Source organism: Hermetia illucens, chromosome 3 (assembly GCF_905115235.1).
Source record: "Hermetia illucens chromosome 3, iHerIll2.2.curated.20191125, whole genome shotgun sequence".
NCBI classification, from domain to species: domain Eukaryota; kingdom Metazoa; phylum Arthropoda; class Insecta; order Diptera; family Stratiomyidae; genus Hermetia; species Hermetia illucens.
Genome location: NC_051851.1, coordinates 70,586,433 through 70,712,676, shown reverse-complemented (window position 1 = coordinate 70,712,676; position 126,244 = coordinate 70,586,433). Strand labels below are relative to the sequence as shown.

Here is a 126,244-nt window from a genome sequence, read left to right as displayed (position 1 = left end):
TTTTGCCATACTTATCCAATTACTCACTATAGTGAAAAAAATAAAGTCTCATCTACCAATTACCTCCTAAACCTTCCATTATTAAGTCTTTGAAATATATGCTTTATCGCTTAAACCTTTCTGTCCATCATCATCACCTACGGTGCAACAACCTTTATCCGGTCTAGGCCTGCCTCAATAAGGAACTCCAAACACCCCGGTTTTATGCCCAGGTTCACCAGTTCGATATTCCTAAAAGCTGTCGGGCGTCCTGCCCTATGCTGTCGCTCCATCTCAGACAGGGTCTGCCCCGTCTTCTTTTCGAAACATTGATATTGTCCTTATAAATTTTCCGGGTGAGATCATCGTAGCGATTTTCGGTTGTGATTTTCGATCCTAGATAGGAGAAATTTTCAACGTTCATAAAGTTGTAGTCTCCTATCTTCATTGTTTTTGTTTGACCAGTTCAATTCGATGTTGTTCGTTTGTTTGTTTTTGGTGCTGACGTTTCCACCATGTACTTCGTCTGGCAACATTAATGTGCAGCCTAAGCTTATGCGCCACCTGCTAGATCTGGATGACGGTAGACTATACATCTCAGGCCGTTCTTCCCGTAAAGTCAATATCGTCAGCGTAGACCAGTAATTGTTTGGACTTGGAGAGGATAGTGCATCTTGCATTGACATCTGCATCACGAATCACTTGCCCCTGGACCAGGTTAAAGAGGATCCATGATGGAGCATTCCCTTGTCAGAGACTGCTTTTATCTGGCCTCGCACATTGGTCAGCGTCAGCCTAGTCAGTTTTATCAATTTTGCGGGATATCAAATTTTCTCATGGCCGTGTAAAGTTTTACCCTGGCTATGCTGCCATTGGTGACAGTAAGGTCAGTGAAAAGATGATGCAACTGATGGCGATATTCCAGCAGTTCTTTCATCGCTTACCATACAGAGAAAATCTGATATATTGTTGATTTTCCTGGACTGAAGCCTCTTTCGTATGGGCCAATGATGTACTGGGCGTGTGGGACTATCCGGCCTAGCAAGATAGTGAAGAATATATTATAGATGATACTCAGCAACGTGATACCTCTATAATTGCTGCACTGTGTGATATCCCCTCTTTTATGTATGGGAAAGATAATGCCCCGTTGCCAGTCGAAGCGTGGGGCAGCGAATTACTGTCCCACGCTTCAAGCATAAGTTGATGAACCACTTGGTGTAATTGGTCGCCTCCATATTTAGCCAATTGAACTATAATTCTATAGGCTCCAGACGTCTTATCGTTTTTAAGCCGGTGGATTGCATGGACTGTTTCTTCTATACTTTGTGGTGGCAGTATTTGTCCGTCGTCTTCAATTGGCGGGACCTTCAACTCGCCGGTATTCTGGTTATTGAGCAGTTCATCAAAATACTCCAATATGGCCATTCTGTTGAAAATCAGATTTCCCTCTTAGTTTCGACAGGATGAGCATCGACGTCTATAAGAATTCGTCCTGCTGATTAGTTGGTAAAACTTCTGCGCCTGGCGCGGTTGTTCGCTGTACTTTTCGAGTTCACAGACTTGCCATGAGAAAATGTGCAAATCGTTATTCCGTTGTCGTTGTGGGTTCGTCATTTTGAAGTCTATCCTGTCCGAGGCTTCTTCTGCGGCTTCGTAACATCGATTTTCCGCGTAGGGTTGTCAGCCCTACCCTACCCGAACCTCTAGGACCAGTTGATACAATTTGTCCCGTTCTTAGGCGCGGGAGGCTCGCCTTCATCCTTCTCCGGCTTTCAGTTTTCCATTAAGAAAGAACTCTCTGTAATCACCACGTGGTGGTGGAGATAGGGTTTGGTAGTAAAGCTGCTGGTGTAGGCTCAGCAGCCGTTTCCCAGGTTTTATGCTCCATGGGTACATCCACGTTTTGTCCTATACTTCCCTCAGACCGCCCGTTTCATCGGAAATGTTACATTCGAAATGTTATATTTTCGAGGTTTGAAGAATGTGTCAATAATTATGGATCCCGTATTGGACAACCTGAATTGCCTCCAATTCTTGAAACTATATACGTGACACAGAATTGGGTTTGAAATCAATTGCAGGTAAATTAACCTGAAATTAGCCAAAGCTGTATTTATGCAAAAAATCGATAAACCAGTCTGCAGTAAAGAAAATGTCACACCTGCATAGAAGAAAAAACCCTTCTTCCGTCTCTTCTTGATGTGTGTCCGGTAGACCCAAAATTTTGTTTTTTTTCCAATATTGGACTATTACTAAGGTTGTATCTAATCTTTCTATGCTCCATGATTCCAAAACTTGACAAATGAAAATTTATAGAATATTAACAATATAAGGGATATAATTATGAAATGAACTACTCAAATTTAGAAATGGCCAGCGTGACCATTCAGGTTAATAATAATAATAATCGTTGGCGCAACAATCCGTATTGGATGAGGGCCTTGAAGTGTGTGCGAGCACTTCATTCAAGATCGTTATGATATACCACAGTACACTGTGGGAGGCAATATGGTCAGCATTGCGCTCGCCCGAGATTATTACCCTGATTTGACTCAGGTACTCATTCAAAGCTAAGTCGACTGGTATCCGACGTCAAATCACGATACAAATCCCACTGTCACCAGTGAGATTTGAACCGCGACCTTCCGTACGACAGCCTTGTGCTCTAACTACTCAGCTATCCGGACATTTCAGGTTGACTGTGATCAATTACGACGGCCAAACTACTCCAAAACGTAAGAAAAATGGCGAATTTAAGCATGCCTGCCGCGCCAACACATAAGACTAGCTTTAGTAGCCCATGGACAAGTACTTACACCCCGATGTTCTAGAAAGACCCGGGAATATAAGCCGTACTATTTTTGACACTTCAGCCTCACACATGTGATTTACAAAATTTCGCGTGTCATTTATCTGGTGCTTCGGGATCATACTAGAAGGAACATCGAGCGACATTATGCAAATACCGTGATCGCTGTGACTTTAAGATCCTTCCAGAAATCGGCTTTCAGTTCAAGAAAGCATAGTACCAAGGATGTAGCAAGAGGGCGAGATGTGCTTCACCCTCTTACTTTCTTGGGCTCAGAAATTCAAACCTATATTGCAAGAATTTTCGTGGTTTGACATAGCGGGAATTCCGGGGTCCCTCGATATTATCATACCAGTCATATGCCATTTTCGACTTCTCAAGGTCGTAACCGTGACACATGTAAGACCTTGTTGATATTTCTGTAGCAATATACTTTTAAAACTTGCAGGTTTCTATTCGACAAATATTTTGAATGAATTCTTAAACCGAAACTCATAGGGTACAAAACAAACACAAAAGAGTTGAGAATATTAGCGTGAGTAAGATCTAGCGAAAGTCAAGACAAGGACACAGTGTAAAACTCAATAGAAGTGCCAATGTTGACCTCCAAAAAGGATATTTTAATGATAGAAGATTAGATAAATTTATATGTTGTTTATACAGCGAACGGTACGAGATTCATCGTGATTTTCTGCTTGCTTTCATTTTTATGGAAGTGGAAATCTTCAAAATACACTGATCAGCAAAGGAAGTGGGTGCATGTTTAACCTCTAAAATAATTTCGAACTTGCCCCATGAAACCACCACTTACTTTAGCTAAGTTTCCTTGCTTGGATGCATTCGTAACCGCGTCTTCCTCACCTCTTCTACTCTGCCCAGCTTACTCTGTAATGTAATCACTGAGTTGATTTTGGAGTGAGAGTAATTCTTAGTTTGCGTAAAGGGCAGATTGACTCCACGTTGGTTGTGGTCGTCGTCTCGTTTGTCAAGATGTCAATCGATATCATTCCCGAGATGGTGAATGCTGCTCATCTGAGAGGGTTCCGAAGGCAGAACTCACTAAGTGAAATATCCTTCTTGAAATTGGACCGCTTAAAGTAGGATCGAGCCCACTGCCCTCTCGTGGCCACAGGCGCCATGGATGCCTTATGATAAGTATGTTGTATGATTTGTTTAAAACTTAACTTCCTGTTTATCATCACAATTGAGTATTTCAAGTCCTGCTTGGAAGGACTGATGTGATACCCAATTCTAACACGGGCGGCCTTCCTCGGCTTTAGGTATGATGTTTCCATACTGTGTCGCTTTTTAGCTCCCTGGCGATGGCTGTATGTGTGATCCTTGTTAAAACCAGTCATCAACGTTCAAATCGGCCAATTAAGTGCGTCTAAACAGTCCGAATTTGCCCGGCGGCAGGAATGTGGATGAGAGGCGCTCGCCTGTCAGTTTGAACTTTTCAAGCAGCCGGTGATCGAATAAAAAATAATTCGGCCTACCGCCCATTCATGTTGCTTAGGCTGTGAGCGAGGATTTTATGTTTGCTTACGCTGTGAGCGCGAATTCTATGCACATCTTTATCGCTGGTGAACATTTCTGATAAATGCTCACACCTAAAAATATCTCAGATTCTCGTCTGAAGGTCGCAGCTTGCCGGTACGTCAATAGTGCTTTCGGTTCAAGAAGTTACCAGGGTGCATTGTGGGCTCTTCCGACGTAACTAAGAGGTCGAACTGAACATGTTCTGGCAAGGTTAACGCGCCTGAACACACGATGCGCTATAAGATGACTGGCGAATGTTATAATTAGGGCAGATCCCCGTTTCCAAAAGTGCTTGCATCATCTTCATTAACCAAAACTATATCCAAGTGCGCCAAAGCTTCTATTCGATTTGAGCCATGGAGAAATCCATCGATCGGACCGATCAATGCCACTGGCCCATGCCACCGCGAAGTATCCAGACGTGAGGCGTGCAAGCACCCCACACATCCAATTAAACAAACTTGTACGCAGACTCTATTGGCGTTCTTTCAAGGCAGTGCAGATCTACTCTCTGAATGTTGCGTTATCGAGGCCCTTCAACAGTTAATAGGCCTCATGTTTTTGGGAACGTACAGCGAGATTATCCCCAAGCCAGTTTACAAGTTTAGCCATCAGTTTTTTCCATGCTGGATTTTTTCAGCTCAAACATAATTTCGCCCTTCCAAGATCGGGGTCAGCTTTGATCTTTTCAAATATCTTCGCGTACGATAGATTCCCCTTGCTGAAGATACCAGTTGCATCTGCGCGAATTCCGACCTTTGCTTTCCGTATCAACTTTTTGTTTTCTATATATGAGCAGACACAGACTTCTCTTTTATGTGCACTTAGTCTCGTTTTTCGGAACTACTAGTATGCCTTTCTTTCTTTGCAGTGCCTGTTGAACTCCTGGGAGACACTCATCTTTTCTGCATTTTTTGTTTGGCAGTAGGTCTATGACAATGCAATTAGGTATCAATTGGTGCACCGGTGACACTACTTGGGCAGCAGGTGTCGACTTCTCCTCGCAATATCTTTATTCATCCTGCTGTCTTTTATAAATGACTCTAAAAGCTCTTACCATATTCTATATGGCTTGGCCTTGTTAAACTTGGATAGCTCAATTATTCTTGCACTAAACTGTGTGGAGGGTAATTCCTCCGGATCAGAGCTCTGTTCCCTATGTGACCGGGCCGGATTACCCCTTTTAAATAGTCTCCCAACTTTGGTATTCATTGACTTTGTGTGCTTAATTTCTTACGGTCATCAGTGAATGTCAAATCACTGAGATTTTAGAGGTGTGTCCCTATCAGACAACTATGAACGCGCCTTATTGGAGAACTGCCGACTCCTCACTATAAGTTTGTACTTTTTAACTTAACACTCCCCTAGCTTGTAACACATAGTAAATCCTGCTTTACAAAGTGCCACTTGGAACTATGATATTTTGACCATGACGATTATGGTTGCCCTTCCTTAATGTGTGACTTATCCGCCACCATTTCCATGTTCACGGGTGTGTGGCTCGTACGATAACTAAAGTTCTTCATTAGCAATTGTTTTAGGCTAGAATAACCCGATGTCACGACGCGGATATAAATTGATGAAAGCTTTGAATTTTCGAGTAACAGTGGAGCAAAAGTAGATTTAACGTTGTTATCGCTCCGAGTCACATCAAGTTTAGTGCCGCCGTAAATAGAGGCAACCCTTCGTAGATGCAACAATTGATCGAAGTCTTCGCTGTTCTGCTGATCCAATTGGATTGTTACGCCAACGATTATTAAATCAGATGCAGAACTTCCTCAAATAATAGGCGTTAAAAAATATACCTCCCACAAATATCTATCTGAAATCAAATATTTGATATCCATGATCGTTAATGAAAAAATATTAAATAGTTGGGTATTTGTTTTTTTATTAAGCTCATATTTTTTACGTATACAAAAATAAATAAAGTAGAAATAAACCATCCAAAAAGTTTCCCTACTAAACTAATTACTCACAACCAATGCCTTAAGTGTAAAAACATGACTTTACTAATGATTATCTACTTTCCTACATATCACAGTTTGTATATACCAAATATCCATTGATTAAATCTATTTTAAGTATAGAAAAATACCCTGGAACGCCCCTTACTACGCTAAAATCTCAAATAGACATAATTTCACTAGTTACTTCCTAGACAGTCTTGTGAATTGGAAAAAGCATCTAACTCTGCTCGACCCGTGAGAACAATGGATGCAAGCAAAAGCAGTAAACAACAAAAACTAGGCACGAAATGGGGAAGACTCCTCATCCCCCGCTTTCGATAGCTCCCGTCCAATATATGGAAACATGTACACTGCTGAATATCTCTTGTGCAGTTTAGGATTGACCTCTTTCATCGGTTTCGGCACACAGAAGCAGATTAGTGCCGAAGTGGCCAGGATAGATATTCCGGCCACAATGAACACCACGATGGCTCCGCTCTGCACGTACGGACAAATGTTGAAGAGAAGATGCAGGAGGATTTGAAGTCCTGGCGTTAAGTTGTCGACACCCTGGTGAAAGAGAAAATGGATTAAAGTTTTACTCACTGTTAAGTCGGATTTCGTTGTGAATACAATTCTGGGCAAAAATATATTGCAAAGCTTAAACAATGATTCCTTGTTAGAGTGACTTAAGTGGTTGATGATGGTAATTACGAACCACTTTAGTAAACGACCTAATCTACTTGAACTTGAACAAATCGGGTATTCAGAACTGATTTGCATAAATTGCTAATTACTTACCAATTGCACCCAAATTATGGGTAAAACAAGATTTTTGAAAGGCCTTATTTCGGTGTTGGCAAAAACTTCCCCCATTAATAAATTTACTTGGACTCGCATTTGCACTCTCATTGGCACTCCCAGTTGCTGAAAAGGAAAAAAAGATACTCGATAAAATTTGTATTCAAAAAAAGTTAGTTCCGAAAATGAGAGGTAGGAATTATATATGTAGTAAACTTTTCGTGAGGAGTATCAGCACAGATATTGGATACCTTTCCGACGACGGATAGAACAAGCAGGTATCCGGCGGATATTTGAGCAATAAGATATCATTTGGAGACCAGCAACCAACAACCTATGATAAAACTTGTCCCATAGTCCAGCAACGGAAATGACATTGCACGATTGGAACCTAGCTCGCCTGCAGACAACCCGAGCTTCCAAGGGGTCTCGTAGCGCAAATTCCACATCCTATTACACCAGATATCAGGAAGCTATTCCATTGGAAGCAAGTTTTGTTAATTCCCGTCAGACATCGTATTAGAGAGCGAAAAAACGAATTTTAGCAGGTAAAAGCTGGAATTTATGTTTGATAAAATTTATGTATAACCAGTTACACGCTTCAATCCTATGAATGAAGGATTATGGGCAATACGTTTGAAGAGAAAATTTTTGAATATTAGAAAAATTAATTCTATTCATTTCTAGTTGGATTGGGATAGTGAAATAATTATTAGAGACTTAAACGTCAAGTTTATTAGCAGAAAAACCCTTAAATTATCCATAGGAGAGTGTAGTGTCCATTATAAATCGGAAAATCTTTGACAAGCGGCTTATTCGCTAATATTAAAGAACTGACTGTAGGTACTTATTTTCGAATTCTTATAATGACTTGATGCCGGTGAGATCCTAGAAGAACGATTGAAGTGGTAGAGTTAACAAACCAAGTTGGTTCAAAGGTTAACGAAAACAAAACACAAGCGATGGTCCAAATGCATAGAAATGCGCTAGCACCACAGAACATTTATCTAAGAACAAATGAAAAGCGTGGGGTCCAGTGGTATGTGAAATCGCAGAACTGCCGAGGAGAGTAGCCAAGAAAATCACCAAAACCACAGATGCTGAGCGAAACTCTTAAAAAAAGCCAAAATATTGAAGATGAAGACCTCTTATGAGTTCTGTCAATGGCAGGCCAGACTTTGAAGGCCCTACGAAAACGAGGTTGATAAGCGGGACCAATATGATATGGTAGCCTCTAGGAGGAACTTGTACCTACGCCGAAAAAAACTGCTTCGTATAGAAGAAGTGGATACGGCCGATAAAAATTGTTTCCCATTCTTTTGGAATACGGAATCGCTTCTTCATTTCCAATATTTTGGGCATCACAACAAATGATTGCCTTTTTCTGCAACTGGCAAATTTCCCGAGCTCATGCACTATCTTGAAAATTTCCAATAACTAATATTCCATCTAGAGTTAATGCCTTCGTAGATTCAATACATCTTCCATTTAGAGCTTTCTTTCCGATACAGAACATAGACTTCAGATCCCTGGCATACTATTTAAACATATCTTTTCAAAAATTTCGCTAAGGTGGAAAATACATCAAATGCAGATTGCTTCTATATCCCGAAGCTTGTACATTGCTCCTGCTGGTATTCGTATAGCTAAGCTCACGTGCTCCTGTACAACTCCATAAGGCTCACAATAGTTTCATTTTGAAGGTTTTGCAGTTTAAACTACTCCAATAAGGCAATACATATTACACGAAGACGACTTTATGGTTTCTTACCAGGACAGAGGCAAATTGTCAGACGCTCCCTCACCTCAACTGCCCAGGGAACAGCGTGACCGGCCCAATTCGCAGTTATCTCATTTTCGGCGAGTGATACAAAAGAGTATTCAACATCTGCAAGCCGCTCCCATGGCAGAGATAAGGTAGCGTCTGACAATTTGCCTCTGCCTTGTAAGAAACCATAAAGCCGTCTAATATTTTTGAAGTTTGTGAGCTAAGCCCTAAACGAGGGGCCTATGGACCAAAAAAGTAGGGAGTAAGTTGCTTCCCATTTAGTACGATCCAACATCAAGTCACCAAAAACCAACCAGGCACCAACATCAAATCGCACTGGTCAAAAGATAGGAGACTACAACTATGAGACTGTTGATCATTTCTTCTATCTAGGGTCAAAATTCACAGATAACAGCTACGATGATGAAGTCAGCTTACGTTTGTTGACAGGTAGCAGAACCCATTTCAGCTTTCAAAAACTGATCGACTCGAAACGTCTCAACATAGGGTCAAAGCTCTTACTGTACAAGACTATGATCTTGCCAGTCCTCATGTATTCCTTGGAGACTTGGGTTCTCGTGGCCGCGTTCGAAGAAGAATCCTCCAAAGAATTTTTGGCCCCTTACATGACGATGGATAATTCCGTAGCCTACATAACAACGAAATCTATGAACGGCAGGTTGTGGATAAAATCCGGCTCAATGGGTTATGGTGGACGGGTCACTTAATCCGTATGGATGAGGATAATCCAGCCGAAAAGTGAAGTATCTATGGTATAAAAAAAGACGAAGCAGACCCTGCCTGAGATGAAGCGATGGCGTACCGGGATGTCTGGAGTTCCTTATTGAGGGACCCCGCAATCTTTAAACAAAATAAGGTAATACATATTTTCATCACTAGATAAACATATTCTGAATTCGAGCATATTCTGCAATGTTCTATCCAAGCGAATTGTTTTCTCGTCTGGAGCAGCTTCCAAGTTTGCTCTTACTGTGCATTTTCAGTTGCTGTATGAAATTGCTTTTCTGATTCCTTCGGCCAAAATTTACCCTTAACTCAATCAATCAATATTCGGTCTCACCTTATTATATATTTCATCCTACAATAATACCCTGGCCTTGCTTAGGATGACAAATCCTCATCTTCCTCTCTTTCTCCCGTTTTCTTTGATTAGGCCTTGCCCTAATTTGCATCTCGTTTTGTATAGACGCCGACCCAGATGATCAGCGTTTGCACCAACACCATTGCTTTTGACCTGCCAAGGGTTTCTCCCTTTTCACCAAGCGGACGGTATCTCGTCGTTTTGTTTTTCTAGATATATGTACATGTGTTTATTGCTTGTGTGAGGTTAGCAATATAAATGAATGTTAAAAATATTGAGAATATACCCGAATTAGGAAGTTGCTCCCTAAACTAGCGCGGCCCAAGGTTAAGACTCAGCACCGCTCACCCCTCAACAAAAAGTAGTTATTCTATATTAAATATAATCTTCGACCACTCCGGACACGGGAAGGTACTCTATGACTCTACGAATTGTCGAAATTATATAAAATAATGGCTGGTATTCCACAGGGGTTTGTCGTCGGTTCTCTGCTATGGAACATAAAATAAATGGCGTCTAACGGTTCCTACTACCTAAGCAAGCTATCATCGATGAATTCGGAAATAATGGAGTAAAATTCTATGGGTTGGAAATTATCTGGATGATCAAATCTTAGCGTCAGTTCGCCGGGCATAAAACTGAGCTGGTATTTTTAACAAAGCGGCACTGCGATAAAATAAAACTCTTCAACTTTCACTGAAATATCCAGGAGCAATTTTTGACGGTAAATTAAGTTTTCAACTGTGTTCAAAGCTTATTAGGCAGAAAGCAGTTACTACCAGCCCAACATGAACCAGAATATTATTAAATATAGACGGCCTGTAACATAGACGACAATTATTTCTGTCGATAGTCAATTCAGTTTTCTTATATGTGCAACCAGTGTGTCTTAGAAAATGTTGCGTCTACCGGGCAATATCATATGAGGCTACATGAGGAATTGCAGGGATGATCCCGGTCGATATCCGATATAACCGATGAGAAGACAGGGGTCAATGTGTGGCAAGAGACTAAGAGAAGAATAATTAGTTACCAGTCAAGGTTATTCCAAACATAAAAATACGACAAGACACACTATGATTTAACGTTATTCTAAAGTGGAGGGTACGGGAACTATCTCTATAGGATTAGTTTGCGTTAGTCGCTTGATTGTCATAGGTGCGAAGATGAAACTGAAGACATGGAATACGCATTCAGAGCTAGGATCCTGTTTAGTGGTAGAAAAAGCGATCTGCTTCGTGGTAGTCACAATAGTAAAATGGATAAGACAGCTGCTAAAGGAAGCGTAAACTCAACAAAGGCCTAGAAGGTAAGTTGCCGTTATTGGAGTGTTTGAAGAATCAAATTAAGGAAAAACGGCCCTATTTGAAGAAAAAGAGACTGCTATTTTATCAAGACAGTACACCGTCTCACAATCAATGCAAACTATAGCAAAATTGCATGAATTGGGTTTCGAATTGCTTCCGTATCGACTGTAATCGTAATGTGAAGAGGTAATCGCCAAAACTGAGGCCTGTTTTGGGGCTAAAGACAAATTCTCCTATACAAATGATATCAACAAATTGTATGACCGCTATAAGCGTTATACCGCCTTCGAAGTACAACTATATTGAATAATAGAATTTTTGCCAAAATTGTTTTCTCTATGTTAGCCTACAAACTTTTCAGCCCAACTGACGGATCCATGATCGATTTCCCTCACAAAAAAATTACAGACAAACTGATTGTAACCTGATTTTAATAAGGTTTGACTTCTAGAAAACCTCAAAACAAGGCGAAAATTATGCACATCATCACCACGAGCCCGAGAAGGGAGAAGGCTATTTTATCTAAAATAAAGTAAGGGAGTTTAATTTTCATTGACAGAAAGACTTTTGAAATTTTGTTTCAGATGGTTCATGAAATTAAATCAAATATTCAACCAACTTAGGAATTTTATATCTTAAACAATGTTTAAAATGTGAATTTACTTTTCTTACAATTTGTTAATGAAGTTTTACATATGTATTAAGACTTAAACCCATAAATAAATTTCAGGCAAATATCTAGTTGACAATGACAATGGGGCGCTTATTAAAATGTCTTTTCCTCCTACATACCGCCACATCTCCCCTTTTTGTGTTTTTTTTAATAAACCTTCTTTCTGTTTAATTGTCTTGCACTCTATGTGTTCACTTTTCGGGCTAGTTCTTAACAATTCTTTGAAAGACTTATGAATTACCTTTTGTGAAACATGTATGATGGACACATGCGTAGATATGCATGTTTTTGTTCACTCGCATCATATTAGAATTGGCTGCAAAAAAATGGGCAGAGGAATTGACACACGCGCTAGTGAAAAAGCAATTAGAAAGGTTCTTGAATCAGAATGTGCGTCAGCAAAATGACATAGACCGAGGTAACAATTTGAAACAAAAAATTGGGTAAAATTATGACAAAAAACTGCTGCGTGAAAATGCCCACGCTGACTCATGGAGCATGGACCACGGGAGTTCATTACTCGGCTCTCAAACCGCATGGGACCACAGTCATACCGAGAGCTAAATTTGAGTTTTTTGTTTGGAATATGAGGGATCCTAAATCCATATCTACTTGATATCTCACCAGACCAAATGAAGTACAATTTATTCGGACTTTTTTGGTCCACTGACCCCTTGTTTTGGGCTTAGCACCAAAGTACTCAAAATAACGACCAACGGCTTCTTCCAGAGCACTTCTGCCGTGGGAGCAGCGTTACCGGAAGCAGCAACAGATGGCATTCGCTCCCTTTTATATGATCGCAATACATCACATCTGTATCCAGTTCTGGTGACGCTGCTCCCTGGGTAAAGCAATGTCCTTTGCCCTGGACGAAACCATTAGCCGTCGTTTTTGGTACACATGAATATTGTTTATTATATCCTAAGACAAATCTTAGTTATCAAATAAAAACGCTGTTATTTACATATTCTTTTTGTTTCGTAGTTACCTCTAGAAATATCTAGATGTATGTGTCTTTGGTGCCTTAACCTATGAGATATTGTCGTTCGATCGTCTAAGGAGTGTCTTCTTCTATTTTTATGCGAAATGACAATGGTTTTGCTTGTTAATTTAAAAAATTTGATACTATTCTTCCTGTCCTGTCGAAATAAAACGACTGGTAAGACGAAGCTTCGACGAAATGCAGGTAGTCAGCCCACGCTGTGCCTATTTCTTCTTCTATGTTCATCCACACTCTGTTGTCTGACATAAAACAAACAAGATTCTCGGGTTTTTTTGGATAAGATATCTTATAAAGCTGATGAGCAGCTAGCCGATACCCTGTCCCAATACAGCGAATCAATACCTGACGATTGGCAGCGAGGCATTATCGGTCCCATACATAAAAAGAGAGATATCACACAGTGCAGCAATTATAGAGGTATCACGTTGCTGAGTACCATCTATAAGATATTCTCCACTATCTTGCTAGGCCGGATAGCCCCATACGCCCAGAACATCATTGGCCCATATCAAAGAGGCTTCACTCCAGGCAAATCAGCAACAGATCAAATTTTCTCTCTGCGGCAAGCGATGAAAAAACTGTTGGAATATGGACAACAGTTGCACCATCTGTTCATCGAATTTAAAGCCGCCTATGATAGCATCTTTTTTTTGGGGTAGGGTAGGCGAATGCATTTACGCACACAGTATTGGACTCAACTTGAACAAAACACCTCGCCATCGTCAGAAAGCTAGCCTGGAACCGTTTGTCACATTACTTCGGGGTAGTCCCCGAACTCTCCCGCCTTGCGGAGCCTTTAAATCAGGGAAGTCACCAACAGGAGGGGAGAGGAGTAAGGGAACTGTCAGTTCAAGGAACCCCCCGCCATCCGGCTCCTTCACCGGTCGAGTTCTATCTTCTTAGCAAGGAGAAGGGCCACGGTTCCGCCTGTCAGCAGTCCTCAGCAGCTCTTCGACAATGTTGTCTGGAGAGAGATCCCCTGTCCGCACAAGAAAAAAAGTGTGGTGGGCGTCGTCCACAACTCCATTGCAAAACACACAATCCGGAGAACGCGCCTTTCCAATCTTGTGCAGGTAAGACTGAAAACCTTCATGCCCACTTAAAAATTGAGTAAGAAATAGTCAGTCTCACCATGCTTCCGATTCAGCCACGCACCTAAATTGCCAATGAGCCGCGCAGTCCATCTGCCTATAGTTTCATTTTGCCAAGAGAGCTGCCACTCGTCTAGAGTGTGTTTCCGTTCTTCGCGAGCAACCACCTCCCTTGGCTCATCTCCCTTGCGCTTGTATATGGCCTGACGCTCCCTAGCAAGAAGGGCAATGGGGATAACTCCCGCGATCACCATCACGGCCGGTCCAGAGACAGTGCGGTACGCAGACGCCACCCGTAAAGCTCCCCGTCTCTGTACTTGCGCGAGGCGTATACGATATACCTCCTTTTTAAGAGCTCCAGCCCATACCTCTGCGCCGTAGAGCAGGACAGACTGCGTTGCGCTCATCAGGAGACGTCACCTACTAGACGCAGGACCCCCAATGTTTGCCATTAGCCTACTTAACGGCGAAATTCCAGCCGCAGCCTTGTTCGCTGCTGCTTGGATTTGCTCAGAAAAGCTCATCTTTGAGTCAAGAGTCAACCCGAGGTACTTTACCGCTGATTTTGACTCGAACGTCATCCATCCGCTTACCCATCGCATCAATATGCCGAGTCTGCTTTGCGCCTGTTCGACAGTGCGTCCAGCAAGAAGTGTTGCGACATCATCGGCGTAGCCGATCAGGCGCGACTCTTCTGGCATGTCGAGTTTAAGCAGACTGTCATAGGTAGCGTTCCAGAGGTCCGGCCCTAGGATAGATCCCTGTGCTACCCCCAACGTGACCTCCATCCACCTTTGACCCTCTAATGTTTCATAGAGAAGGGAGCGGTTCCTCAGATAATCCTTCAAAATCCGTAAGAGATAGTTCAGCGCGTTGAAGGTATTGTCTAGTGTGCCTAGAATGTCTTTCCATCTTACGGAATTGAAGACGTTTATGATAGCATAGCCAGGGTAAAACTGTACACGGCCATGAGAGAATTCGGTATCCCGACGAAATTAATAAGACTGACTAGGCTGACCCTGACCAATGTGCGAGGCCAGATAAAAGCAGCAGGATCACTCTCAAGACCATTCGACATCAACAACGGTTTACGACAAGGAGATGCCCTATCATGCGTCCTCTTTAACCTGGCTCTCGAGAAAGTGATCCGTGAAGTTGAGGTAAATGCCAGAGGTACGATCCTCTTAAAGTCCACCCAACTATTGGCCTATGCTGACGATATCGACATCATGGGAAGAACCACCCGAGACGTACAAACTGCCTTCATCCAGATCGAGCAGGCGGTGATTGAGGCGAGATTTTGGGCTGCACATCAATGAAGGCAAGACAAAATATATGGTGGCAACGTCAGCACCGAAGACGAATCAACCAACAACATCAAACCGCACTGGTCAAACACGAAGAAGAATAAGGATAGGAGAATACAACTTTGAGACCGTTGACAATTTCTCCTATCTAGGATCGAAAATCACAACCGATAACAGCTACGATGATGAAATTCGCGCACGGTTATTGTCAGCCAACAGAGCCTATTTCAGCTTACAAAGACTGTTCCGCTCGAAACGTCTCACCATACTGTACAAGACTATGATCTTGCCAGTCCTCATGTATTCCTCGGAAACTTGGGTTCTTAGTAAGAAAAATTGCGAACTCTTAGCCGCGTTCGAGAGAAGAATCCTCCGAAGAATTTTTTGCCCCCTACATGAGGATGGACGATTCCGTAACCTACACAATGACGAAATCTATAAACGATACCATGACCGTCCGGTTGTGGATAAAATCCGGCTCAATAGGTTACGGTGGGCGGGTCACTTAATCCGTATGGATGAGGATGATCCCACCCGGAAAGTCTATAAGGGCAATATCTATGGTAGAAAAAGAAGAGGAGGCAGGCCCTGCCTAAGATGGAGCGATGGCGTAGGTCAGGACGCCAGACAGCTTTTAGGGATATCGAATTGGTGGACCTCGGCGCAAAACCGGGATGTCTGAAGTTCCTTATTAAGGCAGGCCTAGACCGGATACCGGTTGTTGCGCCGTTGATGATGATGATGAAATGGTTAGTTGGATGACCACTATAATATAAGGTGTAATGTCTTTTCTCCAGGCAAACGTGCTTGGCCAACGCATGTTTTATAATGCTGTTACATTGGGGCTGGATGTAGCCCCAACTAACCCCAACCTAGAGGTCCACTTGGTACAAAATTTTCCCCCTTTTAAGCACGGGGGCTCGCTCATATCCTTCTCCCTCCGCGGTTTTTCATTTAGAAAAAAATCTGCCAGCGATCATTATTATATTACCCTTTAACCACGCATTCTGCGATAAACACAACGCGACGTTCTATCATAACTGGAGTTTCTAGCCCAAGTATCTAAGCTGAAGAAGCACTACCAACCCAACCTGGTCAAGTCCAAGCAAAAAACAATGTAAACAAATAGCAGAATTTTATTTAAAAATTTTCCTGATGGCACACATTCGTTCTGCCTAGAAATCCGAGAGTTGCTATTAAATTGTCAGTGATTATATATATATAGCCAAGTGGAATGTTTGTTTAATCGATTTTTGAAATTAATTCCAAATGAGTTTCAAGTGAATAGTTTAGCTATTACAGTTTCCAGTTAGTTTACAAAGTGTAATAATACGCAATTATCAACTTTATTTAGAGAGATATTGAGATGGAGATTAATTTGTGTTCTAGATATCGTAAACAGGAGCTCCCATGAATTTCTTTAGATTTTTCGATTGAGAATAACCTCAAATATAAGTTACCACTTCCTATTTCTTTCTACTAAAACCTGCTTCGGAAAGTAAAGTCATTTGCACGACATTTGGTGAAAAAAAAATATTATACATTCCTTTTTTCAAATACATGCGTTGGATTTCGCACTTTCAATCTTTCAATCTTTTCACAAAGTAACCTTTCTGTCTTTACCGCCGTCTCAGATAATGCAGAACTCGGTAATTCTGGAATGATGCTGATTGATATTTTGTTTAGATGACGAATATATGGAACGTGCATTCTTTCCATCTTTAATTACAAACGAAAAACGCCGAAAGGAGGATATCTAAAAACAGGTGGCAGTAGCGTTTGGATTGCTCAGAAAGGGTACACAGGCTGATCCTTATAATTGGGTAGTGGTTACAGAGGAAATAAAATCTCACCGAACTCTCCACGGGTGTGGATGATATCACCTGTACTTCTGCAGCTTTAAATTGCAGAATTCCCTCGATTGTCGACTCTGGGATGGGGAACCAGAGGACCCACGTGCTTTTGGACTCTCCCAGATTCAGGGACGAGAATTCTAGAGGAAAGTGCGATTATAAGAAGGGGAAAGCGGAAAGGTACATTTACTTAGGGCTAAAGATAAATGCTTTTCTATTGAAATGTGGTTTTGTATCGAAAATGGTAATTTTGGACTTGATTACATGAGAGACTATTATTTTGTATATATCCGAAAAGTTGAAACTAAATATCCAAGAAAAGTGTTACTTTACAAAGGCTCATTTTATTCCTTGGTAAAGAGTAAGCGGGCGAGTTTATATGCGGAAGCATTATTGATGGCAACAAAGCTATTTGATAAGATATTTAGACAATTTGCAGATATTTCGATAAATTGTAGTCACTGTGACAACGTGCAATAATTTAGTATAAACCGTAACACAGCTAACATCAGATGTTGGATATTGCACTTTAAATGAAAAAGGCCACCAGAGGAAAGCCTAAAAATGTACAAATAAGGTGAATACAGAAATTTCCTTCTATTATAGATTCATCTTCTCATATTTATGTATAAGTTCGGAATGAAGAAATTGTTTCTCGAGGCGCCTTTAGATGCAAAGCATGCACCAAGATGCGGGTTAATTATTTACGTGCGGTATGAAAAATATCGCACTAACGCAAAGGCAAATTACTATCAATAACAAAGCCAACATGCAATCCAAACATTAGCATTTCCTTCATGTTAATTCAAATTAAGTCAACTAGATATGTCATTAGTAATTTATTACTGTAGTAGCTCACAGCATCTGTTTGCCGCCAGCTAAATTATTTCTGAGCATCAATTACTACACGTTGAATCGTTATTGTTGATTTATAGTGAATTTCCCAGGTAATCGCTCTAACATTGTCAAGAAATCAGACTAGTTGATGAAGTAATGAACAATAAGGTTGTGCATTATTTTAGGTTATATAATTGCTAAGTGTAAATTGTTGCATCAAGTGTAATATTCAATTTTATAATGTTAATGCTAATAAATGCTGAATCAATTAGTGTATAGTAACATCTTAATACGCCCGTCATTCATATGCAGGAGAAGTTTCATTATTTCTAAATTTGAGAAGATTTCAATGTTAGTACTGGTGAAGGAAATTATAGAAGAATGAAAATTGTAAATTCGCTAATACATATTTACATGCTACATATATACATATGTCATGTTCTTAATCGATCATGTACTTGCAATGCATGTACATAACAAAGTACATAGTAAAATTTCAAAAATTTTTATCACATGCCCATAGCTAAACTAAAGGATATGTCAGGATCTTCCTGCCGATATGCCGAAATCGTATTTGTGGAATCAAGGTTTGTACACTACAATCTGCAAATTTTGATTGGAAAGTGTAACGCCACGTTTTTCACGCGCGGAGTGACCGGTCATGGAAGTTTCAATGAGTTGTAGAAGGGCCACAGTAGTTTAAATTTTGGTGCATTTTTCTCGATCCCAACATCACGCTAGACTTATTCTTTCGTTATTCATTTCACAGTAAATGATAATGTAAAGGGAAGATGCACCATGCACTAGAAGAACTATTGGCTATAATATAATATATAATGTCAATCAAACCTATAACCGATAGGAATTTTAAAATATTTCCTACTGTTCCCAGGTGTGTTAGCCTGGCATCTAGCATTAAATATTCTCCCAGGAGCCTTTACTTACTTTGCATAAGTGTCGGACTTTGTCCCAGAATATGTATGAAGGTCTCATCACCTTCCCTTTAGAATATGCAGGCAATGTCTGTAGATATCCCTAACTTACTAGCTGGTAATTTAGCCTATAATGAAGAGTGAGAACTATGATCCTAAGATCCTTCTTGGTGAGTTTTCAACAATCCTTCATGCGCTTGGGTACATTAATTCCCATTTGCATCCTAAGCTGTTCCGTTCCTGATAACTTCACCCAGTTCATAGCTATGAATCTCTTCCCGATTCCACAAAAGTGTCCTGGGCCGTTTAACGACGTTCCTGCTCCTTTTTTGGCCCGTACATCCGTTGCCCTATTGCTTTCTAACCCAATATGATCTCAGAATATCCAAAGCCTATTATGTAAGTCGAGCGTATTCAGTATATTGATGTATTCCAATAAAAGCCTAAAGTCCACCTGATTGGAGTTAAGGGCCTTTGATTGTCGCGTGGATGTCGCCCAAAATAGGAATTTTCTATCATCTAAAATTCCTTTGGTGGTTGTAAGAGGAACATCGCTGAAACTCCGGAACATTCTGGAAACTGCCGTCCTTACCTGCTTCTGAATGTAAAGATGAAGAGGAGTTAATCCCAAAAGGACCTTCAGAGTGACTGTTGTGTACTGACACATCCGCATTCAGTCTTTGAAGTTTGTGCAACTTCTTGACTTTTGTGCTGACCTTGGTCCTATCTGCCCAGATTACCACTCTATAGTTAATCATTGGCCTTTCTAATACAGTGTACATCCAGTGTAATCTGGGTTCATTCCTATTTTTTTCCTGTTATGGACTTACAAGCCCTTATAGCTTATCGACATACATATGTTCTCAACCTGTGCTTTCCAGAGTAATTTTTTGTTTACTGTAATTCCCAAATATTTCACCTCTGGTGAATTTGGTTAGACTGCGGCGCTGCTCCGCTTTCCAGCACCAGGCACTAATAATTCTTACTCCAGTTTGAATTTTATCTCATGAGGTATCCTCATATTTGCCCCTTCAGATTAATGCAATATCGTCAGCATTCCAGTATTTGGTAGCTCTCCCATGAATAAATCGATTACTGCACTCAATTTCGTAATTACTCCCTAAGTGAAATAAAGAATCGTATTTTGAGATAACTTTTCTCCAAATTGCATAACTTCCATCAAGAGTATCCGAGTCTCTTGCTGAACCGAGAAACAAGCCAGGAAACCAGAAGCTGGAAGCTTCAGATACAGGTTATATAAAAACCTTTCAGTGAACATTTATCCCATTATTATCTAGTGCGTAAATTATATGCATACATTATGTCAGAATATTCACTTTCGCATGGTACTGAAAATCAATGTCTTAGAATTTGCACTAAAGCGACTATTTTGACCTATTATAACTTTGCTAGTAATGGTGCAATTTCTGTCTTCTTTATATTATAGCTATATTACTAGCTATATTTTAGAATGTGAGTGTTTTATAGTCAATTACTAAACATTACAGTAATATAATATTATTCACTTTATTTAAACAGAATTTTGTATGGAGCCTATATTAGAGCCTAGGCATCATATAGTGCTGTTTTTCAGTTTATCTTGTAGAGTAGGTTCTGAGAGGTCTGTGAAGGAAATAACCACTTTGCAGTCCCCGCCCTCCGACCTATTCCAGTAAATATCAGAACTGTTCATCCGATACCTCACATGACCGTATTTGGTGTATTAAACCCCCTTTTCACCTTGCTTCAATTCCAGATAAAACGATGTAAATTGATAGACCAGTAGCTTACTCCAAACTACAATTTTATTTTATTATGTATATATATATTTCGGGAGCAACTTACTCCCTTCTTCAGTACAAAGCTAGGTAGGTTTGGAGTAAGCTACTGGTCTATCAACTTTAGACTTAACTACAAATAGAAGACAATATCTAACGTTTTAACGATGTAAATTACCGTATGTATGAGCGTTCACAGTTCCCATCTTCCCACCAAATCAATTAGTACAACCGTTTCTGAAAAACAAACAGATGGACAGAAAGCAGTTCCGTCGTACAGGCCCAAATGCTTTCTAAATAATACTGGCAAACTATTCGAGAGAATAATCTATAGCAGTTCCAATTCCCGAAAAAGAAGACGGTCCCTCTTAGAATCAAACAACTATAGATTTTTGGAAAATGAGGTCTACGACAGATGCAGTTAGTCTGGTGGTTAACACATCTAAGGCCACATTTGACGATGACAACTGCACGCAGTGATCATATTCGATGTGAAAAGCCCCTTCAGTTCCGTGATATGGAGCAAAATGCTTAAGTCCCTAATCAACTTAGGCGAGCCGAAGTACCTAGTGCATATCTTTGCCGACTTTCTAATCAATAAGCTTCTGTGCTGCGATTCAGATGAAGGAACGAAATTACATCAAACGACATGGTAGTGTGGCCTCCATTGGCTTCGTGGACAGCGGGAGTCGTTGCACGCCTCCTGGAAGAAGTCGAGCTTTATGCATGAATGAAGCAGTCTATGATAGTAAGTCCTGGTTAGAGAATGCTGGTCTACTCTTCACAGGACGGAAGTAGTACTTATTACCAAGTAGAGAAAGTGCACGTCTTTGAAGATTAAAGTTGGCACAGAATCAATTTATTCCAAGCCTGCACGTAACGGTTGACCTGAGGCTAAAGTTGAAATCACATGAATGTGCAGCAACCCAAGCATATAATATCGGAGCACTGATTGCAAAAATGCTATCGTATATAGGCGGCCCAACCCGAGCCGTCAACTCCTTATTTCGAGGGTGGTCAGTTTGATACCGCTGTATGCAGCCCCAGTATGGACGGAAGTGCGCGTAAGTGCGCTCCGAACGTTCTGTGCTTACTGAACGCGCGTTAGCAGTTAGCAGGAATGATTCCGATTGAGATTCTGGCAAGAAAAGAGCAACGGCTTTACGATCGAGCGTATCTCACCGGAGAATCTCCAGCTCGCCAGCAACAGTTCAAGGTGAAGTGAAACTATCCAGAAATGGCAGGAAAGGTGGGACAAGCACTGGGCATATTGAGCATACCTTTATTGATTTGGGCATGTTGATTCGCCATATTGTCGAATGTATCCAAATATTGCAGAGCACGCAGAATACGTTTTATTTCATTGCCCGAGATTCGCAGCTAAGAGGGCTGTATTACAAGCTACAACCGGGAAGCACGGAGAGCACTTTACACCCGAAAATATAATGTGGCATATGCTGAAATCAAACGGGATATGGACCGAATTCGACAAGGTGATCGCAGCCATCGACAACAAGCTTAGGCAGAAAGAAGTCAGCGAGAAACTCGAATGTTAACACGAGTGTAGGATAAATTCAAATTCCAGCACACTTTCAGTCGGATGAGCTTTTATGAATTCTCTGTGTATTTCAGCTTCTCAAACTTCACATCTTTTTGCGAAACTATTTTCAAGGTTTTGTGTGCAATAAAACCTTATTAAAATCTGTCTATCTGTCTGCCTGTCTATGACACGTATATTTCTCAGAAACAGTTATACCGATTGGCATCAAATTTGGTGGGAAGGTGTGTACTGTGAACGCTCATGCATGCATCGTTCTACGTGAAATTTAAGGTGGGTCTCCATACATTTTTTTTTTCACCGAGTATAGTCATGTGTGGTATCAAATGAAAATTGATCTCAGTACTGACATTTAATGCACGAGCCGGGACGGCCCCAGTCTAGAAAGTCGACACGAACGTTTGGTGGTGCTACAGCAACTTCCGTGTTCCGTACATCTAGTTCCCATAGATTCACAAGTTGGACGGGAAGGTAAAGTTTTCGGTTGGGATATCTGCTACTAAAATCTGATTGATTTCAGCAATAAAATCTGCGAATCACGCAAATAGATTCCATCTACAGATATGACGTACGAGCATTCTATTAGTTACATAAGTTAAGTGTAGGCTACCTGACACTGATTGCAGTCATGCTGTTACAAGCACTACTACACTATGTCCATGATGCTAGACTTAATCGTCAGATGGCATATTTCCTACTCAAGTATGACAGATGGTCAAAGATGAACTTACTCCACTCGACACCGCTGGTTGCAGGTTTACAATTCCAGGCCATTTCCAAAACCTTCACAAATCCTTTCGAATGTGTTGATATGAAGCACTTTATAGTTGTTTTGAAATAGGATGTTAACTGACACAACTGAATTATTCATTCAAAGCCAAACAAACAAATCTCAACGCTTCGCGCAATTCTTTAGACAGCAACTGAGTTCCGAATCGACTCACTTGTGTAGTACATGAACGAAAATTGCGTGTGGTGGGTTAACTCTCTTTAGACTCTTTTAGTTTTTGTTTATTTTTTGCCAAAAAACTAACAATTAATTTACTCAGCAAATTGCCTTTTTAAATCGTGGCAAAAATAAGGTTGTATCCACAATGCAGGAGCTCTTGGATTTCAACGAACTTCTATAATGCATGAGCATTAGGCGGCGGTCTGAATCCATCTAAAGCAGAGCAAGCAGCTAAAACAGAGGGAATTATCAAGTATTGGTTAATTGTATGTAACATACATCACGACTTCATTTAATATCCACCGAGGCTTTAAGTCCTGTACTTAGGAGTACAAAAGCCTGCAAACAAGAGCTTAGAAATGCAATATATCTAAGATAAGCTACCTAAGCATGATTGGCTTAAAGTTGAACAATACAAGGTAATATGCAATTCTTGATAAAAATTAAAAATTCAGAAAATGCTTATTTATCTTCTAACGACGTATAATTAATCTGAAATACTTATTCGGAAATTATCAGACATTTACAAGTTTCCTTCAGTAAAATGTAGTCATTAGAAGTTTTTGTATGCATATATAAGGCACACTAATACCCACGTTTACGCATATTAAAGTGTCGAATAATTAACAATGAATCTCATTAAAAGATTTCTAAAGATAATATGAATAAATTAATGATGCTACTATTACTACATGGCAAACATTGATCACTTGTTATTAGTAAGCAATGGTGGAGAATATATTACTCTAATTCTAGCGTCAATGACGTCGTTGTCCTTTATGCCTTTCATACATGAACCTATTTATAACATATTGTAGAATGTTGGAAATCAGTTGTTTTTTGTTTTTCATCAAATCTGTTGCCGCAATTTCGCAAAAATTTTTGAAATTTGCAAGTCATCGGTACAAAGGACATTCTAAAGTCAGAAAGCCTTAACTTCAGGTGTACGAGTATTCGGGGAAAATTGGTTTGAAAGCTCTAATTAAAAAAAAACAGGCTTTCTTCTAAAAAATATTAAACATAGAAAGGAATGCCTATCGTTACGGCATCAAAGTAGTCCCACTTTAAGGCAATATAACTTTTTAAGGAGAGATAATTCCCATAATTTTTCAACGGGGCTGGAGAAGATGGGTCTTTTTACCTCGTCTTACATCCCTTTCCCCTCCGTGTATAGGGTAGAAAATCTAAAATTGATCATAATATTATGAAAGCAAATAAACCAAGATCTAGTATATAAATATGCGACACCACCAAAGGACATTAATAAGTTGTAGGATCGCGTACAGGATGCTTGACAATCAATATCACCAGAATATGTTGCTAAACTCTATGATTCTATACCAAACAGGATGAAACAATTGAAAAAAGTCAAGTGGTGTTGGATTAAATACTGAATTTCCTAATCAACAAATCTCAAAGTCTTAAAATTGTTTGTTTGAGTTTAGTTTTCTCAAATTATTGGATCACTTTTGCATTGTATACAACTAAGTGGGGCTGCATTGAGGTGCTGGTGAGTCCGGATGGTAAGATATTCAGTACTTTTTCGGTTTTGTTTGATAGCTCTTCTCTTTCAACAATTGGATATTATGGACAAAATAAAGCTTTTTCTGTCAGTTTACCAGTGCCTGATCTTCATTTGTCTCTTCACAAGCATTTCTCGTAACCACAGCTGCCCTGTTGGGCCTACCTCTGTCAAGTGCTGCGAAGAATTTCCATTACATTGTCCACATTCTATCACTTCCCGCAAGCGATTGTCCAAAATCAACTTTGATTTGAAAAATTCGAGCAAATTTGAAAGAAGTGCACTGTGCCGTACCGCGAAGATAATTTCAGAAGAAAAGGATTGTTAATTTTTCGAAGGTGGGAAGGATTGTTTCAATACTGGAAAGAGAAAGAGTAGTCTTCCAGGATCTTTCTTTTGGAGAGAAGCAAATAGGATTCAAAGTTGCCACCCTAAGAAAGTAAATTAAGGACATCGCGATACAAACCGTTTTATTGCATTCAGCAAAAGCCGTTGACAAAAGTGATACGTGGGATTTTTAGTTTGGCAACTACTATTTCACATCCTGGAATTGAGTTACCCAGGCAGTATGCAAGGGGATAGTAATACCACTTCCTGACCGAATTTAATCGCAGAGCAAGAAGGTAAACTATGTCGTGGTCGCACTGAGCTAAGACGCACATCCGATTCTAATTCCTTGAAAAGCTCTGGACAGTATTCTGGAATACAACTTCTGCTTATGGGTATGTCCAGCAGGTGCTAAGCCATTAGTCAATAAATTATTAAAAATTATATAGAACATCGAGTTCGTTTTACGAAATAGTGTACCTCTGTGGTACAAATTACGGAAAAGTGTTTTTTTTTTCGGCCGAATTCCTAGGAGGCAGCCATCTATTAGCAAGTTAAATCGTATACTCTGCTTGGAATTTGCAAAAGGATATGTGCAAAAGCCATAATCGTTCTGGGAATCTGCTATTTTCTCAGATGAAAGCCGGTTTACCCTATTTGGATCAGATAGTTGACAAAAAGTATGGCGAAAAAAAAGAAGGAATGAAATCAAGAAACTTGAGGCACACGTTCATACATAGAGGAGGTGGTATTATGGTCCGGGGCGGTATAATGGAAAGGGAGTTGGTGCCTTGCATGTTATAAATGTAATTGACATTGATATTCTCAAAAATAATTTGCAACAAAGTGCCAATGGATTGGGTTTTGGTAGTTCTTTCGTCTTCCAGAAGGATAACGACCCGAACCATACTGCTACTAAAGAGCGGCTCTTGTAAAATGTATCCCGGCAGCTGAAATAGCATAGAAAAGCATTTATAGTTTGAAATTAACCAACGAGCAATAGGAGTAACAAATAAAGATGGACTGAAAACAGCCTTACTGGAAGAATAGGAGAGGATTCCAACAGAAGTTACAGAGGTGATTAGGAATAAAGGAGCTCCCACAAGCTGCTAACAGCTGTATTTAATTTATATAACTTTACGTATGTACACAAGTTACAACCGTTTCCAGTCTTTTTTGTATAAGCTTTCGCTTCTTACGTTTGTTATCGATTATTGTTGCCATTCTTCATTGTTGGATTTTGTTTAAACAAAAGTTTACTGTTTCTTGAGTAAAATAAGATAATTTCCATAATGGGAAATATCCTATTTCAGTTAGGCTGAGCATTAAGTGTAAAAATAGCAGTTCATCTGCAACAATTCTGAAAATTGGCTTAGTTTTGGCAGTTTGCAAATATCTTCCCCCTTAGTAATGCTCTAAATTGAAATAAATTGAATATCTGTTCGAGTAAAGTTAATACTGCATATAAGATTACTCTACATTGGAAATCAACCAGGCTTTCTTTTAGTAACGGGCAATTGCAGAAAAGTTTACAATATAATAAATATATTGCCACGAAAGTAGAAATGTCAACATTATCTAGATAGTGCCATCATTAGGAAGCTTTATGAACATTCTGTTTGAAAATAACCTCCAGGAAATCGTGTGTTAAATCTTACGTTGTCGAGTGCCCTTGCCATTTACATTAACAAGACTATATTATAACGAAAGAACGAGAAAATATTAACATCATTATATATGTATGGTATTTCTAGTCGCGATCTCACTCATAAACTATACGTACCCAGTTTTAGGTGACAATGACTCAATTTATGGTTTTCGAATTATTTTCAAATAGGTTTGGAATATTGGTATATTCATCCACATTACTCACCTTTCTATTTCACTTCTATCATAGTCGTTATGTTATCATATTTGTTTCTATACAAATAAAAAACCTAGAAAAGTAGAAAGAACGGAAACACGCATGACTAAAGGCCAAGACGACGGCATCTAAGCGCATCAAAAGGTCTACTTCCTGCCCACACGGCACCTTACCATTGTCATTAATTAGAACCACTTCTTCTCGAACTCTTCTACATATTCAAAGGCATTTCAGAGAAAGCAAGAAATAAGTTTGCAGAAGTTTGCGAATGACCAGAATAATTACTGCCTCATTCCGCTAATTACAGCTTCTTCGACAATCCCAAGAATGACAAAATAGCACTTAATACACATAATCACTCTTTCACCTCTACTTGGGTCCAGGTGCCAATTAAAAAGCAGACGGTCATGAAAATGATATTTTAATTCAAAGAAAACAGTATGGGCATTCGCGTGTAAGGAAGGCCTGTCAAGTTCGCAATTGTAATAACTACAGTCAATATTTCAGGAATAATTAGTTTCCGTGCAGACTGCGAAATATTTCCCATTTGAGGTTTGAATGAAAGTGAAAACCATAAATGATCATTTGAAAACAAAGAGCAATAAAAGTGTATTGATTCGCTAAGTGTGTTTCATCAACTTCTTATGTTCGGCAATTAGCAAGCCCGCGGTGTTTGGAATTATAATTAGGCAAGCATCGAAATCTTAATATGTGCTAATACAATAGCTCCAGGCTGGCTGGCTGCAGAGATTTGTACGCATATATGTACTTCAATTAATTACCATGATTTAAGATTATGGTCAACGGCGCTAACATGTAATGCAATGCAAATACTCACCGGCTGTAGAACAATACTGGATCCATGCTTCCCCTCGCTTGGACTTAAGCCATCTATAGCATCCACCAAACTCGGGTCCGCGTTAAAGAAATGTGGAAAAGATGTTGCAGCTGGAATATCTGATGGAGAACAATTTAAAAGTAGTTAGTAAACGAAATATTTATTTGCTTCGATTCCCTGTAAACGAATAAATATAATGCCAATATTTGCAAAATTAAACTAACGAAAATGTTGCATATGATGCCTTAATTTGGAGTAGATTTCCATGAAATAAAGAGCTTAGTAACTTCCCTTGATTTAAGTGTCCTCATTTTACCCCTCCCCCTTTCCGTCTATTTTATAAATCATGCCAAAACAAAATCTTGTTCATTTTTTGTTGCTTTTGTTTTTGTTGTAAGGGCAGACATTCCGGTTATACGGTCCACCAATTTGACATCTCTAAAAGCTGTCTGACGTCCTGACCTACGTCGTCGCTTCATGTGAGGCAGGGTCTGCCAAGTCTTCTTTTTCTACAATAGATATTTCCCTTACAGACTATCCGAGCTGGATCATCCTCATCCATACGGATTAATGGAGCCGCCCAGCCCAACCTATTGGCCCGGATTTTATTCACAACCAGATGGTCCTGGTATCGCTAATAAATTTCATCGTTATATAAGCTACGGAATTGTGCCAAAAACTTTTCGGAGGATTTTTCTCTCCAACTTGGCTAAGGGTTCGCAATTTTTCTTGCTAAAAATGGACGTCCCCGAGGACTATAGGAGGGCAGGTAAAACTATGGGCTTCTGTAGTAAGACCATTGATCCTATGGTGGGACGTTTCGGGTAGAACAGTTTTTGTAAGCTCTTTTGGCTGCCAGCAACTGTACGTGGATTTCATCTTCGTCGATGTTTTCGATTGTTATTTCTAACCCTAGATAAAAGAAATTATCAACGGTCTCGAAGTCGTAGTCTCCTATCTTCATTTTTCACATTTAACCAGTGCGATTTAAAGTTGTTAGTCATTTTCTTTCTGGTGCTGTAGTTGCTACCATATTTTTCGCCTTGCCTTCATAAATGTGCAGCCCCAGATTTCGCACCGCCTGCTCCATGTGGATGAAGGTAGATTGTATATCACGGGTTGTTCTGCCCATAATGTCAGTATAGTCAGCGTTGGCAGTAGTTAGGTGGACTAGTAGACAAAGGTGCCTATCGCGTTTACATCAGCATCACGGATCACTTTTTCCAGGGCCAGTTTAAAAAGGATGCATGATAGGTCATCCACTTATCTTAGACCGTTGGTGATAACGAATGGTCTCAAAAGTGACCTAGTTACTCTTATCAATTTCGTCTGGTTACCAAATTCTCTCATGGTCGTGTACAGTTTTACCCTGAATATGATATCATAGATGGCCTTGAAGGCGATGAAAAGATGGTGCAACTGACAGTCATATTTCAACAGCTTCTCTATCACTTGCGACAGAGGGAAAATTTGATCTGTTGCCGATTTGCCAGGAGTGAAGCCTCTATGGTATGGACCAATGATGTACTGAACCTGTGGGTCTATCCGGCCTAGTGCGATAACAAAGATTAATTATCTTATAGATGGTACTCAGCAAGGTGACACCTCTATAATTGCTGCTTTGCATGATATCCCCCTTTTTATGTATGAAACAAATGATGCATTGGGTCGCTGTTCCACACGTTGAGCGTCAGTTGGTGACCTGTTTGGTTTAGTTGGTCGCCTCCAGATTTAGCCAGTTCGAATGTAAATTCATTGGCTCCAGGCTTCTTATAATTCTTAAACCGATGAGTTTCACGGACCGTTTCTTCCGTTTTTGATGTTGCCAGCATCTCCCTGTCGTCTTCAACGGCGGCACTTCCAACTCGCCGATATTTTAGTTGTTGAGCAGTTTATCCAAATACGTAACCCATCGGTCGGAAATCAGATCTCCACCTTTGTCTCGGCGGAATAAGTATTGAGGTGCATAACGCTTCATCCTGCTGACTTGTTTGTTGTGCGGTGGCTCCATGTACTTTTTTTTTATTCAGAGACTTCACAGGCTCCTTTATTCTCTCTGTGAAATCGATTCCGCGCGTACCCACGTTCTTTGAGATCACAGCATTACCCGGTATGACAATTTAAATTCATCATCGGAGCCAAGTATATTTGTGGCCGTACTATAGTTCACGTGGATGTGAATATCATTGGTTGATTCTTCATGCCGAGGACGTCTGTTAGCTGCGGTATCCATCTCCTCTTATAGATATTCGAGTCGGAAGGCTTTAGTGTTTACTCTAACCTGATTGTCACAGGGGATTCGAGGTGGTATTGTTATTCGAGCCAAGAGTCACCTTAGTTTTTGCTTATTCGCCAATTAGTGGACTTATTTGTCAGCCCTTTTGTTGGAGTATTATACTAGGGCTTATTGCGTTTCATAGTTTGCCTGTGCCACAGAACATCGACATGGTATTCTTCTTAAAACTCCACAGTCGATTGTAGATATCCGTCAACCAGAAAATAGGCTATGCTGCAAATATTTTATCAAATTTAAATTTCTTCACTTTTGAGAAGGAGAAGAATCTATCCCTTCAGGTTTTAAAAAAAATGCGCGAACTGGCAATAGTAAGTTTACCTGAGCAAGTATGCAACCGTAACGAGGTACCTTGAATGAAGTCCATACTGGTCACATCTAATCGACAGTGTCTGAATTTACCTTAAATCAAAATTACTGAGCCGAATCTGGGTTCCTCTCCAGATAGTTAAAATGTAGCCAGGAACACTGAACTTACTATTTTTCCCAGAAGGGAATCTTGGATTTTAGAAATAGATCAATGTTCAATGATTCTCAAGAAGAGTAGCTTTGTGTTTGCTTAGGTCAAATGCATCCCCTGGGTAATTTTGAATGTATGGGAAATTATGTATGTATTTTATGAAAGAGTTTGCATCATCATACTTTTTACAGATATTTCTAGATCACGGTGCTAATGTATTCATGAACTGGTTCATATTATTCGCAAAGATCGAAAATAGTTTTTGCTTCTGGCGGATTTGTTTAGACATATCTACTATATCTGCGAATCGTATCCCATGAATAGATCATGGTAGATGGTAAGTTAATCATTTGTTACCAGCGACAACGAAGAAGCCCTTCATTTCGACTCAAAAAGTTGTCCATGCCTCGAAAGCCAAATCGAAGAAAATTCCAGGTCAGTGTTGCCTTTTCGGTACCAAAGGCAACAAATCTAGTAAATTTTGGAGTTCACTTCATTTACTATCTCAATACCTTTATTCATTTTCAGTTTTTTTCATTAAATATGTATTTTTCAACAAAAATCGAAACGAAGTTGATATTTGACGAAAAAAACGTTCTGCCATCAGATACGGAGTTAAAACTTCGGAACGTATATATATACATGCAACCTTCAGGCACTAACTTATGGCCTCAAAGCAACCAAAGTAAAAAATAATTAATTGTTGCTTACAGCGTAAAAAGAAAATTATACTTTAATGCGTTGTACCTTAATTTGCAACGAAACGCCACCTTGAGCATCCGACAACCTTATTTTCCGGCACACAAAAGCTCCAAATACTCTCTCCTCTCTGCACGAGAATTGGTTGTGATATTTCATGATATACTTGGGTATGACATGAAATTTAACAACGCAGAGGTGAAAATCTTTTCTTTTTGCTTGAACAAAAGTACGCTGATATAAAACTACCATTTACTAACTTCTTATCACATTTTTCGATCTCACATTTTTTTGCTTTTTGATAACACTGCTTCACGGCCTCATCTCAAAAAAATGTTGTAGGAACTTCCAAGTATCACAATCACATTTTTAACATAATTCCATATCTCGGCAATAACCCCAAGAATTTGAAGATTTCAGATATTACAACGATTCCCAAATGCAGGGAGGACCAGAACCAAGTATCATCCCAGGGTTCCATGAGTCCTAGTTGCAATCATACCTAAGTGATAAGTTGGGTACAGTCTCTTTCAATGGAATTTTTTTCTTTTCTTTCTCCAGGGTCACGCAAGACTCCATTCTTGACCCATTCCTATTTGAGTTCTTCATAAATGATTTCCCTTGCTTATTTACTTGTCCCGGGATTCTCTATATAGTAGAACTGAACTACTAAACAAGTTGACTTCAATCAAAACACGACAGCCTACCTCTGTTCTGCCCTCTGAATGTAAGCAAATGTACGTTATGTTATTCATTAAAAATTTCCCCTCCGATACCCAGCCTTCAAATTAATTGAGTCTCACAAGAATTCCGATAACATGCTACATTTTAACTTTTATTATAGCGACATTCTGTGCCGACTTTCGAGAACATCTGGTTTGGTCCTTCATTCTTCAAACCAGTTGATGGAAACCTAGATATCTGGAGTTCATTACTAAGACAGGCCTAAACCAGATACTAGTTGTTGCGCCGTTAAAGATTATGATACTTCCCTCTTGTCTCCCTATCACAATCATGACAGCCATATAAGAGTCTCGTTCTAAGAGAGTTTACTCGTTCTGCTTTATTCAAAAAACCTTCCTTACTCATATTATACAAATCGCCTAGTTTTCTTTCATATGGCTTGAATTCAATTCAAGCTTTGAAATAAGTTAATGGACCGTTTGATAGCCTCCACTTCGGAGACGGGGCCGTGTATCATGTTTCAATATCCACACCCGTAGTGTTTGCGAAGCGCCTTTTGCGGAATTCTGTTATTTTTATTCTCCTGCGCCTTGAATGCTTCGCGATTATAATCACTTGCACCGGAGTCATACCATGGCTTCACCAAAACCATCAATCTAGACGCGACCGCTTTTAATACTGCCGAAAGTATCTGTATGCAAGAATATCTCATAATACTTCTTCATTATTACTGCAACAGAATCCAAGGCTCAACCCATCTACCTATCAATATATAGATTTTTCAAGTCAAATTTTTCAGATAAGAGTAAGTTTAATTTGTTTAGGTTGGATCTGCGGCCCTATGACTTCTTCAGCCCCATCGAGAATTCCAAATCGACTTGACATGAACCTCGATATTCAAAGCGTCTAAAATGACAGACGTCGGCAAAAACGGAAGCTTGGTAAATGCTTGATAAATACGGTGCTCAATGTGTTAATTGATATCAAAAGAAGATTTCAGAGAGTTCAATTTAAATTTACAGCACGATGAATGGCGAGTTATGGGTCACCCACCAGCAAATTTTACGAGATTATAATCTCTTGCAACTGGATCAAAGGATTGTCCTTTGCCGTATTTAAAAATAAGGTTATAGATGCATTTTAAATTTCAGTTGTATTTATGTTAAGAATATGTCATTGGAGTTCCACCCATTTATTATATCATTTATCTAAAATGAATAAAATAAATAAGGAAGTCTATTCCCTATTGCTTCAAAATCAATAGTTTTGAAAGTGACACCATATTTAGAAACAGAAAAGTAAAATAATTCTTCAGTAAAACTTGCGGTTTCGGCCAGGGCTTAGGCTCATCAGTGCAATCAGCGCAATCGGAATTATTATTAGATCTAATTTGTCCTTTTATATACAATTCATAACACGAGGTGGGCATGAATTATGTTCACGACAAAACCTGGACTGGATTGTAGCCCGGAATAGAAGGGTCCGTGGAACAGAAACAGCAGATATGGATTAGGGACTTAGGATTAACTCACATCGTTAAACAAAAACCTTACTCTTCAGCTCCGGTTTTAGTTTCGAGAGTAACACAATACCATGGAGCAAATACGCAGAACTGTAATACTCAGCGTTGTTCTTGGATGTGGCACAATCTTTCGGCAAAGGGTAGCACGAAGGTCGATTTTTCAAAATAAAAAAATTGCTTCCAGTACAGTCACTGAAAATTTTAGCGTAAGTTGCTCTCCATTTCGTCCGGTCCAACATCAAGTGGTTGTGGACTTCGTATCCCTCATTATCCCAAACAATCTTCGATAATGGTATTACAACCCATTACAAATTAAAATAAGGTAACTCGGCATGCATCTCGACGTGCGGCCCACGTAGAGGAAACATATCAAGACAAAAGCGCTTCAAAGGAAGCTAAAAATAAAAAGCGTGCAAGTCTCCAAATGAAGACCATTGTGCTAAAACTCGAGAGCAAACGTCTACTTTACAAAGCTGTCATAATGTCAACCTGAATCTATAGAGTTCAGCACGCACAGTGGCTGTATGAAACCCTCTCCAGGATGATTGGTGTACCTTGATACATAAAAATCGTAAATATCCCTGAAAATTGGAGTAATAGCAGAGAGCCCATTCCAAGTATAAAGAATGATTAACATTCCACTCTTATCTCTTAGTCAGAAGCAAGCATAATGTAAGTTGGTTGGAAAAAGTTTTGGAAAAGTAAGTGAGAAATTAAAAAAAATCATGTAGGCACCCTATCATTTTATTTTCCAAACCATGTATTCTGTAATATTGATGATGAATACACATTGTTAAATTAAACTACTCATTGTGAGTTTTCTCCACAGAAAGATACAATCAAAGAAATATATTATTAAAAGGAAAGAAGTTAATTGGTTAGGAAGATTTTGAAGTTTTGGTCTTATTTTGAACCATTACTGCCATACTTTGGAAACAATGACCTGCTTCAGAAAGTACCAATAGCGACCTTTCAGTTGATACCCCACATGACTATAGTTCATAAAAATAAATCTCATGCCTAATCTTGTATGGAGCGACCCTTAAACTCAACGTAAAATAATGTCACCCGTTGCATGCGTGACGGTTCATAGTTCCAATTTCCTCATCAAGTTTAATGTGAAGCGCGTGTGACAGACAAAATACATCACAAGACATAAGTGGAATATTTCAACCACGTTAGGCACCTGCTTACGATGTGGAGCCAACAGAGGCTTTCTTCGATACACATGGTGCTCCTTTGTTAATGAAAAATCCATGACCTTCAAGCAGTCTAAACCGCGTCCATTAGATTTCTTCCGCGCACTGTCATTTTTGCTTAAAATTAATTAAAAATAGTAATGTTTTGTGTTTTTTAAAATAATGGCATCTTCACATGTGCAAATGACGTACGCATGAGGCAGGTACGCAAATGCTTTCCACTCGTGCGATGTGTAAGTTTTTCAAAGAAAAGGTAATAACATTTCGAAGGCAAGTTCTACATCCATTTGCAAAAAAAAACATTACGTTATACATATATATGTGTTTCAGTTTACTAGTAAGCGGCAAAAAATATAAAACTAACAACTCCGGACCCAGGAAAAACATTTAAGAATTTCCCAATTGTTTGTCGGTAGTCATTTGTCTTTGTCCACTGCTACCCATCTCCTAGATATGAATTCAGCAATTTCTTTACTGAACCTAGGATTACTTTGGGCCATTCGTTCCTTAATACTATTTCCAACTAATTTTTGCTGCTTGTCCATCCTTTTTCCTGGTGTTTCTTTATGTAAATTAGCGCAGAATTAACAAGTACAAATGGACATTGTGAATTTCATACTTCGGTTCATTTGTCCAGTAGTTATGCAGCCACTTCTTATATCCTATTAGCCGGCGGTGTTAAATATTTCACGTGGCCGTTGATTCCCACACCATTACTAGCCATCCACCTTTTGAACAATAAGTTATAAATTAAACTCTCTGAAATCTTCTTTTGATATCAGTTAACACTTTGAGTGTCGTATTTATGAAACATGTAGCGTCCATTTTTGCCGACCTTAGTCATTATAGCTGTTTTGAATATTCATATTAACAGCTTCATCCATAATGAAAAAAAAGTAATATTAGAGAAAGATGGAGTCAGAGAACAAAATCTTGATCGGACTGAAGAAGCCATAGAGTTGCAAATCCAACCTAAACAAATTGAAGTTACTCTCATCTGAAAACTACAACTTGAAAAATCTTTCCTTTTATAGGTACGTGGATTGGAGCCTCGTGATTTTGTTGCATTAATAATAAACAAATTTAATAGGATATTCTTCCATATAGATCATTTCGGCAGAATCGCATCTAGATTAATGGTCGAAAGTACTGGTTTTGAAGCTTTGCTTTTGCTACTTGGCCAGATTATGGACTCACAATCTCATTCTACTTGCCCTAAAAGGGGATTGACAATGATAGAAATAGGGGCTAGCTACTCGCATGTAACTAAAGAAACATTATCGCTCCTCGGTTGAGGATGGATCTCTTGGCAACAACCATTTGCTCTCATTTGAAGACGGCGATCAATCTCGGAATTGAGGGCGCTTTCCCCGATAAGGATGTCAATGTGTCCTCAGAATGAGACACTTTATATTTTTGCATTGTAGAATGCAATTTAAACAATGAATTTTATTTTAGTACTTCATAGAACATCCTTTCTTTTTAATAATCTCTCTCCTTGTCAAACTTTGATGCAATTTTGTAACATATTTTCCGTGAATTTGGTTCAGTGCAGAGTTATTAGTTGTTTCTAATTCAATTCACCACCTTCAACGGCGCAGCAACTGGTATCCAGTCTAGACCTGCCTAAGTAAGGAACTGCAGACATCCCGATTTTCCGCCGATGTTCACGAATTTAAAATCCCTGAAAGCTGTATGGCGTCCTGGCCTAACCCATCGCTCCATCTGAGGCAGGGTCTGCCTCGTCTTCTTTTTGTACCATAGATATTGCCCTTATGGCCTCTTCGAGGTGGACCATCCTCATCATTGAGTTATATGGGCTACGGAATCGTCCATTCTCTTATGAAGGCCTTCTTTTGAAAATTTATTACGGTATGTAACCCCTACTATTAACATAGTATGCTGATCGCAAGCCCAAGCAAAGGAGGAGAGTTTGAAGCAACATACTCTGTACTATCCTCAGTAAAAGCAAAAATAAAATGCTGAGATCAGGGAAAGAAATAAATGAGTATAGTTGGAGTCATTCCACTATGCTTAATCCTACCTGATCTCTTCTGGTGATAGGTCCTGTCGCGTGACCGACTACACGAAATGCATACAATGTCGTTGCAAACAAGATGATCGAATTGAGTCACAAGCCTCGGAGAAATGCTAGAGATTCCACCCCAGCCGATGCGGCAGCACGGGCCCCGATCCTGTCGAGAAACAGGGCAAGGGTTCTTGGCGCATGGACGGCGTCAGGACATAAGCAAGTTAGTCCGAACAAAACAAATACGTGTCTGCACACTCAATGCTGGTACCCTAACTAGAAAGGCCGAGGAACTCGCAAGAGTCCTTCGGAACAAGCACACCATCTCCGATGGTTTCCGTGATGCCATTAAAGAAGTCGAACGATTTACTGTTCGATTGACAAAATACACCATTATATCTGCTGATCGCACTATTCACTTCTTCACCGCATACGCACCACAGACAGGTCGACCTGATGCCGAGAAAGATGCCTTCTGGCAACTTCTCGATGAAAAGACTTGTCAAGTGCCTGCTGACGACTATATTATTATTGCTGGCGACCTTAATGGTCATGTGGGTGAAAAGGCCGACGGTAAAAGGTGCCATGGGGGAAAGGGGTTCGGAGCGCGCACTGAGGGTGGCAAGCTTATAATCGATTTTGCGGACACCCATGACCTTGTAATTATGAATAATAAAACGCAAATCGACTATATTCTCATCGTCACTGATTGCGAAGCCGTTCCCTATCAGACCATTGCACCTCACCACTGGCCATTGATTGCCGTTCTTTGAATTAAGCCACCGATAAAACAGGGTCAGGAACGCACTGGCTCACGGCGCATTAAATGGCGGCGGTTTGGTGTGACGAAAGAAGAAGAAATTATCTCAATTACGCGATTACCGACCATTACGAATATGGAAGAATCATAGAACCAAATGAAAGACATGATCCACAAAGCGGCCTCTGCAACCCTCGGGGTCACCAAGCCGAGTAAGCGGTACATCAATCGAGATACTTGGCTTTGGAATGATGATGTTGAAATAAAGGTCCCTGAAATGAAAAGCCTCTACCACAAGTTTCCCGACGATAAAACGCTGGCTAATTGGCAAATTTATAAGAATGCCAACCGGGAAGAAAGCAATCACTGTCACCCAAACGGACCATTACACAAATTTTTACGATAAACTGGACACTCGGGATGGCGAGAGAGATCTGTATTGTCTTGCTAAAAGCCGAAACGAACGTACACAGGATATCGAACACTTCTGTTGCCTTAATGACAAGAGTGGTACTTTGCTTACCATCCGTCGAGCCGCAACGTATAGATGGCGAGAATACTTTGAGCAGATTTCAGTTTGAAAAATTTGCCCATCCTTCACTTTCACAATCATTGCCGACATTTGAACCAGTTCCACCTGTCAGCGCACCTGAATTCGAGGAGGCAATAAAACGAATGAAATCGGGGAAAGCCACAGGACCTGACGATATGCATCTGAGCTCTGGAAAGCGAAGAGTTGAGACCCAACACTGTGGCTCAGTGAATTCTTTAATCGAGTTATTCAGGAAGGAAGAACACCATCTGATTGGCAAGAAAGTACCACTGTTCGATATGGAAAAAGAAAGGTAGTCCAGCATAATGTTCAAATTATCGTCCCATCCGGTTACTTTCCCCCACCATGAAGATTTTTTAACGCATTCTTGACAACCATATTCGCGAAATCGTTGAAATAACCGTGAATAGTACCAGCAGAACTCGTGCGCTGGGTCCAATTGCTCTACTATCGGAAAAGTAAAGTTCGAAGTATGGCGGGTGTATCAAAACATTGTGTCTCTGTTGGTATTCATCAAGAAAGTGCTCTCGCACCACTCCTCTTTGTTTTTGTTATGGACATCGTCACACAGGGCATCCAACGTCCAGCGCCCTACACACTGCTTTATGCAGACGATGTTTTCGTAGCATCTAATAGCAAAAATGATCTCGAGCAATTTGTCCAAAAATGGAATGAACGCCTCATGCAACACGGTCTCAGATTGAATCTAAACAAAATTGAATTTTTAGCGACCGATCCCCTTGAAACAGGCACAGACACTGTCAGCGGCAGTGATCTGCCCAGAAAACTGAAATTCTCATTTAGGAACGTGCGTTCAATCCGTTATTTTCTTAATTCTCTAATCTAAACCTCGCATGCGTTTTTAAAACCCACAATATAGCTCCATTCAATATTTCATATTAAATGGTTCAAAAGCTCGAGATTAATGAACACTCTGTTTAATTTTGAAAATTACGTGAGGGACTGAAGGGTTCCGTAATCTGCCTCAGACGTGCAAGCACACGGCAACGCGACACATAAGCAAATCTGCATTAAGGTACTGCCGGACTAGCACAGTGAATTTCGCTACTTTTTATTAGGTTTTTATGGTAGCTCCCTTGTCCTAGTTAGACGTAGCCAATCCGAGTGGCCATTCTGACCATCGTTTTCTTTAATGTACATTGAAGACATTACTTTTAACAGAATACCTTAAATCAAACCCAAATTGAAAATTATGATTAGAACCTTTAGACTGTGAGGTGTCTTCGCTTTAACTCCAAGTAAAGGGGGTTAGATGTAAGATGGATGGTGGATAGAAAAGTATTAAAGTATTAACACTGCCAGAGGCGGTATCAAGTCGGTTTAGATCTTTAGAGCCAGCCCGTTAACAAAGGAAACCAACTCCTCCACTCTGCACTCAGAGAGCCCTTTGAAGTCCCATATGAATTTCTACCAATAATAGTATCGGCAGCCTAGCTCCAGCTAGAGTTGGGAAATCACGAAAGAAGTACCTGAGCATTTGTCTCTCCACTTCGCAATTTCGACATTTCAAAATGTAGAGTATAGTGAACCTGATGCCATGTCCCCTATAGGCCAGTACCTGTACAAACCGGCGTAATCCTGTACGTATTTAGGCGCGTTTCGCTTAAAAGTTGTAATGATATTGTCTTGTTATATAGGAGGGCCAAATTTTCTCCGTGTAGGCATAGATGGTGCAAATGAATTCCAAGCATCACAGTCACTAGCAGAATGCTGACTACGCCAACCTACGCATCCTTGCAGTAGCACACAATCCTGGAAAATGTGGGCATAAAACCTTAACGCCCGTTTGACTGTCGGCCAAAATGGCAAGCGCTATGGTATAATGCCTGTAGTATAGCGACCGCTTAACCACAGTATTTACTGAGCGATTTCTATGTATTTGAATTGGAAGTAAACGTGCTGACATTTTAAAAAGGGCAACCCCTCCATAATCGTCATTAAGTAGATGTCCAGGGCCTGCTGTAGGACCTTCAACACGAAAGAGGTAGGATTGATTGAATGAACGCTTTTCCCACAGTCACTTTCGGTATGAAAACTAGACGGTATATATTCGAGCCAAATACAGTTCCGATAAATCTGAATAAGCCACTGCATAACGCTTTCTTGTTGCTTCTGTAGTATAGCTGGTATTGTGGCATCTGCGTTCAAATGCCAATGTATTTTCTAGGTAGCTAACGATCCGATAATCTCGCACGACTTGAGTTGCATACCCTCTAAACCGGGTTGTGACCCACGGTAGTCCCTGCTGGCAGGGAATTGCATATGGACGACCAGCTCCAGGGACTCACCAGGCGGTTCGAATTCCGACTTTTTATGAAAGTTTGGGTTTCCCTATTGCTTGGCCACAATCTTACTGAATGCCTCAGATTCAAACTATCATTGCGATTTCCCGATTTTTTCTAGTTTTTATTGCAAAAAGGACAGAAAGTAAAAAAAAAGCAATGAGTAAAAGTAATTACGTATATACATATCTTTTGGGAAAAGGCCAACTCCCTCACAGAGTACACTTTCTGCTTTTCGCATACTGCCCTGGGGCGGGGAAACATTTAAATTGGACTTCACCTAATAGTGCAGGACACGATGGAGTCCTGGAAGATTCAAAACACATATTCTTGCACTGCCTGAAATTTGCGGAGGAAAAGGAGATCCTAGAATAACTGCAAATGAATAAAAAGCTGTTGAAACAAGACAGACCGAAAAACAACAACAAGCGTTATTGTTGAATTAACTGAACCATCGAAGATTACTTTTCATGAAGATGAATTATTGTTTTTAACAATCTAATAACGATATTGTCATAAAAACGTTTGATTTTAAAAATCCCTATCTAAATCAATAGTTGCAACACACAACAATATCTTCATGTTTGTTCTCTGTTGCAAATACATTTCAAGAGAAATGTTTAAATGTCAACAAACAAAATTCAACTTTCATTGAACACATTTAATCTCAGCAAACTTACACTTAATGTAACTCCGAAACATATTCCATTAATTTTCAAAATTAGACTCCATCCATAAGATTGAATTTATGATAAACAAAACCGTATCCTGTGTACAGAAGATAATCAGCTATTACCCCGAAGGTGCACTCCAAACGAATACCCAGACTATTGGATTTACAAGCTGGATTATACGTAGATTATTTGCCCTTCTATTGGAACGTGAATCTATTTATTCTAGGGGTAGCAGGGATTCTGTGGTTTATTGAAGTTCCAATTGAAATTAATCAGTTGATAAAAATTGGACTTGTCGAAGTATACAAAAACTTTGAATGGGATATTATCAACTTAATCGATTAAATTATGAGTGCAGTGTTAAATGTGCACATCAAAGCGATAATATTGGTACCAATCAAATGCAATTTAAGTGGCCAGGGGTGATAATTTGTGTAAATAGAATGTCAACCATGGAAAAATAGATGAAAGGCAATAAACAGGTAATATGTGCAGAGGGTTGACACTAATATTGCGTTTAACCCAAATGAATTAAATTTTAGGAAATATTTGTTTATTTCCTGCCATTGGATATCACGAGCTTTGAACTTGTCAATTTTGAGGACATCAAAAGGCTAATTTTTGTTTTGAAAGTCGCCACGAAGCCTCCGGCATTTGCAACTACATTTTGTTCTGCAGCTGCATCGATTCAATCTAATATTTAATCAAAATCAAAATTCAAAAGTATTTAATACACCATCATCATCAAATGAGGTCCAATATTATACCTATACATATTATTAAAGAGAGCTAAAGTGATATTTTTAGCTTTAAGTGCATTAGCTATTAGGCTTATGCAACAATTTAAAAGGTCTGATATCGTTGAAAATCTAGTTTGAGTGCAATTTGATCTATGAGTGAAATTCTGCCGGAATTTAAAAGATCGAAAAATGATATTGTGGAAAATATGCTCCATTTAAAATTACTCACATAAATGAGACGTAACGACTTGAAAATATACGAGATGGTCAAAATGGCCGGGTTGGCTATATCAACCACCAGGGCAGAACTATTTCAAAACCTAAAAGTGGCGAAATTGACCGCGAAGACCGAGGTGTAGCTCTGTTGAAGTGTTACGTGGGGGGTTCTTGTCCACAAGAAGTTTGTCTCAGGTTATTTACAAAATATTACATGTTCTTCGCCGGAGCATTGCAACTACCCCTGAACTCTGGGTACCTGGTCACTGTGGCGTAGAGGGAAATTAAATCTCGGATGCTTTAGCGAAAGATGCCGGGACCGGAACCAGCAATTGGAGTATCAGTAGCCTTGGCTAAGTGTGTTTTCAAAAATTGGGAACAAGCTTCCTACAATGACAAGTGGCAGAGCCTAAATGCCACACATTTCCTATGTGAATGCCTCACCTATGGACGCATCAGGCATCAGATCTTTGATGCCGATGTTCTCCAATTGCGATGGGTAGCATCACATCCACTAATCCTACGATATGTTAACGAATCCGGAATATTCCGTTAGACGGAGGAGGCGAGTATAATGGGCCAATACAGCCTGAGTGCTCAGAAACTGTAGCTTCCCCCCCCCCACACACACACACACCCCAGAACATAATACATTTAGGGGGGAAACCACATTAGGAGGTTTCAAAAATCGACTTTTTTTATTGCTAAGATCGTTAGCCTAGCTATCTCACAATACGTTGCAGATACTTAGAAAATAAGTTAGTGATCTAAAATTAAAAGTTTTTTAGTTTCAGATAAAAAATTGGAGTCACCACTCCTTCCTCAGTTGGAATCTTATCTTATAACTCTTTTATTTTTAGATAAAAAAAAATATCAAAAAGGACGTAGAAAAAGGTCTTCTAATGTCCAAACTTGATTGAATTCCGAATAATTCTTACCACTTAAAAAAATCTCAAAAAATTCCGTAAAAAAAGGACTTCTAATGTGGTTTCCCCCCTTAAAAAAATCTAGAGAAGAGAAAATTACAATAATAAAAGAATAAGAATAAAAGTACCAGTTTGACTACGAGCATTGAGCCAGAAATGGGATGACTCGAATGCCATGATCAAAGGGAACCGATGTCTCGCAGATTGTGTATTATTGAATTAGCAGTGCAGCACGAAATGATTGTTGGAAGTACCTGGTTTGCGGAAAACGGTCCACACGGGGCCACTTTCAATCAAATTGACTACGTGCTAATTTAACGCCGCCAACTATCAGTCTTGATGAAAGTCAAAACATATAAGAGGACCAATATATATTCCGATTACTATTTCGCTACCATGACCAATACACAAGGCCAGATAAAGGCAGCAGGATCAGTCTTGAGACCATTCAACATCAACAAAGGTCTAAAATAAGGATATGCCTTATCATGCATTCGTTTTAACCTGACATACGTACGTAATGCTGGGGTAGATGCGAGAGGCACCATCCTTTTCAAATCTACCCAACTACTGGCCTACGCTGACGATATTGACATTATGGAAATAACAATCCGAGATTTACAATCTACCTTTGTAAGGTTAGGTTCGAAAATCACAACCGATAACAATCAAATTTGCGCACGGTTGTTGGCAGAAAATAGAACCTATTTCAGTTTATAAAAACTGTTCCGCTCAGAACGTCTCAGCATAAGGTTAAAGCTTTTACTATACAAGACAATGAGATAGGAAGAAAAATCCTGTTTGATGTCCTACGCGAGAATCGACGATTCCGTAGCCTAATACGTATGGGTGAAGATAATCCGGTGCGGAAAGTCTATAAGGGTAACACCTACGATAGAAAAAGAAGCTGTGCAATACCCTTGCTCAGATAGAGCGATGGCATAGACGAGGACGATAGATGGCTTTTAGGGATATCGAGTCGATGGACCTCCACGCAAAATGCCTGGGTCCCTTATTAAGACAGACCTTGGCCAGATACGGATTATTGTGCAGTTGGCGATGACGATGTATACGTTATTTTCCAAAGATTTGCAAAGGGAGTCCAAATGAGGCAGTTGTAAGCACGATACCGGAGTTCACGTGCGTTACTGGCAACTGTAATTTATTTGCTACTTTACATCCAAAAAAAAATCAACTCAGTAAAAATCGAATTTAAAAATCTTCTACTTGTAACTTTTATTCGTGTTAACAAAAGAGTCGAGGAATCAGCAAGAGTTATTAATGCATGGATCTATATAAATCCATGCCTGCGCACTAAATAAAGGTCTCCTCTTTGAAAAGAGATGCATCGACACCTACGTCCTGCACGAAACTCAATATGACTCCTCTATTTTGGTAGTCCACACACTTAATAATGTATCGCTATTGCGATCTCTGAGAATTTTTGGGATGACATTCAAGAAGTCGAATGATCTGATGACCAGTTGGTACAGTTTACCACCATTCCTTCTGATCGCACCTTCCACGACACCGCATCCTGACACAGAAGGGACAACCAAACAAATGAAACCAGAAAAACACCACATCGCAAATAAACTCTGCAAAGCGCAGAGTTGGAATACTATACTATACTGCAGCGAGTTCTTCACTTGAGTTATTGAGGAGGGTAAGATACAAACTGATTGACAAGAAAGCACGTCCGTTTCCATAGAGAAAAAGAAACTTACTCCAGCGCAACGTTCGATTTTCCATCCGGTTCGGGTATTGTATAAGGCAAAACCATTGTGATTTTTTAGCACAGTTTTGTGAGTTCATGAAAGAAGCGCTCCTCTCCCTTCCTTTTCGTTCTAGTCATGGACACTACCATACGAGATATCCAACGTCCAGTGCCCTACACATTGTGTTATGCAGATGATTTGAACGATGATTTCCTTGAGCCCCAAATCTAATCTCGAGGAACTTATCCAAAAGTGAGCTGAATGTAAAAAAATGACCGTTCCCAATCGAATAGGCACTATCATTGTCAGTGACAGTTACCTCTCCAGAACTTGGCTAGTAACCATTGCAGAACTGCGCTATCAAGTTTCACCACGAATCAACGCAACCACCTTTTTCATTATTAACGAAAGTCTTAAACTCGAGTGCCATTTACCCTCACAATCCGTAAGATTTCGAGCGCAGGTCAATAGGCAAATATATGATAAACACCACCTCGCGGTTAAGAAGGCGGATCCTTTGCGTTGGATTAGTCTTCTTCGATGCGATTGTTATGTAATTTGCGGTGATGGATAGCTAGCATTAGTCTGGACATAGAAGTCGACGGAAATGACCTAAAGGTTGCCCAAAATAACTTCGATTTTCTAGGATAGGTGATAGTTTTAGCACCTCTCAACTCCATCCAGACCAAGCCTACGACTGAGAAAAGTGGACCAGATGTCAACGATCCGACCCCATTGAACCCTGAATGGCACAAAGGCGAAAGGGAAGCTGACTATCTTTAATATTATTAAAATGTTATGTGCTATACTAGGTAAAATGTCTGATGAAATTGCCACCCAAAGTCCCCGAGGATTAAATTCTGTCAACGATACTGCTTGTTCTTATGATCGATGACATTCTTCGTGCTGATTTTGCCAAAAGACGTGAAAGGCTTCTATAATCCACGGCATCATTATTCCAATTCTTTGCTACGCCGAACCATAGAACAATTTGTGTATCTGGTTATCGTTGATTGAATCGACAGTGGGGCTGAAGTGGATGTCATTTAACTCATAAACAGTCCTAGATACGGATTGGATATGGAAAGGAATTGCAGATACCTCAAGATCAATACCAAGTTCAAGGTCATTCTACTCCAATTTGCTCTCGATGCTGTTATATATGAGCAGCACTGAGAAAGTGACCGCCACTTCATTAAGTCGTGTCTGTATTGTGTTAGCGGAGTACACTGGCCTGAGTCGATATAAAATCATAAATTTTATCGGTGGGCTGGCCGAGTTTGTTGAGTCTCTGCTTTTCGACCTGGTAGCCTGGCTTCGATTTCCCCCGTAGTCATGGAAGTTTGTGTTTGACTTTGTGCAGTCCACTGCTATAAGCTTATTATCTGCACAGCATTGACAGTGATGATGATCAAATTTAAGCCCAGTGGATGCACTATACTCTATAATAGAGTGAACAAAAGACATGTCGATCAGAAGGCGAAAGTTGCAGTGGATAAGCCGCACGTTGAGAAAGACCAGAAGTTTGACCAGATATCCGAAGATGTCATCGCTATAATCAGTTTGCTTCAAAACTGCAAATGCAATGCAGAACGATTGAGAAGAAACGTAAGCCTCTGTCTGGAACTAACAAAATTGGGACGTAAGTGGATATGATTCAATGGCAACCGCATTAAATAAACCAAAAAGAAAACAAAGGATGGAACCATTTTTCACATCTACGTGTACCGTCATCCATTTAGAAACAGAGGCCAACCAAGGGAATTGATTAGTCCGTTTTCACTTTAGATATCCTTAACATTCAGTCAGTAGTAAGTAACAATCCAAGTCCAAGATATTTACCTATGAAAGATGCAGCAACGTCTGAGAATATGCAAAATAGAAGTGAACTAAGCAGGAAAATTTCAATTTCACACTCAATTGTTACTAATTATGGCGAATATCACGAGATTCATCTAAATCGACGATAAGGATAAAACGACATTCGAGTTAAAACGAAAATCTTGCTCTACAAAATCTGCGCTTATGCAACCCAACTCTGTTGTCATGGAGCATGGAACTAATACCACCCTCTCAATCAGATGTATTCAAGGCAACAACAACAAAAAATATATAAAATAAATAAGGCATACTTACTGTAATAACAAGGAGTCATATTCCCTAATCCTTTCTTCAGGCAAACCTTATCAGTGCAGTAGCAAGACGACTTTGGATTATCTAAACTATTATCAAAAGCATCTTCTGACAATTTGAAGAAATACGCCTCGATTCCATTCAAACTTCCTGAAAATAACAAGAATAGAAATATGGTGAATATCTGCTACGCAAATAATTAATAATCTGCTTCAGTAATTAGAAATTTCATAAAATCTTATGTATGGTTTCTTCGGGGGTGTTTGCTATGCTACTTAGCCATGTATACTTGCACGTGTACCGCGTATGCACATCTTTGCATCTAAGTCATGCATATTCAAAATAACTGAGTTTATAATACATAAATTACTCAAGCACATGCAAGTAAAACGAAATCGTTTGATTATTTCAAGCACGAACTAGAGTATTTCAATTGGAGATAATTTATCTATTTTCATCATAGTTATCGGCAGATAATTAAGTAAATTAAACTCACCTGAGTGTGAGAATACAATTGGTAAAGTTCGACAGAATGCTTTCCGATAAACTCGGAAAACTTCACCCTTGGAAATGTTTCTTGGGAATAGTGTTCCGTCGTATGTTCCTCGTAGAGTGTTACATTCCGTGTTCCTGTGGAAGACAGGAAAGTTCATTAGGTGAAAGATTTCCGAACCAGTGAAATGTTCTTAATGGGAGTTGTTTGGTAGAAAAAAATATCAGAACTTCAGTGTCAGCCCTTTACGGACCATTGCCACAAATAGTAATTACAATGTGCATTTAAACGTTCTTAATTGGATTGTAATTGTTGCACACAACAGTATCAAATGAAAACTATAATAAACACTTACTTTTCCGGGTGGTCTTCGCTATATCCCCAGAACTTCATTCCCTTGCGATGGTTCCAAGTTTCAATTGAGTAATCTCGAACAACAGGCCGATATACTTCCTTCTCCTCTTCATATTCTTCCGTGTAAGAGAAAGCTTGATAGACCTCATTAATATACTCATCTCGGCCAGATACTGATTCTTCTGCCTTCTTCCGTTTTATTTCTGCGAGCCTTGCTTCCTCTTCTTGTCGTTCGCGCTCAAGGAGCTCCTTCCTACCTGGCAAATTCATTGAAACTAAGTTGTCACCTTCGGCGAACATCTGAACGAAAAGGAAGAAATAAACAATTATTATCCAAGTAAATGATAATTCTTGCTCGACTTTAATGATGCTCGTGATAAAATGGTAAGTTTCCAAATTACTACTGAAAATTATTAAGCATAAGTAAAATATCGCAAAATAAATCTGAGCTGTTCGGATTCCAGTTTTCATAGACGTCATATTTCACATAAATTTGGAAAAAAGGAAAAATTCCTACTTACCCGGTCCAGTAATCCAAATTTCTGGAAATCGATAACCGATGGCAAAAAAGTTGATGCCAAAGTAACAAGAGGTTCTTCGTGTCCCCAAAAATAATCTTCCACTGTAGTGTTCAGGATAACTCGCGATCCTGCTGTTCGACTCAGTGCTCGAACAGCTAATGCCGTGAGTATACCCATTTTTGAAGCTGCGGAAGTCACCCCCATATAAGGTATGTTAGGGACTGTCACGATATCTTCTTTGGGATCGCCACATGATTTTTCACGAATAAATTTCACTCTTCGTTTTGGTCGGTAACTTACTGTCATATTAGGATGAAATGTTGCATTTCGATTTTCTAGGAACTCTCTGTGTGAATGGAAATAAAAACAGTTGAGAATTAATTAATCTTAAATCCTGAATTACTAAATTGCATTCTGATAGGCAGTCATAATGTTTCATAATGAGATGTCAAATACCCTATCAAGCGCGGCCCCGGGGCGGCAAAGGGGACATTAATGCTTGAATGTATATGAATAGATGTTTTTCATTTTTTTTTATCCTAGGCCTAAAGTGAGAATTACAATCCAGAATATAAAAGTTCAAAATGGAGGAGCCTAAACCGAATGGATGCATTACCTCGGTGGTAGCTTACTTAGCCTGAATCTAATGGCATAAGAAGGTATGGAAAAAGGTGTTTCGAAAGAGCACATTACACTTGAATATAGTCATACAAAAGATGTGGAAGGATATCCTATAGACAGTGAATTTGCTGGATCATGGGCAGGACATATCAGGGAAATTGGAACTAAATCCTTCCGGAAAAAGCTCGGCTATACTGTAATATTCTCTCATACCGAATGTGATGACAGAAGGTCAGATGAACTTCGATAAAATTCCTAAAAATGGAGGGGTGGAAAGAAACGCGGTTCAGGTAGGAAACTCAACAGAAGAATTAGAACATAGATGAGAAGAGTTCGCATTATATTCAACGTAAATCCACCCACAGTTCGCAGCAAAGCTTCGCCGGAGTTACACACCTTTTTTTAGGAATTGGGGAGTGCTAAGTTCGCACCCACTTGATGCCGGGTGGGGCCAAATCGAAAGCAACTTGCTCTCACTCTTTATGGTCCACGGACTCCTATTTTTGAATTATTTTGTTTTGCGAATTATAAAAGGAAGCGTTTAACATCTGCGAGGCGCTTCGGTCACGCTGCTCCCAGAGCAGAGATGAGGCAGCGTCTGATCAATCATCTCTACCCTGGTACGAAACCGTAGCCGTCTTCGTCCCTCATTTACTTTTTGAACCTTGGGTGTTAAACTCAAAAAGAGGAGTCCGTGGACCATAAAGAGTGGGAGCAAGTTGTTCTCCATTTGGTCCGATCCGGAATCAATTTAATGCATACTTAGAACTCCCCAATTTCTAAAAAAACATAGATGAGTTATATTTCCCTTCTGTTAAGAACATTGCTTGAATCATTAGAATTCTGTATAACAGGGCAATGTGAAGTCAGGTAGCTCAGAGATAGCCGATACAATCAAAGATTAGGTTACAGCAATGAAAAACAAATTTGGCAAAAAATGAGTAGCCATTATATCTATCGTCGGAAAGAAATACATCTCCCAGGAGCTACAGGACTTTCTTCACCAAAAAAGGTATGGCGGAAAGAAAGAACAGACAGATGATTGAATCTGTGAAAAACAGTTTCGGAAAGAAGCAGCGCAATCAATTTTCGTTTGAGGAGCTTCTGAGCATTCCAACTACTTGATGACAGATCTTGCTAATTTTGAGGAACAACTTACTCTCTTTTCCTAGTGGACACTGATTTCTCAGGCCGAGAAATGTCACTGTATTTTAAGTAAAAAATTCGAAATTTTTATGATTCAGAACCACATATATGTTTATTTCCCCACCTATCTCAAAGCGGAATTTTCAAAAGTTTATATTAAAGGATAATAATTTTGGTCCTCCCTAAAATTTCGGCTCTTTACAAATGGCGCCCAATGTGGGACCCTACGCACGTTAGGCCGGGCGCTAGTTGAGACGTAGCTTTGTGAGGTGAAATGACACACCATGAACTTTGGTGAAACGAAGAAGTGACGTGACGCAGCTTTAGAGCGTCTGTAAGCTGCGAAGGTTTGTATTCATACCGCAGTTTTCATTAGTGACTGCGACCTGCGTTGCGTGAAAACTGCAAACTATTAACTCCCTAACAAATCCAATCAATTCAAAAATTGCGCATGGGTTCCTTAATTATAGTTTTTAGATTTTTCATTAGAAAATTCGACTTTAACGGTAAATTCTCCGTCATTTTTTTAAGGATTGCTTATCCAAAAACTTCAAAGGAATATTGTTGCAATTTTTTCGGCTTTCATTATTCCAATTAGATTTCGAAAATTAAACTATAAAAGTATAGACTTAAAATCTTATAAATTCCCTTATCGATTCCTTACAATTAAAATTAAAATTTTATGTAACCATGAATTACAGAGAAGTGGCGGCGCGCAGTGTCCAAATGCTACAGCGTGAGAATGCAACGTGAGCGAATCGCGCGGAGTTGTGCCAAGATTGTCTAATCTTTCTATAGCTCCGATAAAAATCTATTGCACACACTCAAATTCAACATAAATTCTCAATTTTGGCAATTTAATGAACTTTTGAACATACCCACGGTGCAGTCGATATTTGCTGTGTTTCTTTTGCAAAACTTGTCCCCAAATTTACAAAACTCAAAATATTTGTCTATTTTTATTTATTTTAAAGGCCTGCAGTCGCTAATTATACCATAAGTTTACAAATAGAATTTGGATCAAATCAGTTAATTAGATTATTTTATGTACCACCCCGCGCATCAGAAAAAAATTGTGAGACATACGCTTCGCAATATACTTATAGAATTAAAACGAAAGGATATATCAACATAACATTTTGCACCTGAACTTCCACTCTACCTTCTCACAAACAATTTCAGCTACTGCTCTCCTACGTTAACCTATGCTAACATATGTCACATTGCATTTCAACTTGTGGCCGATCTTAGGGTTCAGAAAGGTAAATTTATGGAAAATAACTGACCCTAGTTCTAAACTGTTCTGTTGGGTTGCTGGGTAGAGGTGACATAAGTCCTTTCGCCTGCTTTCCGGTTAGTCTCCCCATACACTTGACTTCATATTATAGTTTTGGATTACACATCTTTTCTCCTCTAATGTTACTTATTTTGCCTGATCCCTATTCGATCATACAGAACAGAGCCACTTCCATTTCATGCCCCGCATACCATAAGTCTTAGCACTAACATATTTGTCCTGGACCTTAAGTTCAATTGGTGATTGTCTTCCAGAAGCATTTGCAAGTATAGGCCGTGCAGGCTAAACGCTGAAAAGTATCTCCCATCCGCAACTACATAATCTACGAATGTAGATTTTAACTTTGGGAAGGCTTTTTAATATTTTCACTTCTTCGCATATACCGGTAATGGGAAAATGAGTTGTTGCATAACTGGCCACTGCGGTAGAAGTATAGTACAATTCCGGTTGGCATATGACCAAAAAAACGGCTTCCAGCTCGATCGTATAAAACTGGTCATATCCCTGCACCGATGGAAGGACAACGAGTTTCACCAAGGTTGACACTCGCGCCATCACCTCTCAGGTAGCTTCTTCGAGCTTGATGTTTCATTTGAGACTCATCTTAAAGGAAGTTTTATAGGACGTGAATGGTCTGTTTCTTCCACATAAGCAGGATGAAACATCTTTGACCACTAAACAATCGATAGAGAATGATAGATTATCTCTACCGCCACATCCGACGCACTATTTGGAAGTGACGCTGCCGATTGGTACTGCGAATTTCGCTAGTCTAGAAAGGGTAGTAGTTAGTCGAATCTTCCAGGAGTTTCGGTGTTGATATTTGGAAATGGGCGCAAAGTCGCATCCAACCAAAGAGAGGAAAATTAATAGACTAACAACTAAAAAGGGTTTCTTGTGGAGAGCAGCCTCCACGGGAAATGTGGAAACCTCTTTCCCTTCCAATATCAATACTCACCGTCAGCCATTTTTCCTCATTACGTCAACGACTTTTTTTTTAACTAGATATTGAACCTTTAATGAGAGCGAGCTATGGCCGAGCCACTCGGAAAACGTTGAAGACTTGGGCCTTTCTTGAATATTGGAACTGTTGAAAACGCGGCTCCGCTACCAAGAATGCCCGTTTCTGATGTAGTACGGTGAACAGCTTGCAACCGTAGCGAATACAGTGATTGAAAGAGCGCCTAGAGTGAGAAAGCGCTGGGTAATCGAGGGAGGGCCTTCCACACTCCCCGAGTTATACTCATCGGTTAGGCCGTTCAGCCGCTCCAATACTTGATTAATTCATTGAAGTCACTATGACTGCGCAAGTCAATAGAGGTGAGAGGGTTAAGGGTTGCGTAGGGTAGAAGAACAATGTAAAAATGTAAAGATTGTGACTAAAGAACTACCTATCAACAAAGAACACAAACAAGGAGAAGGATATGTATGCATACTTAGAATGTTAATTAGTAAACAAGGAAGAGAATATTCCAAGGTAGCCAGGACCAATTTTCCCCTCAGTTTTTATTTATCAATCAGAATCCATAATTTCAACCAGATATCAACAACGGTTGGTGGCTTGGAGCTTTTCAAAAAATATTATGTCATCTGTTTTTTCGTGATCCGTTGGGAATCATCATGATTGATAAATTAAAGAGCCACTTAAAGGATCAGTCCCCATATAATGGGATTCTCGTTCTGCGCACGCTATTACAATCCGTTTTGTGAATAACCTGGCTGAAAATGAAGTTCAGCTTCGAAGCATATTTAAATTATGTTTATATTAGGCTATTGCGCATAAAATTGCCGTTTTCGAACGTGGCGGATGGTGATCGCATTAAGTAGATAAAGGCTAAGCAAAAGGACTGTTAAATGTCAAATAAATCGCATGCTTTATATAATCATGTCCGGATAGCTGAGTGGTTTAAGCACAAGGCTGTCGTACGGAATATCACGGTTCAAATCTTACTGGTAGCCGGGGGATTTGTATCCTGTTTTGACGTCGGATACCAGTCGACACGCTGTGAATGAGTACCTGAGTCAAATCAGGGTAATAATCTCGGGCGAGTGCAATGCTGACCCTGATCCAATATAGATTGTTGCGCCAACGACCATTATTATTATTTATATAATTCATAAATCATTTCATTTGCCAGTTTGTTTCAAGGTGTATCGTTAGCAATTACAGGAAAAATGGATCGCAACCAGAAAATGGCAATTTTTTTGTATGGGTTTAAACTAAAACACAGTGCGGCAGGGGCAATAAGGAATATTAACACGCCATTTGGAAAAGGAGCAGCCAGTGGACGAACCAGAGGACACCAATTTGAAAAGTTTCGGTCAGGGTTGAAAATAAGCCACGTGCCCGACCTCTCAAGAAGCCACTGACGATAGTCAATTAAAGTCCCCGACAAACAGTTCGAGATATCGCAGATCATTATTCAACTGTTGATGCGTCCAGGAAGGTAAACAAGGTAAACAAGTTGGATAAACTGGTTCCCCACTAATTGAATCAATTCGCCGAAGATACGCCGATTAGAAGCATGCACTTCCCTCTTTACGCGAAATAAAATTAATCCACTTTTACATAGAATAGTGATGTAAGATGAAAAGTAGATCCTATGCGACAATCGCCGACTATCTGTTGAATGGTTTGACGCCGATCAACCACAAGGACATTTGCCAACACCACACAACGAAAATAATATTGATCATTTGTTGGTCTGCAGTTGGTATTATATTGTATTTTTTTCCAAACCCTGGTGCGAAAAAAGACGCAATAAACTACTGGGCAGAACTACACAAATTCATAACCGATCATTAAGAAAAACGCCTCACTGTTTAGGAAATCAAAAATATTCTCCCCGATCACTCATGGCTGGTAGGGTTCAGTTTACCTTTTAGATTCAAAATCATTATGAGATGAAGCGCAAGCATATCGGTATATATGATATATAACCGGAGTAAGGTAAATCTCAAACTCAAGAGAATCAGCGTGTAAAAGGCTGAATTCACCTTAAATATGTGGGTACAGAATTCCAAAATCCAGTAAGGGAAGAGTCACTGAGAAAGTGGCAAGAATGGTGGAATAATTTGGTCCTCAACATCTTATCGATGAGATAGTTTGCTGCAGATCTGCAAGGAAAGCGGAGATAGAGAATAGGATTGATCTGATGGCTTTATAACGCAAATACTACCAAAATCGGCTACTGAATATGGTAGGTCTGGTTCCAACCTCAAAATATAAAACATCACTTTTCAGAACAAATGTTACACCAATTCTGGAAATTACTGCAGAAATCTAATATTGTAAGCAACAAAGTTAAGAGTTTCGCATCCTCCTATTTAAATATAAATTCTTGGTAAATCAAGAATGTTACTTGAGTTAGTAAATACTTCACTAGGAAAAGAATGCAATAACATTCCTTGATATAAGCGTGTTTTCCTAAATTCATTACATGAACAGTCATAAAACAATTCACACCTAAAGTGTCCAGTCATTGTCTCCCGCTTATTCAATTTTTTAAAAAATTCAAAATCATCGTGAAATTAGTTATTCTAATCGCATTTCCCGTTAAGATCAAAAGTTCACAGATAAGTGATAATGTACCTCAAGTAGTCCCAGATGTAATTCTAAAACTTTTCAACTGAAGGAACATGTCTTGTTCTTATAGCTTATAGCTTTTGCCATATGTCCCACTTTTGTTGACTTTAACATCAGCATTTCCTTCTAAGTAGAAGTATTTTTCTTCTAGACAAAATTATCTATCTAATAACATAATGACCCAAGTCACGTTACATTCGAAAGATACAAAAAGAGCAAAATTTATGGTAAAAGAAAGTTCCCCTTATTTTAGGTACAAGTCTAGATTGTGCAAACGGCATTAGAAAGGTTTCACGGAAAGAGTTTTACATAAAAAATCAAGACTTGAAAACGACCAATTGCACTTTCCCCCTCCTCGTTTTAAGGTTTTGTTTTCAAAAAAACCCTGAACTTTTTGCGAAAACAAAACCTTATTAAAATAGGTTTACTGTCGGTCTGTTTGTGTGTTACACGCATTTTTCTCAGAAGTCTGCTGTTTCATATTAAAACCTATATTATTGCATTTTACTGTTTTAGAATAAACTTAAGGGGGATCCGCAGTAAAATTTAAACACCCGTAATTCACCCTAACGAGAATTCACTTGCCACTTGGTCTGAACATCAAAGTCGATGGTGAACCACCAAAAGGCAGGCCGAAACAACGATGTTTTGATATTCTGGATGGGGATTAAAAGCCGCAAGATTGCACTCAGATCAGACATTTGATAGAACCAAATGGCGAAACTGATCACAACGAACCGACCCCGCTTGTAAACGAGGCAAAGGCTGAAGAAAAAGAAGAAGAATTTTCCTAGGACTACTGCACTCTACACTCCATGACGGATGGATTGGACCGCCCCTTAAGTTTGACAAAGAACGATGTCCTTCACTGTATGCGTAAGAGTTCACGGTTCCAATCTTTCAATCGAACTTTTACCAAACAGACAATCGAATGGAGTCCAGAAATTTACATTGCCACAAAGTCTGTCTTAAAGCCAGGACACGCATCAATCGTAGCCAAAACCCAATTTTGTTGAGCCATAGCGCCATAGCCAAGGCGAAGAGTGAACTACTACTACACAGCAATAAAAATCTATAAATTTTGAGTGTTAGTTATTCTCGAAGTCAAATCAGAGACTCCCAAATACCTGGTGGGTATTAGTATTGAATTCCCGCTGCAGAGGTTACTGTGCAACGATTTGGACAATGAACCTAAACTGTATCGGGCAACCTGTGACCTCCAGAAGGATCTATCATCGGTCTGTTCTTGTGGATAAGAATATATAATGGAATTTTGATGTTACAGGTTCCCAAAGGTCCGTTGCAAATGACATTGGAGTGATTATCGTAGCACAAGCCACCAACGAGATTGAAATCCTCACAAACAAGACAATCGGAGATATTGCATTCCCGGAGTATAGAATTGAAATGGTTCTAATTACGGAGCGGAGAAAGGTTACCTAAATAAACATCCAGATTGGTATGCAGACTACATATCGCAACCAGCACTCATATCTAAAAGTCATGATTGCCATAGCAGCTGTACTTCAAGACACACCTTCAGAGTTACTAGAAAAAAAAATCTATGTTGTTTAAATCTATTAGGGCCCCTGTGCGCTTACGGTGCAATATCCGACGAAATAGCATTCATTATAGCTGGTATCTAAATCGGCATATTGATGCCTCTTTGATTAAAGAGTCTCGTACTTATCGTCGCCAACTAGCAAGGCTTAATTTATTCTGAAGTGATTAGATTATGTTATTGTCATTTTACACCCTTAATCAAGAGGTTTACCAAAACTATTGTTTGTCAACTATTCTATACTTGGTTTTGGATGTAGAAACTGCTTAAAACTGTCTGTCCAAAATTTGTTTTGTGTCTACTGAGTATCCGAAAAAATAAATGAATAGTATACTCACTGATATACATATGGGCCAACTTCGTCCAATCTTAATTTCTTGTCTTTTCCACTAAGAAATCGATCCAAATTGGTTATGTTAAATACGTATACACTGATGTAAACGTCTAGAGGAGGTTTTTGGAATAGTCCAAAAAGGAATGACCCCTCGTGCACTGATAATTTCTGTTTTAGAAGAAAATGAGAAAAGAAAAATCTGACTTAACCTTTCTGGCTTATTATAACATTAGAAAAAGATTTCAATCTTTCAAAAACATACGTCGTCGACAATCATCTGTAATGGATTCAGCATGAATATTAAGATCCCTATCGTGATGGAGGATATCCCGAGCAATGCGAATTTGTAGGCGCCTGAAAGTAAAAAAAAATGTGAATAATAATAGTAGTAAAAGTACTTTTGTCGGCATATGGCAGTTCACCTAACCCAATTAAAATATTAAATAACGACTTCCACAAACAACAAAATGAAGGATCATCGATTAAGTAAACCAATGTCAGGTTCATACATTTCAGCAAAATGTCAGCGATCTTCAACCGCTCGTCAATATTCAGCCAATTGGCTTTATATTAATTCAATCATTTTTAGTTTCTGTGGAAATGATCTGAAATCACCTGTTTTCTTGGCTTTATTTAACAGCTATGTATAAGCTAGCCAGAAATAAAATTCAGGAAGGGGAAATAGTTCGTCTGAGGCTGAATGTATGAAATTTTTTTCAGCTGTGACAAATTGCAATCGTTTATATATGCAAAAATGTGATGAAATATCAGCATGAAGGCTATGATGAAAATTTGTTCTTTCAAGGTTGACAAATAATATATGTTGAAAATGTAAACAAGGTATATTCCAAGGCCGTATATTCCTAGATTTATACATAGGATATAATTGGAATAATTGCTCGATTAACAAACTTGTTGAAATTTAGCATCAATAGAAAACCAGAAATAAAAAAATATGGCCCTGAATTGGGCACAGCGCGTTAACCACGCGCCACTTGTTAAAAATCATCCAGGAATTATTCCGCCAGTAAGGGATGGACACTGACAACTTCCAGCGACTTCTGAATGTGATGGCAATACCGCCACTCACCAGATACGAGCTACTGGAGATTTGTGGTAGAAAAGAACACCAGAAAACTCCGGATATGAATCACTTACCGAATAGGGCCCTTAAGCTTGCCGTAAAATACAGACCAGACATGTTCGTTGAGTTATTCGAAACGTGCATGTCCGAGGGGATATCACCTGCGGCATGTAAGCCGCAAAAGTTAGTACTACTCTCTAAGGCTGGTAAACCTCCAGTTGAACCAACCTCTTATAGACCGAGATAGTAATCTACAATAGATTACTCCTGGTAGTTGAAAGCCAGGGAAGCCATTGATACCACCAAATTTCTAACTGGTTTGGCAGAAGAAGAAATTCACGGAAAGGGTAAATATTGCGTGGTAGTGACCCTGGACATGAGAAATACTTTCAATTCGGCCAATTGGAACCTTATACGATCGGCCACATTGCGAAAGCCTGTACCAGCTGACAAGACATATCTAGTCTGTGCCGCAAGTGGCCATCTTGCGAAGGATTGCGACGGAAAGCCCAAATGCGTGTTCTGTGTCGAAAAATAGCGCGAGCGCCCACATTGCAGGAAGCAGTAAATGCCCAGTGTTCAGAAAGGCGTTCATAAATAAGTACAAATAAAGTTTATGCAACTAAATCTGAATCACTGTCGAGCGGCCCAAGACCTGCTCTCTTAGAGCGTGTTCGAAAATAATGTCGACATAGCTATTGTATGCGAACGATATGAAAATCTACATAGCGCAGTATGGGTAGCTGACAAAAGCAGCAAAGCCGCAATATGGAGCTACGGAAGTCGTGCTATAGAAGATAAAAACATCCAGAGAACGGATTTACACGTGCCAAGATAGGAGTTATATGTATCTAAAGTTGTTACGCAGCCCTGAAGGAATTCATTTCATTGCTTGAGAAACTATCCATTGATGCCAGACGCTACCACTCCAAAATAATTGCCGGCGATTTCAACTCATGAGCAGGAGATTGGGGAAGCAGAAAAACAAATACAAGGGGGCAAATACTGCTAGAGACATTCTCGCGTTTAAATGTCGTACTTGCGAACTCTGGGGGAGCCAGCGCATACCGGAGGGGAGAATTACAATAAATAGTAGACCTCACCTTCGTCAGTGACACCCTTATCGCGTAGGAATTATATGAAGCCCCCAAAAAAAACGATGAGCTAGGTAACTAACAAATTCGATGGAAAAATATTCAAGGAGGAACTTGTTGATGACACATTATTATCGGGAAGCGTACAAGAAAAAGCTTTACAGGGCATGCGATGCCTCTCTCTCGTTCCGAAGACGAAATCTCAATTTCTTGTGGAATTCAGGGGGCCATGGGGTGGCGCCTACAGATTTGTAATGTCATCACTGAAAGGCAAGCGCTCCCCACACACCACCACCCAGAGGGCACTCTCTTCCCAGAGGATGTGAACTGCACAAATCTGCCTAAAGTCCATGTAAACCCCGACGAAATTCCTGTAGTGGTAGAAGAGGAAATTTTTGATGCAGCGAGGAAATTCCTTGAAAATAAGACCCCAGGGCCAGATGGAATTCCAAATATCGCCCTGAAAGTGGCAGCCAGGACAGCACCTGATGTGTTTGCCAAAGTTTTTCCGGCATGCCTTAGAGAAGGAGAATTCCCCGAGCAATGGAAACTGCAAAAGTTGATACTTATTCCGAAGCCAGGTAAACAATTGGGTGACCCCTCCTCATATCGACCGATATGTTTGGTCAATACCATTGGTAAACTATTTAAACAAGTATTATACAACAGGCCGCTCGCTGTTGCGGAAAAGGAAGGAGGCCTATCCGACAAGCAATTCGGGTTTCGTAAAGGCAGATCAACCGTCGATGCAATCAACATGGTGACTGGCTTGGCCCGTGCTGCAATACAAGATGAGAAATGTTGCGCAGTGGTGACACTCGATGTAAAAAATGCATTTAACACTGCAAAGTGGACGAAAATCGTAGAGGCTCTAACTAAACTACAGGCTCCGAAGTACATTGTACTCATCGTTGTTGGATTTCTTATTGGAAGAAGATTATATTGTGACTCGGACGATGGACAGAAATTATTCCCAATGACGTTCGGCGTACCATAGGGGTCTGTCTTAGGTCCCTTACTGTGGGTAATTATGTATAATGGAGTGCTGACGCTACGCCTTCCTAACGGCGTGACAACTATTGGCTTTGCGGACGATATCGGGGTAACAATAGTTGCAAAACGTTTAGATGAGATCGAAATTTACAAAAATGAAGCGATATGGAAGATCAATTCCTGGTTGAAACAGTTCGGTCTAACATAAAATGGAACTAGTGCTAATCAGCAAAAGAAGGAAAGACACGACGGTGAAAATTAAAGTTGGTGAAAAAACCATTTACTCCCAAGAGTCGCTTAAATATGTGGGAGTAATGATTGACAAAAGGCTCAACTTTAAAAAACACATTGAGTGCGCTGCAACCAAAGCGTCTTCCATCGCTGCAACGATCTCGAGGATACTACCGAACATTGGTGGACCAAGACAAAGTCGACGTCGTCTCCAAAGGTAGTTAGTTCCGTGCTACTCTACGCAGCTTCAGTTTCGGCAACCTTTCAAATCAATCAATCAACAACTGCGGAAAACTAGGAATGGCGTATCGACTAAGTGCACTCCGAGTATGCGGTATTTATCGAACAACATCAGGAGAAGCAGCATATGTACTGGCAGGGACAATCCCCCTAGACATCTTGGCGGATGAAGGTCGGCGTCTCTACGACAAAATGTATGCAATCGGGGAGTCTATTGTACTTCGAAGGCAACTAGCGCGGTGGAAATTCATCGCAAAATGGCAAAAGAGATGGAACGAAGCACAAACTGACCGTTGGACCTCGGGGCTTATCTACATCAATTTGGACACGACGAGTCACGATGCTGCCCAAGATGTGGTAACGTGGCTGACAATGAGGAGCATGATGTATTTGAGTGCCCAAGGTTTACATCACACCGAACTAGGCTGGAGACGATCGCAGACAGACGCTTAACACCTGAAAATATAGTGGAGTATATGTTGGAATCAACGGAGGCTTGGAATCAAGTAGTATTTGAGCTGAAAATGATTCATCAACAGCTAAGGCGTGAAGAACTGCGAAGAAAACAAGAAAGGGAGCGAACAATGTTGCGTCACAGTTAAGAACTGATCCAGCCCCGCGATGCAATGCTTTAGCAGTCCCGTGGGGAGAGTGGAAGAAGAAGGAGGTGGTTTTAGTGAGTAGGAGTCTCACATAACTGCATAGCAGGAGCCAGCAGTAGGTCTTGAACCTTTCCACATTCCAACGATGAAAAAAAAAACAGATAGACAGACAGACAGTAAACCGAATTTAATCAGGTTTTGTTTTACACAAAATCTTAAGAATGTGCTCTTCTAACTCAGGCAGTCAATACGCAAGAATATTCCGGTGATGGATTTCGAGATAATTGGTCGATATCAGTTGCTTCAGTAAATTACGTTTATCTTCTAGTCGAGACCAGAAGGTACCATTGTTCTAGCTTTGCACTTTATCTTATCAAATGCGTTCACTTTCTAGTGCAAAGTGATAAAAATAGACAGACAACATCGCGACATTGACCTTCCTCACGAATGTTTGTGTTATTTTCACTACCAACATTGTGTGGCTTTGCACTTTCTTGAAGGTTTCCGTAAGAAGAGAAATTCAATTCATGTCGTTAACCAGTGTCAACAACAAATAATGAAACACATAATGCTCATGTGTAAAGTTGTAATCCCCACATGTAAATTCATCGGTAAACAAAGTGCCAACCGCAGTAATTTAAGTCTAAATACAGGATGATCAATGAAACTGAAAGTACTATGTGAAGCACAGCCATCCATACATACTAGCGTACTTTAATCTGCTCACTTGAGATAAATTGATGTAAATTAAGGCAATCTGCTTGAGGTCGTACTGTTAAAATGATCAGTTTCCATGCTGTACGCAAGTGCAGAAGTCGGTACGTAAGCAGGCTGTTTCTACAATTGTAGAATAAATACTTCACCGTATTGACTCTGGAAAATGCACAAATTAGCAATCGTTAAGTCATTAAATCACTTATTGGATTGTTCAATGGAAGAACGATAAATTGCAGTGTAAAACTATGTTAATTACGGTGTGAAAACTTTACTTATCAATCTCTGTTAGCTTTCAGTCGGTTGCAATCGTTGTAATTATTTATTTCTGTTCTAGTGGCGCTTAAGATGCTAGGGCTACCAGTCGATCTTGAAATTGCTTGGGAATTTCTTTGTACATTCAGCAATGCACTTGAACTTGAGGAAAATAGGAAGAGCTGCATTTATCATAAAATAAGTTAGAATACGAGAAAGGTCTCGTTTAGATTGTGAAGGGGAATTATAATTTCTTAATCGGGCTTTTGAATTCCTACAGCATTTTTTATATTGCAACCTTAGATTAATATTCTGCCCTCTCCAAATAGATTGGAATGGAATTGCGAACGAAGTGCTGTCATTAACATATTCCTTTATTTCAGTAACGAAAGAGAGGTTGCTTGCCGAGATATTCTTCTCGTGTTGTATTTCTCTTGAACAGAAAACTTTGGCTACGTCGGCAAAAAAAAGTGGTAATGACGACTATTCTTTGTTTTGTTTGTTGATATCTGACTTAAAAGGGACTGCGCTACTAGTTATGTTCTATCCTTTTGGGGTGCTATGAGAAACTTGGCTCGAGGCACCCGGTATTTGGGAGTTTGATCCTAGCTTGAAGAAAAAAGTGGCAAATGGTGCAGCTGGTACGGTTGGGGTAAAATCACAAAAATCAAGTGGCATTTGAAATCACACCGTCCTCCTGCCTTAGAAATGCCTTTTTACAGCCTTACATTTAACCTTTTCAAGGTTTTGTGGAAAACAACACCTTATTAAAATCGGTTTACTGTCCTTTATCCATCTGCCTGTCAGGAACACGTTCTTTTCCACGAAAACAACTACATTAATTAAAAAAAAAATCTTTGGGCATATAGGAACCAACATGATTTTGTGTGGAACATGGGGTTGTCACAGACACATTTCCAGAAACGGTTGCTTCTATTGATTCGAAATTTGACAGGAAGGTGGAGACTGTAAATCCCCAGGCATACCGTGAGTAATATCGTCCTACGTCGACTTTAAGGAGATGGGGGTCTCCAGACATGAAAAAGACGGATGTAAAATTTGTTTGGACTGAATATACATAATCATGTGGGATATCAAATGAAAGGTCTCGATTAGTACTCTCTAACGCTATCAGTTGTATCCTCTATGTGTGTATGTGTGTTTTTTCGACGGCTCAGGTCTAAGTTGTAGCTCGTTGTATCGCAAACTTACTGCAATCTAAGACTTTAAATGTCAGTATCACACTAAAGCGAATAGTAAATCATCATCATCAACGGCGCAACAACCGATATCCGGTCTAGATCTGCCTTAATAAGGAACTCCAGATATCCCGGGTTTGCGCCGAGGTCAACCAATTCGATATCCCTAAAAGCTGTCTAGCGTCCTAACTCACTCCATCACTCCATCTCAGGTAGGGTCTGCCTCGTCTTCTTTTTCTACCATAGATATTGTCCTTACAGACTTTCCGGGCTGAATCATTCTCATTCATACAGATTAAGTGACCTGCCCCCCATAACCTATTGAGCCGGATTTTATCCACAACCAGACGGTCATGGTATCGCTCATAGATTTCTTTGTTATGTAGGCCATCCTCATGCAGGGGGCCAAACATTTTTCGGAGGATTCTTCTCTCGAACGCGGCCAAGAGTTCGGAATGTTTCTTGCTAAAAACCCAAGTCTCCGAGGAATACATGAGGACTGGCAAGATCATTGTCTTGTATAGTAAGAGATTTGACCCTATGGTGAGACGGAATAGTTTTTGTAAGCTGAAATAGGCTCTATTGGCTGACAACGTCTCGGGTCGTTCTTCCCATGATGTCGATATCGAATAACAAATGCATAAATATTATCAGCTACGGAAAAATGGCTCAAATGTCCCCTGAAATATTGACCTTCAATTTGTTTTTAAGGTTTTGTGTGAAACAAAACCTTATTAGAATCGAGTCGGCTTGTGATAAGTTTAAGGGAGGCTCCCGATACATGTCAACGAAGGGTGCCAAATTTTTTTTCATAAAATGTGGTCATATGCAACTAGTTCCATATTTGATATCGGATGAAACATAGAGGAGTGAGGGCTCAAAATATGACCCTCAAACTGGAAAATCTGAAAAAATTCACAGTGGTGCATCCCTATGAAATCTAGACCTCAAAATACATCCGGTTCCGATATCTGTACAAATAAAATTAATAATACTATATTTCCACATTTTCCTTATGTCCATTCCAGAAGTAAAAAATAGTATGGGTATAAGGAATAACATAATGAACAATTTGGTCAAGTTTGACGAAAATCCAACTATCATTAGCAAAATAATAGGGGGTGAAACTTTGCCATTTTTTGTGAATTTCGTGCATTCTACAGCGTGTATGACGTCATCATCCCATATCAACTCGTCAACACCACAACGAAGTAAGTTCGTAACAATGGGGTCTCAGAGAATTATTTTGTTTTAGTTTTTTAGTCATTTGTATATGAATATCAATTACTCCAAACAGACAGGTGTCTATGTAGGTATATATAATAGTATATACGTGCTAATGAAGTTTGCGGGTAGTGTCTAATGAAGATAGATATATTTGTACATTAAACCAGCCGTATTTAATATGCGTACTATATATGTACAAATGAATGCTTTTGTGCACGAAGTAAATGAGAATTATGGGTACGCTCAATTAATATACGTGCATGTATATGTACAGTATTCGGAAATAGGAAGTTTGTACATTTAGGGTGGGGATAATATCATTGACTGTAATATGTACGTATTCCATGCAGCTTGGAAAAATATGAAAGAAAGTTGTTATCGTGGCTGGATATCGAACACCAGTCTACTCAGCTGCGATGACCTGAGTCAAATTGGGGTAATAATGTCGGCTGAGCGCAATGCTGATCACATTGCCTGCCTACAGTGTACTGCAGTGTACTATTACGGTCTTGAATGAAGTACTCTAACACACTTCAAGGCTCTGATCTAATATGCATTTTTGCGCCAACAATTATTATTTGCCAAAAAGAAAATTGTTTGTGGAATACCAAAAAAAAACCTTATCAAATCACGACATATTCGATTTGAAACAACACATCAAAATTTCAGAACGACTTGTTCAATAGTCTTTTTCATCTTCAGTCTTCCCTAAAATGGGGTTTTGAGAAAAATAAAATATATAGCTGCGAAGAAAGTAATAGCAGTGCGTGTTAGACGGCAATTCAAATGATTGTAAGTGTGACTTGGCATTCAACTTTTATTACTTCTTTATTTTCAAATAACAGAAAAACTATCCCAGAATGGTATTCAAAGCAAAAATAAATACAAAAAAAATCGAAAGGTGTCAGCAGTACGAAAAACGAGGGCTCAAGAAAAATAAGAATCAACATTTTGCTTAAAAAAAACTTAAAAAAGTAAAGTAAGTTAAAAAAACATAAATTATGCTCAATACATAGTTGAATGACCTTTATTTTAATAACGGCCTAACAACGATCGGTCATTGAGTCAACAAGCCGTTGACAGCGGTCCACGGGGATGGCACACCACGATTCTTGTACCGCGGGCCAAAGCCCGTTGTTATAGTCGAGTTTTGCAATACTAACGGCATTCTGGAACCACTTCTTTGCTTTTCTGCTCGTGTGTTTTGGATCGTTGTCTCTCAAAGACCCATTTTGTCAGAATTTCGTCAGGGCCAGGACCGTTTTCCAGTATATAAGCATAAACATTTTGGTCCATCGTTGATTTGATCAAATATATTGGGCCTACACCATAGAAGTAAAAGCAAACCCACACCATAATGCTTGAACCGCCGTGCTTAACTGGTTTTACGGTGTATTTGGGGTCAAAGACGGACTGAGGTAGGCGTCTTACGTAGATATGGGTACCTTTGCCACCATAGAAAACAATCTTGGACTCATTAGACTATAAAATGTTTCTGCATTTCTCGGTCTCCCAACTAAAATGGGTTTTGGCAAACGGTAAACGTGCTGTTACTTGCCTTTTACTGAGCAAAAGGACTTTTCTCGGACTTCCAGCTTTCGAGTTGTTCTTTCTTCGGCTTTCGAGTTGTTCTTTCTTCGGCGAACAATTTGAACCATAGCTTCCACATCCCGGTCATCTTTTAGCTAGATTGCCGTCATGAAAGGCGCTTAACCCATTGTAGCAGGGCTAAGCACCTCACTAACAAAGGGGACATTACTCCCTTCCTACTTCGAATTTCAGGCTTTCAGTGCATTTCCACGTTCCATCATTGTAGTAATAACAATATTTTTCAATTCAAAACTAATCAGAGTCAATAAAACATTTTTACTTTTTCATTAAAAATATATTTTATGGACGAAATATAAGTTGAAACCGCAGAGAAATCTTAACACTCTATTATTTTCATCGACCGGGAAAGTATTTTCATCGACCGGGAAACCAAAAGTAACCATTTAAACTGCCATTTCCTAGAAAGCGTTTGATTGCTTACATTTTTTTGTTGTGTACAAGTCAACACTCAATATACATCCCAATACAATTGGAAACAAAAATAAATACTTTGTAGTAAAAATATTACAATTAAGATTAACAAGACTACACTGCTATTTTTTTGGCAACTGTATATACTAATCACAATATATTCTTTGCTAGGCATTTTTTAAACCCACTTCGAAATGAACTTGTTATTTTCAAAGATATTTCCCATCAAAATCGATCAATTTTATAGAGTTAAGTTCTCCTAAGTTTATCCTATCAATATCACCTCGTGATATTGGCGTGTTAATTAGCGAAATAGTTGGCATACAATGCTAACGACACATATATGAATGAAGCATCTATTTAAGCAAAGGTCTCCATTCTTGCCAGGTAATGAACAACTTTAACAAGTCGGGAAACCGGAAGCTGGGAGCTTCAGGTATGAAAGGTTTTATTTTGCTTCTTCTGTGAGTATATTTGAGTGAAGAACTATCCCATTTGTACGTAGCCCGTTATGTATATGCATTAAGCATGTCTGACTACCCGCTTTAGTGTGATATTGATATTTAGTTGCAGTAAATTTACACGATAAAGTCAACTTTGAACCACTGCAACTTTGTTACTAATAATATGATTTTAATCAAACTTGGGGATAATAAACTTTATATTATATTTTATACTGCTACCAACGGTTATAATTCTGGGATGAACTTAAAGAGGGTTTTACTCAATTTCCCCAAAAATATGGTAATATACTATTATTAACTTAATTTGAACGAAAATCGATATAGAGATTATTTGAGGCCTGGGCACCATTTTTCGGTTGGGTACTTTCTGAGAATGGGTCCGTTAAAGAAATCATCACTTTCCACCCCTCCCACTCCCCGCCTTTCTAACAAATTTCAAAACTAATACCGACTTCGAAAAGTACAAATCGAAACCTTTCATTTGATACTGTACATAACTATATTCGGTGAAAAAAATGTTTACACCCCCCTTTTACTTATATGGGAACATGTAAAATCTCAACGTAGAAGGGTTTCACTCACTGCATGTCTGGGCGTTCACAGTTTCCGCCTTCTTACCAAATTTCGTGTCAATCGGTATAGCCGCTTCTGAGAAAAGTGCGTGTGACAGACAGACAGACAGACATACAGACAGACAAACAGACAAGCATTGAACCTGAAAAATGGAGATAGACACTTATTGCTGCGTAAAATGGGACCTTCGCGAGCGAGGCGGCAAACGGACTAGTAATTCCCACTTTGGAAATCACTGTCGTCTAGCTGGCTGTAGCGAGTTCCAGTAATAATATTCCCAGCCCGAAACCGTATACGTGGGGGGTTCCCCCATAAGCCAGGGTAGCCACCAGAAACCAGCAAAGAAGCGGAATTACGCTGAAGTTCTGCTCAATGGTCGGTACCAGAATACTGTACTGAGCAAAATTGCGAAGAACAAGGAGGCGGGTAGTTCGGCGAGCGGGATGAAAAGGACCTTGCTAATATAAAAAACAACATCTGTGAGACCAGCATTTGATGAGTCCACCACCTTCAAACGCAATCGATCTCAAGTGAAAAGTCGTAGCAACAATTTGCCGAAGTGGTCTGCAACTTCCATATCATAGCAACTCTCCAGGTGTGTTCTCGGTTCGAAAGCCGCTACAATCAGCAACACCTGAGCGAGCGGAAAGTTCAAGGTCATCCCATACGACGAGATTCCCAGGAGACCAGTTGCTTATATCTGTTTACCAAAGATCCACATGGATAACGACAAGCTCGTCCAATCCTTGCGTCTGCAAAACCACACACAGCTTACCTTTTCTCCTGCACATAAATGGATACTACCTGGAGGCACTGGAATAGGTGGATTATAAAGCGCGGTTCGGAACAAAGAACACAAAAATAAAAGTGCTCTGGAAAACCGGACTATAGCATGGATCCAGTCGACGCCGCCAACGAGCTATTGGAAAAGATGACGGTCGACGGCCCGATGGGGACTGACGAACCCTTCACGCAAACATATCATGCAGAGAGTAGCGCAGAAAAATCTACAGCAAGCAATATGCTCCTCCGCCAATCTGCTGGTCTTCTTCCTAGAGAACATCGACGTCGCACCAATATAGAAGTTTTGGATCTGAGAAGCTCGAACCATCAAAAGGCTTCAAAGTAAATATTACAATTTATTCCACAGCACAAGAGACATTGATTGGGAGAAAACTAAAGTATTTGTACCCGCCAGGAAGACCTAACCGTGGTTAAGCTAGAGCAAGCGAGAGTAGAGAACGTGTATATCTCCTTAACTTTCATGGCACACGGCCGGGCAGCTTCACCAGAGGAAACATAGCATTTGACATCCACGATCGCAGCAAAGAAGGTCAACCCGTTAATATCAACGCCAATCCAAGGCATACGATTTGGGACAGGACGGAAATCATAAATGAGGTGTGTCCAGGTTTGATTTTATTATTAACAAAAAAAATCTATCAGTGTCTAACAGGGGCAATATACCTGCCTTTCATTTCTCCAGCGCTGAAAACGGCGGCGATTGAAAGGAGGTTCTTGATATCACCCTACAAGCATACAATGGGGCTTTTAGGGTGTAGAGCTGGAGAGATCTTCCATCACAGTTGGATACATTTCAGAGTGAATCTAGCTGTAGTGGTCGGCAAATCTTTCATGAACCCCAAGAGGATCGACTGCAGGAAGTTTGGTCAGGTTATCAGCTGACCTCAAGGCTTGTGCGCCATTGTGCGTGATCTTCTGGTTATGTGGGTGAAAGTAGTTGGCAACACATGTTATGGAGGTAAGAAAGAGGAGAGGGAATAGAAAGACGCAGATCGCTCATAAGGCGTCACCATTTTCTCATCATCACTGATAGCAAATCCGTTTTACGCAAACTGCCAAGATTAAATGGGCTATGAAATCACTTCACGGATCAGGCCAACTTGGATGAAATGGTGTCTCAGAACTGGCGTTTCTTGTGATCGACGTATTAGAACGTCTCAAATCCAAAATTTACTGCAGTCCCGCTTGCTCTGTTGCTCTTCATGGCTCTGAATGCTGACCGTCTGCCAATAAAACTGTATGGCGTTTCGCGGTAATGGAACCATTGGACCAGTGACGTAACGAGCTACGGTCAGGTCTAAAATGAGCACATTTACTATAGATGAGGAGTTGCATTGATTTGAGAACCTCTCGAGTAAACTCGAATGAGCTTGACATAATAGATCAAGACGAACCGGCCTACTTGACAGAGCAAAGGTGGAAGAGGAAAAAAATTGAAATTGATTAAATGATTTGAACAATTTCCAAGCATCGAGAACAGCACGTTAATTAAATTAAATGTTGAACTGTGTTGAATGATGTCCGGATGGCCCAAGTAGTTAGAGCGCCAGGCTGTTGTAGCGGTAGGTCTCTGGTGGCAGAGGGATTTGTTATCGTGACCGGATGTCGCCGCTAGCAAGCGAGGTCGACCAGTCGTGTTCAGTTTCGCCATTTGGTTCTATAAAATGCCATCGACTTCGATGTTCAGACCAATCTTAGCGAGTGAATATCGCCAAATTTTTAGGTTTTTAGGGTAACTTCTCCTCTTAGCCGATTGCGGACACATAGGATGGTCTCTTAACATCGTCCAATCACCTTAGTCATTAAAACCCATCTGAATAGTTAAGTAATGGGAGAAAAGATATAGAAAGAAAAGTTTGTTTTGGAAATCTTATAGTCTTGAAAGATTCAGCAAGTTTTTCACGGGGAGTGTATGAATGAGGTGACTGTTTTTCATAAATATGTTTCAATCCCCTCCACTCGCACTCCAATATTAATCAAAATGTGGAAGACGCGGTAGATGATTTAGAAGCACATAATTCAGAGTAATCGGGAAATACTGGAGGAAATTGGAATACATTTCAGTAAACCGCCAACGATTACGAGCAGTTCTGTTGATTTGCTACCCCGCATTCTGCAGTGAGGGACAACCTTACATGGCCAAAGGTTCCTTGTTGGCCTGAAAGAGATGGGATAGGCAGAGTTCCACCCAGTGCCAACAGACTCGAAGGAAACTCCTTTCAACTCGAGCGAAGCTTAACAAACAAACTTCTGGTATCTACGCTTATATGGTTGATTTCTAATGACAGGCTCCCTTCCTTAATAAGAGGCTTTTGCTAATGAGTGTAGGGTTGTACGCAAGAAAAAGAATATCGCAAATCATTAGCGATATATTTTGCACATTATGTCTTGTTATGGGTATATCCCCGCATCAAGACTGCTGCTCTTCCTAGGAAGCGGAGACGCCCTGGAGTAAGTGTCCGTTGCGGTGAAGGAGCTATCGCAAAAGAATAGAGGACAGTAAGACACAGAGCAAATAGATTTAGATTAGACATACTTTAAATTCAATTCATCGAATGGAAGGGTGTGTTCTCAATCATCCAAGACAGGATACCATAAAAATCAACTACTGGAAATTTCCTAAACTCATACAGCGAATGTTGTTGTATAAGAAGATGCGATAATTAGAATAATCTAGAAGTAAGTATCCCAGAATATTACATAAAATGGCTGAAATACGCAAGCACGGATAATAGCAATTAAATTTTCTAATTACTTATTCATATGTTTACTTAGAGGTCAAATTTGCATTTTATAGCAATTATGATTTACACGAAAAAAAATTGTTTTTCTGCAGATAAAATTAAATAGTTTGAATAGTTTCTAATCGATTTAAAGTAATGTACGAAGTCTCATACGCTAACCACATTCCATGATTATCGCAGATACTGTAGATATGTAAGTGCATAAACGTGAAAACGCAAATGAAAATACTTTACTTAATTGGTATTGTGATTTTCCGAGTAAGGTTGACTGCACCTAGGAAGTAACCTTCCAGAGAGTCTTATTTATTTTCAAACGTACTCGAATAAAAAGAGTTAATTCAGAGTTACTGTTTCTTAGTCAATGTTATCCACATAGCGTCTATAGGCATCTTCACTGTGGTTCCCCGTTCATTTTTCAGTTCCAAGTATTTTCCAATAGTCGGGAAACTGACTATTTTACAATGCGTTTGCACCTGCATTCCATCGCATTACCATTTTTGACCCGATGACCCCAAAGCAGATAGACGGTATAGTTGCCCACTCACTGTCAATTACATGTTGTACTTATTGATGGCAGAATTTCCTTTCGCATTTGGTTATTTATTTAGTTTTATAAAAAGTAGTTAAACTATCAGTGAATTGGGAAGGAGAACCGGAAGCGCACATTGATGAATAATACTAGATTTACTGAGCTGCAAAAAGAGTTACGCTTGGCTTTGAATAGAACATTGGGGGTTGAATCTCTTTTCCCAGAAAGATAAGGGTCGGACAAAATTTAAAATGAGTAAACTCGAAATGGACAATGAAGCAAAAGGGAACATTTCAAATTGAATACATAGACAAAGTCAGAATTTTATATCAATTTTGGGCCCCGGAAAGGGAGAAAAGCTAATGCCCTTAAGTTAGCTGGTAACTCTGTCTCGTTTCTTTTGTTTGTGAATGCGCATGTTCTTGACATATACCTCCCTGAAAGCTCCACACTTACTAAAAAACAGATAAAATACTGTTCAATTTTAGATTCCTTTTAAGGATTTGTGTGTAAGTTAGTTAAAAAAAAAAATTGCGAATTATCTTGAAAATAAACATAAAAACAGTCGTAATTGTAAATTTACGTTATGAGCAGGTTCAAAGACGCCGAAAGGCGAGTGGTCTTCATTTGAAGGAATGAGACGCAAACGTTTACCTCCAACGAAGAGAAAATTCACTTCTTTAACCGCAAACGGTTTTTTACGATTTCTGTGATCAATGGTGCGGTATGTACACATCAGTATGCGGTAAAATACAATGTTTGTCTAGGATGAGCATAACATTTATAATATGTCTTTAATATATACATAATATGTCTGAAAGTTCGGAAATATAGGAAGGACTATTTTGATTTTATAGCTATCTCCAAAAATAGAAACGTGCTTAGAAAATTTCTCACATAAAATGAAAACAAAACCTTCTTCCCTGAAGCGCCGAGCTTCCAGTATTCCAGTATCACTACCATTCCAATGTTTTCTCAAATAACGAACAACACTTTTTAAAAAATAAAACTGGCTACTCGGTGTTGTTTGTGCCCTTTCATAGGTTTCGCAAATCTGATTCAGAAATTTCCAAACTAACTTTAGACTTTTCCAAATCAACAACACTGGAGTAACATCTATAAGATATTCTCCACTATCTTGCTAGGCCGGATAGCCCCATACGCCCACAACAGCATTGGCCCTTACCAAAGAGGCTTCACTCCAGGCAAATCAGCAACAGATCAGATTTTCCCTCTCTGGCAAGCGATGGAAAAAATGTTGGAATATGGACATCAGTTGCACCATCTGTTCATCGACTTTAAAGCCGCCAATGATAGCATAGGCAGGGTAAAACTCTACACGGCCATGAGAGAATTCGGTATCCCGACGAAATTAATAAGAGTGACTAGGCTGACCCTGACCAATGTGCGAGGCCAGATAAAAGCAGCAGGATCACTCTCAAGACCATTCGATATCAACAACGGTCTACGACAAGGAGATGCCCTATCATGCGTCCTCTTTAACCTGGCCCTCGAGAAAATGATCCGTGATGCTGAGGTAAATGCAAGAGGTACGATCCTCTTCAAGTCCACCCAACTACTGGCCTATACTGACGATATCGATATCATGGGAAGAACAACCCGAGACGTACAAACTGCCTTCATCCAGATCGCGCAGGCGGCGTAAGATCTTGTGCTGCACATCAATGAAGGCAAGACAAAATATATGATGGTAACGTCAGCACCGAAGACGAATCAACCAACAACATCAAACCGCACTGGTCAAACACAAACACGAAGAAGAATAAGGATAGGAGAATACAACTTTGAGACCGTTGACAATTTCTCCTATCTAGGGTCGAAAATCACAACCGATAACAGCTACGATGATGAAATCCGCGCACGGTTGTTGTCAGCCAACAACAACGCTCCTCGATCCGTCTTCATGTCCTGGCAGTAAACCACATCTTTGGAAGTGACCAAACAGTGTCTAGTGCAAATCAACATTCTGTTCTCCGAACAAGGTTTTGTCACAGTCCACCTTGCCATTCAAATAATATATCACGATACAATTTTGCCTTTGAAAAGCTTCCCCAGGACAGCATTGAACCGCTCAGAGAAAGTTTATTTCTTCTTTAAATAGGAAGACTCCGCTGGTGTGCAACAATGCATTTTGAAGATGTTCGTTACCCTGGACGGGAATATCACGCTTAAATGCTATAAGTATAATACTGGCTGTTTCCAAGTAGCAGCATTGCGCTTGCCCGGGATTATTACCCTGATTTGATTCAGGTACTCATTCATAGCTGGGTCGACTGGTATCCAACGTCAAAACACGATAAAAATTTTACTGCCGCCAGTGAGATTTAAACCACGACCTTCAGTACGACAGCCTTGTGCTCTAACCACTCAGCTATCCGGAGTTAAAAGCTATGGTAGAAACTGGCTTGACCGCGCGCGCGGAGGCGAAAAATCCGAGGGAAGGACGGAAAATTCTAAGATTTTAAATGATGATAGCTTCTGACATCAAAGCAGGACAGTACTCTGAATTATTCAATGGAAAACTGTCAAAGATTGAAGGTGTTAACTAAAGGGGCGCTTTGGCTATAGAAGAAAAAAACTTTATAGAAAAAGGTTAGCATATTCATATCTACTGAAGTATAATAAGTTGAATATTTAAACAATATATCGAATAAGAATAGACCGCCGACAGAGTCCTCTAAAATATCATAGATAATATGGTTGCAATTGAATGCTCTAAGTAAACAATAGCATCAACCACACTTATGCACCATCGCTCGTACCTGAAATGCGCCTCAGCTCCCCCACGATTTCTCAAGACGCTCGCACTCCTTTACTGTTCTGCACCAAATGCCCCTGGACGGCCCACTCGTCGACCATTTTGGGAGAGTGGCTTCCACTGCATAGCATAACCCACAATGCACATGTTTCGGTAAAAAGCCCAATTTATATTTCGAACACTGAATTATTCCTCATAAAAATACCGTCTTGAAAATATCAGTTGGTAAATTTGGTTGTTTATAACTGGAATAAGGAATGGAAGATGCGCCTACGGTTTAGTATTTAATATGCGATTTCCTTGGGCTAGCCACGAAGATACACATGTAGTGGACTTTTTCTTAGAGAAATTTGTATATTCGCCACCTTTAAAAGACGCCCTCAGATTCGTAGCACAGGTAGGAGTAGATCCACTAAGAGGTAGTATAATATCCCAACTGTAGTATTAATGCTTGGAAGTGCGGCTATTTTTTTTTCAGAGAAATTCAGAATCATTGGGTACATGTGGTAAGTAGATAGAAAAGTAATGTTGAAAAAGCGGAATGATAATGGTTTCTTAAGTGCAAGATTGATTTGAAGATATTTTCTTTATTGAAAAATGGATATACAGTTCAACGCCAGCGAATTATGAACATAGCTCATTTCAATGAAGCTATGAAATTGTATGTATGTAGTCATATGAAATGTATATTTTTTTGGAAACGCATCAAACTCTTATTATTTGTCCACATTTCTACTCTCTGATGACACTAGAAAAAGTACGGTTACACTGAAAAGTGCTGCTGAATAGAGCGTCGTAGCATTATCATACATTTTTGGTAAAACAGAGATTTTAATCGCGAAAACGTTTGGCATTATTGTGAGACGTTTGACACCATTAAGATCAATTATTAAATTGTGGTTGGAAAATTGTAAAAGGGCAGCAAAGTAGCTTTTAAGAAAGTCCAAAAAATTTGAAGATTTACGGGATGTTTTTGCCCATTTGAACAGAGAATCTTCGATTAGCTGAAACTGGTCTAAAATAATATCGTCGTAAAAAGGCCAAAATTCATCAGAAACGATGAACAAGATCCATTTGAATTGTCAAACACCGTCCGTCCGTGATGATTTAGGGTGTGGTGGGGAACAAAAGTCCTGGGTCCTTGTACCTTGCAGAAGGCAGCAGGAACCTGCAATAATATTTAAAAGTCTTAAACGATGGTCTTCTGTCATTTACCATACTCTACCATGACGCGAAATCTGTCAAAGGTGTTTGTCTAGTTGAAACATACTCGCTTTTCCTTGGCCACCCAAGTCTCCTGACATCAACCCAGGTGGAGTGTTTTAAAAGGAACGATTTATGCGAGAAGAAAGCTTTTACACAAAATATTAGCCAAGTATGCCAGGGCCGGCCACTTATTGCTTTTTGTATTCAATCTTATGTTCAGAGTAGAGAATTGAAAGCATAATTTAAAACATAAGTGGATGGACAAAATATTAAAAACTTTTAGATAAAAATAATTATATTTTATATAAAATCGCCCATTTTTCTTAAATTCATTACCTTTTTATCCTTTTTGAAGCATAATTTACTTTCATAGTCCAAAAGGTAATGTATCAAAATTTTCTTAGTCTTCATAGTTGGATTGTATAGTATGTACAGTGCACATACCTACTTTGAGGACTAACAGTCCCCCTCCTCAAATCAATTTTTTCTTAAAACTTTGACTAAGTAACCACCTCCTAATTCAAACCAATGATTTCTTGTCATTTGATAAACCCAGATTAGCTAAGAGGATAATCGAAGCGAAGTATTTGGCAACCAAATATCAAACCATCCCCCATCAGGGAAAATACCGGGAATGAATAAGCTCAAATAAAGTATCCAAAATGGATAGTGGAGCGGCTATTCGATGTTTCATTCGAAATTACATCAGATTACATCCAAATCCTCACAGCATTTTGTGAAAGATTATTGACAACTTTTGTGTGTTCTTCCGCTCGTTAGCTCACTACTGGAAGCAAACAACATTTGCATCAAAGCAGGATAATTGTCCGGCAATGGAGCATATTGTTTTCGCGAAAATAATTACCCAAAATGCATTTAATCCTCGGAATGCCTTAATTTTGAAATGGGCACGCCTGTCCATCTGTCCGAATGCGTGTAATTCTATTAATGTTCATCCGATTTGCCCACCTGCCCGTATGTCTGTTTGTGGCGACACTTATGTCCTTTTATGAGTGGAATTATAATTCTCTACCAACTCCATTTTCACATGCGGATGAACTCCATCACCGTGTCCAAGCATGGATACTCGTGTTTGGGCTTCGCATATTTCACCCTCACACGCAGCGCAACGGGAAACCAGAGGTTTTAACAGGTTTAATGCATCAATATGACGAACATAATGCATTTTGCGGGTTCTGTGACTTGATGCAGAATCGAAAAGATTATTATTGGTGCTTTTATGCATAAATGTGCATTGTCTGGTTTGCAATGGTTCCAATTATCCTGTTGTGGTAGAGGATTTAAGTGCATTGTTAGGCGTTCATTCACATTCTGATGCATTTAATTAATAGAAAATTTAGTGCGAATTAATATTGAGGCGATTAGTGATTGGGTTTCAGCTTTCAATAAATGGAGAACATAATGTTTCAATTATGAATCATAGTGCAAACATTAAAATGAGTTCATTGTTACTGAACTGGGAGTTTCCATTAGAGGAGATGATTTTCCACTTTATGCATGAAGCCTCTTTTATCGTCAATAAATCAAAACATTCAAAGTGTACACTATTCACATGTCCATACACATGTGAAGAATTACCAATTATGCCTTTAAACTGCTTGTCGACAACAAACTCCAAAACAACTACTCAGATACAAAACTTAATTACTTACGTTTTCTATTCTGTTTTCCATGAAGCAATTCCATCCTCACGTGAATTTTCCGATATAAAATTTATGCACTAATTTTCAATTTTCTCAAGTTCTCGTTACAGGTCAAAAGTATAATTGCATGCATTTATAGCTGCGCCCGGAGAAAATTGGCCTTATGAGCTTGGTTTTGACGAGGCTTTCGATATCATTTCAACTTAAATGCTTGCGATTCACTTACGACTCGCTCGTTTTTGTATCTTTTATCAGAGAGCCTGGAAATAGAGAAAGAAAAGTAATTTTAAGAATCGCTACGATCTTTGAAATCTCGCGTACAATTGAAAAGACTAGAGATAATCTTGACACTATTTTTAGCTAAGATGTCAATAATATATGCACAATCAATCATCCATACAAATTATGATAGCTATTATTCAATTTCACGTGTTTTAGAAATGACTATATACATTAAGGACGGCAGTAAATAATAACTTTCATGTCTCTAATTACTTCCTTTGAAAAGTGCGTGCAATGCGCATCTGGGTTCGTGCTAGAACCCAAGGAGCACGTGTTTACCAAATCAGTTTCTGGACACAGAATTCCGGATAATTAAATAATAAATGATTCCATACATTAAATATAATGAAATAATGGTGTCAAAACCATGTTAATCCTGAATAATGCTGAAGAAAAGTTGAAATAGTTACAACTCTATCATGATCCGGCGCACATTCACACATCACTGCTTAACCGTCTTTAATAAGAAAGATCAAACATTGACCCATTGATTATTTTGTATAAGCAAGCAAAATACCGCACACATTACATTAGGCTAGTCCTATTTTATGAGATCAAGCCATGAGTAATTCTGGAAACTCCGGCTATCAATCTTATAGTAATAATAATCGTTGGCGCAACAATCTAATTTGATCAGGGCCCTGAAGTGTGTTAGAGCACTTCATTCAAGACCGTAACGGTACCCTACAGGATTACAGTACCCTGTAGGAGGCAATGTGTTTAACATTGCACTCGCCCGAGATAATTACCCTGATTTGACTCAGGTACTCATTCATAGCTGAGTTAACTAGTATCCGACGTCAAATCACGATGCAAATTCCACTGCCACCAGAGATTTGAACCGCGACCTTCAGTACGGCAGCCTTGTGCTTTAATTACTCAGCTATCTGAACATCTATCTTATCCTCTTCCAATTTCTTGCCATCGATGTATCTTGGACACAACATCCCATCTCCATATAATTATTTCTCATTAATCTTCATATCGAGTATTTCAGGTAAAATACTAATTTGAAAACACACTTTTGCCTTCTGATACTTTCACACTCTGAATGTTGCGTCCCCAAACAAATAAACTGAACTAAATAGTAAACATCTCCCCGACTTCAGAGAATTAGTTAGATCAACTTGGTGCATTACTTCCAGCTAGCTTTTCCACCCACCTTTGAGAGAGAAAAAGGGGAATTTTTTAGTTCAAAGAACTCCGTGTCATCCCATCCTCCGCCAGTTGAGCTTAATCTTCTTCATAAGAAAAGAATCTGATTGTAATCTGCAACATTGCTCCGTTACACCTAAGTATTGTCCTTTATGGTAAAAAGTGGGATTCATCATCAAGTGAACCTCGATTTTTCGTGTGACCAGTCTAAAACCAAGCTTCCTGGAATCCCCACCCATCCCGTCAGCTAACTCCTCATGACAGCAAGCTTTCCTTTTATTCATCGCGCTTCTGATACGTGCTTTCACCCGGTCCTTTCAACTCATGCAAAACGGCAGAGCTTATAATTCCTTAAACTTCAAGCAATTTCCACCGTCCATCCGTATAGAATGCCTGTCTCAGGCTGTCGTTAGTGGACTCATGACTGAATTTCCATCAATGTCAACTGGAACTCTTCCTCACCCTTAAAAATCCTCTAACTTTTCTCATTATCTTCAAATAATCTTCAAATGTTTATAATTGGGGTGGAAAGAGGGTAGGGTTCCCCTCCCCAGCGAATTGTCCTAGCCACTCCTGAGCAGTTGCACTACGGTGCTTATTGGTTTGTTCGACACGGATCATGTTAGCCTTTTCCTGCTCCACCCTGAAGACGAGAAACCACCCCGAACACGTTGAATAAATAACGCTCTCAAAAGCTATGCTGTCATCCTGCAGAGAATTCAAGGAATCTGCGACCTGCGGCCTTCCTGTAGGATCTTTGGCAGGTTGTTTATGTGTGCCTATAGTCAAACACCTGTAACGCTCATGAAGCTGCACATACCCGGGCTCGTGAACATATGCATATGTTTTTGTTCTTGTGAATGTGAAGTGGTAATACTTTGGCAGGTATCAGTTGTCTCTTGCTATTCGTGTTTGATCACCCCTTCCCCATCGGTTTTGTCTGTAATACAGTCAAAATTTCAGACAGCGCATAGACTCTTGACTGGAAACCAGAAATTTCTCCCCCTGTAGCCCCTCTCACAGAACCCACCATTTCCGGTTATCTTCGAACCTAGTTCGCCAGAGATTCTGGCAGTTTTTGTTTTTCAAATCAAAGACACTTCTACTCCACTAACTTCGGGCCTATTCTTCGAGTAAATTCCGCCGGGTGCTTCCCCTAAGATTGCCTTCGCCGTGTGTGAATGAAGTCTTCTCCAAGGACATTTCCCACTTTCCATTTTTCTCCCAGTTATTCCTGAAATTTGTTTTTCTTCCAGGTCTTTCTGTAACCTGCTTTCATATATATAATGACGCTTTCTGGAAGAAGTTTGAAAACTGCATACGCTTGACAACTGTGGCCCATTTCCGACTAAACAGTAAAGTGGAGTGACTAAGCTCTTACTTGACCTACGTCTAAAACTATCTGTCAAATTTGAACAACCACCTCTAGGCTTCGTTCTTCTGGAGGAGCACCACAGAATACTGAAGTTATCGTTTCTGTAGAACGTTCCTTCTTATTTGGCAGTGTACGCTCAAGGGTCTCGCCGGGCAGCAAGTGACGCATATAAGTGCTATATTTCAAGCGCAGACAGATCTTCCTTCTTCAACAATGTCTTCTAGGTTGAAGTTTTCTTTATTTTCCCTGGAATTTATTCCAGCGTATTGTGTATAGGGAAGGAAGTTACAATAGATAGCAATGGGTGTATCTGCTACCCTAATTTTTTAAGTAACTTATGAACGAATCAGTACTCGTTCGAAGCGATACTGTCTACAAATTCTAGATCAATGTACATTAGCCGACCGGCATCTCGGTTCTAACACAGGACTTAACTATCAACTATCAAGCTGGTGTCAGTTTGACATGTATCAGACAATGCGGATTCTCTCTCTTAATCGAAAATTTTTCTCAAAACTACCACCAAGAACACAGGTGTAAGAATGACCAAGAAGTTAGAATTACTTGCTCGGACACTCGCGGACGCCATTTCCTGCATCGTGAGCAGGCCGTTAAGGAGCGCAGCTACCACTAGTGGACGTAAATGATAACTTTTGCTAAATTCGTTTTCAAGGTTTTTTGTCATATGCATTTTTCTCGGAGCGGTTATAGCGATTGACACCAAATTTGATAGAAAGGTGGTAACTGTAAACACTCACGCATACAGTGAGTTATATCCTTTTACGTCGAATTTAAGGAGGGGTCCTTATACATACAAAAGGGATATGTAAATTTTTTTTTACCAAATATAGTCATGTAGGGTATCAAATGAAAGGTCTCGGGTAGTACTTTCCGAAGCTCCTTAGGTCTTACATCCTTGCTCTAATCTTCTCGGAAATGTCGGTTCGATAAATCTAAGCTAGTCCAAAACCGAAAGCTTGACGCTTCAGTTATGAAAGGTTTTGTGTATTTCTTTTGTAAGTGTATTTGAGTGCAAAGCTATTAGCTCGTTATGTATATCCATTTAGCAGATCGAACTCTCAGTTTGGTGTGATATTCTTTAATTTTTGATGATTTTGCTACCATCGACTTTGAAGTTAATGGTCGAGCTTAGCGAAAGCAAAAATTGGGGCAGGTTGAGCCGGCTGATGAAGGTAGACTGGCAAACAGCTGGACTATAGAAAGTTGGTTGGAGCTGTCGCCGGAAAAGGATGGATTGGGGAATTTGAACTTTTGAGGAGTCGAGTTTGAGAAGCAGAAAAAGAAAAGGACTAATTACTCAGTTTGACATTTAATCCCAGGAAATGAGATAGTGCGGCAGTGTAATGTATTAGCAGTGAATTGGTTAAAGGTAGAAAGTAAGCGGTTTTGTGTGAAAGAAACTTTTTTTTTTTTAATTTTCGATAGCGTATTTTTACTGAAAACTCTAATTTAATTTTTAATTTTATTATTACTTATCGTTTTTTATCTTTTTTATTTGAGAATTTTCGTTTTCTTTTCTTTTTCTTACCCTTTTCATTTTCTTCTACAACAATATATATAAATATATAAAAAAATAAAAGGATAAAACCACATAGTGCTCTCATTTTTTATATTTTGTTAAATTTATGAGTTAATCGGCTTGAAACTCTCTCTCTCGCTTTCTTCTCTACTAACCCAACTCTTAAAAATACTGTGAATACTATGATATATGAAACTTTAGCCTCTTCCCATTAATTTCTCAACATAATATATCATCAACCACTGTTGATATTACCACATTTTAAAAAGTTAGCAGAAAATTGCAAAGGTACAAGCCGTAATATGTAATGCACCACTATTAATAACATTTAGTAGGTCAAGGCCGTATATTTTGGGTGAATTTACTTAACATTAAAACATCATAGAATGCCACCATTATATTAAAGTTAGCAGAGTGACAAACTAAATGCATTCACACCATAATAAACGGACCTTGGATAGTAAAACACAACTTAACCCGTCGCAATCATGCTTACGAATTTTCTTATTTATATATGAAAATTTTTCGTGACAATTAGAAAGTTTGACATATCAAAAGCAATGTTAGTAGTTTTTAATGTTTTTTTCACCTCTGTGTTTATCCTGCTTGTATAGGCTGATAACTTGAAAAACATTAAAAAAATCTTTATTGAAACTAAAGCATAGTTTAAATTAAAAAAAAAAAAATAAATAAATAAATAAAATAACAAAGTAATAAAGAAAAGATATAAATTATTTCTTTAATTTTTTTATCCTATTAAGCAAACCGAACATAATAGCTTTCTTTTGATACAGCCTTAGAGCTCACGACTGAGATATCTGAGATCTACACTACACTACGAAAATGTACCTCAAATTTGTTGTGAACACCACTAAGGTTAGGGTCAAAGAAGAAAACTGCTCCATTACTTTGATTATACCAGCTTTTGAACGTGTCAGCTAATATAAATTGCCCTGTCAACTCTTGCAGAACATATAGAAGTTCCAAATTATTTTCTTGGTTATACTTTTGTACTTTATACTTCGACAGCCCAATGATATGCACATCCCAGGATCTTGTGGAGGCCTATTTTTGCCTTTTGGCATTTGTTCAACTCATATGGATTATGTCCACCCATTCTCATATGCACAGGCGTCTTCATTTCGGTTGTAGTTCTACGGACATACACCACTGATCAAATATAATATCTTCGTCACTAAATAGTGAAGCAGCATTTGTACTCGAAAACATAAAAGAAGAAACAATTTGAGTTTAGATATTCGCCTATGCATAGATCGCAAGGGGTAACAGTTAAAGAGCGTGATTTTATGCAAGTTGCCTTAGTTCTTGAAATAATCTTAAGGTGCAGCTAAGCTTCGATCTAAGGTAGGTGAGTTAGTTTCGTCCGGATTGGTCTTCGAAAACTTTTTGTATGAAGTGATCATTTAAAATTTTTGCTAGATGCTTTAGGGTTCATCATGGAGGACTAAGTGAGTTAGCTACTAGGTGTCGAATATGTCTAACTTGCTTATATGGTTCGAGCTCTTTAGACCACCCTCTGGAAATTATACAAAGCGAGTGGCGCGATGTTTTTCTATGGCAAATCGGAAGGCGCGGATCGCACCCACGACAGTACCGAAGCTTTTGCCAAAGTTAATGCTGCAAATGCATTTATGAAGATGCTAATCAGAACCTCCATGGTATGTATTAACAGCCGATTGTTTCTTTTCAATATCGGAAAGGTGCTGCTCTTTCGTCTACCACATTTGTCCTCCTTAATAACATAACTGTAAACCTGAACTGGGAATGTTTGGTTTTAACAAATCACCGAATTCTGCTGCAATACCAGTGGGTCCCACCGCCGATTACTGTCTCTATGACTTCCATGCCTGTTCAAATTGCTCCAAGTGCCAGTTTAGGAAATTACTTTCGTTAATATCTACTTAAAAGATTCTAGCGCAGTTCACACCTGCCATTATTTTTTTTTCAAATTTTCAAACATTTTCCCCGAATTGAAGTTTCCCACACTCTTTTAGGGTTTTGTTTACAAAACAAAACTTATTTTCTCAGAAACGGCTGTACGAATTATCACGAAATTCGGTGAGAAAGTAGGAACTGTGACCGCCCAGACATGTAGTGATATCTTTCTACGTTGAGATTTAGAGGGGGTTCCCATATATGCAAAAGGGGGGTGTACAATTTACAAGCTCCTGCTTGACCAAAAAGTTCAGACGTGGCATCAAGTCGGTTTCTAAATCAGATAATGTCGTAATATTTGAATAGGCAATATAGTACATCTAAATTGGGGGTATGGGGGATTCCGGCGAAATGCATCCGATAATTGAATAGACCTGTAGTAGCAAATTACCCCTCCTACACAAGGGAGGTACTGAGTATTTCCTTTCATTTCAAGATAGCCAACCTTCAGAATAGAAAAACGGATGAAAAAATGGATAGAAAACAAACGAAGAAGGTGCTGGACTCGGTCAACTCATAAATCTGGTAGGAAAAGCTTCAATCAAATTTCCCCGTGTAGGGAACTAGAAAGCGTTCTTTTTTGTCTTTTTCACTTTTCGATTCCATATATTTTCATAAAATGGAAAGAAATTTAAAAAGATATACTGGTTCATTCTGGTGCCAGCAGTTAGAGTACAGTAGTGCGAGAATTGTAACATAGGGTCATGTAAAACTTGGAAGCGAAGCGCTAGAAGTAGCGCAGCAAGACGAGGAGCAAGAGTATATTCACCCAGGAGTAGTTTTGTATGGTCTAGGAACAACAATAGCAGAAGCTAGACGCTTCGAGTACAAAGGTTTTCTGTTCATCTTATGTAAGAAATTTTCTTTGCATAAATTCCGAAAATATGGTAAAATACTATTATTAACTTCATTTGAACAGATATCGCATGGGATGCATTTTGAGAGTTAGATTTCGTGTACCACCTTTGTGATTTTTGGAAGCTCAACCTCATTCATACGATCATATTAAGTGAGAAAAAATGTTCACTCCTCTGCCGCGTGTATGGTGAACCCCCTTGAACTCAAAAGAAAATGGCAGTATGAATTCACAGACTTCTTCTCGCCAAATTTCGAGTAAATCAGACGTTACTGAGAGACAGACAGACATGGAATAGTCAATTTTTCGAGTATCGTACAATACCCCTAGATAAGCTCTTTCAAAGGCTTTAAAATGAATGACTGTAGAGAGAAGGGTAACTGCATATTGGAAAAGAACACTAGCATTTCAATGTAATCGAAGCGAGAGGTGACTATAACTACAGCTTGGACCAAAGGTTGAGAGTTTACTGTCCCCTCTGCCCGGTTGTCCAAAAACGAAATTGAAAACCAGGATATTCGGTGCTAGGAGCACCACTTTCGTGAGACCCGTTGTTCTTCGTCCAAAATATATCAGCCCAATGTACCTCGATGATACGTCGCAGACAAGGCTGACAAAGGCTTGCGGCTTTTGAGTATAGTGCGTGGTCACTTCCCATGTACGACTACAATATTGTCAGCACTCAAGTTGGGATGGTTGTTTGCAACAATCCCGATTCACTACACTCTTCTAATTTAACTTTTCTTTGGTTTATTTGCAAAGATTTTTATTAAAATTGTTCTGTAGGTTTAAAGATTTGCCACTTTGTTGACCAAAAATCTGGAAAAGATAAATAATAAAACGTGCATAGTCAAGAAACTTAATCACCCAGTTGGAACTTTATAGACGAAATGACACGGTACAGCACATATAATACATTTACCCAGTATGGAAGAATCGAGTCTGAAGTCCTAGAATGTCCTCCAAACAGTCATGGTATTCTACCCACTATATTTACTGTCTTATTTCTATCCGTTTCGATGGCATAAGAATTGGATTACCAAAAAAATAATTTAATTTCCTTCATTTCAACTTTGGTATTCTCATTCTTGTAAAAAATGGGAACGAATTTACGCGTGTTGAGGTCATTTCAAAAAACCTATCTACGAGTTTACTATACTCACATTGGTAACTGTTAATAACAAGGCTCACATACCACAAATAGAGATAAGATATCCGTCAAAAGGATGGCTTTCGTTTGCAGTCAATAACGTTGAGTGGGTTATCGGTTAGCTGATAAATCCTAAAAAGCTCTAAGTCATGATCTCATCACACCTGCGTTTGCGTGACATTCAACGCGCTCCTCAAGTCTAGAAGATTTCAGAGACTACTTTGATTTTTAAAAATAGCCAGACATAAGTTGAATATTAACAAACCATTTTTGATAAAAAATACGGTAATCGACCGCACTGGTTTGTCTTTTGAGGGAACCATGGAAAATTCTAGCAGATTTCTCGAGAAATAAAGAACACCTTGCTCAGACCGTTTCTTAAATATGTCGTAGATTGTCGTTTTGAAAATATCTTTTGCATAGACATTACTTACGTTAATTCGCAGCAAAATATGTAAACCACACCAGGAGATCACACTTAAACAAAATTTCCAACCTAAGAAGATCTGGTTAGGAAGACAGGAAAGTGTGGTTTATTACGAAATTCTGGCGAAGAATAAGAGAGTTTATCAGGAAAATTATCACGACGAACAAATAAAACCGATAGACAATGATTAGCCATCGTTTTGTGTATCAATGGACGTCATTACGTAGCAAACATCCGCAATTAGTACATGAAAGGACTCGGATATGATGATGACCCTAAAAACCATCTTCTTCGATAAAAGGCCAGGCAATTATTCGTGAAATAATCGAGCTCGACAAGTTGGCCAAATATGTGGGAGCAAATTATAAGCTCTAATAGAAAATGTATTGTGGATCTACTTTTTGTTACTCTCCATTAATTGTAACTTTTGGAAATTTATTGTGAGAGATTTAAAAAAAAAAAATGTTAAGAAAATGATGAAAGGCGAGTGATAGATCTTCACCAACTTACTTCTGCTGTCGTGCACTTGCATGAATACCAGAATGGGACTATAAACAGAGGCCACATCACTATTCCTTAGTTCACTACTCTCTATAACCTAGTACTATACCTTACAACTATTCTTTGCCAAACACGAGTACTAGTTGATCCAGCACAATTTATCCTTGACTTGAATTTTCGGCTTTGCTTACCAAAAATTGAAAAGGACTTAAATTTAGTTTCTAGAAGCCAATTCGGTGGAATAGATACAAACGGCAATAAGGAAAAGAAAGATGCTATAGGTAGTAGTATAATAAGAAGTAGAAAAAGCATAAACCGGATTCTCCGAATTAGACAAGACTGAGCAACCAAAGAAGTTACGGTAATACTATAGAACCATAAACACTATCCTCTTAAGAATCTGATCAAGTTCAAGCGGTCGTTATTATTCTATTACATAAAATAACAAAGGATTCTGTTTAAGAAATCCCTACTTTGAAATTAATGGATAAATATTCCAGAGTTTTTTATGAGGAAAAAACTCAAACAAAAAACAAAAAGGGTAATCAGTACTAATTGAGTAAAGTAAAGTGATTGATTAAAGTTATTGAAATTATAATCGTGATTCTTATTATAATCGTGATTATATGTCATTGAAATTTTCAGTTTTGATTTTGGAATTTATTTAATAAACGGGACAGTCCCGACCAATTGCCACTTTTTTGCTCATCACTTGTGATTCTTTTTCTACTTTCACTTCAAATTTATATAAAATCCTTTGTCCTATCTCCGGATCGAAATACGTATTGTCTTCCGTTTCATTAAATTTAACGACATCGATATCAACAGTCCAATGATAACCAAAAGTCCAATCATACAAGATATTTTATATTTTATCAACCACTTTTGGTTTAAAAAAAAGTCTAATTTCACCAACCTTATAATTAAAACTGCTGAATGAATAATTTTCACCACTTGGAAAACTACCTCGAATGTATCACAATATTGCACTAATTCTAATTAACAATAAATGCACTATTCAATTTATATCCATTTGATAGTTACAATCATAACACAAATCTCAAATGTTGTAGATTTCTTATAAAATGTCCTTGCAGCACAAATATCAAATAACACTATTTCTATTAGAAGAGATCTTACTTGTTAAGCTGGCCAATACTAATCGCAAAATACAGTGGAGTCTTCTCAAACATGTACTTATATAAAGTATCATAAACTACAGAATCCAACACGTCTCGCAGAAGAAGTCGGAAAAAGTTAATAGAAATAATCAACAGATCTTCAGATAACTTTTTCTTGAGATCTGAGCTTTACTACGAGTATTCATTAATTTAACAGTTGAAGTTTTCACCGGCGTATGACGTAGTGGTCTTCACCTGAATGACGTCAGTTTGCTTAAGTTTATAACAGAAACAAAGTGTACTCTAGTAGGAAATATGACCATGTAGTAACAGATACGCATCTAACAGAGGGAGTAGCTTAAAAATAGTAAGTTTTCGGCAACTCGATCTCTTCAATTTCTGTCAAATGTACCCGACCATCAAAAAAGAGAAAATTAGAGTACAGAGCTAACTATCGTCTATAAAATCCATGCAAACATGAGCCCCCTTGGTGTCAAAATTTTGGGTACTAATATTTTCACTAAGCTTACCAAACATTCTTACCGAAAAATGACAGCCCATTAGAATCCATACAAGGTCAAAATGTTTGCATGGTGAACGATAATAATAGGTGCATATGTTCGGACCCACCGTTCTTTGCTGAGGAAGTTAAACTAAAAGCATAAAGCTGAGATGCAAGATTTCCACAAAAAGTTAATGGGGGTAACATCTTTAACTGCCAAAAATACGACAATATTTAGGATTTCTACTTCGTCATCATCAACGGCGCAACAACTGATATCCGGTCTAAGCCTAGCTTAGTAAGGAACTCCAGACAAGCCACCAATTAGATACGCCTAGAAGTCTGCCTGTCTGGTCTCCTTTTTTCTCCGCCGTTGTCTCATTGAGGTGGAACCAAGTCTACTTTGCTACCACAGATATCTCTCTTATAGACTTTCCGGCTGGATCATCATACCCATTATGTGATCCACCAAAACCGAAAACCACTGAGCCAGCTTTTATTAATAGTGAGACGATCACGGTATCACTCACAAATCTCATCGTTATATTCGCGACGAAATCGTCCATCCTCTAGTAGGACGCCAAAAATTCTTCAGGGAATTCCTCTCTCAAACGCGGCCGAGAGTTCGCAATTTTCCTTGCTGCGAACCCAAGTCTCCAGGTAATACATGAGTACTGTGACTGTCTTGTACAGTAATAATTTTGACCTTATGATGAGACATTTCAAGAGGAACAATTTTGTAAGCTGAAACAGGCTCAGTTGGCAGCAAATATCCGTGTGTGTGGGTTTCATCGTCATAGCTGTTATCGGTTGTAATTTTCAACCCTAGATTGACGAAATTATCAACGGTTTCCAGGCTATAGTCTCTTATCTTTATTATTCTCGTTTAACTAGGTCATTCGATGCGGTTATTTGTTTGGTTTCTGATGCTTACGTTGCCAACATATATTCCGCCTTTCCTTCATTATTGTGCTGCCCGAAATCTCTCCCACGGGCTCGATCCAAGTGATGGTATATTGTACATCTCAAATTGTTCTTCTCATAATCTTGAGTCAATATAAGGGTAGACTTGAAGAGGATGGTTCCTCTCGCAATTTACATTAGTAATGCGGATCACTTTTTCCAGGTTCAAAAGAATGCATTAAAAGCTTCCCCTTGTCTTAGAATGGTCCAGAGAGTGATCCCGCTGCTTTTATCAGACCTCGCACTGGGTCAGGATCAGCCTGGTCAGTCTTATCAATTTGATCGGAATACCAGATTCTCTGAAGGCCGTGTACAGTGTTCCCTTGGCTATGCTATCATAATGGTGCAACTGATAGCCATATTCCAACAGTTTTTTCATCGCTTTCCGTTAATACAAAATCTGATGTGTTGCTGATTTGCTTGAAGTGAAACCTCTTTGGTGTGGGCGGAGGAAGACAGCGAAGAATGTCTTATCTACGGTATTAGCAACGTGATACCTCTATAATTGCTGCACTGTGTGATATCTTCCTTTTTCCATATAGGACAAATAATGCCCGTTGCCAATCATCGGGCACTGATTCGCTGTCCCAAACCTCGCGCATCAGTTGATCAGCCGACTCTGTATTTAACCAATTCGACTGCAATTCATCGGCCCTGGCGACATATGATTTTTAAGTGGACGGATTGCACGAACTGTTCTCCCCCCCCTTGGCGATAGCAGCATTTGTCCGTCGTGTTCAGTTCGCGGAAACTCCAACTCGCCGATATTTTAGTTGTTGAGTAGTTCATCAAAATAATCAACCCATCGCTCCAATATGCCCACTCTGTCGGAAGTCAGATTTCACTCTTCGGTTCGACAGGGTGAGAATCTAAACGTATAAGGCTTCATCCAGCTGACTTTTAGGTAAAATTTCCCCGCGTGGTGCGGTTACTCCGTGTAAAACCTATTCGTTCTTCTAGGTTACCTTTTTCCATCTGTCAAGTCGCTTCTCCGCTCAACGAAGTTTCTGATAGATTTCTGCGTATAGCCGTGTACTTTGAAATTGTAGCATTACCCGGTGTGTGGAATTCTTCCGATCGGCTGCCAGCTTACATTCACTGTTGAAACAGCCGTTTCAGCTTTTTTTGGGCCAAGTATGTTTGAGGGCATTCAAATGAAAACGTTCTTCAAGTGCTTGTGAGGATGATTAGTCGATTATTCATTTCCAGGATTTCTATTCATTACGGTTACTGTTGCATCCATGTTGCCTTCTTTGGCGTTACGGAGGGCTGTGCCGTGGATTCGTTCGATGCTCCCTCTCACCTGATTGTTGGGGGCAATGCTTTGCGGTGTTGTTATCTGAGCTCGGAGCACCATGCCAACAAGATAGTGATACGAATCTATATTGGCCCCCGTTTCTGTTCTGGCCTTCATCAAGGCTTGAAGGTAGCGGAGTTCAATTATTATGAGGTAAATTTGGTTTAAGGTGATCCCAATTTAAGAGACCTATGTTTGTTTGAGGAACGCTTTCCGGGCAAACCAAATACTTTGAACGACCATTCCATGGATACTGCTAATTAAATAATCCATCTGGAATGAAGTGCTCTAACACACTTCAAGGCCCTGATCCAATATCAATTGTTGCGCCAGCGATGATTATTATTATTAAAGGAAGCGCACGTATCGGCTCCGTCCCTACGTAGCTATTAAAATCCCCAACTAAAATGGTTCTACGGAAGAGATCCTTCTCTGACTCTGCAGTCTCCTCTGTAGGGATGTGAACATTAATGAAACTTATGTTTCGAAATTTGCCTCGGAAATGCAGAGTACATAGCCTTTCGCTTATAGTTTCAAAGCCGATAACAGCAGGTTTAATTTTTTGGCTAAGAAACTTACTCCGAACACATGCTTTATTGGATGACCACGATAATATATTTAGGTACTCTTCTCCAGAAAACGAGGCTCTGTCCAGTACGCTTCTTGTAACGCTGTTACATTAGCCAGGGGACAGGGTGCCGGCTAACTGCACAGGGCGCGCATGTACATGCAGAGAAGAGTTCAAACCATTGAACGCCAAAACCTGACTATTAAGCATTTACCAAGGACACATAAAATATGTATCCTCAGTGAAATGACTGTTAACCAATAAGCAAAGGAAAAAAGTCGAAATACCGGAAGCTGGACGCTTCGGGCATAAAGGTTTTGTGTACATTTTGTGTGAAAAATTTCTCGGGTGTATAATAATAATAATCGTTGGCGCAACAATCCATATTGGATCAGGACCTTGAAGTGTGTTAGAGCACTTCATTCAAGACCGTAACGGTACACTAGGAGGCAATGTGGTCAGCATTGCGCTCGCCCGAGATTATTACCCTGATTTGACTCAGGTACTCATTCACAGCTGAGTCGACTGGTATCCGAAGTCAAGTCACGATACAAATCCCACTGCCACCAGCGAGATTTGAACCGCGGCCTTCCGTATGACAACCCAGTGCTCTAACCACTGAGCTATCCGGACATCTCGGGTGTATAGGTCTGAGGATATGACTTCATACCCTTTTTGTGACATACATTTCGAGCCCTCCACTCCCTATGTTTCACCCAATAGCTTCAGTTTCGAAAAGTAATATTCTTTGAAAAAAGTGTACAATCCATTTCGCATGTACGGGGAGCGCCCCTTAAGTTCAACATAAAATAGCCCTAGTTACTATATGTAGAGGGACTTACAGACCACACCCGTTCGCCAAATTTCATAAGAATAGCCTCAACCGACAGACATTAAATCGACCCTGATAAGGTTTTGTTTCACACGAAAGCTGACGAAAGCGACTGAATATATGAAGGGAAAATTTTTATATATTCTTGGCTGACTGCACGATTGTTGCCTCGGTTCTTGGTCATAGATGGCTTCGATTTGGAAACTAGGCAAAACCGTCAATGAGAAAAGTCTAGAAAAACTTCTTGCTAAGATGTCATTTCGCCGGGCAATATTTCTGCCTTCTGCGAATCGGACTGCTCCAACATCGACCGAATCCCGCCTATTTAACAATATTGTTGGGAAAACGGCAATTCCTTTAAGTCCAAGTTAATATTCATTAAGTCCAAGTGCGCCATCAAAGCCAAATGGTTTAAATGTTTTGATCAGTTGAGCGACTATATTTTTTTATGGCTGTCAGGATATCACCTTAACCTTTGAAATGAAATGGATTTCACCATCACCGCCACCATCGAGCACCTTTTGAGATGTTCGGACTCCTCCTCCAATTGTTTCTTGGGCGCCCCACTCGTCCTTCATCGTGGGCTAGTGCAGTCTATTGGATGGCATTACCTAAATTGACGTTGTCGCCGTATCCTTAATGTGCGACCGATCCAGTGCCACTACCGTTTTCTAATCAACAAAGACTCGGGACCTTCCCCAAAAGCAGAGCGTTTAAATACCGTCCTGGTCCGCTGGGTATAAAGATATTTTCCGCTTCTGCCGTATATCCAAGTCGACGAACTGCAAGCAAAACAATCCGGCGACAGTTCATCTGGCCAAAAATAGGGAAGGCGATCAATCGTCACTTGAGGCAGCCGAATTAAGAGTCTTAAAACTCAAACCGCATGCGACGCATCCTGCGAAGGATAAATCAGCTCATTTCGAGACTAGCATTGTGCAATGTAGTACTGAACCCATTCAGAATGTAACGAACACTGTGAACGCAGCGGCTCGATTTAACCACTTGTAGTAATTCGTTTTGAGAATGAAGGGGGTCCTAAGTCCGCATCAACTTAATGCAGGACCGGACCAATTGAGGAGCAACTTACTCCTTCTTTTCTGGTCCACTCTGGCCAGCTCTGGTCAATAAGGCGGATTTGCGCTCAATATAATTCGTAGGCATGTCCTGTTTTACGAATTATATAAAGGAGCATTCAGCATCTGCGAGCCGCTACGGTCACGCTGCTCCCAGGGCAGAGGTGAGGCAGCGTCTGACGATTTGCCTCTGCCCTGGTAAGAAACCGTAAAGCCGTCGTCGCTTGACTCACTTGTAGTAAGTTTCCCCATCAATATTTGACCTATAAGCGTTGTTATTCTTCATTTAAAACTACATCGAGCCAAGATTCTTGCATCACTTATTCTAAGCTAGAAATGGATGGTTAAATACAGTTGGATTTTTTAAATAGATTCGTCAATGGAACATCATTACAAAACAATCTTTGATGCATTTGGTACATAATAACTGTCCTCTGAGGGGTTTCAGTATATCAACTGAACATATATTCGGCTTCCATTTGAGCTTTTAGGAAAATAATCGAAATCCGGTTTCCACAGAATCGTTATTAAATCGACTCAATGTCTGTCAGTCTGTTTGTCTGCCACACTCGATTTACTCGAAAACGCCTGAACCGATTGTCACGAAATTTAGTGAATCCCTTTACATACAGAGTGTGGCACCATTTTGTGTTGAATTTAATGGGGGCAAAAGGAGAGTGTAAAATTTTTCCCCACCAAATATGACCATGAGGCGTATCAAATGAAGAACTCGATTAGTACTTTTCAAAAATGATTCTGGCTGAACCATAGAGGAGTGAGGGTTCAAAATGTGTGGCCCAAAAAGTGAAGCAGAATTTGTCATTGGAGTAAGGGATAACATAAGCCACAATTTGGTGTAAGTTTGAAGAAAATCTAACTATTATTAAGTTATGGAGGGTGACACTTTTCCATTTTTTGTGAATTTGGTGCATTCTACAACGTGTATGATATCATCATCACATTGAGCTCATATGAATGAGGGTCGCAAAGAAAGATTTTGTTTTAGTCATTTGGAAATTACTCCAGACAGACAGGTGGATACGTGTGTACGTATGTATATATACGTGCTAACAAAGTTTGCGAGTAGTATCTAATTCAGATAGATATATTTATACGTTAAACCAGCGGTATTCAATGGACGTATATATATGTGCATGAAGTTAATCCGAAATATGAGTACGCCCAAGCTATTTACATACATGTGTATCCACAGTATTCGGTAATAGGCAGTTTGTTTGTTTAGGGTGAGGATAATATCTATGTCTGTTTAGACAAATATGAAGAAATATATTGGATTTTTAGCTCTATATGGATGGAAAAATATGCGTAGAACTTTCGCGCATAAGATGAGCACAAAACCTTTATACCCGAAGCGAGAACTTCCTGTATTCCGACTTGTTATTGAATTGTATACGCCTACAAAAGTCCGCATTATGTGAAGGGAAACTTTTCATAGAGATTTTAAGCCGACGAAATTTTTGGAAGCAATCCCCAATTTCCCTCTGGTTACATTAACATAAGTAAAATAACTCACAATATGAATACATTACCTTTGCAAATATAGATAAACTTCTAATGCAGGTAGATGGCATCTGGTACATTTTCACGATATCAGTGCTGAAAGCTCCGTTCTGTACACTAACTAGAATAATCACGGTAGAATTCTAGCCACTTTTTACCGCCTGTTCTTGGCCCACATGCCCCCTTGAAAGCTCCAGTCTTTACTGTAAACATTCTAGGGGGCCGATATTGGTAAATAACATTTTTCAAATTGCTAAAACAAATTATAGAATGCCTAGAAAATTGAAAACCAGTAAAGTGATTCACAATTATTTGCTTCTCACCGTGCGTAGTCAACGCGAATTTCTCTATTGATCTATCCTTTGCTTCACTCTCTTTAGTTTGGCGGGGTTTTCCCACATTAGAATTTTATAAGTACACACGTACATAGCTGACTGGCGATCCGTAATGTTTATGCTAGATTCAATTATAGCCTTTCGGGGGATTGATTTGAATACAATGAACGGTAGTAGACACATGTTCTCATCTCGAGTCAATTTTTATAAGCATGCTTTCTTAATTATAAGTGAAAATGGAAACAAGTGCCTGAGATTGTTGTAATTAAACCGATTAGGCTTATCGATAAACAGTGTTCAGCATGATTATTTAATAGTTCATAATTGCTGGTACAATGTACTCGTAAAACTGGAATCCAAAAGGTCGAAACTAGCTAATATTACATATTGTTATTAAGTTCAATGATGCCACGCACTCAAAATAGGTTCACCCAAATTCATCTACAAATTGTTTTCAGCAGGAACGATATGATTTCAAAATTCGTTGCGAATCTTATGATTTGATCTATCGAAATCATCATTGCGAACAGCTATCATTCGTATGCAGATGAATATGTATAACAATTCACCGTGATAAAATAGAAGCGATAAAGTTTGGCAATTACTTAAAATTCATTTATTCATATCCTTAGCGAATTTTATATATCTAATAAGTCACGGAGGCCCTCTCGAATAGATGGCAAACGCAACTCCCAAATAATGACTGACAAATAAATAACATTTAAAATAAAATAAATCGGGCATTGGTATGGGAAAAAACTGAACTGTCGTATAATCATTCAATACAATAGGTGTACATAACTTTTTTCTGAGCTTCAAATTGTGTTATCTACAAGAATGAGATAAATTCACAGTAGTAACATTTTACAATTTTTCAGAGTGGGAGTATCTTCTTACATGGAAGTAGAGCACGAGGACGTGGAGAATATGACAAAACATCGGGGCTGCCCAAAAAAATGGAATTTTTTATTAAAAAAGTAATCGACGGAATGTTTTGAAATTTCGAGGATACATTTTTTGATAATAATGTGTACTTGGTGAAATTTCGAAGAGAAAATATTCAACCCTCAGCAAATTATCCACGATTTTCGGAGCTTCCAAAAAAAAATTCCCCACTGGTGATTGTGGCTTTCACAGTGCATGAAATCAAAAAAATAAAAAGTTCGTTAAACTAAAAAGTACCTGCCTTTATAATGATCCACAATTGTGAAGAAAACTAAAATTTTACAAAATGGCAGAATTTAAAAAAAAATTAAAATTTTGCCGAAAACTTCGATGTTTTTGGCATGGCAAAATTACATTTTTCATCCGATCAAAAGTACACCAAAAAAACCAAGTCGATCAAACGATATGTCATCGAGTTAGAACTGCAGAAAATTTGAGAAATATAGTTTTGGGAAAAATGCGATTAAAGATAAAAGTAGTGATTTCATTGTCTACTACTATTACTACAAACAACATACGTAAAATCACTCGCATTGTTACTACTAATACATATCTGTGTATGTAGCTCCTGATACTATTATAATTATTTACATCGCCCGCATAGCACGGCCCCTCAGGTAGCGCAAATGTATAACCGACAAGCAGCTACCCTTAGAAGGCTGCAACCTAAAAACTATTTGAGATACGATCGCAAAAATTTGATATGTTCTTTTTAAAGGTATAAACTATCAAAAAATGTAAAAGGAAAAGAATCGATTTTATGAAAATTTCACACTAGTTGTGCACTTTAAGATTTAGAAGTATCTTTAAAAGTTTCTAGAGGTCTTATCAGTGAAACATTTCTCATAACATAGACTTATAGTCTACTGCGATACTTTACCGTAGAAAAGACTGTGTTAAACAATTTTGATGTTGATGAAATCTAGGTTGGCACTTAATGAGTTTATTGAAGGAGAAGAGAAATTTATTACTACAATAACATGCGGTGTCGACATAGTCACTGTTTTGAAGAATATCTGTTTAGAATCTTCATCTGTTTTTGATGTAAAAGCAAAATTTATTTAATAAGTGAACCATTTTCAAGGCTCAAATGTGTAATATTTCGTCGTACTCCAGATTAAGCCACCTTTAAAAACAAATTCTAACCGGAACTCAATATCAATTACAAAGCCTTTCGCTGCATCACTCTATTCAGCCTCATATTTATCCGTTCAACTCTATACCTTCTCAAGCTATCATATTGCTGACGCGAAAGGGAGAAGGGAGTTTACAGTCGACCTGTACTCTGAAAAGGGTAAATTCTTGTTTCTCAATCATTCATTTTTGCCACTATTCCTTAGTATCTGGTAATTACGATCTAATAAACAAAACGACTTTACTATCCACTTTGACTGCAACCTGGTCTAAAGTTCCTATGTTCAATCCTCTTCTATAATATATTCCCTACGTCCACTTCGTTTTCAATCAAATTCCGGCCTGTCTGGAAACTTATCGAGTCAAGTGGAATTCGAATCTTCAGAAAAAAGCGTACATATCAAAGAAAATAAAATTCCATGATTTATCAAAAGAATGAATGCATGTCGATCCCACTTTATTCATACTTATGATCGCGTATCGTTTCCAGCATGTAACGCAACAGATACAAAAGTATTCTTAAATATATTTACTACTGTGGCGCGGCAGGATTCGCAGCATTCGAAATTTATTTCGAATGTCGCGAATCGTGCCGCGCCACACTACTGTGGGGAGGGTTGACTGAATCAACAGGCCAGCAAACTTCGAAAAGAAAAAAGGGCCCAAAACCCAGAAAACAGAGCACGTGAGAATCACGACTGAAGCTGCTGGCAAAACTGTTCCAGCCGCAAGTTCGGGAAAAGGGAGCGGGTCGCTCAAGGCGCATGTGAAAGCCTGGAGAAAGATGGCACCTCGAAACAGAAATGATCGGAAGAAGAATAGACCGGAGATGATTATCACTTACAAACGAGGTGAAGGACACATGCTAACATTCTCAACAAAGTGAAGGCAGGCCTCGAACTCACCAGCTTGGGAGATAAGCTCAACAGTAGAGGCAGCACTCAAGGTGTTAGCAGCAGCCAAAGTAAGAATAGGCTGGATTATGTGTCGGCTTAGGGAGCAGATGGAACAGAAGCGATACTTTAGGTGTCTTGGCTTCAATCACATTGCGAAGGAATGCACCAGTCCAAACGACAGGTCGAAGCAATGCAAGAGATGCGGAGTAGAAGGGCACATCAGTAAGGATTGCCGAGCTGACGCAAATTACTTACTGTTTCATTCAATGGAGGAGGAAGGCTTTGTCATAGCGAAGGTGAAAGGTGTCCACGCGTGCCAGTGCTACACTTGCCGAGTATGAACAGATGCTGAACGCTCTGGTTTTGGATGCAAGAAGACGTTGGCCGACCCTAGTAGCAGGTTTGGATAACATCCCCAACCGAGCTTTGAAACTGGCAGTGAAGACCTGGCAAAAAGGGCACTGGTTTCTGCTGGCTGCTCACCGTGGTGTCATTGGATATTAAAAACACATTCAACAACATTGCTGTTCCGGATATTTAGCAAATCTGATGGAAAATTAGCTCTCAAAGAGGTACAGAACCGATGAGGACCCCAAAAAGTACATTGTCACAGCCGGGGAAAAACAGAAGTAACTGACGTCAAACTGAGCCATCCTGGTTTACTCGTCACTTGTATGGACAGAAGCAGGTAAACTCGATTTACCGGTGATGGCTTTGAAAATTTCGCAATGGAAACCTCAACCAAGCTTTGGCGGAAGCATAAGCTCAGAGAATGTAGTAAAGATTCTGAGGTCGAAGAAAAACTAGCTTATGGTTTTCTCCGCAATCGTAAAAATACTGGAGAAGATGCTAATATGGGAAAGAATATGAAGCACCGAAAGGAGGAAAAGTACTTGTTTGTCCTGTTTGCATTTTCTTTCGCCTAGGTCAGAATTTGTGCTTACAAAGACGTTACCACAAGAAACCATCGTTATTGAATATTATTGAACGGCTGAAAAAAATCGTTGCTTCGTTCACCTCTTTAAGAATGTCATTCATAAATGATCTTCCAATTTGTATTAATGCAGATAATTTGTAAAAACAGCCAGTCTGCTAATGATCACCGTTTACGGTCGCTAAACGTAATTCCGGCAACCCTTCGAAAAGAAAGTAGTCACGCTTCCTATGTGGTTTAGATCATTTCTTAATTACTAGAACTAGTAGGGGCAAAATACAATTTTTCAGCTGTTGCTATGGGATAGAAATATTTTACATCTTACGCATTGCAAGCATTTTTTCGCATTTGATTTCAGCCCTACACCTTCAATATGTTCAGTCTCCTGAACATATTCTCCTCCTCCTGAGCCATTCATCATATAAGAGAGCTCGAAATAAGCTACACGTTTTACTGGTCTAACCATTCTAATATCCCTCATAAGAGCAACACCAAACGTAAATTGAGTCAAAAAATCACTGAAGTTTAGTATTTTGAAAATGTAATTTTAGTTTCAACAGTATTTTCGGTCACACTATTCTGTTGCTATCATTTTACTTCCCCTAAATGTCCTAGGAATTGAGCACATTAGTTTACAATCTATAGAGAAATATTTCACTTAGGATCCGTATCTCATTCAACTGCCTCTGGCTAAACCAGTCATTTCATTATAAGTAAGAAAATCCGAACCTAATTCGTGCTCAATGCCGTAACATATCCGTCACCAGTATATATATAATTCGTCCTTATTCAAAAAATTATGATAATAAAATTCTTATCCATTTTCCGAATTCGCGCTAATTACCTGATTTCCACTGATGTCCTTTACAATTTCCAAGTTTTCCTAAGCTGTCACAATAAAGTATATTTGATTGATTGGCCATATAGTGGAAATATAGAGTTTAATTTGATCATAATTTGAAATTTATTATGCCCATGACGTGTCCAATGTTTGGGGTTTTCAGTAAAAGTTAATTCAAAGCTACATAATTGTTTAAAGGGCATTTTCACGTTGCCTTCATCGGTTTTGAAAAGTGTGATGTCCCATAGACTCGCTTATATAGGCTTTCCGCTTTACTAATGGAAGGTCATTGTATTGCGTGAGATTAGCGGCGCTGGTAATGTGCTGGCTAGTTGGCTAGATTTTGGGAAGCCGACGTCCAGATAATGGAGAAATGAGGAGATAATCAGGGAGCATGTGATAACGGCCTGGGGTTTTTTCATGCGTTCACTTAGTTATTTTCAATGTTTTGTGAAAAACGTATTTTCATTAAAAGTAGTTCACAGTCCCGTCTACCTATTTATCTGCCTTACTCACTTTTTCAGAAACGGTTACACCTTTGATACGAAATTCGGTAGAAAGCTTGGAACTGCGAACCCCCGCGTTGAACTACTCCTACAATAGAGGTGCAAAATTCCTTTTTTACTGAATATAGCCATGTAAAGAATCAAACGAAAAGTCTTAATTACTACTACGAACTTGGAAGAAATTTATTTAATGCATACAGACTACAAGTCATGCAAATTTAGTTACATAAAAGCAAAAATACATTAAAAATCATAAGACTGGCAAGTTGAGAGAGAATCTATTATTCTCCTGGTTAAAGTGACGGAAACTGCCACATATAATAATAGTTTCAATATGGTATGCCGTATCACAAAGGACTTTGTAGATAGTCGCAATTGAACATAAACAGTTGTCTCCCCATCGGCGATGATATGTAAGTGGAAGGAGCTTTTCACCATGATTCTGAACTGTATAACATCCGGAGAAGTCCAACTTCTTCTGGATGAAATGACCAGTTACTCCAATATGCGGATACAGCAGTCTAAGCAAGTTTGTTAGTACCAATCATCGGGAAATCCTGGAAATCCGATACCTTTCCCCGTGAATAAAAGAAATAGATGATAGCTAACATTTCAAGAAAGCGATGGATATTTGTGTACTTCCTGATGCAAGGATTAAAACGAAATTGACCCTGGTATCAGAGAATACCTCGAAAGCTTGATCAACAAATATCAAACTGGCTTTCACTCTTGACCTTCCTGCATCCGACTACATTAAAACCGTTCGGATTAGTTTGAGGTAGTGTGTGCAATCTTGACCTCCGGTTAAATTTAAGAGGAATCGGAAGTCTGAAGCGGACTCCGACACAGCTGCATTCTGTTGCCGTTATTTCTTCTTAGTCTTTTTCCTCATCAGTGATGACCTTCATGTTGCCTGGTCTAGGGGACGTAGAGAGCCTTAACGGACAACGAACCCTTTTCACAAATACCCCGATTTCACTGATGGCATTTCCATGCTCATTGAGTCGTGAACCTCCGCCAAATGGATCTGGAATTAGAAAACGCGGCGAGCGGGGTAGAACAAAAGATAAACACTAATGAAATCATGATGCTCAGTCTGAGTATCATCGCGTTTTTCTATTTGCATTAATGGGCAGAACATCAAGGTTGATCAATATGACTACTTTACCAGTTGGCAATGGATAAGTCACGAATTAAAAAAGGACGATAACTCTATTGTTTATATTGCAATGGAATCAACCAACAAGTTAGTGGCCCTTCGAATATGTGGTGCATAACGGCAGAGGAAAAGAGCAAGGTTTTCTAAAAGTCCTAGAGAAATATAAAGCTCATCTAAGAGAATAGGCAGCGCCATATAAATATTGTAGTGATTAAGTATGTATGAAATTCTACATTTCGAGGATCGTTTCCCGTTCTATTCCTCTACGCTTTCAGTGAGGCTCCATTTTCAGCAAATCTGACGTTGAAAAAGGATATACACACGGCGCACCTCAACATTAGCGGAGGTCAATTAAAAGACCAAACGGGGTCTGCCGCGGCTATCGACAGATCCTTTTCGAACGCGGCATTAAGGGCCACCTAAATATATTACCCGATTGAAAGCTGTCAATCTCCTTGCTTGTTTTCAGCATCCTCCGCTACGATTGCCATTACGGAAGGCGATTGATCGCATGCCCATACTGCATTCAATATTCACTGCATGCAAAACTCTTCTTGAATTATGGCTTCAAGTCGCACAATCTACAACTAAATATGAAGAAAATGTAGTTTCTGACAAAGATGTTCTTAGTTAACTGCCCCAGGAAATTACTTTTATCACGTCCGCACCACCGCAACCTAAGTAAAGTTCCCTTTAACAATCAGTAGTTTTCAGCTTTGGCATAGTAAGGAAAGCCTTTAATCTAAAATGTACTGTAATATCGTTACACCTGTGGCCTTGCAGCCTACAAAGAATACAAACGCCGCCTCGCGATAAGAAAGATGAAGTGTTCTTTGTAATTCTTAGCATAACTCATTATAAGTATGAACCACAAGCAGTTATCGATCAAAGCCCGGGTTATAGCCTTTCAGAAAAATTATCAGTAGATTTTTCAACACACTGTAAAAAAAATTGAGCAAATAGATCTTGCTGGATATGAATCAAAGTATCAAATAACAATGCTCTATCGATTGCAGGCAAAACAATTTTGAAACGTATCCTAGCCAGATCTTAATTTTTTATAGAGAAGAGAGAGGGAGTGGATTTTCGACCAGGGAAAAATTAAAATAGATTTATTCGACTACTCGTACTTGCAATATTTGGAAGCTTTGTTGATTGAAAATGTAAGTACATTGAAATCTACATATTTTAATTCATATCTAACCGAACATATGTGGTCCAATTTATCTTTTATAGCGTGTTAAAACCTCTATTGATCATTTTCTGAAAGGGGGTTCAACACTAGACTCTCTGTGCGATCCAAGCTTACGTCAAAAAGAAGTGGTGAATTCGATCAAAACAAGCTGACTACCAGACTGACTACCGTTGAAGAAGAATAATTATTCATCCTCTACAATATCTGAAGAATAAATTCTACAGTAATGAGGAGGAAAAATGCGGGGTAGAAGATTTCATGAGTGTTATTGAGATTTGATGGGCCTTGACCCAATCGGATTGTTACGCTAACGATTATAGTTATTATTTTAATTTCGTAGGGGGACAATGTTGGTTCTACAGGGAATTTATTTGCCCCCTCCCCCTCCAAAGCGCACAATCAACATAATTTTGTTAGTCTCTATTCCGTGCCAATTCCAAGAATGATAAGAATCACCCCCTTTCTTTCCCTTCTGCTGGGTCTATACTTTCTTATTAGCTCGAAAACCTCCGTCATAGAAAAATCTGCTTTCACCATTTTTTCAAAACATGGCCTTTTGATATCGTTCTAAATAAAAAAGGAATTGTTTCCCTGCATATATTATGTAAGTCGTCTCCCCAGACTCAGTCAGACATATACATGTATGATGTGTACCAAGTTGATTCCCACTTGAGTTGCAAACGCAGAACGGCATGCAGCTTAACCTGTGTCATCAGTAGCGGATAATGTTATGTTATGGCAGTGATAAATAATCGCAGATTAATCCTGTAAATAAATAGCCGCAGACCAACAGAACGTTATCCTTACTATTTGTCTTTCTCTACCCATTCGTTCATTCAGGAACAATAAAACTGCGCTTATCGGATGAATTGTAGTGACTTTACACTATTTCAGGCCTCCTTTATATATCTCCCCTACTAGTGGAGGTAACCATGGGCATTACAAAACTGGGATTTTGTTGCAAGGTTGGTTGCTTCCTCACTACTCTTGGGAAAAAGTTGGCGATATTAATGTAAATTCTTTCAGTAGACAGTACCCAACGCGGCCGAGAATCACAAACGCTACACCAAAGATCACAAAACTAAAGTTTACTAATAACGTGATCACTGCGGTTGACAAAATTTTGGATGATCGTTTGCCTAATGAGATTCTTGCGACAGAGCTTCATAGCCCAATCCATGTTGCGGCTGCCATGGTCATTTGTCTCCACAATGAACATCTTGGAGCGAATAATAGCGAGTCGAATAGTAGAGAAAGCTGATTAGTCCGGTCATGCAAAGGCATCTTGGAAATATATTATCAAAAGTGCACAAATGTGTTGCATACAGCGTGGGAAAATACCATCTCTCCTCGAGGTGCTGAAGCAAGAATTTGCGGTTTGCTCTAATCGCTTTTACGTATATCAACAGAGCTTTCAGTGAACGGCAGACAACCCCTTGTGCTTCCAAAACCGAAGAGGATTTTATCAAAATCTCTCTCATCAAGAAATCGGGAAAAAACGTCAACCTGAATCAGACAGAAGACATCTGGAAATGTATTAAGAATGAAACCAGCCATTGAAGCAGCGTGGCTTTAAAAGGCAGATGAATAGAAGGCGGCAGGAATTGATACATCTGGCTTAATCAGGAGCACTCACATGGTACTGGCAAATCAAAAGAGATGATCGCCGATTCGAACTTAGTTTCATCATTTTTCACCAAGGGATAACGGTTTGGGCCCCCAAAGAATAAGGTGTCTCCTACCCTTCAAAATGTCGACCAGTTACTTGCCTTCCAACCATTTACAATGGCTTTCACTTGATGTGGGCTTTTGGATGTTGCCTTCAGTCCATCTTCAGCCTGATCGCCCTCTATCCGCTTGGGTGGGACGAGGGATCACGCGCTTTTTTGCAATATGGGTGCCAGAGTTGCATGGTTTTGTATGATTTCCATTATTTACTCTTATTATTGAGATTCCTTCAGCATTTTTGGACTATTTGGAAGTAATTTAATATTGTTTTTGTCAGTGCTATTGCAGACACACTTAATTTCAGTAAAACTACAAAATCCTACAGTAATGAATCAAACCGACTCCAGAATTCCCGAATGATCTAACAAAATCTATATAAACGAAGCATACCAAGATATGGCGAAAGAAACTTTACACTGCATAATGTTATTGAATAAAATTTTACATTTGACTATTTGAGTTATTGAACTCGAAATGAGGAAGGAGACATGAGTCCGGCAATGTTAATATTCTTCGCCTTGTACCCAGACAAAAACATAAACCATGAGTGATTCATACTAAGTCGTAATAAATATTTTAAGTTTTGATCTATTTTGGTGGAATGGAAAATATTCAAGTGATATCATCATGCCTGTACGGATTCCACAAAAAAAGGTGATAATTAGGTATTGAACTGGTGTTACTATCCATTATTCATTTATATTATACAAATGGCTTCGCGCGAAATATAGATTTCTCATCCAATCATCTAGTCGATATCGGAAATTTTATATCTCAAGATTAATAAAACATATAAATGCTTAGGAAGTCTGCTAACATACTCTGAGATTCAGAAATGTAAAATATATGTACATAACATGTAGGCGTCGAAAAATCTCCTTTTTAAATGTTCTAAGTTATATCCAAAGAATCAATCTCCAGGTTATGGTTGAAAACTAAGTTAAGTAAAATCCTGTACTTATATAAAATATAATCCAGGCCAAATTTCCATATAATTGAAATATGTATATAGGCAGTAAAATGAACTGAAATAATTCGCTTCAATGGTAACTCAAGTGACTTTAAGATTCTTGAATCGACCATTGCGAGATTGTTTTACTTTTTAATGACGCTTATCGAAAAGAGAAGTTGAATTCATTCCAGAGATTCTTTTGCCGTTGTCATGAAGGTAGGAAGGATCAGAAAAAAATTTGTGGTGCTAGTCGTAGCACGGAAAAATCCTCGCTGCGTGGAAACATGATTCTAGATACTTACAGGAACATTAAGCGGAACTTTTTGAAAGTTTCCAATGCTGTCAAGTCAGTAATAAGCAAACTACAATGCAGTCATTTAATGTTTCAAAAATGTGATCAAGTCTAACAATGAAAGAAAGAAAAACTTGCTTTTGGGGGCATGCTTACACTATTTAATACCCGTAAGCAGAACTTTCCTCCAGCTTGATGTTATTCCAAACGGGAAAAAATTATTAGCACTGTCATTTTGTGCTCTAGTAATTTCTACTATAGCAAGTACGCCAGCGAGTTCCCAAAGAGGCTCTCGCAGTTGTTGAGTTTAGACAGAACTCTTGGCCTGTCGACACTTAGAAAGCCTTCCTTACCTGCCCATTACTTCCTTCTAGTGCAACAACATTTTTTCCTTATTCTACATAAAATGAAATTGAAATACAAGTTTCTTCATCGAATTCGTGATTTTCTAAACAAATTCTTGAGCACTAGTTTATGTATAACGCACTGCGTATATAAAATATTGGTGGTGAGCCCGACGCTTTGGAGCTCCATTACACTGGTAAAGTACGAAGAATGCAGCATACTAGGAGTTGCATCACGACAAAATGAATTCCAACATTGTGTTTGTAGGGGAAGCAGAAGCCGCCTCTCTACCGCATATTGCACCACTAAAAAGCTTGAAGGTGATCATAAACTATTTGTTCATTCCCTTAGGGAGGTTAATGATAGGCTTCTTATCCACACTGATTAATAGTTAATTAGAGAAGCACTTCACCACGATTCTGAATCATATGACTTCCGATGAAGTTCCACCTTTCTTAGATTACGCGCTCATGAATAGCAAAACTGGCGGTCTTGACGGATCCTAACCTCAAGGAGTGGACGATGTCATTTTTCCTAGGACACTTCAGCTACGTTGATAACATCCGCTTGTTCTGCCACCGAGCCAAACAGAACTGCACATCACCAAAACCGTAGTTCTCAGTCTTGCATTACTGGTCAGAACATCCGAAACGTCGAAAAATGTGTATATGTAGGTTGCATAGTTTCTGCCGACGGTGTCACTTTCCGTTCGCTGCTTTGTAATAAAATTGGAAATGCAATTATTTTAAGTCGAACAAAATCATATTAGAGCTCTTCAACACCCTGCTCCCCTTGCCCTGCTATATGCAATTAATATATGGAGAGTGACAGCCACTGCTACCCAATAACAGATGGATTGGAATGATGGCCAAAGACAATTGGAAGCGGTCGAAGTCCTAGACCTCAAAGAGAGAATCCCCAAAACCTAAAAATTGGCGAAAATACTGAAGCTCCACTGAAAGTGCCCGGTTGATATGTACTTGTATGTCTCTGTGCTACCCAAGTTCAGGAATGGGGGGATGGGTCCATTTACGACCCATCGAAGGCTGAAAAATAATCAGGGAATATCGCGGGAACCACCGGAAAATACACGCGAAACTAAACGGAACAAAAAACAAGTCGGAATACCGAAAGCTCGCGCTTCGGATATAAAGGTTTTGTATTCATATTATGTAAGAAACTTCAACGCACATTTTTCTATCCGTATATAGCTACCATTCATATTTTTCCAAACTACAAGACATGCGTACATATTAAAGCCATACGTATTATCCTCACCCTAAACAAAATCTACCTATTTCCGAATAATAATCATAATCGTTGGCGCAACAATCCATATTAGATCAGGTCCATGAAGTATGTCAGAGCACTTCATTCAAAACCGTAAGGGTATACTGCAAGATGACAGAACCCTGTAAAAGGCAATGTGGTCAGCATTGCGCTCGCCTGAGATTATTACCCTGATTTGACTCAGGTACTTATTCACAGCTGAATCGACTGGTATCCGACGTAGCTTTGTGTTCTAACCACTCAGTTATCCAGTTCACACAAAACCTTCAAAAATCGGCTCTACCGCACCCGCGAAGCCGTAAAACTCCGGGCTTGAGTGCTGCTCAAGAGGAATAATCCCTGTAGGATTACATCCTCAATCGATAGTTCTCTTGGCTAGGATCTTCAAGAGACACAAACTTTGGGGTTCCCTCTTTCCCTTCACATCCTCAGGCCATAAGAAAGTAGAGTTAGAGCAAATGATGGAGAGGGTTGGAGAAAAAGAGGGGAAGAGAGAGTCCTCACTTCAAAAATTTAATCCTGCTTCATCTTAATTTAATCCAATATAACCTAAAAACAAAATACAAAAAACAATCAATAAAAGGAAAGAAAAGGAGGAAAAATAAAGAACACACAAAAACAACAAAAACAAACGAATAAAAATAAAATAGAAATGAACAAAAAAATAAATAGAGAGAAAGATTCTGACAAAATCGTAGAAGGAAAGAAAAGCAAGTGAAACCCAATAACCCTCCAGAGTTTCAAGGATTTGCGTTCACCAATTTTTTTAGAATCAAATACACAAAACGTGTAGTTTCCAGTTTCACAGTTTTCATCGATACAGCGCTGTTGTGCATCATGCATTTTTTTGGTAGAAGATCAAACTCCGGGAGTAAGTATAGTTTCGTGGGGGAGCCGTAGTTCCAAGCACTCAAGCCTTTTGTTAAGCCCATTGCACTTCTCCTAAAATTGCCGGTCCAATGGGCTCCCACCTGCGGCGTTCGCGGACTTCTACGAATGTGAGAATATTTTCCAAAGTAAGTAGCGTTAATTCGTGCAAAAAAATGGGCAGTTTTGTGAATTTTTTTGACAACACAGTTAAAATCTTTCTTATTTATTCTCTTCAATTCATAGTTCTACCGAGGACGCCAGCGATTTTCAAATGTAAAGTGTAACTCTACCATGCACGGTCATTACACATGTACCGCCTAGAGAGCCGACATAAACCGAAGAAAAAGGAGGAACTCGTTAATGAATACATAAACGTGGTCCCAGAACTCTGGAAACAGGTCCTGTTTTCCGACGAAAGCAAGTTCTTCACCTTTACGATAAAAGGAAAGAAGTTAGATTCGCGGAAGTAGGGAACAGCGCTTAATAAAGAAAAGCTTTTTCCAACGGTTAAGCGCGGAGAAGGTGGTGTTATGATGTTGGGGTGCATGGCAGCTAAAGGGTTCGCAATTGACATTTACAAAATCCGAAATGGGCCAGTATGGTTATTCAAATATTTTCAATTCAACTGGACCTAGGTACAGACTTTCCAAAAAGATAATGGTCCCATGACCCGAACTTAAACCCATCGAACGTTTAGTTGGTTCTCCAATGCAAAGAATATTCGACCACTATCTACTAATAAATACTCATGTATTTCAAATGGACGAATACCTGTTCGGGTAAGTAATTTCTATAATTTTGTTCATTTTTGATTCGAAAAGAAATAAAAACACATTGCAATTTCTAATACATAATAACAAGGAAGTACATCCTTCAACAAATCTTTACTGAATATATTGCCAGTTCAGTTAAGAAAAGAAGGACATTTTTGAAATTAAAATTTTAAATTGAAGGTGTATATGAAATTGAACCAAATTTAAAGAAGAGATATTTTACTATCAGTATTAATTTGATGTAACAGTTGCTGGAAATAAGGGAGAGATCCAATAGAAGGGGAGGGGAGTGGGGAGATCAATAGAAGTCCTACTAAAAAGCCAGCCCCACGACTGAAAACCACACAACCGCTCATAGCGCAAACACACACTTTATGCTGTGTATGGGATCTTCAAAAAATAGCCCGCTCTGAATATCTTCTTCAGGGGGTAGATACACACGTCAGTCCATTCCAAAGGTGCTATTGCAAATCGGCATTCAGAAACAACGGACATAAATCATACCTTCTTCCTCCTCAAGATGCCCCTTTTCTCAATATATTCCCCTTTGTATCTATAAAAGCAAACCTAAAAGTTCTTTTTTCAAAAAATTTCGATTCCGTAAGAATACTGCTTTCATGGATTTTGAAATAATCCTAATAATTTAGAATTCAGCTAGTAACTCTGAAATTTATGTGGCCACTCCTTTTAGTCTTTCTGAAAGGCTCTTTATATGTATGTGCAATCTGTATTACATAACTTACGTATAACTACCAAATAACTTCTCAAGCATAAGCGTTGAAAATTAACCACTGGACTTTAAACGAAATGTAGTAATAAAATCACATGCTAGTAATGAAGCGTTTCTTCCCACTTTGAGTGAAGAATTTTACGGGAATCACCTTTTTATTGAAAGAATAAACTTCAACGAATACATCATGGAATGGTCAACAATTTTACGCCCATAAATGTTCATGATAAATCTGGTGTCATATACAACTTTTGGGCGGAACTAACACTCAATTACTCCCAGCACTTCTGAGTGTGAATTTCTAGATTACAATTACTAAAAACAAAAACCGGCCCCCTAAAATCCTACCAGACAAAGAACATAACTTAAGTGACCTTTTCGTGGACTTAGTACTTTCATGAACTCTCAAAAAAATTGTTGTTGTCGATGCCAGAAATATTTATATAATGATTTCTAAATTGTTATTTATATAATTTAACCTTGCATGAAAGCCCCCACATACCTGGTGCCTTTACTAAGACTTCCTTGGCCATTCATTTCAAGTTTCATTTTACGAATAGTTAAGAACATATTATTGAAATAGTATTGAATTGCGGCCTGCATAAGGATATCGGATTGAAAACTTATTATCCTTCCTATCAACACCTGAGATATTGCCATCAAATTGCTGTTTTAGAGCCTTCCTTCATGTTCATATTTCATCCCTGATTTCCAACAAAGGTAGGATTATTAAGTGCACGAGCCTTTAGCAGGACAGAGTAAATGTAGTTTATATGGGATCCAAGTAGTGTCCAATTACAAATTCAATTCTCTGCTGAATTCTGAGTATATTTAATGAAATGTCTTAGGCTTATATTTTCTAAAATAATAAAAGAGTTTTCACCGCTTCTAAATCAGATATAGAGCCCCAACTTGTCCTGCAATTTTACGCTTCAGTTGGTCCGGTGATATTCGATACGACTCCCAGTACAGCAATCTCTAAGCGATCCGAAACATTTGCAGTGGAAAAAAATAAAGGCGCCTATTTTCAAAAATATTAATTCCAAAAATTGAGTCCTACGCCACTCCCAAGTCGCCTTAACTTTCTTGAAGTGTGTTATGTCCTTTTGAAGAGCACAATTGGCAATGATCAAGCCATGTAGCCGATTTTACAATTTGAATCTGTTTCACCCCGATATTAAAAAAATGTTTACTCTACTTGCTCGAACATGTGATGGGAAAACATGGTGTTTTCGACCACAACGGTATTGGCCGGATGTCTTAGAATTTCTTCAACTTCCACCGTCTCATCAGTGGTAGCACATTGGTGAAGCACCGAGCGTGCCATAAGGGCAGTTGGGTTTCAACTGACGCCATACAATACAATCAGATCGATTACTTCGCAATCAGCAATAGATTTAGGAACTCCTGGGGAGATTTGCGACCTCCAAGTTCAATGTCGTGTGTATGCAAGATCTAGCCGTCGCCCGACAGACACATTGAGTAACTCGCCTGAGAATACCCATGATCATTGGGCTGCCATACAAAATACCCCTTTTCAGGGTACTGCGCAAGTTGACAACCACGTCCAGAAGGGGCATCATAAAATCTAGTTGACTGCGGAATCATGAAGAGGATCGATAAACGGAAGGGATTGAAGACTCTATTGATCTATGCGAGTGTTGGCGGGCGTGATACGCTCGAACTCCGTCACCGTGCGAAATACCGAAAAGTTCATCGTAGTGTGCCCCGGAATTTATCATGGCGCTGGTTAGGGAAACCGAAGATGCCGCAAAGCGCAATGAAGCGGTGAAACGATCATAGGTAAAGCGGCTAATTACAGTCACACGCGGACGCGGGCTGTTCCATCCAACAGAGGAAAAATAATTTCAGCCATTAATACATTCAAACTTAATGGGCACGACGGTCTCCCTGCAGAGTTATTTATCGCTGCATTTAGAATTACTGCAAGTGTGTTTTTTTCACTCGTATGGAAAGCCTAGGAATCCGACACCTGCTCCGGGGAGTGGAAGAAGAGGATAATCGTTAAGATTCCAAAGAAGAGAGTGACAATTGCAGAGGTTTTTCGACGCTCTCCCCCGTCACAAAGATAATATTCCCGAACGCATCAAAAAACTTCCCGGAAGCTTCATCGGCACAGATCATGTTGGTTTCCAATCCCGCTCCAGATGCTCCTGCACTGAACACAAAGTATAACGTGCTGCCCCGAGGTAACATCACAGAACGATTTGATATCCAAAGCGGAGTCCGCTAGATTTGCATCTTATCACCGATATATTTTCTTCTTATTATTGCTCACGTTCTTTATGTTGCCTTATCCAGAGGACGTGTAGAAGTTCAATGGACTATGACATCTTTCCTCAAACACCCCGATAAACCTGATGGCATCTGTTTACTTTCTCTTCGGGTCATAGACCTTGGGAAATGGACTGGGTATTGCCCGCATTAGTAGCGCTAGATCTTCTTTCGCCAGCTTGTCTAAAATCTGGAAATACAGTTATCTCAACACCAATATCAATTTGAGACTGTTTTGTACTACTGTTCTTTCTGTGTTGCTATATGGGAGTAGCACATGGAAAATGATCCCACTTTTACCTTAAAACTCCAAACCTTGGTGAGCACCTGTTTGCGTCATTACATCGGAGTACGCTGGCCTCAAAGAGGAAAAGATGGAGGAGGCAGTGGATATGTCACGCATTAAGAAGGGGCGACAATTGCATTGCTAGCTACCCCATGCCGTGGGATCCCCTCTCGCAAGACAACCGACGGGTGGGTCACCTCAAACCTGTTTGGAGCAGAACAGTAGAAAAAGTGTGCAGGGATCACGGGAAATCGTGGTGAGGAGGGAAGAACTGAAACACTTTTCAGGTAACCGCGAACAGTGGCACGCGGGTGTGCTTACGCACCAAGAGGTGAATGGCAACCATGTTATAAGAACAGTCCCCATCAGCATATTACGGTAGTTTACCATTATCATCCACAAGAAGTAGAGCTTTACCAGATATCATACCATCAAAATTTTTCAGCAACTCATTATCGCGGAAGATAAGCCTGCCATTAACTTCCAACGGGTAACTATGGAAAGGCTCACTATCATCTGCAAGCTATTTGTGATGCGATATACGCACTCCATCGCTTTACCGGTAGAGTAAATCAAGACAAAATTGTAAATATTAGCGAACCGGGTGCAAGGTTCTTAGTACATGACATTGGAAATGGTCAGCCTTGCAGAAAATTGTCAGCATTGCAAATTGATAGCAATCTGATGTGTTGCTCAAAGGGCAGTACGACAATTGTTCTAATAGGCAAGCTACAACTTGCACAATCCTTTCTTTCAATTAGAAGGGCACAGACCCAGTTAGACCTACTCTTTGAAATATGGGAATCTATTACGTCACTCAGAGATTTCATTTCGAAACGCATTTTCGGGCTGAAATATGAAATGTTTATGCGAAATATAGGAAGCGTATGTCATGTGTTTAATATATTCCTATTGAAACAAACTACCATGAACTGAGTGAAAATCATTATGAGATGTAAATAACAACTACAACACGCTACGGTCACCCTCTAACCGGCTGCGTTGTTCAAATTCCCAATAAAGTTATTAATTTATTAGCTATTGTCACTTCCCACTTGCAATTGAATGTCTCAGTTCCAAGCTAGGAAACGGCTTTCAAGATGTTTACACGTCACTAATTCTAGTAGAAGTGCATTCAATAATATGCTATTCGAGTTTAGATACGAAAGCAAGATAAAAGGAAATGATCTTGCGCCGTTTTTGTTACTCTTACCTCAACCAACGTCCTCCAGCTATACAGGTGAGTGAGTACCAAGTAAATAGTATTGACGTCAAATTTGGCGAATGCCGGCACGAATTTCTCCCATGAAAGAGGTAAACCCAGACGTCTACAGCAATTCAAGTTGAATTGGATAGTAAATCTCCGCAACCCAAGGTACGTACGATAATAGATATTGGGTGCTAGCATCTAATTGAATGATGTGTGGATACGTGAGACCTTAAAATGGACTTTATATTTTATATCATTTCAAATGTAAAAATAACGCTTGCGACTTACCCATAAAAATCATTTTACATTGAGTACATATTTACCTTTATTATTTCGATAGTTAAATATGCACGTGCCCTACCTCCTTTCAGCATGAGGACGTACGTACTGGTGACATATAAAAGTCCATTAACGACTGTCTCTCAGAACTACGACTTCTTAGTCCAGTGGAATTTTTAACCAATCGCAGTCCACTACTGGTGGGTTGAATATATTTAAGAAATAATAATAAGAAATGGACTTTTAAGAAAAAGAAATTATTGGTAACCCACTGGGCTAAGTAAAAATATAATCAATAAGAAATCCACTGTGTAGAGAATAAGTTTCAAACTTCTGAGAAAAATAACACAAAATATAATCCAAAATTGATCTTTTGCCAGAAAGAAGGGTTAAAAAAAATTGAATTAAAAATGGTGAAACAAACACTCTTAATGGAATTAGAATTTAAATTAAAACCTTCTAAGGTGTTGAACTGCGTCATGGAAAATTGTCAATATCGCTAACGAACTATAGTGAAGTTCCAAGAAATAAAGATCAAACCTTGAATAACGAAAGTATTGAAGGTTAAAGAAGGTTATTCAACCAATCTATACATTATGTAGACCAAAATATTGCCGGTTAAACCATCGGGGGGCAGATCATATATGTATGTAAGGATTTGGTCACCTAAGACTGCGTAAGTTAAATTTACATATGCAATACCATAAGCAATAACAACCCTCCAATTTGAGAAATGTGACAATTTCATGCAATTCAGTACAAGATTCCACACCTAGTTATGTTACGGCGTATCGCGAGACAAAGACCTTGCTTTTGCCAAAAATCACAATCTGAAAAAGACCGTTCCAAGGCGGACTTCACAAAAGAGCAGTAGACACTACTCAACAAAGGAACGAACAACGACCTGAAAAAGTAAAAATAGTCAACAAAGAGTATAATTTTGGACAACGAATCAGGCATGCAATTTCATCCTGTCGAAAAGAAATAAAACTTCGCCATGTGGTTCCAAGTCTATGTAATGGAGGTAAGTATATAGAAATTTTAGGCGTAAACCTGGCCTAGTTTGGATAACTTCACAATACATCGTTCCTCCCCGAACCTATTCGCATCAGGAAAGTCAACAAAAAGATTCATCTAGGTCTTCTGGCCTGGAGTTGGTTCATGAGCAGAAAACTATGGTAGTCATGATAGAAAAGAATTGTTCACAAACAGTACAAAGTTTCGGATTGGATTGACACAACGGCAACGATCTCGCAAATGAAACACAAATTATTATATTCATCATCATCATCATCAACGGCGCAACAACTGGTATCCGGTCTAGGCCTGCCTTGATAAGGAACTCCAGACGTCCCGGTTTTGCGCCGAGATCAACCAATTCAATATCCCTAAAAGCTGTCTGGCGTAGTGACCTACGCCATCGCTTCATCTCAGGCAGGGTCTGACTCGTCTTCTTTTTCTACCATACATATTGCCCTTATAGATTTTTCGGGCTGGATCATCCTCATCCATACGGATTATCCACAATCTGACGCTCATAGATTTCGTCGTTACGTAGACTACGGAATCGTCCATCCTCATGTAGGGGGCCAAAAATTCTTCGGAGCATTCTTCTCTCGATAGCGGCCAAGAGTTCGCAATTGTTCTTGAGAAAAAACAAAACAAAAGAAACAAAAAACAAAACAAAAAAAATAACCAGTCTCCGAGAAATACATGAGGGCTGGCAAGATCATTGACTTGTACAGCAAGAGCTTTGACCCTATGGTGAGACGTTTCGAGCGGAACAGTTTTTGTAAGCTGAAATGGGCTCTGTTGGCTGACAACAACCGTGCGCAGATTTCATCACCGTAGTTGTTATCGGTTGTGATTTTCAACCCTAGATAGTTGTATTCTCCTATCCTTATTCTTCCCGTTTGACCAGTGCGGTTTGATGTTGTTAGTTGGTTGACGTTGCCACCATATACTTTGTCTTGTCTTCATTGATGTGCAGCCCAAGATCTCGCCCCAATTGCCGTCTGCTCGATCTGGATGAAGGCAGTTTGCACGTCTGGGGTGGTTCTTCCCATGATGTCGATATCGTCAGCATAGGCCAGTAGTTGGGTGGACTTAAAGATAATAGTACTTCTTGCATTTACCTCAGCATCACGGATCACTTTCTCGAGGGCAAGGTTAAAGAGGACACATGATAGAGCATCCCCTTGTCGTAGACCGTATTATTTTGGAACATGGGAGACACAACCTCTGTACTGAGTAGGAGCAATAAAAATCATATTGCAACAGATGACGAAATAGAAATTAATATCGCCGCAGTTCAGAAAACGGGGCTCATTGATAACAAAATGACCATGTCCTGGGGATGGGTTTCCAAGTCAGCTAAAAAATAAGCACAGCTTCTGAAAACATAAGAAAAGAACAGTTTTGAACTTTGCGCTTGCAAGGCAAATTTTCATACTATAAGCCTAATTACCGTTCACACCCTTACGGAGGAGACTGCAGAGTCGAGAAAGGATACCTTTGACGAGGCAGTGGAACGAGCCCGCGAAGTCTGCCCCAAGTACGATATAAAAATCGTATTTCGAATTTTGACAGCCATGTAGGAAGGGAGCCCATAGTCAGGCAGAAGCTCGGATCCCAAAGCTTGCAGAAAATTAGTCATGAAAACAAGCTGCGGAATATCCAACTAACAGTGTCATACGATATGGTTATTGAAAGTATTATATCTTGCTCCAAAATAAGTCCACAAACATAAGGAGCCACCTCTGAAAGGGTCAATATAGACTCGGATCACTACTTTTTAGCAAGTGGCCCCGGGTTTGAATAACAAAACCACAGAGAATCCCCTCTAACAATCTGATGTGTTTTAACCCGAAAGATAACCATAAGAAAGCCTTTCTGTATGAGCACATTGGAATAATGGGTTGAATATGACGACGATATGACGACGTTGGACAAATGCAGACACCACCAAGCATGGAGGAAACGATCTTCAAAATCATAAACCGCGAAGAGTCGACGGAAATACAGCCAAACTGGTTAAATACTGTCACCAAGCAGTTCACGGACGGCGCGATGTTTGTAGAGGTAGAGGTCAGCCTCTCAATCTCGCTGTTCTGGGTTCGAATCCCAGTTGTTATGCGTGTCTACGTTCGCCTTTTGTTTGTCTCGCTGCTGTAAGCTTATCACTTGCACAGCGACAAACGTGATTATAGTGAAACTGAAGCACAATCTGACTGTGTGGATGTCCTATAACCACCAGTATGAACAGGAAACACTAAGCGGTTCATCTACTTATCTTCAAGATTTGGACGACGAAACAATCCCTAACAAATTTCGTCTGCATTTTGCGCCCACATATGTGGCTCTGATAATAACTATTAGTTTTTCCGGGATACCACCCCCCCCCCCTATTTGGAACACGCAAAATATCCCCCTTGCTCACGCTACCGAAAGCTTCCTCGAAACCGATAAACAGTAGGTAAAGTGGAGATCTAACTTCCGCGTGCTGCTCGAAAACGATTTGTAGGGTGTTGATTTGGTCAACGCAGGAAGATCAAGCTTTAGAGATGTTCCTTGATCGGTTCCACTATTATTAGTATGTAATACTGTTAAGAATTGTGACAAAATGCTCCTTCCACCTCTTCAGCTACTCATCATCGTGTATGGGGAGTCGGCCACCCATCACAGGACCATTGAAAAAATTGTAATGAACTTAACGGGGGTGTCCACTCAATTTTCAAAACAAAAGATAATATGTTATTATCAACTGTATTTTAGATATCGAAAATATTTTGAGCCCTAGGTACCGCATAGTAGAAGCTTTGTGCTTTTCTTCAGAATTTTCAGTTGAGTAATTTCTGAAAACGACGTCTTTAAACAGGTGTTCACTTCCCAGCCCCCGCCTTTCCACTTTATACCTAATGTCAAAATTAACACCCGCTTGGAAAATTATTAAGCGAGACCATTCGCCCATGAAAATATTCGTCAAAAAAAATGTAAAAATGTACAATGTATGTAATGTATCCAAGGGCACGTGTGTGGACCAAAATGGTAATGGGGAGGATACCCATAAAATAAAACCACCATGGAAGAAGAGAGAAGGGGGGAAACTTACGGTGCAGGTGCCCGGAACCCAAGTACCGGCATCTTTTTAGCGAGTGCCTCGTTGGTGAATAACTTGGCCACCATGGCGTCTAATGCTTCAAGTGATTTCAAGTTGGAGAAGAAGGTCCTCAAGCGAAGGAAGACCTACCAAGAACACCAATAACGAAGGCAATATATTAAATGATCGGTTAACAAAGAGATTGCTGATTGAATAAGGTGATTTTGACACCCAACGGATTTGTCCAAGAAGGACGGCCACAAGAGATACTCCTAGATCAAGAAATTGGCCCATTCGGAAACTCCTCAATTATTCAATCTCTACAAATGCCAACGACGACAAAAAAGTGGGCGAAGGGGTGTTTAATAGGAATAATCCGGTTAAACCTCAAAGAGAGCAAAGCACTAACCTTGGAGCAAAACTAGTTGAGCTGTCCAAGTTTATCAGGGATAAACACTTCGTGCATCAAGCGATCAAAAACATGGTGAGAGCCATTAGAGTGTTTTATTATAGGCCGCAAGGGGAAGAAAGAGAACCCAAGCAAAAGCCGAAATCTGATGTTCTAACAATCTTGCAGGCGACTCAAGTAACACAAATCCCAAGTATCTGACACCAAATAAAACAGTCCGGTAGAAAGATATCGATCTTCTAGAAAATCAGTAGGCACCTAAGAGGAAAAAGGTAGGAGTTCCAAAGAATGCAACCAAAAATCGGAAAGGTAAAATTCTGTGCCGATGATATCTATACAAAGTGCAAGGATCTTGATGAAGCAACAGTCGGGAGAGAAATTAGCACGGCGAGTTGAAGGAACTAGATGAAGAATCCATTATAAGTGTGAGAAAAGCTTATGGTACTACTCAACCGGTCACACATGAATTATAGGTGGTCGGAAAATATCGAATTGGATGGTTTTTCTGCCGCCTTTCATTGAACAAATGTTTCAAATGCCTCATATTTGGATACTACCCGAAAATATGCACTAGCGGCGTTGATCGATCCGCTCGATATAGAAGTTATAAAGAGAAAGGCCATACTGCCGGGGAATGCAGTATGAACCGCAGATGCCTATTGTCCGAAAAAAGGAATGGCTGAAGTGGTAAATTTCCGGAATTAAGGAAGGCGTTGGCTGCAATGAAAAACTGAGGTCTGTTCCTAAACCTCAATCTTCGCGGAGTCACTCAGCTTACTTAAGCAGACCACCAAAAAATCTGAGATGGAAATTGGCTGCTCTTATTAGTGAACCTTATAGAAACCGTTGCATGGGCAAAAGAGGCACAGACGCCCCACCCAGTCTCACATTATTTTAGTTTGAAAACATGTAAGACAATCTTGTCTCCGAATGGAGAGGGAAAGAGAACAACACAAAGAACTGCAGTATATTAGAGACTTTTGCGCAGTTAGATATAGTTTTGGCAAACGAAGGTAATATAAACTTGGAAAGGAGGGTCTGCCTCAATCCTATGTCTGACCTTTGTCAACCCCGCACTGATGAGTTGTATGCCCTGACACGTTAGAAAGGATTACACTCACAGCGATCGCCAGGCAATTCTCTTCGAACTGTGAAGACAGCACCAAAGTGCAGAAACAGCATACCCAAGGGCCCATGGAATAAAAAACTTGATGCCTTCGATCTGCCACCTGCCATGGTGCCAGACGAACGGCCCAGAGGGTGTTAAGTAGGAATCATCAGCCTGAAACTGCGCATGCATACAAGAAAGACCGTAAAAATCTCTAGCTTCCCATCCAACGGAGTCGGATGTTATACCTTGGGGGAGTGCCCATAAAATTGTGACAAGACGATTCAGAGGTCGACCATCTCTACAGATTATGTGTCCTACCCTCTTTTTGAAAATCATTCCGGGGTTATTCATGCAGCGAAAGAGTGACGCCGGCAACTTTCAGAGCTTTCTGAATTTCACGTCAATTGTGGCCTCCTCCTCTTTGCAAACAATGTCAAAACTAATATTGGTTTCAGCAAGCACTTATTGAGACCACTCATTTGATATTCCACATGGTTATATTTGATAGAAAAAAAATTGGACCCATCTTTTAGGGGCATAAGGACCCTCCCTCCTTAAGATCAACGTACAGCAATGTAAGTCACTACGAATGTGGGGGTGCACAGCTCCCACCTCCCCACCAACTGTGGTGTGCAAATCGGTACAGCTGTTTCTGAGAAAAGTGCGTGTGGCGGACAGACAGAGAGAGAATCCATTTTATTGTAATAAGATTTTATTTTCAATGTCCTCCAGCTAGAAAAGCGTCATCGATAACGCAAAGAAAAAGTGTTGGTGGCAAAATTCAATTCTGACAAATTCCACTTTCGACTTCAAATTCATCTGAGATTTTGCTTAGACACCTGTAGTTGTTTACTACTTTAGTAAGGGTGTCCAAAGACATGGATATGGAAGCTATGGACTTTAACTCTCCAAGTGGTAAGAAGTCACAGACTTCGAATCCACGCCCGACCATGACCAATCAGGTCCCGGCCGAAGCTCGTATTCTGGAGGCTTCACCAAATTCATGTACCCTACGGAGGAATCTGTATGCATGTTTCTCAACTCAGTGGAAAGCTTGCATTTAGTGTATATGGCGCAGCCAGCCAGGAAAGTACGGTAACTCTCAACTTGGGAGAAACTAGAAACTTCAGCCATTAATAAGGAGGACCCAGGCTGAATCCTGCCTGCCATTTTTACCAGGAAGAGCAGAAGAAAGGAAGGCTGGTGACGTGGACGCTGGTATGTAAAAATGGAATGAAATTGCGAACTCTTGGCCGCGTTCGAGAGAAGAATCCTCCGAAAAATTGTTGGCCCCCTACATGAGGATGGACGATTCCGTAGCCTACACAATGACGAAATCTATGAGCAATACCATGACCGTCAGGTTGTAGATAAAATCCGGCTCAATAGGTTACGGTGGGTGGGTCACTTAGTCCGTATGGATGAGGATAATCCCACCCGAAAAGTCTATAAGGGCAATATCTATGGTAGAAAAAGAAGACGAGGCAGACCCTGCCTAAGATGGAGCGATGGCGTAAGTCAGGACGCCAGACAGCTTTTAGGGATATCGGCTATCGGATATCGGGACCTCGACGCAGAACCGGGATGCCTGGAGTTCCTTAAGGCAGGCCTAGACCGGATGCCGGTCGTTGCGCCGTTGGTGATGATTGATGATGATGTGAAAATGGAGTCAAGCGGCCCAGACACCGTGAAGCTGGAAAGGCTCCAAGCTGGCACCAGAGAGAGGCGCATCAGAAGAAGGTGAAACACCTTGGGAATGAGGACATGCACGTGGCTGCACTACCAACGGTGCCGTGAGAGTTTCCTCCAAGGATCACAAAATGTCAGAGGGATGATTTACCAATATTTATCAATTAGGGTTTTCGCAATGGGCTCCCACAATTCTAGTACACTGCCGAGGTGCCAGCAGGTACTCCCAACTTTCTTCTGGCGGTCTGCGCAAGTTCACTATTATGGATATCGAGCTACGCAGGACAGAACCTATCGTACGTTGGATACCTGGTCCTCGATGACAGGCAGGGTGGATCATTCGCATGTTGTGTGAACAGAGCCCGGGAATGGCTCCCGGACACTCCAAGGACAAGGAAGGACAAATCTTAAAACGTGGAGGGTTTCAACTTGATGTTCCAACTGGACCAAAAGAGTTTGAAGGTACTCAGTTTTTCCTCGATGGATTAAAATTCAATCAGATAAAGAAAATGGAGAACATCATCTCCATCGTGAGAGGCAAGAACAGTGATGGTCTTCAACTTGCACAGAAAATGTCAAATTGCGGCATCTTCGGTGTTGAAAGCTCACGAGGCACCGCAAACCAGTAAAGGTGTTAAATGTAAAAGATAAGAATGCTCTCAATGATGAAATAAGACCTTTTATGAATGAGGATATGGGCACTTTTGCACCGCCAAATACGGCAATTCTCAGATAAATCAAACCTGAGGGGATCGAGTCTGGTGGTTTAATTAACCTGTAACATAGCAAACCTGTACCTATCTGCTGGCAGCGAGGCTGACAAAGCTGCAGAATGACCCTTCCATTTTTCTGGTGCAAAACCCGTGGGTTCGATTTAATAGAATATGTGGCATTGGATTAGTTAAGGAAGCTGGGAACGATCAAAGAATCATAAAACTGAAAGCTTGGGTCCTGATGTCAAGACCGTTAAAGACAACCATGCTGAGATGGTTTTGTTCCCAGGACCTAGTTACGGTCATCTTACAACACCAGATTACTGACAAGAGGAAAAACATCAAAGTTACCTCTGGTTACTTGCGCAATGATTCTTTGTGTCTTCCACTGTCACAAGTGGCTTCGAATTCTTAATAGATTCTGATGCGAGCGTTCAAAATATTTGTTGGGCAGTAGTAAATGCAATCCGAGAGGAGAGAATCTATTTGATTTAAATACTTCAGCTGTTCTCATAATTGTAAACGAATGGTGCGACCCTACGTTCATGGAACCGAAAAGAAATGAAGTGATTGACCTAACAATCTGTACTTCAAAAGTGTTAAAGTTACTCACTTTGTCACTCACTGGCTTGTGATTGACAAAGAGTCACTGTCAGATCACCGGATACCTGGAATTCAGTCTGACTTTTGCAAGCCGACTGTCTGTACTACAAAGACAGAAAACAAGCAAACGGATTGGACAAAGTTCAATGAACTTCTTGGCAATAAAGTACATTCCTTTAGGCGACTAAGAACTCCTTTGGCGTTAGAAGATGAACTGGAAACTCTGAAGTGCATACTTTTAAAGTGCTGTGAAGGGACCAGCCCTATTTTCCTTGGTGCAACTGAGAACTACAAAAGCTCAAGAAATCAACTAGACGACTTCGAAATTGTGCTCATAAACTCTGCGAGAGTTACCAATAAAAAAGCCGCAGCTGCTATACTGTCCTTTGAACCCTTCAAAGCACATAGCATGGATCGCTTCTATCCAGCAATGCTAAGGGAGAGTATAGAACATTTAGAGTTACTGCTAAGAAATATTTTTCTTACATAGCTAGCAGAAAATTAAGGTAGTCTTCATTCCGAAGCCAGAGAAAGATGACTATAAAACACAAAGAAATTCAAACAGATCAACTTGCCATCATTCTTGCTTAAAGCGAAAGAGAGTGTCGATGATACTTCACTTATGTGGATAGATGCTCTGCCGGCGCAAAGATTGCTGTGTGCTAAAGTGGGTGTCAAACTCTATCTGACAGCAGAAGCAACGAAAGGCTGCCCCCAAGGAAGGTGTCCTGTCGTCATTGTTCGGTTATGCATTACTCAATTTGCAGCCCTTTGATATATGTATTTATCCAAAGCACTGCAATTAGAGCAACTCAAAGACTAATTCTATTAAATTTATGGGGAAACACAGGGCGACAAAGAAGCGTTATTGGGAGAACTGAATCCATTGTAGGAGCCCTACGATTCTTGAATCCCCGTACGTCTATTTCAAAGAAGATATGAAGTTATCATGATAGATAAGAATGCGGACTTCTATACAAAAACAGAGTTCTGCCGCCGAAGTCTACTTATCAAGTATGATAAAAATGAAAAGTGGGGTTTTACTTTGGAACAATATGCAACGGTTTTCCAGGCTGAAGTGTATGCGATTCTACGGGATCCAACTTGAGTGATTGACGGTAATCTTCAACGGTAGCTAGGCTGCACTGAGGGCGTTGAGTAGTCCTTTGATCTGTCTATTTCTAGATTCAAAACGATGGAACTACTCTGAGTCTCTGTGGAGTGGAGGAGAAATGAAATCTCGGATACCTTAGCAAAAGAAGGTTCAATCTCCGCCGTGGTGAAATTGGAACCGCCAATTGAGGTATCAGTAGCATTGGCTAAGGCTGCCTTCATAAACTGGAAACAAGCTTCCCATAATGACGGCTGGCAACGCCTAAATGCTGCTAAACATACCAAACTTTTCCTGTCAAAATCTAACATACATTTATCCTGTCGAAAGGCAGAAAGACTTGCAAGTATTGTAAGCATTCTGACAGACTGGACATATGTTCAGAATAGGAATTGCACAAGATGTGACGTATCCCTCCTGTAATAAGTAAGCGTAATCTACGGAGCATTTTCTACGTGAATGTCCCGCTTATGAACACAGCAGACATCAGGCCTTTGGTGCTAATGTGCTCCAGTTGCAACGGGTAGCATCACATCTACGAACGGAAATCCTGCGATACATAAACGAACATGGGATGTTTTACTAGACAGGGGAGTCAAGCACAATGGGCCACTAAGAACTGATTGCTCAGAGGCTAAGCTCCGCGCTTACCTGAAACACAGACACGCGTTTGTAGTAGGTAAAAATAATTATATAAAAGGAAGAAATGTTCGTTTTAGTATATATGTGTCTATCTAATCGCTATAAAGGGAATACGTATCATTTATCTATTAAAGATGATTGTTATATGTATCTCCACTTACATGATGATGCAGCAGCGGTTAAGTTGTTCTCGTTATTACCCCAAAGTGCCAGTCGAACTCTACCAATATTTTCTTATGAGAAATCTTAATTGAACTGGCTTGAACAGCTTGTTCACTCTACAAAACCACTGAGAAAGGTACTCGTTTGTTTATATATTTGTATACGTTCACCACTTTCCGATAGCAGATCTTAGATAACCACCGGTACTTTGCAACTTATGTAATTCTATATTATTTGACACAATCCATTTGAAAAGGTAAACAAATCTAGCGTACTTAAATTCAAGTGTTTAGTTTAAACTTAGATTGAATCTTACAATATCGCTAGATCCATTGTTAATCGCTCTAAAGAATTCACTATACACTCAATATGCTAAACTTTCCGCTGAATTTTTAGGCATGAAAGTAGTATTTCGCAAAATTGGCAAATTTAGTCCGAATTTTTAGAAGCAATTCTTTGAATTATATTCGTCTACTATTTGAATGAATGCGAACTAAGGCCAATCATTTCAATTTCGGCCCTTAACAAGGTACTGGCTAAAGAAACTAAGTAAAGTACTTCACATTATATTTTATGTTAGTGTAAGTCTAGACGCGTAATTTACGCTTACATCGTTATTTGAAATTGTGATCAATTACTTAGAACATTAACTACTATAGTTGGCACTAAAATACCGCCTAATAACAACCTTCTGGGTCTAGTAGAGGTGGGGCCGACTTTTAGACATTTTTTATAGACAATAACAGTTTTTATTACCTTGAGAACAAATTGAATTCACAATATACTCAGCTGATCACGTTTTGAATGAATAAAACTAAACTTTCCCCGCTACTGAGCTTTAAAACTGTTGCACTACCTTCCATGTGATTACGTACTATATTAACATGAAGAGAGTGTCCACTTGGAAGACTATTTGATGTATCGATACTGGTTACATAGCACAGAATTTTATTTTGCTATAAATAAACACATATTCATAAATCATGGGAAACAACATATGAAATTGTTAGTAGGAAAAAAATACCTAGAGAGATAATTGTTGTGATAATGTTTCGCAGGTGAGCGAAGATCGAAATATAAGAATCATTCCAATTTCCTGTGATGTGTATCTAAAGTAGAATGTATGCACAAAGCACGCGTCACGTATAGCCATAAAATACATCATATTTGCTTCATTAATAGGCACTAGGATGAAAGCGATAGCGTACTTTGGGAAATTAAAGGACATGCCTTCTTGATTTCATTCATTGCTCATATTCTCATAGCCCCTAAAAACACCACCGAATAATCTCAGTATTTCAAACTCAATAACATTTTTATTTGTTTTAAAATTTATATTTATTTCCGCAGTTTCTTTGATTTATATTTGTTTACGAAAACATCTAGTTGCGTAAGAGTGGGAAGATTAGCACAAAATAAAAACAGCTTGAAATTGCAAAAGTGAGAACTAACCAAGTTAGTTTAGTCTAGTAGGGAAAGCCGCAGCTCCAAGCAACCAGGCCTTTTGTTTAGCCGATTGTAATCTCCTAGCCTCTTAGGTCTCAACCTTTACAGACTTTTGCGAATGTGAGAACATTCTCCGGATATAGAAATTCTTCGTTGAGGAAAACTTTGAGAAGATGTCTTCGTGTAAGATCTGAGGAGACCGGACAGGTGAATATGAAGTGCAAGGCCATCTCCTCCTCCTTCTCTCATTGGCTGCATATAGACGAGACCACCACCCCAATTTTTTCCATGTCGTAAATTAACGAGTAGTGTCCCGTTGAAAGCCCTACGAGGATTTTCATGTCCCACTTGTTAAGCGACAACATATCGCTGTCCTATAGCACCAGAGCAAACCGCAGGATTTCTGATATTGTTCCTAGGCATGGTGCTTCTACGTTAGCTTGCAATTAAAAAGTACTTCTAAATACTTAACTGTTTCTACCAGCTAGATTTTCATCTCTGATGAGGTTAGTACACTCTACTGCCTCTCCTAAAGTTCCTAGTGAACATAACTAGTCCAGTCTTCAAAGCGTTCGAAGCGAATCCGTTATAAATTGGCCAACTGTGGAATACATGCAGAGTTATATTCAAACGGCCACGTAATTATTACGCAAAAACCTTTATGTTCTCCACAAGAAAAACCGAGGTATAGATTTCCAGAACCTATAACTGAAACGGGAAAACTGCTCCTTGTGGGCAGCCCGTAAGAAATTCTACCGCGATAGACTTCAGTCCGACCAAAATGGGGAACTTTTTCCACTCCAGCTTGTGAAAGATTCAAATGATTAACAACGGATCAATTGCATGGTATCTTGCCGGGTCATAAATCGCTGCGAATGAGGTATAATTGAATGCACTTCCGATTACATGAATGTGCCTAACGCATATTCTTTTTCGGACATCGGGTCTTCAAATTTTGCAGTGAGCATACTGTCCCGTAGATTTGTCCTTCTGGTAGGAGTGTTGCCTTCAGTAAAGTGGCCATGCATATCCCTAATAAACGATTTACTAGCCATCAGAGTGAAATTATGCGGTGTTTCCAACGATTAACTTGTTTGCACTGATGAA

At 39.5% G+C, this 126,244-nt stretch overlaps 1 protein-coding gene across 1 annotated transcript; it reads right to left on the bottom strand.

Annotated features, from left to right (window-relative positions):
- Positions 1–6,201: 6,201 nt before the first annotated feature.
- Positions 6,202–87,455, bottom strand: LOC119652371 (lysosome membrane protein 2). Its single transcript, XM_038056468.1, has 11 exons — positions 87,194–87,455; positions 77,045–77,295; positions 56,874–56,965; positions 56,616–56,779; positions 48,067–48,412; positions 47,547–47,845; positions 47,195–47,328; positions 46,702–46,848; positions 27,790–27,908; positions 7,081–7,206; positions 6,202–6,849 (listed from the first exon to the last, which is right to left on the bottom strand). Exons 2-11 carry the CDS (start codon positions 77,076–77,078, stop codon positions 6,577–6,579), a joined length of 1,734 nt encoding a protein of 577 aa, XP_037912396.1. The 5' UTR covers positions 77,079–77,295; positions 87,194–87,455; the 3' UTR covers positions 6,202–6,576.
- Between the last annotated feature and the right edge of the window lie 38,789 nt (positions 87,456–126,244).

Coding starts and splice junctions, on each gene's coding strand:
- LOC119652371 (XM_038056468.1), bottom strand. CDS start 77,078: ATGGAATTGCTTCATGGAAAACAGAATAGAAAAC. Junction 56,780..56,873: donor TACAGATGATTGTCGACGAC/GTATGTTTTTGA, acceptor CTTCTAAAACAG/AAATTATCAGTGCACGAGGG. Junction 46,849..47,194: donor AATTGTATTCTCACACTCAG/GTGAGTTTAATT, acceptor TGTTATTTTCAG/GAAGTTTGAATGGAATCGAG.